Source organism: Rutilus rutilus (genome assembly GCF_951802725.1).
Source record: "Rutilus rutilus genome assembly, chromosome: 11".
NCBI classification, from domain to species: Eukaryota; Metazoa; Chordata; class Actinopteri; order Cypriniformes; family Leuciscidae; genus Rutilus; species Rutilus rutilus.
The window spans coordinates 35,103,618-35,247,796 of NC_140216.1; the positions used below are offsets into that span (position 1 = coordinate 35,103,618).

General features: G+C 36.1%; 5 protein-coding genes across 6 annotated transcripts; all 5 read right to left on the reverse strand.

Moving 5' to 3' along the window:
- Window positions 1-15,019: 15,019 nt before the first annotated feature.
- LOC311299454 (E3 ubiquitin-protein ligase TRIM39-like) lies at window positions 15,020-29,763 on the reverse strand. The gene is made up of 7 exons (XM_084423027.1): window positions 29,608-29,763; window positions 17,445-17,998; window positions 17,235-17,330; window positions 16,793-17,026; window positions 16,563-16,701; window positions 15,827-15,862; window positions 15,020-15,679 (listed from the first exon to the last, which is right to left on the reverse strand). The coding sequence occupies exons 1-7, from the start codon at window positions 29,675-29,677 to the stop codon at window positions 15,132-15,134; spliced, it is 1,677 nt and encodes a 558-aa protein (XP_084279153.1). The 5' UTR covers window positions 29,678-29,763; the 3' UTR covers window positions 15,020-15,131.
- LOC311299345 (erythroid membrane-associated protein-like) lies at window positions 28,045-29,096 on the reverse strand (the record flags this gene model as incomplete). Its single annotated transcript, XM_084422862.1, has 3 exons — window positions 28,045-28,600; window positions 28,753-28,788; window positions 29,084-29,096. The coding sequence occupies 3 exons, from the start codon at window positions 29,094-29,096 to the stop codon at window positions 28,053-28,055; spliced, it is 597 nt and encodes a 198-aa protein (XP_084278988.1). The 3' UTR covers window positions 28,045-28,052.
- Window positions 29,764-43,182: 13,419 nt separating the features above from the next.
- Window positions 43,183-64,521, reverse strand: LOC311300142 (uncharacterized protein). Its single transcript, XM_084424275.1, has 15 exons — window positions 64,388-64,521; window positions 63,572-63,650; window positions 60,358-60,911; window positions 60,148-60,243; window positions 59,611-59,844; window positions 59,381-59,519; window positions 58,540-58,566; window positions 57,852-58,390; window positions 50,064-50,142; window positions 47,893-48,446; window positions 47,696-47,791; window positions 47,235-47,468; window positions 47,005-47,143; window positions 45,952-45,987; window positions 43,183-44,333 (listed from the first exon to the last, which is right to left on the reverse strand). Exons 2-15 carry the CDS (start codon window positions 63,636-63,638, stop codon window positions 43,786-43,788), a joined length of 3,342 nt encoding a protein of 1,113 aa, XP_084280401.1. The 5' UTR covers window positions 63,639-63,650; window positions 64,388-64,521; the 3' UTR covers window positions 43,183-43,785.
- A 6,986-nt stretch (window positions 64,522-71,507) lies between these two features.
- LOC311299450 (E3 ubiquitin-protein ligase TRIM39-like) lies at window positions 71,508-106,985 on the reverse strand. Of its 2 annotated transcripts, none has more exons than XM_084423023.1 (8): window positions 77,650-77,782; window positions 76,793-76,876; window positions 75,693-76,264; window positions 75,490-75,585; window positions 74,953-75,186; window positions 74,723-74,861; window positions 73,877-73,912; window positions 71,508-72,317 (listed from the first exon to the last, which is right to left on the reverse strand). In XM_084423023.1, exons 2-8 carry the CDS (start codon window positions 76,863-76,865, stop codon window positions 71,770-71,772), a joined length of 1,698 nt encoding a protein of 565 aa, XP_084279149.1. In that variant the 5' UTR covers window positions 76,866-76,876; window positions 77,650-77,782; the 3' UTR covers window positions 71,508-71,769. The 2 variants fall into 2 exon arrangements, with proteins under 2 accessions (XP_084279149.1, XP_084279148.1); XM_084423022.1 differs by lacking the exons at window positions 71,508-72,317; window positions 73,877-73,912; window positions 74,723-74,861; ... (3 more) ...; window positions 76,793-76,876; window positions 77,650-77,782 and adding exons at window positions 99,320-100,015; window positions 100,171-100,206; window positions 100,902-101,040; ... (3 more) ...; window positions 106,023-106,101; window positions 106,854-106,985.
- Window positions 106,986-116,869: 9,884 nt separating this feature from the next.
- Window positions 116,870-135,518, reverse strand: LOC311300143 (uncharacterized protein). Its single transcript, XM_084424276.1, has 13 exons — window positions 135,326-135,518; window positions 132,472-133,043; window positions 132,261-132,356; window positions 131,712-131,945; window positions 131,482-131,620; window positions 130,628-130,663; window positions 129,933-130,472; window positions 119,825-120,396; window positions 119,614-119,709; window positions 119,067-119,300; window positions 118,837-118,975; window positions 117,834-117,860; window positions 116,870-117,678 (listed from the first exon to the last, which is right to left on the reverse strand). The coding sequence occupies exons 1-13, from the start codon at window positions 135,411-135,413 to the stop codon at window positions 117,131-117,133; spliced, it is 3,321 nt and encodes a 1,106-aa protein (XP_084280402.1). The 5' UTR covers window positions 135,414-135,518; the 3' UTR covers window positions 116,870-117,130.
- Window positions 135,519-144,179: the final 8,661 nt, after the last annotated feature.

Below are 144,179 nucleotides of genomic sequence, written 5' to 3' on the forward strand. Positions count from 1 at the left end.
CAGACTGTGACCCATCAGGTACGGACTGCTGTGCTGCACTCACTAACAGCACACTTAGCAAATATTCCTGAAGGTGTTTAGGCTTTTCTCAGGAGACCTTAACAAATGTCCAAGGGGGTCTTAAAATAATTTTATATTTTTTTCAAATGAATTAAAACAAGTAAAAATAAGGATATTTGTTTGCATTTGGCTTTTTATGACATTTTGAGTAGAAATTGTAATTGGGCCTTGAATTTAAAAAGATTGGTAAGCACTACTTTATTTAGACTTTAAAATTGTTCAAATCATTTGTAAATATTTTAAGTAAACTGGGGAGATGTATCTAACATAAGCATTAAATAAATCATATAATGAATGATCATATACTTAACGAATTGCACTATTAATGCTGCTTTTTGCTCCATTATAGATATATCAAAATCAAGAGATGAGGATCCTAAACAGCCCCATCTAAAGCTCTTTCCAAGAACTGCCCAGGGGGATAGAAGACGCTGTTTTAAAGCAGAATGGTTTAAGACTCACAAATGGCTTGAATACTCTCAAAGTAAGGACTCTGCTTACTGCTACGCGTGCAGACACTTCTGTCTTCCAAATTCTGGTGATTCAGTCTTTACATCTGTTGAGGGTTTTCGAAACTGGAAAAAGGCCACTTACAAAGATGGAGGGTTTGCAGCGCACACAAAATCAGAATCTCACATCAATGCAATGCTAGCATGGACAGAGTATAAAAGATCAGCTGCAACCAGCTCTTCTCTGCTGAACTCTTTAAGTAATGAATACGATAAACTGGTCAAGGCAAATCGTGAATATATAAAGACAGTTGCTGAGGTACTGCTACTTACAGCAACACAGAATATAGCTCAGCGAGGCCACAGAGATACGGATGGTAATAAGGGTAATTTCCTTGCTATAATGGAATTGATCGCTAAACATGATGAAACGGTTAAAAGAAAGATGTCAAAACAACACAATGCAACTTACACAGGTCACGGGACACAAAATGAAATTTTGGATTGTCTTGCTGAAATGGTCCGTTCATCTATAATAAGGGAGGTTAAAGAGAGTGAATGCTTTAGTGTAATGGTTGATGAAACAAAAGACGTGAGTAAGAAAGAGCAAATGTCGATGGTCTTAAGATATTACTACAGCGGCACAGTACATGAAAGCTTACTACATTTTGAGGCTGCGCAACACTTGGATGCTGCGGCTCTAACAGACAAAATCATTCAAAAGCTTCAGCTTTATGGCCTTGATTACAAACATAATTTAGTAGGCCAAGCATACGATGGTGCCTCAGTAATGAGTGGGAAAAACTCTGGGGTACAAGCACGGATTAGAAAGGAAGCTCCTTTGGCATTCTATGTGCACTGCAATGCGCATTGCCTAAATCTTGTACTTGTGGACACTGTTAAAACAGTCCCTGATGCGCATTGTTTCTTTTCACTGCTTCAAAAGATGTATGTCTTTATATCAGGGTCTTACGTCCACCAAAAGTGGTTAGATGTTCAGAAGCAAATGTATGAGGGGCCACCTCGTGAAATGCAACGACTATCAGACACTCGATGGGCTTGTAGATATTTTGCCTGTAAAACTGTGAAAGACAGACTACCGGCTATCATCAAAGTACTTGAAGAAATTTCACAGGAATCCAATGGAGAGAGGGCTGTTGAGGCACGTGGTATATTAGCTCAAATTGATTTGAAATTTGTTGGACTGCTCGTAATCTTCACTCAAGTTTTTGGAGATGCAAAACACTTGTCTGATGTTTTACAGTCCCCACAACTTAACCTTAGCACTGCCATTGACCTTGTTGGTTCTCTTATTGAGACTTTTACTGACTACAGAGAGAGATCACACTTTGAGCAGATCTGGGACAATTGTATGAATCTTGCCCAACAGTGCAACATTTCACCTTTAACTCCAAAGCGTGAAGTAAAAGTCAGCTCCAGACTAGATGGACATTGGGTTACCTCTCCAATAGTAAACAGACAAATGGAAATGGACAAAGACACCTTTCATACATCCACATTTATACCTGTCCTTGATGTTCTGCTCTGTGAATTAAAGAGAAGATTTTCTAAAGACAACTGTGACACGCTGATTGGAATACAGGCTGTAAACCCTTCCAGCCCAACATTCTGTGATCAAGATGCTATTTCTGTGTTTGCCTCGAAATACAACTGCAGCGTAGATGACCTGAAATATGAAGTTCCTCAGATAAAAAGACTAATTATGAGAAAGAAGACAAATGGATTAAAAACACCAGAAAATCTACTGGAAATGACAGTGTTTATTGAGCCTTTTAAAGAGGTGTTTAATGAGTTTTTTAAACTCTGTAAAATTGCACTTGCATTGCCTGTCAGCACAGCAGCTTGTGAGCGTAGTTTTTCTGTACTTAAGCGAACTAAGACCTACCTAAGAAGCACCATGAGTGATGAAAGACTGAGTAATTTAGGAATTCTGAGTGTAGAATCAGAAAGAGCTCGGGCCATTAACCTGGAAGATTTTGTTGATGTATTTGCAAGAAGACATGGAAACAGGAGAATAAAGCTGTTTTGATTTTGAGCAAATACAGGCAAAGACAACTGTGACTACAGACAAAGGAAATGGATAATAGACAAAGTAACTAATGTGCTGTTATGGTTAGGGCTGTTAGGGCTTTATTATATATATTAGGTTGTTGCATATATAAAATGCATTTACATAACCTATGCCTTCTTACACCCTATGCACACAACTCAATATGAATTAGTATATCTTCTTACTCTGCTTTTATATTCTTAAATCATTTTCTAAAATATTATTTTATAATTAGTAATTGTAGTATAAATATGTGACTAAGAATAATATGCAATATAACTTCTAAAAAGTTTCTTTGTTAACTGTAAAATGTCTAGTTAGTTTTCTTTCAACTTTTTACATTGCATTACATTTGCAGCAGTGTAACAATTGTTTTAATAAAGTGATGAGTTAACAATCTATGCTTTCTTGTTTACTTTTATTCTCTGTTGAAATGAACCAGCACTCCAAATAAACAGGCTACTTCCAGTTAAAGGGATAGTTCACTCAAAAATGAAAATTGTGTCATCACTTACTCAACCTCGTGTTGTTCTAAACCTGTATGGGTTTCTCTGTTCTGCTGAACACAAAAGAAGATATTTTGAAGAATGTCGGTAACCAAACAGTTGACGTGTCCATTGACTTCCATAGTATTTTTTTTTTCCTACTATGGAAGTCAATGGACACGTCAACTGTTTGGTTACCGACATTCTTCAAAATATCTTCTTTTGTGTTCAGCAGAGGGGGGAGGGGGGGGGGGTGGATCCGGCGACTCAAAACGGGGGTTGGAGGTAACGAAAAAAAAAAAAAAAAAAAAATACACTGCCTACGTAGCTTCAATGCAGGGACAGCGCCAGAGAATTTTTAACGCATGTGCTGAGTGGGTGCTAGATCATTGACGGGGAGCTGCGCAAAACTTGGTCACTAAATATTAATATTCAGTTATGTTAATGATCACAATTAAAGTTTTAATTTTATTAAATTGAACAAGCGCAACATTCAGCATTCAATCAAATAGGCCTATTCTAAAAGATGTAGGCTATTATTATTAATAATGTTATTTCAACACAATATCTCGTTATTTCGAAATAATATGTGTGCATGCATCTGTAAATCCGGTGATGCGTGTATTGATTTTTATTAATAAACAAGTGTTTTCTCTAAAAGTGTCGACTCGGCTGCAAAGATGAAGTTGACGATCGGCATCTCTGTGTGAACGCGCCTATAGAGAGAAATGCACATAAATAAGCCTAATGGATTACATAATCAGAGAGTAGCCTTTTTCTTTTTTCGTTTTGAATTATTTCGTTTAAAGACATTTCAAGCTTTGTGTATTTGATTTATTTGTCATGTCTGTGTGAGGCATACACCGAGTTTCGTTAAGTTAGGATGTGCTAGTTCACGTACAATGCAACAATGCAAGTGAGCGCGCAGGCGCCTCCGTTATATTTGTTTCGTAGCCTATTCATTAAATACAGGCAATTGGTTGATGAAAAATTGATTAAAATTAAGATACAATTTATACAAAACGAAATTCACTTTAAAGAAAGGCTTTTCTACAAAACAACTTCAACTTCAACGGTCAAAATCATGTCTGACCCGCTCCATGTCTCATATTGCACATCCTTACTCGCTTGTGTTGTTCTGTTCACTTTTCATAAATCAACATAAATGAAAAAAAAAATAACATTACAATATTTTAACAAATATGAAACTAAATGCGTTTTTTAATGGCTACAACATTATAGTAGGCCTACATACCCTCTATTTGTACAAATTTCTGCACATTCATTTAATTCTGAATTTTGCACAAGTTGAAAGGTATTTGTTCAAATCAAGTTCACGGATAATTACGCGTGCATTTATTAATCATTATGATACTAAAATTCTAACAAATAGGCTATGCTATGTACAAAAAATCGAGCTTCCCCTCGATGTTGTTATTCAACAGATGAGCCCATAATATGAACGCATTTACACGTTAAGCATTTTCCTCCCATATAAAACCATGTGGCTTAATGCAGATTAGAATGTCCCCTTATTTTTTCGAAATAACGAGATATTATGTCGATACTAGGCTGTGTCCACCGCGTGGTCTCCTTTTTGATCAGCGGAAACGATTTTTGCTTGTTTCGGATCTGACTGTCCAGCGTATTTGAAAAAGTTAAGCAAACTTTCCTGTCTTTTTTACATTTTTCCTCTGAGTGAAACGATCGAGGCTATACAGCAATCTCGACTCGTACAACAAGCGCGCACGTCACAAATATTGAACACTACACAAAAAGTAATTTTATTTTTTTTCATTTAGGCATTTAATTTTAGTGACACGGGAGGTGCCGGATGATGGATCCAATAAAAAAGGTTCCGGATCCAATGTCGGAGGTGACGGAACGTGTTCCGGCTCAAATTAACCCCTGGTATTGTGCCACCCTAACATTTTTGCTGGCCCCTTTCGGCCACCCTATGAAAAAAATCCTGGAGGCGCCACTGTCTGAGAGCCACAAAAATTGTCGACCGAGAGGCTGAACAGGGAAAACTAATTTGCCAGACGCTTCAATGATGACAAATCCAAGGACTGCATTTTGTCGGTTTATTATCATGAGAAGCAAACAAGGTTGTGTATTGAAACATTCCATAATTGTTTCTCAGACATTCGATATACAGCGTTTAGATAGCGGTCAACAAAAATATGACTTCCCCCGTCACCCCCTCTCTCCACTCTCGAACCATGCAGGTGAACAGCTGATAAACTCTACTTCCTCCGCCACCACCAGGTGCATTGATTACCGTAAATAACCAAAAGGGTGTTCAGAATAAATAAAACATACCTAGCTCTTACATTCCGGCCCCTAATTATTACAGTTAATACACAGTAATAATTACACAATCATTACACATGCAGGGGAAAGAACAAAATTATTTATAGTCCATCATACAAATGTGAGACAATCTTCTGTTTTCAGCCCAGTCAATTCAGTCAAAAAGTCACGTTATCCAAGTATAGCAATCAGGATTCAGCTGACTCCTGAAGAAGGCAGATCTTGGTTACAGGCCGACATATACGGCTGGTTTGGGTCTTAATCCAGACTTGTCTCACGAGTCCTCTTCTGTCTGGAACCACTTCAGTTATCTTTCCAACGATCCATGAGTTGCGGGGCGCAGAATCATCCACTATGAGTATGATGTCTCCAGGAATGAAATTCCGCTTGATCTTTGTCCATTTTTGTCGTTCCTGCAGTTGTGGTAAATACTCCTTAGTCCACCTTTTCCAAAACAAATCAGCCATATATTGGACTTGCTTCCACCTTCGTCGTGCATACATGTCCTCTTTCTGAAATAGTCCAAGAGGTAAACAGGGTTTAGTTTTAAGAAGCAAAAGGTGGTTCGGAGTTAATGCTTCCAAATCGTTGGGATCTGTCGATTCCTTGGTGATGGGTCTACTGTTGAGAATTGATTCCACTTCACAGAGCACTGTGCAAAGTGATTCCTCGTCCAGACTTTGTGTCCTTAAAGTTGAGTTAAGGACCTTTCTGACAGACCGAATCAACCTCTCCCATGCTCCTCCATGATGTGATCCAGTGGGAGGGTTGAAGGTCCATTTTATTCCCTTTAACGAGAGTGCATCATTGATCTGTTCCAAGTTCCATCCTCCAATGGCTCGTCTCAACTCACGCTCTGCTCCGACAAAGTTGGTGCCGTTGTCTGACCGCAACTCCTTGACCTGTCCTCTTCTTGCGATGAAGCGTCGTATTGCATTAATGCAAGAATCTGTGTCCAGCGACGAGGCAACTTCAATGTGTACTGCTCTTATGGCCAAACACGTGAAGATAACTCCATATCTTTTTACAAGACTCCTACCACGCTTGACCTCAAACGGTCCAAAGTAGTCGACTCCAACGTGACTGAAAGGAGGTTCTTCCGAAGAAACTCTGTCTTCAGGCAAGTCTGCCATTTGCTGTTGACCTGCAGCTCCATGTAGCCGCCGACACACCACACATCTCGCCAAGATCCTCCTTATGGAACCACTAACACCAGGGATCCAGTATCTCTGGCGTAGTCTTGACAACATATGGTTTCTACCTCCATGGCCAACCTCTTGATGAATATGTTGTAAAATGAGGTCAGAGATATGAAGGTCTTTAGCTAATATGGCAGGATGTTTCGACTCTTCAGGCATAGCGGCCTTACTCAGCCGTCCTCCAACTCTTAACACACCATCTTCCAATATTGGATTGAGCTTGTATACATGGCTGTTTCTTTTTACACCTTCTCCTTTTCGGAGACAGGAAAACTCTTCTGAGAACCTTCTTCTCTGACAAAACATAATTATTTCAATTTCAGCTTCTCTGATCTCTCCCATTGAGAGATAACCACCACAGAACTTATTCTTGAAATCACACATGTCCTTGGTGAGAGCATCTTTCTGTTGAGTTGCATTTGACGCTGACCGAGTAAGACATACAGTGATCTCTTTCATTTTCCTGAGATTCAGAAGCAAAACCTTGAATCTTAGGACCCAGCCCATCACTCTTGTTAGACGTGTCCAAGATGAGGTGCGATTGATCAAACAAGTTATGGCATCATTCTCATCCCTTATTGCGGAAACTTCAATTGCAGCTGATACCTTGACCTCAGGGTCTCCAGGTGGAAGCTCTTGCAATTCATCTGGGTTAACAGGCCAGTCTTCCTCTGATTGCAAGAGAAATGAGGGACCAGATATCCAAGTTTCGTTGTTTAGGAATGGTTCCGCTCTCGCACCTCTGGAGGCAAGATCTGCGGGATTGTGTGCAGTGTTCACAAATCTCCATTGAGATGCATCAGAAACCTTGAGAATCTCGGAGACTCTGTTTGCCACAAAGATTCGAAATCTTGAAGTTTCATTCTTAATGTATTTTAATACAGAGGTACTATCTGTCCAGAAAACAGAGTCTTGAAGCTGTAGTCTTAGCTCCTTTCTCCACAGTTTGTCCATACGAGCTGCTACAACAGCAGCTATCAACTCCATACGTGGGATAGTAACAGGCTTCAAAGGTGCCACCCTGGATTTCCCCATTATGAAGGCGCTGTGCATCTGAGATTGTTCATTACGTAGCAGCAGATAGGTGACAGCACCATATCCTTCCTCACTTGCATCGGCAAAATGATGCAACCGAGCAGTTGCTGCTTTTCCAAAGTTCAGAGGTTTTAAACATCGTCTGATGCTGAAGCCTTCCAACTGATGAAGCTCCTTCAACCAGTCAATCCATTCCTGGGCAACTGCTAATGGTATGAAGTCATCCCATCCTAGCCGACTCCGACACAGATCTTGAAGAATTCTTTTAGCTGTAAAAACCACAGGAGCTAGGATCCCCAGAGGGTCGTAGAAAGAGCTGACAGTTGAAAGGATGCCTCTGCGGGTCAATGGTCTCTCCTGAATAGTTATGCTGAACTTAAAGGTGTCAGACTGGACGCACCAGCGCACACCCAGTGCTCTCTCAATAGGTAGTGAGTCATGGTCCAGATCCAGATCTTTAACTTCCTTTGCTCTCTCCTCCTCAGGTATTGAGGCCAACACACTGCGACTGTTGCTTACCCATTTTGTTAGATGAAAGCCACCCTTGGCACAGATGGCTTTAAGGCCTTTATAAAGGGATATAGCTTCCTGTTCTAAGGCTACAGAAGCAAGGCAGTCATCCACATAGAAACTATTCATTATGGTATCAATCACTTGCTGGCTGAAGAACTCTTCATTGTCTTCTGCGCACCTCCGTAGAGCAAAGTTAGCGCAGCTTGGAGAAGAAGTTGCCCCAAACAAATGGACAACCATCCTGTACTCAGCCAAACACTGACTGAAATCTCCACTGGACCACCAAAGAAATCTCAACAGGTCGGCATCCTCCCCTGGAACTTGAACCTGATGAAACATCGCCTCAATATCAGACATCAAAACAATAGGCTCTTTCCTGAACCTGGTCAGGACTCCAATCAACGTACTAGTCAAATCAGGGCCGTTCAGGAGTTGCGTGTTGAGTGATGCGCCTTGAAATGATGCTGCACAATCAAAGACAACTCTGATTTTTTCTTTCTTTGGATGGTATACCCCATGGTGGGGAATATACCAAACTTTCCCGTCACTGCGTTCCAGATCTGTGGTTGGCACAATCTCAGCATAGCCACTGGATATAAGGTTATTCATGAAAGCAGTGTAGTCCTTATGGAGTGATGAATCTCTGATAAACCTTCTCTTCAGGTTGAGGGTGCGTTGTTCTGCAATTTTACGGTTGTTAGGCATGCTTATCTTCCTGTCCTTCAGAGGTAAAGCAATACTGTAATGACCATTAACCAATTTCACAGTATTGTTAGCCATTTCTAAGAACCTGCAGTCATCCCTTGAAAGTCCTAGCTGTTCTTCCTGACTGCATTCTGGAAAGTCTGTCTTGAACTGTTGCTTCCAGAGTTCATCAAGTGTTACAGCAGAAATTCTGTTGATGGTAAATGCAGACTGATACATATCAGGTCCGTCACAACATTCTCCACCCAGGGGTCCATTTACCGTCCAACCAAGCATTGTCTTAATGGCATATGGCCCTTCGTCCACACTACGGATGATTTCAAGTGGTTCCAACGCCCTGGGTACATTCATTCCTATCAGAAGCTCCACGTCTGTATCTATCTCAGGCAAGTACACATGTTTCAAATGAGGCCATTTAGCCAAATCGTCCTGTCGTGGGATGTTACTCCTATTCACAGGCATCCTAGGTTGTGAGAAGATATCTGGCATTTCACAGTACCAGCCACTGTCCAATCCAGCCACTTCCAAGTCCGACACAATACAACTGTCCACAATTCTCTCTTGGCCCATAGTGCGCAGCAGAATCTTAGTTTTTCTCCCAGAGAGATTTAATCTATCCATCAAACCCATTGTGCAGAAAGATGCTGAACTGCCCTGGTCCAAAAAAGCATAGGTCTCCACGATCCTTTGCCCACTCTTTGATTTAACTTTTACTGGTACAATGGCAAGCTTAAAATCTTGTTCACCGGCCCCAGTAAGACCACTGGTTTGGACTGCAACCAAAGAACTGCCCACTGCACTCTCTGAGTTGCCCTTACCTTTCTCTGCATGTGCTACTTTATCCTTGTGGTGGATGTGAAGCATACTAGGGTGCCTCAAGCCACATGTTTTACAAGAGAGACGTTTCCTGCACTCCTTACTTATGTGACCAGTACACAAACAGCCAAAACAAACTCCCAACCTTTTCAGGAAATCGATTTTCTCACTTTGAGCCTTCTTCTCCAGCAGAGTACAAAACCCCAACGTGTGTCCACCCTTACAGTACAGACAAGTCCTTTCAGGTGAATGTCCATCTTTAACCCTATGTTCTGTTAGTGTCCTTTCAACTGTAGTAGCAGCAGTGGCAAAGCTACTTCCTTTAGCCCCTGAGCGAAGTGATCTTGTCCTGCTGCCTTCCTTATTTACCACCGACACTGGTACGTCCTGTAGATTTCCAAACACAGGATCTGTCATGATCTTTACTTGACGCTCCAGAAAAGTCACAATATCAGCAAACATAACTCTCCGGCAATGCGTTTCCTGGATGTTACATGACACTGTACGCCACTTGTCTCTCAGTTTGTAAGGTAATCTTTTAATCACAGTGATCATAATGGCAGGTGTATTCAGTTCACAAAGACTATGAACCTCTTCCATGGCATTGCAACATCCACGCAAGAAAAGACTGTATGCATGTAAAGCCTTGCCATCTTCTGGCTTAATCACTGGCCATGAAGAGACCTTATCCAAATAGGCAGATGCTATCATATGCTCATTTCCAAAATGTTCATGCAGTAAAGTCTTTGCCTTTGCATAGCCTGAGCCATCAATCAAATGTTGGCAGCTCCTGACTAGTTGTTGTGGTTGCCCCCTGGTGTACTGTTCAAGAAAATGCAGGCTGTCTTCAGCATTATCAGACTTTTGCTCAATTACTTGTTCAAAAGACCGCATGAAAGCATGGTACTGTAGAGGGTCGCCATCAAATATTTGGATATTTCTTTTAGGCAGCGATAAAAGACATTGCTGATGTACTAGCATTGATGTTATCTCATTCTGTTTTTTCATTATAGACAACATGTTGTTCTGGTCACTGTTAATGTTCATGGAAAACGGTGTATGAACATCGCCACGATTAAACACTGGAGGCGCTGGAGTATTTGGAACTGTGCTCTGTCTCATAAGCTCTGAAGGCCTCTGCTGGAGATGGATGGTATTATCAGCCACTTTCTGTTTTGGCCTTCCAAGCTGTAAATCAGCGTTTCCCATTGCTGGTTTTCCCTTCTTATCCTTTCCAAGCTGTGGAACAAAAGTCTCTGCGTCAGTGTTAAGAGCTTCAACCGTTTTTCCCCTTTTCTCAAAATATGACTCCATGCCATTAGATTGAGAAACCACACTCCGCACACCAGATCCAGAGGTCCTTAAAACATTCAATTTAGCCACTGATGCAGCTATATCGGCTTTAAGCTGAAGTTGTTCCTTTTGCTGTCTTAATTTCTCTTCCTGTTCCTCAAGAGAATGTTTTTCCTTCAGCAAACCTTGACGGGCAAGCAGAGCAGCCATTTCAGCCTCTGCTCTGAGACGTGCAGATGAAGTAGTGGAAACATTTGATTTTGAACCTTGTTTTCTACTGCTTAGGTTTGATATACTGTCACATGGCAATATGTCATCCTGGTCGTCGTGTTGAGAAGATGGATGCCGTTGTCCCGTTTTTACATCCTCATGAATTACAATTTCATCCCCAAACAGAACTTCCTGATCATCACACTCCAAATTATGAGTTAGCTCTGAACGAGGCCTGTAGGTTTCTGAGATCCATTCTTTGGCATCCTTAATAAACCCTTGGCTGTATTCAGTGATGCTTTTGAACCATGCATTTTGTCTCTCCTGTTCCTCAGAAGGGATTAAAGGCATCAAAGAGTTATGCAATGTAGTGGCATTTTCATACAATTGCAGCAGAACATCAAACTGTGCTTTAACTTGTGAAGCATTTTGATCATCTCTCATGAGCTCTTTGAGAGACGGTATCTGTCTTTTTAAGTTGCTTACTTCCTTTTTACGCTGTTTCTGAATTAACTCAATCCTGTTTGCCAGAGCCTTTTCAGTCAGAGTGATTTTTCTTTTTTCCATATTAGATGAAGTTGAACTAGCCCTTGATCCACTCATTTTATGAACTTGATGCAACTGAACATCGCAGTATGAATCCGACGTAAAGCAACAACCAATAGCCACAACAATTAAATGCAGACACGTATAACCAACGAACTGAAGCCACACCGCACACACATAAGTCAGCTGTTCGCTCCAAACACAAACCCGATCAGCGGCAATCAACCCGCTCCAAACATCAGCAACACCAAACCTCAACAAGTGGCAGTAACCCGTTCAAAACTGTCTTCCAAACAAGCCATAACACAATACAAAACGCAGGTTACATACCACTGTTTGTGTGCGATGCTCTCCCGCGGCCGCCGTTGTCCAGGATATTCGGCCGAATCCGTGTGTGTGTGTGCGGTCTCAATGACCGATGATCCCGTATCTCCGTGAGTGATCACGACCTTCAATGAAGCGTGGCTTATATTCCAAGTGTATCTTGATTTTTGTTGACAAATGTGGGCGACAGTCTGAGAGCCACAAAAATTGTCGACCGAGAGGCTGAACAGGGAAAACTAATTTGCCAGACGCGCTTCAATGATGACAAATCCAAGGACTGCATTTTGTCGGTTTATTATCATGAGAAGCAAACAAGGTTGTGTATTGAAACATTCCATAATTGTTTCTCAGACATTCGATATACAGCGTTTAGATAGCGGTCAACAAAAATATGACTTCCCCCGTCACCCCCTCTCTCCACTCTCGAACCATGCAGGTGAACAGCTGATAAACTCTACTTCCTCCGCCACCACCAGGTGCATTGATTACCGTAAATAACCAAAAGGGTGTTCAGAATAAATAAAACATACCTAGCTCTTACACACATTATTTTACATTTGAGTGAGCAATCTTCTACCACTTGTTTCAGCTTCTTCTTCCCCTGTGTTTTGATCCGGAGATTCTGTACTAGAAGATGTGTCATAGCGCCCCCTACCGTATACCAGTGAAAACATGGATAGCTGGAAAATTCAGTCAATGGTGGGGAAAAGTTGAATTAAAGTAAATTCCTATGTACACCAGTGGACTAGCCTACACACAAATTCAGATACGCAGAATTAGAAATATATATGTTTTATATAAATATTTTAATCAATATTTTCAAACAAAGATTCATAAGACTGCAAAAACGATGTAAAAAAAGTATATTTAATAGGCTACTCGATCAAAAGAGTTAACACAACTACAAGCCAAGTATACTTTGAATAATTAAACTTTAAAGTATATCTCGATCAAAAGAGTACAAGTATAGGCCAAATATACTTGGACTTTTCTCAGTATAAGTCAAGTACACTTAAGTGTAATTATGTATATTTTTGAGAAGTATATAAAATGTAGACTGAAAGTATGCTTTCTTCTTTTTAGTTGAAAAGAAGTATACTAATAGAACACTTGAATAAACTTATTTTCCATGCTTATTTTATTTGCTCTATAAGCTGTTCCACCCGAAAGTTTGTTACTATATAAAGCTGACCATGTTAGTTTATAAGACAGTGTGTAATATTATGTTTTTAAAAAAGTATTTAATAAGCTACTCAATCAAAATAGTAAACACAAGTACAAGCCAAGAATACTTAGAATACTTAGAATACTTTTAAGTATATCTCGATTAACAAGTAGAGGCCAAATATACTTGGACTTTTCTGTCAGTATAAGTCAAGTATACTTAAGTGGAATTTGAAGTATATTTCTGAGAAGTACATAAAGTATATTTCTGAGAAGTATATAAAAAGTAGACTGAAAGTAAACTTTCTTATTTTTAGTTTAAAAGAAGTATACTTATAGCACACTTTGAATAAACTTATTTTTCGTAAGGGTATGGAAATATGAAAAGTGTGTCTTTGTCCCAGTAAAGACTCCGGGTCCCATTAAAGCCGTTCTCTGGGGTCTTTGGTTTCATCTTGTGTCCTAAACCTCAGGACAGAACATTTGTCCTGCCGTCTCTGTTAAAACCATCAGAACTAAACAATCACTCAATCCATCATGTGTTAAATACTGCAACACACACTCAATACACAAACAGAGCATTAAAATGTGGATCCAATACATTCATCCATTAATGAATAGTGCAGGCATCATTATTAATCATAATTAGGACTAAAGATGCACAATCAAAATCTTTTTGACCAGACACAGCACTCACAAAGAACCATTTTGCACCAAGTAAACTAAAAACAAATCACTAAACAAATTAATTAAATTTAAATTTTTTAAATAACATGATATATCCAGGTTTTCCAGGACTGTATGAACCTTGTTATATTATCTGTATTTTCTGATTTGAAACTATATAGCGCCACCTAGTGAACATTATCTACAGTAATGCTATAGCACAGAGGCCTCAGAGAATCTTAAAGTGATAGTTCACACAAAAATAATAATTCTAATTTGATAAAAGATAATTTGACTGTGACTGATTTACTTTAAAGAGATAAAGTTTTCTACTCTTTCTCTCAGGACACAGAACAATGTGAAAAGACCAGAATATGTGACTTGCTTTCTATATTCCTTTTCATCAAAACGATGACCTTATTTTATCTCTATCTACTGTAAAAAGCAGCTGTGCTCAACTTTCATACAGATCAAAAGACAATAAACAAACAGCAATATAAATAGGCATCTTTAATAGAACAATCTCTACTGTCCTGAAAGAAGGAAAATATCTTTTATAAAGTTTCATATTTGTTTCTCTCCTTCATATCAGCACCATCAGATATTTAACAGTCCTATATTTTATTTGAAGATGTATATAACTGTATCAATAAAAAATTTGCATTTAAATAAATCTGATGTGTGTTGAAATTTGTCTGTCTATTCTATTCTATTCTATTCTATTCTATTCTATTCTTATGGTAAAACATTTGACATGGTAACTTGGTAATAGACCTACAATGTTTTCTTCTTCTTCTTCTTCTTCTTCTCCTTTTTTATTTTTTGTTATTACCATGATCATAATATCATGCTGTTTTTATGTATACTTAAACTATGATCCATAGTGTAGTGTATGAATATGGTAATAATACAGTTCTGATATATATTGAGGTATTACCATCTGATTTACCACAGTATTATCACAGCTTTTATCACAGCAATTAGACAGCTTTGATAATTTATTAATGTTATCATAATATGGTTGATTTTTATGTAAAAAAAAAACAAAACAATAGAGACACTTTCACTTTGTCAGGTTGAGATGGGAGAAAACAACGGCATGAATAAACTATGAAAAATTGAAAATAAAATTGTTAAACAAGCATTATATTTTTTATTTGCATTAGCTAGAAATTATAGATTTTAACACTGAAAAACAAATGATGAAAATATAGCAAAACATGTTTAGATTTTTAATTATATAAATAATTTTCATTGTGTATTTCATATTAGGGCTGTAAATTCATTTCTTGTATTTGACAGGTGTGATGATCAGTGGAGTTGAGTTTTTACCTCCAAAGTTTAAGGATGGGCCAAAATATGGATAGAGTTTCCCAGTGAAAGACTGATCAGTGAAAGAGTAGAGCTGAGAGCTGGACTCCACATCATAAAAGGAGACCAGACCCTCCTCATAATCCACAAACACACCGACCCGCTGCGGCTTCACTCTCACACACAGAGAGACACGAGGATCAGCACAGGCTTTATATTCATTCTCATTCCTCAACCACATAGTCCAGTATCCATTACTGGGACTCAGCTTGATCTGTCCCTTCCTGTTAATGGATTCTCTGACCACTCCTAAATCCCAGTCAGTCTTTCCCTTCACCTGCACCTCAAAATAAAATCTCCCTGAGGAGAATCCCTCCTTTCCCAGGACACATGCACCTGTATCAAATCTCTCTGGTTTGTCTGGGAGTTTCTGTCTAATGTCTCCATGTCTCACTTGTTTTCCATCATCAGACAGGATGAGATTAGGATTAGCTGTATCAGGATCCAGAGTCACATCCACTGAGAAAACAGAGAATATGAAACACAACTTACAGATATTTAGTGATGATGTGTGTAATATGTAATCAGTGTTTAATCATACTGTCGGTCAGTGATGAAGCTGTGAGTATCTGAATGTAATAGTGTAGTGCAGACAGCACACTGTACCTGCATACTGCTGTCTCCTCTTCAGTTCTGTAGAGACTAATGACAATAAAACACCATCAGATCTTTGACATGTTTATGTGTGAATTATAGACAAGATTTAAGGTTATATTTAAAGAATTGTGAACAACATCATGTTTAATCTGATCAATGTTTCTCTGCTGATATTTAGAGAATCAATATGTTATTTTTGTGTCTAATGTTATTCATCTCAATTTTTCATCATACTGTATTTTTGGAGTGCAAACAAGCAAAAAAAAAAAAAGGGATTTAAGAAGAAAAACTTACGAGTTTAAAGTATAAGCTGCAGGCCTGATATAATAAAGAATAAAAATGTACCTTCTAAACCCATAATGCCTATTAATTAGATTTTCTTAGAAATGTTTAAAAATCTTGATTAAATCATTTGATCTGATGTGCATTCAAAAAATGTAGACACGGAGATAATACATAATTAATGTTAGATGTTTCTCATCTAAAAGTGTTCAGAGATTTACTAAAGCCTCAAGGTTCTGGTTACAGTGATGAAGCTTCTAGTACAAGATGAATTTACTGCATGTTTTCTGAAATTAGAGATGAATATGACCTGCTCTCTTCAAGAAGAACTGTGATGATAATGAGACACAAACACATGATCACACACTTCTCTTATTTCAGCTTTAACAGACTCATTCTTCATTACTGATATTAAAAGATGATAAATATATGTATCTGTACGGTGTGTTTGATATTGCTGTACCAGTTAGCGTGAGTTTCTCCTGTAGAGAGTCCTGCAGTTTAGTCAGAGCTCTCCTCAGAGTCTCCAGACTCTCATCAGTCTTCACACTGATCTCAGACCAGTTCCTGGTGTTTCTAGAGCTGCACAGGGATGAGTAAATCTACAGCAGGAGAGAGGAGAAATCCTTCAGCATGGGGAGTGTTATGGTGTCATATACTGCATTATCATTGATCAGAGAGATGTTGACTGACCTGTAGGAGGTGGAGGTGATCTTCAGTGTGTGAGAGCTGCTCCAGCTCAGTGTTTCTCATCTTTAGCTCAGTGATCTCCTGCTCCAGCTCTTCAATGAGCTCTTCCTCCTGTTTCTCTGCTGCTTTCTGCTGCTCCTCCATCATCTCCAGCAGTTCAGTCTGACATCTCTCAATGGAGCGGAGGAGATCAGTGAAGAGCTCCACACGGGCTGCTTTCTCCTTCTCTGTGTTTCTCTGCTCAACCAGGACAATCAACACATTATTAGTGGCGTTTGTGAAGAGAAGAATCAGTGTTATTATTTCTCATATTTAGGCGGTTTTCAAAATCTTCAAGATATTCAGACCAGCAGTGTGACTGTGAGTGTGAAATTGCTTTTATACAACAATTCAATAAACAACAATAGATATTAAAATTAATTTAATTTAATTATTTTAAACTCACTTTTCTGACTTCTGCTGAGTGTTTGACGTCTTGAATCTTCTTGATTCTGTCCTGGATCATCTGCTGTGTGTCTTTCTGTGTCTTCATCAGTTGAGTCTATAGACAGAGAACAACACACAATATGTTTTCATAATTGATTCATTTATATTAAAGAACATGTGATTCCTCATGATAAGAGCCATTTAAAATCAGTTTGTCAGTAACTTTTACCTTCTTCTCTTCACTCTCCTCTTCTAAAGAAACAGTGTTGTGGTTCTTGTGATCTCCGTCAGTGCAGGACAGACACACGATAGTCTGATCATCTCTACAGAACAGCTCCAGAGGTCTCTCATGTTTCTGACATATATAGTCCTCCAGATTACTCACAGGATTGATCAGTTTGTGTTTCTTTAAACCTGCCACTCTCAAATGAGGCTCCAGGTGTGTTTCAAAGTAAGAGCTCTGACACACCAGACACGACTTCAGGGCTTTCAGCTTTCTTTCCTCACAGACGTCACACAGAACTTCAGCTTTTTTCGCAGGACTTTTCTTTTTACAGTGATCTACGAGCTCTCGGAGTGTGGTGTTAATCTTGAGATCAGGTCTGTGCTTGAATGTTTCTTTACAATATGGACAGTTGCAGGTCTGGCTGTTGTCCCAGCACTTATTCAGACAGGTCTTGCAGAAGTTGTGTCCACATGGAGTGCTGACTGGATCAGTGAACACGTCCAGACATATAGAGCACTGAAGCTCCTCAGTCAGTGGACCGCTGGAGGAAGACATCACTGGAGAGAGAAATGATGAAGATAAATCACCTGCACTACTAGTCTAAAGTTTGGACACACTTGATACACACACTCAATTTAAGTTTCTTATAATCTTAAAAGATATTGTGGTTAGCAGGACGAGGCCGGTGGCGTGATTGATAATGAGCGACACCTGCACGCGACGCACCGGTCTGGTATATTTACAACAACTATATAAAGCTCTCCATAAAATATATTATATGGCCAAGAGTAATAATTTTTATCTTAATAATGTTTAATGTAGGCTAAATGTGATTTTCATCTGCAGTTTAGCAGGTTTGTGTTCAGTGAATCTGCAGGTAATTTTAGTAGTTATGTATTTGTGACAAAATGACAGAAACGCCAATCTTTGTATCACAACCAATCAAATGGCATAATTAAATACAATTCTGATACCATTTCAGTGCAGTAAACAACTAAAATAGTTGAGTATTTGACATGCTTAAACCTGGTTCTGTTCAACTTATTCCAGTTTGACATAAACCTACTAAACCAGTTCACTTCCATTAGAAACCTGTTCAGCACAATCTCTCTTATATTTCTATCTCTTACCTGTGAGGATCAGATGTGTCCACAAGACTCTTTGAACGGATCAATAAATATTCTGTTGTTTAAAGAGGTTGATCGTTTCAGGAGTCCATATTGTTGTTGATCAAGTTAGTTTCACTTTCTCTGAATCTCTCTCTGAACTACAGTGATGTCAGAGCTCCGAGTTCCCCAGAGTGGACGATTGGGGCGGGTCGACACATTAAGGCCGCCCACACCCGATTTTATTGGTTTATAATACAGCAATCTTATTGGCGTAGACGCTTTAGGCATGAGCATGCGCATTCCTTTATGTACGAATTTATGAATTATTTTCTATGCTGTTTAGCCATACTACAGAAATATCAAGTGATAACCATGGCGATTTCAGTAACGATCAATTGGATAATGTTTTGATGAATTTACACGAATCAAGTTGGATGAAGTTACTGTCAAAATTTATTCGTATAGCGCTCATTTCACAATCGTTTCAAAGCAGCTTTACAAAAAGTCTGAAATGCTTTAATATTGAGCAGTTTTAGGGCTGCCAACTTATGGAAAGGAAAAGGGACAATCGTGGTTCTTTATAGGAAAATAAGGGACGGAATAAGGGACAATCAAAATATCTGTGCTGTACCACACAGTGCATATCATTTCAGAATTTGCAGGTAAATATGTGTACAAAAGATGCATAAAAGGTTCTCAGACAAACACATTTGGGTAATTTCATGGAAAAAGCAAGCAACCACATTTCAGAAACTTTCCCAGCTCAAATTTTTTATTTTGTTAAAAAAAAATATTTCAAAGAAAGACAAACATAAATGAAGAAGAAAGCCAGAATATTTCACAAATATTTCATATTTCACAAAAGCCACAATTTTCACCTGCGATTTGGAGTCAGATTACAGGGGGGTTAAAATGACTTAATAATCTCATAATTATGTTACTTTTACACAGAGATTGTTAGGTCTATTTAGCTAAATCGGTAGACTTCAGCCATCTTTGTTGCATTATAGCTACAGTATACCAACGGTAAAAAAAATTAAAATGGGAAAAAGCACTACTTTTTGTTTTTTGCCCGAAATGTGCATGCCTGCAACTCATTAAAAAAAAATCTTAATATCCTTTTAGATTCTAATTATTAACAAACTTTTATTTTGGTTTCTTACTTTTTAAGGCCGAATATGGTTCATTTTAAGTCCCAATTTATAGGGATGTTAATGTGGCTCCATGAGTAAATTAGTACACATTTTCAATGGTCACACATGTTCTGAAGAACAAATAATGTTGAAACTAGAAATGTATCTTGTTATTTTTTTCTATCACAATTAAACATTACTGAGTGTCATAAATAGTATTTTTCCATAGTTTGTGTGCCTGTAACTCTAAAAGTAACAAAGATATCTTAATATCCTTCTCTCATTCTTAATACAATTTTCTTCTGTAATCTTCATTTTAAAGGCCCTATATTTTTCAATCCCATAGATATAATGTGGCTCCATGTTCAAATTGTTGAATTTTCCCAATTTTCAATATATAGCTACACCAACGGATTTTACTGTATCATCAACCTCTATTCAAAACAATAAACATAAAAGTTTTTTTTTTTTTTTTTTGTCAAGAAGATACATAGATGGCATAAAATTAAGCACAATAACTGAACGTCTTTGAAATTATGAAATTACAGCAAAAAAAAAAAAAAAATTGCAACCATGTAGGCTATAAATACATGAAAAGAGCATACTTTCCAGATAAAGAGAACTTAGATGATTAGTATTGCTAATACGGCTGCTTTTGGTGCTTGAGATTGTATTGGTTATTTTGTGTTTCAATAACAAGGTCCAACCAAATAGAATACGGTACAAGTTACTTTAATGTAAAATGTTTTTCTCTATTTAACATTAACTTACAATAGTGAAATATTTTTGATGACATCTTCCGTCAGGTATAGTGGAAAGAAAACATCCAAAATACACTTTTAATTGTAAACTACTTTATGTACATCTCTAGATTTCGATTACAATTCATATCTTTAAAGTTTGCTTTTTTTAAATGAGTTTTTTCTCCAGTTCAGCATCACTTACATACACCAAACATTAAAGTTTTATATTCTGAAGGTTTTTACTGAGAGGTTTGTTCATATATCACTTGCCTAATATTATACAATCTATTCCTAAAAACATGGTGAAAACTTATTTGTTGACAGTATTTGCTGATTTGAGTGATAAAAAGAGAAATCCTCAATCCCCTCTCTAAAAACCTTTGATTTATAATATGTCAACCAAATGAAACAAGAATTTTGCACCTGACTTCATCCAATATTCAGATTTTTGTTTTGGAGTTTATGCAAATGAGTGAATAGCTAATTAGATAAATGCCTCATTTACATACATAACAACATAATATTTCTGAAAACGTACAAAAATGTTTGGAATTCTTAATGTATTCCATCAACACAGAAAGGAAAGTGATATTTATTATAGTTCATTTTTTACTCTATTTATGTGTCTTGCCTTCAAAATTGTTCACTGAAAGTTTCTTTGGCAAAGTTTCCCTTTGAAAAAAAAAAAAACCTTTGGAAACTTTACTTTTAAGAGTGTAAACTACACACATCTGAAGATTAATCTAAATACTGAGTATTTTTGCTTTTATTTCATTGCTAACCTCGTTAAGTTGTATGCAGTGAATGACAGTGTGTTTGGTCTCGTCTCTTCCAGATCTTGGTTCAGGGTGGCGTTACGTACAGAGACGAGCCCTGGCATAAAGAATGTTTCTTGTGTTCGGGTTGTAAAGTCCAGCTGGCCGGACAGCCTTTCACAACGCAGGGTGAAGATCCGTTCTGTGTGAAGTGCTACAGTAACCTGTACGCCCAAAAATGTGCCGCCTGCGACAAACCCATCACAGGTCAGTGTGTGTTAATGTGTCCTTATAACAAGAGCGCTCTTCATTAGCAGTTCCTTCAGCTGAGAACAGAAACACTGTCAGAAACAAGAGACAGTTGTCACATAAACAGGGTCGTGTGTTTGGAGGCTGTTGAGTGTGTTTGAATAAAGTTCTGCTTGTTCATCGGGGACTCAAGAGTCTCTCATCCACCGGGTCATGACCTATGAGAATATAATATCTGACTCAGATATCAATATATATATAGCCGTACATACACATATACATATACATATTCAGTCCAATGTTATATAACAAAGAGAGATAAACTATTCTTCTTTTAAATTACTTACTAAAGTAATGTTAGATTTAGAGGGTGAAACAGCAGACCCAAAAGGGCAATTATGGCAAATATACCAGGGCACTATAAGTTACTTGAAGACCCGTAAAAGCATGTGGAGGTCATCTTTGCCTGCACACTAGACAATGCCATGTTTTGGTTTCAATATTTTCTTTTAAATAAATATACAAAATAAAATGAAATATACACTACTGTTCAGAAGTTGAGATCGATACGATTTTAAAAATGTTTTTAAAAGAAGTCTCTTCTGCTCAAATCTGCATTGATTTGATAAAAAAAAAAACAGTAATATATACTATAATACTGTGATACTGTTATATGTGAATATATAGTAAAATGTAATTTATTTCTGTGATCAAAGCCGAATTTTCAGCATCATTACTCCAGTCTTCAGTGTCACATGATCCTTCAGAAATCACTCTAATATGATGATTTGATTGATTGTTGAATGCTGGAAACAGTTCATATTTGTGAGTAAACTGTAATACATTTCATTTTTCAGGATTCTTTGATGAATAGAAAGTTCAAAAGAACAGCATTTATTTGAAATAGAATCTTTTGTTACATTATAAATGTATTTACTGTCACTTTTGATCAATTTAATGCAACCTTAATTAATAAAAGTATTAATTTCTTTCCCAACATTTTTTTATTATAAATTCTTACTAACCGCAAGCTTTTGAATGGTAGCCTAGTGTATAATGCTACAAAAAGTTTATATTTCAGATAACAATTTTTTTTTACTTTCGATTGATAAAAAAAAAAAAAAAATCCACATTGATAATAATCATAAATGTTTGTTGAGCATCAAATTGTCATATTAGAATGATTTATGAAGGATCATGTGATGAAGACTGGAGTAATGATGGTAAAAATTCAGCTTTAATCACAGAAATGAATTATATTTGATTGTATTATTATTTTAAATTGTAATAATATTTCATAATATTACTGTTTTTACTGTATTTTGGATAAAATCAATGCAGGCTTGGTGAGCAGAAGATACTTTTGAACTTTTGAACAGTAGTGTACATCCAACAGAATGATTCTAGCTTTATTTACCAAAGTAGTATTTACCCTAAAAACAACTGGATGATTGATGTGACACTTTGATAACAATGTTTGTTCCAAAATACTTGATTAAGTGCATGAAACAAGTTTATTAGATATTAAACATATAAATTGTGACAAAACAAGCTGTCAGTCTGTGTGTTGGTGGGGATTGTTGAAAGATTTCAGTAAATACGTAGTAGTAAATAGTTACGTCCGTGCGGCAAAGGACTGTTATGACTGAGTTAGTCAGTCAGCAGATTCACTATTCAACCATTTCAGTGAAAAAGGCAAGTAGTCAAGCAAAACATGACTTCAGATAACTTAAACATACAAGTTGTATAAACCATTTCTATGTTGCTTTTTTAGTCATTTAAGGAGCTCAACAGCCCCAGTCTCCATTCACTTTCATTGTGTCTATAAGAACTTCTTTTGTTACACAGAAGTAAGCAATATAAGTTTGGAACAACATTGAGTAAATCATCATTTGCAGAATAACGCTGTTAAAATAATCCATAAAAAAACAGAAAACACACTGGTATACACTGTAAAAAATAAATCAAGGGTCTAGTAATTTTCATTAAAAAAATAAAAAATAAAAATATTGTGTATATTTTATTAAGAAAATTGTGGTTCAGTGTTGTATAGAAAAACTGATAACATTTCACTAATAGAACCAAGAGATACATTTTCATATTTTTTTAAGGAAACACACTTTTAAGAAACAACCGATTAAGATGATAAAATTAAGGAAAAAAGGCTACCTATTTATTTTAAGAGAATTAGCTAAATTAGGCGGTTTTATTTATGGACACCATTGTAAGATCCCAGCATGCTTTGCACATGGCTGGAAATGGAGAGTAAATATTGAAATTAAACGGGTGGTTGAATATGATTTCACTTTTTTTAACTTTAGTTAGTGTGTAATGTTGCTGTTTGAGCATAAACAACATCTGCAAAGTTACAATGCTCAAAATTCAAAGCAAAGGGAGAGATTTGCTTTTAAATAAATCACTTTTTAAAGACTACAACAAACGGCTGGTAGGGACTACACAACACTCCTTCCGGGTTAGTGACATCACCAACCTTAAAATTTTATGATGTTAAATTAAATTAAAATGATGTTCATTTGAAATGATGTTAATGTTGTTAATGTTGTTCTAAATTAATTTAAGAAACCACCGCTCAAAATGAAACTCTCTCGATGTTTTTGTCAGGTTTTGGAGAAGGGAAGTACGTGTCGTTTGAGGATCGTCAGTGGCATCAGTCGTGTTTTAAGTGTTCTGAGTGTTCGGTGTCTCTGGTCGGCGCTGGATTCTTCCCCGACGGGACAAAGAATCTCTGCAAAAACTGCAATGCCAAATAATTCAAAACTGCTTGTGTAGATGTGCTGAAGAACAGACCGCTGTGTAATAGAAACACATTCATGAAACGTTTGACATCATTTATACATGTAAAGTTTAGGTTACATTCTCCCAAATCTGTATGTTAAAAATATCTAAACTAAAACACATTTGATTGGGTAAATGCACTTTCTGGTTTAAATGATAAACTCAAATAATTTGAACTATAACAAACAAATAATTTAATTTTGTTTCATGCCAAAGTGACTCAGTTTCCTGAGATTTTATTGTTCTCATCATTGCTGTACTTTTGCATAGTTTTGATTTTACGTTTGAGTAATTTTCCATGTGTTTGCATTAACATCAGGCCTTTAAATTCCCTCCAACATCAACATTCCTCAATGAAACTTACATCTGAACAAAACACACACTGAGTGTTAATATGTGAGGTGTGTGTTCAGCGAGACAGGATTGAATCATGTAATGATGCATTAGAATCTGGACAGAAAATGTTGTTTGTATTAAACAGTGAATTTTACAGTGCACTATTTTAATGCACATGCATTGGTGTTTTATCCATTCATTTTTAATAAGTCTCACATGAAATATTCAATAATGATTTAACAGGTGGCTTCCTATTTGTGTTGCTTTCAAAAGAATACTTTAACTTTGTTTTTAAATGTTTGATGTATTTTTACATATGAATGCTTCAGTAAAACTGATCCTGCTGTCGTTTACTTTCATAAAATATTTGTTACATTCATAAAACAACAACTTTCAAATATCATTTCAGGTTAAGTCAAATTATGTTTTCACTTTAAAAACAAATAAAAGATAAGATATCTGAAAAGATATTATGTCTTGTTTTCTGGGAATATAAATCAAAATTAAGTGTTTTGTTGTTTTAAAAAAGCAACATTATCTACCAGTGGAGGAAGAAAAATAATCTTAATAACAAGATTATTGTTCATACCCCATTGGCAGATAATTTTGCTTGTTTTAAGAATTACTACAGGTTTCTCACTGCAGACTTTCCACACTCATCCAGTGGAAAGATGGACTGATGGAGACACTGAGTTCCTTAAAAGATAAGGTCTGATACAAAGGTTTAATGCTGATAATGCAGCTTGGTTTGACATTTTTATCAATGATGATCAGATAAATTTTAAGTACAAATAGACCTACTTTACATAAAAAGGTCCAGAAACAAAAATATGAGGATTAAAAACATCACAAAGCAGAAATAATCTTTCCAAACCCCTTTATAAACATAATCTGTAACCGTTGGTTTAAGAAATTCTCATGACTCTTCCGTTAGATGCAGTGGACTCTGTTTATGGAAATATGAAAATTGTGTCTTTGTCCCAGGAGAGACTCCGGGTCCCATTAAAGCCGTTCTCTGGGGTCTTTGGTTTCATCTTGTGTCCTAAACCTCAGTGGACAGAACATTTGTCCTGCCGTCTCTGTTAAAACCATCAGAACTAAACAATCACTCGATCCATCATGTGTTAAACACTGCAACACACACTCAATACACAAACAGAGCATTACAATCTGGATCCAATATCATCCATTAATGAGTGTTGCAGGCATCATTATTAATCATCATCTGGACTAAAGATCAAAATCTTTTTACCAGACATAGCACTCACAAAGAACCAATTTTAACCAAGTAAACTAAAAACAAATCACTAAACAAATTAAATTGAATTTTTTTAAATAACATGATATTTCCAGGTTTTCCATGACTGTATGAACCTCACTGTATTCTCTGTATTTTCTGATTTGAAACTATATAGCGCCACCTAGTGAACATTATCTACAGTAATGGTGTAGCACAGAGGCCTCAGAGAATCTTAAAGTGATAGTTCACACAAAAAATGAAAATTCATTATTTACTCGCTCCAAACCAGTATGAGTTTCTTTACTGTGACTGGTTTACTTTAAAGAGATAAAGTTTTCTACTCTTTCTCTCAGGACAGAATATGTGACTAGCTTTCTATAATTTTATATTTTCAAAATGATCGCCTTATTTTGTCACTATCTGCTGTAAAAATCAGCTGTGCTCAATTTGCATACAGATCAAAATACATTAAACATAAATAGCTATATATGGTAACACTTTATGATAACGTTCAGTTGTAAGCCATTAATAAGTGGTTAGTTAATGATGAACTAATCATTTACAGAACATTCATAAATGATTAGCAAGTGATATACTAACATTTTATGTATGTTTTGTAAATTCCGTATGTTTTGTAAAGTCATTTACAATTGATTAGTACATGATTAACTAATTCATTAAATAACTCGTTTCATAAATGTTTAATAAATAATGTTTTTTTTTTTGTTTTTTTTTTTGTATGTAGCAATTAGAGGGTGCAGAATGTGTTGTAAATGCCTTGAATACACGTACAGATCATTTGTAACAGGTAAGTGTAACACATTTACAAGTGATGAATAGATTACACTTTAGATTAGGGGATGCAGAAAGTGTTGTAAATGATTTATTCATGCATTTACACATCTATAACAGGTGTTGAATACTGTAGTGTGTACTGCAGTGTAAGTGCTGACTGGTGAGGGTATAGACAGCTGTCTTCTGTAGTGTGTAGTGTAGTGTGTACTGCAGTGTAAGTGCTGACTGGTGAGGGTATAGACAGCTGTCTTCTGTAGTGTGTAGTGTAGTGTGTACTGCAGTGTAAGTGCTGACTGGTGAGGGTATAGACAGCTGTCTTCTGTAGTGTGTAGTGTAGTGTGTACTGCAGTGTAAGTGCTGACTGGTGAGGGTATAGACCGCTGTCTTCTTTGAAACACATGGAGTCTAACCACTGTGCACCTGATGTGAGCAAAACATACAAAAAAATAACATAATTTATTAAACATTTATGAAACGCATAGTTATGTTTCATAAATGATTAGTTAATCATTTACTAATCACTTGTAAATGACTTGTAACGAAATGTACAAAACATACATAAAATGTTAATATATCACTTGCTAATCATTTATTAATGATCTGTAAATGATTAGTTCATCATTAACTAACCACTTATTAATGACGTACAACTGAACGTTATTATAAAGTGTTACCCATATTTTTTATAGGGTTTCATTTTATAAGGTATTTTATAAGGTTTTATATTTGTATCTCTACTTCATATCAGCACCATCAGATATTTTAAAGGTCCCATATTTTATTTAAAAATGTATGTATCAATAATAAAAAAAAAGAACATTTAAATGAATCTGATGTGTGTTTACATTGGTCTATTTTTCTATTCTTATGGTTATGGTTATGGTTCTTCTTCTTCTCCTCCCATGATCATACACTCTAAAAAATTGTTTGGGTCAAATATGGACAAACCCAACTGTCTTGAATTTTTAACACAACGGTTTGGATTGTCCATATTTGAACTAACCCAGCATTTTTTAGAGTCATGGTGTTTTTAGGTATACTTTGAAGATCTATATTGTTGTGTATGAATATGGTAATCATACAGTTCTATGATATATATTGTGGTATCACCATCAGATTTACCACAGTATTATCACAGAACATTTTGTAATTGAAATGGAAGAAACAGGTTGTTGATATCATATATCATTTTATCATAGTTTGGTTTATTTTGATAAAAAATAAAAAAAAATAGTAAAAATTTACTTTGTCAGGTTGAGATGGGTGAAAACAATGACATGAATAATTATGAAAAGTTTAAAATAAAATTGTTAAACAAGCATTATATTTTTAATTATAACTAGAAATGATTGATTTTAACAATGAAAAACAAATGATCAAAAAATAGAAAAACATGTTTAGATTTTTAATTATATAAATAATTTTCATTGTGTATTTCATATTATGGCTGTAAATTCATTTATTGTGTTTGACAGATGTGATGATCAGTGGAGATAAGTTTTTACCTCCATAATTAAAGCACGGGCTAAACAATGGATAGAGTTTCCCAGTGAAAGACTGATCAGTGAAAGAGTAGATATGAGAGCTGGACTCCACATCATAAAAGGAGACCAGACCCTCCTCATAATCCACAAACACACCGACCCGCTGCGGCTTCACTCTCACACACAGAGAGACAAGAGGATCAGCACAGGCCCAATATTCATTCTCATTCCTCAGAGCCACAGTCCACTGTCCATCACTGGGTCTCGCTGTGATCTGTCCCTTCCTGTTAATGAATTCTCTGGCCACTCCTAAATCCCATTCAGTCTTTCCCTTCACCTGCACCTCAAAATAAAATCTCCCTGAGGAGAATCCCTCCTTTCCCAGGACATTTACACATCTATCAAATCTCTCTGGTTTGTCTGGGAGTTTCTGTCTAATGTCTCCATGTCTCACTTGTTTTCCATCATCAGACAGGATGAGTTCAGGATGAGCTGTATCAGGATCCAGAGTCACATCCACTGAGAAAACAGAGAATATGAATCACAACTTAATACAGATATTTAGTGATGATGTTTGTAATATGTAATCAGTGTTTAATCATACTGTCGGTCAGTGATGAAGCTGTGAGTATCTGAATGTAATCTAGTGTAGTGCAGACAGCACACTGTACCTGCATACTGCTGTATCCTCTTCAGTTCTGTAGAGACTAATGACAATAAAACATCATCAGATCTTTGACATGTTTATGTGTGGAATTATAGACAAGATTTAAGGTTATATTTAAAGAATTGTGAACAACATCATGTTTAATCTGATCAATGTTTCTCTGCTGATATTTAGAGAATCAATATGTTATTTTTGTGTCTAATGTTATTCATCTCAATTTTTCATCATACTGTATTTTTGGAGTGCAAACAAGCACAAAAAAAAAGGATTAAAAAAAACTTTTACGATTTTAAAGTTTAAGCTTTTGGCCTGATATAATAAAGAATAAAATGTACCTCTTAAACCCATAATGCCTATTAATTCGATTTTCTTAAAAATGATTCAAAATCTTTATTAAATATTTTGATCTGATGTGCATTCAAAAAATTTTGACACAGAGATTAGTGTGCATGTGAACTCCTTTAGTACTGTTCAAAAAGAATCCCATAACGACTTTGAAGGATCTCATATATATGAGAGAACATGTAAAGTCAGCTGGTCATTACTGCAACCCAGACAAGCAGATCAGAACCCTAATGTGAAGCTCCTTACCCGACCACTTACCAAATAAGGAAATGCATGAGCAAGATATATTAACTTGAAATCAAATTATTATTGTATCATCTTATTTGAAGTTCATTTTATCAAATATTTTCTTAGTTCATTAAAACATAGAGAACCACCATATGAAATATAGACAACATACAATATTTAGCTAAAATGTTTAAATATGAGAAGCTACTGTACATTCCTGAACTAAAATATTATCGTATGAGAAAAGTTAATGCACTTATTCTTTCTTGTTGTTTTTTTTACTTACATGGAGGTTCATTTTTACTCCATCTCCTGTTTTTTCTTCCTTTTGTTGATGTTGGTGAAGATTCTGCCATTGTTCTTTCTCTCCTCAGCTCGTTTCAGAAAAAAGAAAAAAAGAAAAAAAAATACAGTGTAAATCATGACCAAAGGACTGATAAGAAACATCTATGCCCATTTGCTCCTTGTAATAGTGTATATTTGGTCACTCGGCTATACATTAAATCTCACACCATAGAGTCAGTGTGGTTACTTATTCCTCATACTATTATTTCACATCAGTCCATGTCAAACAGCACACGGTTCATTCACTCTTGTGAACAACTCTTCACTGTTATCAGCCTCTGAAAGAGAGGGACGTTCAAGTTATTTAAACAAGTTTTTTATCACATAAAGATTCATAAACTCACTGAACAATCTGAACTTTGACCTGCTGTTGAGACTGAAGAAAGTACACTATACAGGGTAAAAGTTAAATATTTTCTAACAAAAACATATATATCTTTATTTAAAGCTAAATAAATCTCTTCACAAAATAGTATACATTATATAGTCAAGTGTAGTTTTAATTTTGTTTAATGTAAAAGTGATTTTCATCTTCAGTTTAGCAGGTTTGTGTTCAGTGAATCTGCAGGTCATTTACTTCCTGTTTCTTTAGTCTTTCTGTCGTGTGACAAAGTGACAGAAACACCAAACTTTGCTTTACAACCAATCAAATGACACACTTTTAATACAATTCTGATACCATTTCAGTGCAGTAAACAACTAAAATAGTTGAGTATTATATATGTTTAAACCTGGATCTGTTCAACTTATTCCAGTTTGACATAAACCTACTAAACCAGTTCACTTCCATTAGAAACCTGTTCAGCACAATCTCTCTTATATTTCTATCTCTTACCTGTGAGGATCAGATGTGTCCACAAGACTCTTTGAACGGATCAATAAATATTCTGTTGTTTAAAGAGGTTGATCGTTTCAGGAGTCCATATTGTTGTTGATCAAGGTTCACTTTCTCTGAATCTCTCTCTGAACTGCAGTGATGTCAGAGCTCCTCCTGTATTCACACATTTACATGTGTTGTTTGGTCTCCATTGATGGGAAAATGTTTTTGTTAGGTACTGTTTATGGCTCAAATATTAAAAAATATAATGTTGATTTGTTCTCTGATATTGAAAATGAGATTAACAAAGAAAAAGATTTCATGATCTTTGAAATTATTCTAGGTGGGGACTTTAATATTGTCCCAGATGTTCAGATGTTAAGGTTACAGTTCTTCCTCATGTTGGTGATACTTCTCTCTGCTGTCGGGTTCTTTATAGATATGGAAAAAGACTATTAAAATAGTATTTACACTGAGAAAAAAAGTTGTTGTTTTAAAGCAAGACACTACAGGCAAAAAAGAAAAGAAAAGTATTTTCTTTTCATGCACTGGTAAATTTTTAGTGGAAACAAAAAATCCAAAATACACTTTTAAGTGTTTACTTTATGGCACTTTATTTGCATCTCTAGATTTCAATTACAATTCATTTCTTTAAAGGTTGCTTTTTTAAAGGGAGTTTTTATTTCCCTCCAGTTCAGTAGCACTTACACACACCAAACATTACAGTTTTATTCATATCTATATTCTGAAGGTTTTTTACAGGTTTGTTCATATATCATTTGCCCGATATGTTAAAACAATTTATTCCTAAAAACATGGTGAAAATGTATTTATTAACCGTATTTGCTGATTTATGGAGTGATGAAAAGAGAAATCCCAAATCTCCTCTCTAAAAACCTTTAATTCTAATGTCAACAAAAGGAAACAAGAGATTTGAACCTGACTTCATCCAATATTCAGATTTTTGTTTTGGAGTTTATGCAAATGAGTGCATAGTTAATTAGAAAATTCCTCATTTGCATATTTAAACATACTATCTCCAAAAAATTACAAAAATGTTTGGAATTCTTAATGTATTCAATCAACACAGGAAGTATGGTGATATTTATTATTGTTCAAATTTATATTGCCTTCAAAGTTGTTCACTGAAATGTTCTTTGGCAAAGGTTCTTTTCTTTTCACTGTGAAACCCCCTTTGGAAACTTTATTTTTAAGAGTGTAAACTACACACATCTGAAGATTAATCTAAATACTGAGTATTATCTGCTTTTATTTCATTGCTAACCTCGTTAAGTTGTACGCAGTGAATGACAGTGTGTTTGGTCTGGTCTCTTCCAGATCTTGGTTCAGGGTGGCGTTACGTACAGAGACGAGCCCTGGCATAAATAATGTTTCTTGTGTTCGGGTTGTAAAGTCCAGCTGGCCGGACAGCCTTTCACAACGCAGGGTGAAGATCCGTTCTGTGTGAAGTGCTTCAGTAACCTGTACGCCCAAACATGTGCCGCCTGCGACAAACCCATCACAGGTCAGTGTGTGTTAATGTGTCCTTATAACAAGAGCGCTCTTCATTAGCAGTTCCTTCAGCTGAGAACAGAAACACTGTCAGAAACAAGAGACAGTTGTCACATAAACAGGGTCGTGTGTTTGGAGGCTGTTGAGTGTGTTTGAATAAAGTTCTGCTTGTTCATCGGGACTCAAGAGTCTCTCATCCACCGGGTCATGCAATATAGAATATAATATCTGACTCAAATATCAATATCAAATATCTCACTGTTCATGTTCCACGTTGAACATTCTCAGTAAGTAAAGTGAAACTGTACTGTAAAAGGAAGCCTTTTTATTTCCATGCAATTACTGGGATCTTACCCTACAATCTGTAATAGCTACAGTTACGTACACTGTAAAAAATAAAATCGTAAAAAAACGGTCAATGACTGTCAGCTACGGCTGCCAAACAAAAACCGTAAAAATAAAGTAAAATATCCTAATTTAAATGAAGTGCAAAAAACTTTTACAGAAATTTTCCTTCAATGTTTTACAGAAAAACACTGTTATTTTACAGCTATTTCCTGAATTATTACGATCAAACACCTTCATTGTAAACAAATCCCATAAAAAAACAGTCAAATGACTGTCAGCAATGGCTGCCATACAAAACCCGTAAAATTAATATAAAATATCCTAATTTTAAATAAGTGCAAAATACTTTTAACAGAAACACAGTTATTTCACATTTATTTTCTGAAATTTTTACTGAAAAACATGCAGTTAATTACATGCATGATTTGCTGTGACTATACGTCACTGCATCAGCAACTACACAGTTACTGTCAGTTAAATAAAGCAACATGCAGCATATCATCAGTGTTTCTTTGCTCATCCTGAACTGAAGCTCAGGCTCTACTCTTCAACACAATGGTGACACACGAAACACACCATACAGAAACACTTTAAACCCCAACAGAACATTAAACACTTCCAGATCTCTCAGCATCTCAGCATCTTCACTTATTACAATCCAGACTTTATTTCTTTCATACTAACATTCTTATTGAGAATTAACAGAGGTTTAGAAGTTGAAGTTTTATTGAAAATAATAAAGTTTGGTGTCACCATGATGGAGATCAGTGTTTGCTTTAGTTGGGCTCTTGACCTTTTAGTTTTTAACATTCATTTTTCTCTGGCTGCTTTGACTGTGTGTCTTTGATGCATATGGTAGGAATCCAAGAAAAACTCAGATAAGATGATGTTGGTCACTTTTTAGTGATAATAGACGGCATGTGGTAGTTGCCTGCTTCATTGGTGCCATCTGAAGTGTAATATCTGATTAAATCATCAATTATTAGTTGTAAATTTTCCTGCAGTGCTGTGATTTTAGTACTCAGATTTTATGAAGTTATTAATGTATGCATAAAAATGTTTTGACAGGATCATAGACTCACTCAGACATCAAGAATCAGCGTATGAATCGCAACAATGGTGACAATGAAAAAAAAAACTGAATTACTATAAAGTCACAAAAATGCTTTGATGGTTGTCACCATTGTTGAGATTCATATGTTGATTCTTGATGTCTCTATTCTACAAAAAAAATGAATCGGCTCAAAACTTTCACTGTATAATAAATATATTTTTAAAAATTGTGACATCATGTTCTTCGTATAAAGCTAAATTCCATCTGCATATTATATAATTTAGGCTATTATATTCTGAGATTTCACTGTTGTATCAGTGAATCAGATCATCTTATACTTGACTTTAACATCATCATTAAATGACCAAGATCATCTGATATCTTCTCCTGCATTTATTGCTATTACAAATGTGTATCAAATACACAGTTAAAGCAGCCAGAGAAAACTAAAGTTAAAAACTCAAGGGTCATGAGCCCAACTAAAGCAGACACTGATCTCAATCATGGTGACATCAAATTTATTTTAAAGTTTTTTACACTTTATTTAAATTAGCATATTTTACTTAAATTTTATGGTTTTTGTTTGGCAGCCGCAGCTGCCAGTCATTTGACCCTTTTTTTAACGATTTTTTTTACAATGAAGGTGTTTGATCATAATAATGCAGGAAATACCTGTGAAATAACAGTGTTTTTTCAGTTTATTTAAATTAGAATATTTGACTTTAATTTTATGGTTTTTGTTTGGCAGCTGCAGCTGCCAGTCATTTGACCCTTTTTTTACGATTTTTTTTACAATGAAGGTATATGATTGTGATTATTCAGGAAATACCGGTAAAATAACAGTGTTTTTCAGTTTATTTAATTTAGGATGTTTTACAGTTTTTTGGGGGGCTGACAGTCATTTGACCATTTTATCATTTAACTGTTTTGTTACTGTTTAATTACAGATTATATTTGTAATTTTACATACATTTTTATGTAATTTAAGAAAACACAAAAATTACTGTATAAAAAATTCATCATTATTGTCATTAATGTCACAATACCTAAAATAACAGCTGAATTTTTATTTTACAGATATTATTTGTAATTTTACAGTGTTTTGACTACAATTTAAAATTAAAGAAAATGATCGTCAAAAAATCACAGTTATTTTCTGTAAAATTAGGATTTTTTTTTACAGTGTACATATTTTAAAATTGTAACATGTATTGCTGCCACAATAACCTTTTCAAAAATTTACGTGCCTTCTTCTCTTTCCCCTTTTTTTCGCTGAGGTGGAGCTGCAATGAAATATTGTTCTTGTAAATACTTTCCAGCATAAAAGTTTACATCTTGCGTACGGTGCTCGGCAGTGATCAAAAATGATTTAAACCGTGAATTTTGAATCTCTTCTTGTAAACTCAGAGATGTGGATTCAGACGGCAATTAAATTACCATACGACCTGTTTGTCAAAAAACAGAAGGTACTAATTTGGCCAGGGATTTTTACGCGGGTTGGGTGAGAAAAACACTGATATTATGGATTCGGACGGCACTAAAATCACAGACTCACCCCTATAAATGTTTAAAATACCGTACAAGCCCATGAGAAACAATATTAGCGTCCGAATAGGACTTAACTGACAGTAGCCTATGCTTTCACTGGCCTTTAAAAGAGCGTTTTAATTAAATTAATAATATTGTATAATATAATATCATTAAAATCTAACAACAATCAGTGTAATGACAATTTTATTCTTTGCATGAAAACACTTGAATTAGCCTAATTTAATACTGTCTGGGTGTATTAAAACTTCAGAATTATATTCATATAGACCTGCAACAGTGATAAGGTAAAGCTAAGAGTGGTCCAGACCAACCTTACGAAAGTGTGACTTACAGAAGATATACTTAGTGTACGAACGTTTCGGGAACCGTCCCATAAGGTTAAGAGAGAGGTTAAGGAATAGGTTAAGAACTACTTAGAGATAAGAACGCTTTGGGAAACCGGGCCCTGTTGGATTCAGCAAATCCACACTAAAGTAGGCCTACCTGAACTTCCTGATCTTTGTGCTTCAACATCCTGCAGTGAGAAACCTGGAGTCATTCTGCCATCAATCATTACGAATTACACGTTCTATCGTCATCTTTTAGTTCTACATGACTTTATTTGGGTAAAAAATCTGTCAGAAATTTGGCATCTGGTAAAAGGGCAAAAAATAAAAGTTTCACACAAGATTTAAAATCGAGTGTAACTAGAATCATTTAGAATGAACTTCACATGAAGGGTTTATTTATGATTAGAGATGTTAGGGTGTGAGCTTCATATTCTCACTATATCATACAATTAGCCATAAAATCGTGTCAAACATGACATTCAACAAAAAAAAAAAAAAATTTGATTTTAAAATATAAAAAGTCCTCCATTTAAAAAAATTATATATAGTATATATATAATACATAGATTTATTTTGATGTACTCATCCTCATGTCGGTCCAAACCCCAATGACTTGGGTTTTACGCTGTAAAAAAAAATCCATAAAAAACCCCAGAAAAGTTCTGTTTACAGTTAAGTTTACAGACTTTTCTATTAACCAAAAATCACAACACAACGCAATGCATAATTCAAAATACGTGTAAAACACCTGTGAAACATCAATACGGAAAATTCCTTCATCAACACATTGTTCCATATTTTTACAGACTTTTCTTAGAGTGTCCTTATCAATGTTTATGAACAATTTAAATGATGTTCATCTGAAATGATGATAATGTTGTTATAGAGATTTTAGAAACGGCTGCTCAAAATGAAACTCCTCTGAATGTTTTTGTCAGGTTTTGGAGACGGGAAGTAAGTGTCGTTTGAGGATCGTCAGTGGCATCAGTCGTGTTTTAAGTGTTCTGAGTGTTCGGTGTCTCTGGTCGGCGCTGGATTCTTCCCCGACGGGACAAAGATTCTCTGCAAAAACTGCAATGCCAAATAATTCAAAACTGCTTCTGTAGATGTGCTGAAGAACAGACCGCTGTGTAATAGACACACATTTATGAAACGTTTGACATCATTTATACATGTATGATATACAGTACATGAAAGTTTAGGTTACATTCTCCCAAATCTGTATGTTAAAAATCTCTAAACTCGAACGACACATTTGATTGGGTAAATTTATTTCAAAGTTTAAATGATAAACTCAAATCATTTGAACCGAACGTGTGAAAAGTGAAAGTGAAAGTGACAAGTGACGGCCAAGTATGGTAACCCATACTTGGAATTTGACCTCTGCATTTAACCCATCCAAGTTAATGCACACACATTAGGAGCAGGGTAGTGAGTAGTTAACACACACACACTGCAAACGTGGATACACACACCCAGAGCAGCGGGCAGCCTTTGTGTGGCGCCCGGGGAGCGATTAGGGGTTAGGTGCCTTGCTCAAGGGCACCTCAGTCATTTCCCACCGGTTCTGGAATCGAACCAGCGAAAAACCAGAATTTTCCATGTGTTTGCATTAACATCAGGCCTTTAAATTCCCTCCAACATCAACATTCCTCAATTAAACTTACATCTGAACAAAACACACACTGAGTGTTAATATGTGAGGTGTGTGTTCAGCGAGACAGGATTCAATCATGTAATGATGCATTAGAATGTGGACAGAAAATGTTGTTTGTCTTAAACTTTTACAGTCCCCTATTACTAGGTATCTACCTGGTAAATATATGGTAAGTTATAGTTGGTTATTGGTAATTACCACAGGTAACAAGTATGTAAATGCAGAGAAACTACAAACTAATTACTAAGTAACCTGGTAAGCATATGGTAAATTAGAGTATTTTAGTGTGTAATTACTTAAGGTGATTAGTATGCAATTACAGAGAAACTACCAGGGGAAAAAAAAACACCACTGTTAAATATCAACTCAACAAAGTACTGTGTACTTGTTACCTGTTTAGGTTGGTAATAACTCAGATTTAATTGTGTACTTCCTCAGAATGTAGGCAGCCAATTTTTAGAAACACCTCCAGTATTACCCATCAATTCAAGTTAGTTATCCTAGGGTTATGTTGGTAACAGTCCATGTTTATTTATTACTATCTTGAAATTAAGAAGGTAGTTTCCAATAAATTACCTTGTCTTACATAGTTGTTGGTCATTTATAGATGATGCTACACCCATTTATAGAGGGTTTATCAAATAATTTACCTTACACTTACCTGGTAACTACCCCGCAGGAACTAATGTTTTCCCTAATGTCATGGCACATCTTAAATACTGGGTATGTTCTTGCAGATGTTTTTACAATTTACTCAGCAAGTAAAGTGCAACTAACTGTAAAATGAAGCCTTGTTTATTTCCATGGTATTACTGGAATTGTACCATATAACCTGATCATTCCCTTTTCCATATAGTCAAAAAAAATTTACCTCGTATGTCCTGCAACGTTACCAAGGAAAACATGACAATTTACTCAGTAAGTAAAGTGCAACTGTACTGTAAAATGAAGCCTTGTTTATTTCCATGGTATTACCGGAATTGTACCATATAACCTGATCATTCCCTTTTCCATATAGTCAAAAAATTTTTACCTCGTATGTCCTGCAACGTTACCAAGGAAAACATGACAATTTACTCAGTAAGTAAAGTGAAACTGTACTGTAAAAGGAAGCCTTTTTATTTCCATGGAATTACTGGAATCTTACCCTATAATCTACACTGGAAAAAAAAAAACTAATTTTACAGAAAATAACTGTGATTTTTTGACGATCATTTTCTTTAATTTTAAATTGTAGTCAAAACACTGTAAAATTACAAATAATATCTGTAAAATAAAAATTCAGCTGTTATTTTAGGTATTGTGACATTAATGACAAATTCTAGTAATTCAGATTTTTTATACAGAAAATTGATCGTATTTTTAATACAGTAATTTTTGTGTTTTCTTAAATTACATAAAAATGTATGTAAAATTACAAATATAATCTGTAATTAAACAGTAACAAAACAGTTAAATGATAAAATGGTCAAATGACTGTCAGCCCCCCAAAAAACTGTAAAACATCCAAAATTAAATAAACTGAAAAACACTGTTATTTTACCGGTATTTCCTGAATAATCACAATCATATACCTTCATTGTAAAAAAAAATCGTAAAAAAAGGGTCAAATGACTGGCAGCTGCGGCTGCCAAACAAAAACCATAAAATTTAAGTAAAATATGCTAATTTAAATAAAGTGTAAAAAACTTTAAAATAAATTTGATGTCACCATGATTGAGATCAGTGTCTGCTTTAGTTGGGCTCATGACCCTTGAGTTTTTAACTTTAGTTTTCTCTGGCTGCTTTAACTGTGTATTTGATACACATTTGTAATAGCAATAAATGCAGGAGAAAATATCAGATGATCTTGGTCATTTAATGATGATGTTAAAGTCATCATAAGATGATCTGATTCACTGATACAACAGTGAAATCTCAGAATATAATAGTCTAAACTATATAATATGCAGATGGAATTTAGCTTTATACGAAGTCCATGATGTCACAATTTTTAAAAATATATATATATTATACAGTGAAAGTTTTGAGCCGATTCATTTTTTTTGTAGAATAGAGACATCAAGAATCAACATATGAATCTCAACAATGGTGACAACCATCAAAGCATTTTTGTGACTTTATAGTAATTCAGTTTTTTTTTTTCATTGTCACCATTGTTGCGATTCATACGCTGATTCTTGATGTCTGAGTGAGTCTATGATCCTGTCAAAACATTTTTATGCATACATTAATGACTTCATAAAATCTGAGTACTAAAATCACAGCACTGCAGGAAAATTTACAACTAATAATTGATGATTTAATCAGATATTACACTTCAGATGGCACCAATGAAGCAGGCAACTACCACATGCCGTCTATTATCACTAAAAAGTGACCAACATCATCTTATCTGAGTTTTTCTTGGATTCCTACCATATGCATCAAAGACACACAGTCAAAGCAGCCAGAGAAAAATGAATGTTAAAAACTAAAAGGTCAAGAGCCCAACTAAAGCAAACACTGATCTCCATCATGGTGACACCAAACTTTATTATTTTCAATAAAACTTCAACTTCTAAACCTCTGTTAATTCTCAATAAGAATGTTAGTATGAAAGAAATAAAGTCTGGATTGTAATAAGTGAAGATGCTGAGATGCTGAGAGATCTGGAAGTGTTTAATGTTCTGTTGGGGTTTAAAGTGTTTCTGTATGGTGTGTTTCGTGTGTCACCATTGTGTTGAAGAGTAGAGCCTGAGCTTCAGTTCAGGATGAGCAAAGAAACACTGATGATATGCTGCATGTTGCTTTATTTAACTGACAGTAACTGTGTAGTTGCTGATGCAGTGACGTATAGTCACAGCAAATCATGCATGTAATTAACTGCATGTTTTTCAGTAAAAATTTCAGAAAATAAATGTGAAATAACTGTGTTTCTGTTAAAAGTATTTTGCACTTATTTAAAATTAGGATATTTTATATTAATTTTACGGGTTTTGTATGGCAGCCATTGCTGACAGTCATTTGACTGTTTTTTTATGGGATTTGTTTACAATGAAGGTGTTTGATCGTAATAATTCAGGAAATAGCTGTAAAATAACAGTGTTTTTCTGTAAAACATTGAAGGAAAATTTCTGTAAAAGTTTTTTGCACTTCATTTAAATTAGGATATTTTACTTTATTTTTACGGTTTTTGTTTGGCAGCCGTAGCTGACAGTCATTGACCGTTTTTTTACGATTTTATTTTTTACAGTGTAGGCTAGGCTATTTGGTAAGATATATCTTCCGAGTTCTCTTAGAGTGAGCGTTATCGGGAAACTGGGCCCAGGACAATACTTGAAGAACGACACAATCACTGTGATCAGACTTTCCACACACATCCAGCGGAAAAGATGGACTGATGGAGACACTAGTTCCTTAAAAGGTCTGTGATATTATGGTGTAATGCTGATAATGCAGCTTGGTTTGACATTTTATTAATGATGATCATATACATTTTAAGTACAAATAGACCTACTTTACATAAAAAGGACCAGAAACAAAAATATGAGGATTAAAAACATCACAAAGCAGAAATAATCTTTCCAAACCCCTTTATAAACATAATCTGTAACCGTTGATTTAAGAAATTCTCATGACTCTTCCGTTAGATGCAGTGGACTCTGTTTATGGAAATATGAAAAGTGTGGCTTTGTCCCAGGAGAGACTCCGGGTCCCATTAAAGCCGTTCTCTGGGGTCTTTGGTTTCATCTTGTGTCCTAAACCTCAGTGGACAGAACATTTGTCCTGCCGTCTCTGTTAAAACCATCAGAACTAAACAATCACTCGATCCATCATGTGTTAAATACTGCAACACACACTCAATACACAAACAGAGCATTAAAATGTGGATCCAATACATTCATCCATTATTTAATGATGCAGGCATCATTATTAATCATCATTAGGACAAAAGATGCACAATCAAAAATTATTTACCAGACATAGCATTCACAAAGAACTATTTTAACCAAGTAAACTAAATACAACAAAATCACTAAACAAATCAAATTTAAAAGTTTAAAATAAGATGATAGTTCCAGGTTTTCCATGACTGTATGAACCTCATTGTTTGGGTCTGTATTTTCTGATTTGAAACTATATAGCGCCACCTAGTGAACATTGTCTACTACAGTAATGCTGTAGCACAGAGACCTCAGAGAATCTTAAAGTGATAGTTCACACAAAAATAATAATTCTGTCATCATTTACTTATTTTTTTTTATTTTAATTTAATTTTCATATTTGTATCTCTACTTCATATCAGCACCATCACATATTTAACAGTCTTATATTTTATTTGAAGATGTATATAACTGTATTAATAAAAAAAGAGCATTTATGTCACGATACACACACAGAAAAGGTAGATCCACTTGCAGTATTTTATTGGGTAATCCGTATTCGTAATCCAGTCCAGGCAAGGGTCAAAATCCATACAGGCAATCCAAAAACAAGAACAAAACAAGAAACAGACGAGAAACAAGCAAGAACAGACCTCAGGAAGTGGTGTGACATTAAACAAGGACTCCATCACAAACACTGAAACAGCAAGGGTATAAATACACAGAAACTAACAAGGTGACGGGAAACAGCTGTGTGCAATGATCAATGAATAGACAGAACAGGATGATGGGAAATGTAGTCAAATGAGTGAATGACACCGTGGAGGAAGAGGACCTCTAGTGTTTACCCGGGGAACACAAACCAGACACTGTGACATTACCCCCCCCCCCCCCCCTCCCTCTACGGAGCGGCTACCAGACGCTCCATAACACAAAAAAAACAAAACAAGAGTCCAGGAGGAAGGTGAAACGGTGGAAGATCAGGGGGAGGGATGGAGGGCCAGGTCCATGGAGGGGAATGGGAAACCGGATGGATGGCTCAACAGGTGGCTCGGGTGGAGTAGGTCGTGCAGGCGGCCAGGGATGAGACGACAGTCCATCGGGCGGCCAGGGCGGAGACGACAGTCCATCGGGCGGCCAGGGTGGAGACTTATCCTCGGGCGGCCAGGGCGAAGCAAGCTGTGCAGACGGCCAGGGCAGAAACGTCAGTCCATCGGGCAGCCAGGGCGGAGACCTTCCCTCGGGCGGCCAGGGTGGAGCAGGTCGTGCAGGCGGCCAGGGCGGAGACTCAGGAACAGACACCGGCTCGGCAGCGGCCATCTTGTCCAGAGACACCGGCTCGGCAGACGTGACCTGAACAGTCTCTGGATCGGCAGATGTGACGTGAACAGTCTCTGGATGGGCTGACGTGACGTGAACAGTCTCGGGATCTGCAGACGTGACGTGAACAGTCTCTGGATCGGCAGACGTGACGTGAACAGTCTCTGGATCGGCAGACGTGACGTGAACAGTCTCGGGATCGGCAGACGTGACGTGAACAGTCTCGGGATCGGCAGATGTGACGTGAACAGTCTCTGGATGGGCTGACGTGACGTGAACAGTCTCGGGATCTGCAGACGTGACGTGAACAGTCTCTGGATCGGCAGACGTGACGTGAACAGTCTCTGGATCGGCAGACGTGACGTGAACAGTCTCGGGATCGGCAGAACTCATGTGCTTCCTCCATGCATGCAGAACCGCCAATGCATAAAAAAGGAAGACAGCTCTCTTGGCCATGGCAGGACTGATGGTGGGCAGCGGGCTGCTCCGGGACGGCCTCCGGGACGACAGCGGACTGCTCAGGTACCTCTGGGATGACAGCGGGCTATTCCGGGACAGCCTCCGGGACGACAGCGGGCTGTTCCGGGACGGCCTCAGGGTCTTGAGGGACGGTGGACGCCTGCTTCCTCCTGCTCCGTTTAAGATGGCGAGGTGCAGGCTCTGGGCTGGACGGGACCCCTTGGACCACCAGGCTAAACCCTGGCACAAACCAGACACTGTGACAATTTAAATGAATCTGATGTGTGTTGAAATTTGTCTATTATTCTATTATATTCTTATGGTTAAACAAACCAGTTTTACCATGGGGTAAACATTTGACATAACTTGGTAATAGACCTACAATGTTTTCTTCTTCTCCTCCTTTTTAAATATTTTGTAATAATATGTTCATAATACCATGGTGTTTTTTAGGTATACTTTGAAGATCCATAGTGTTGTGTATGAATATGGTAATCATACAGTTCTATGATATATATTGAGGTATTAACATCTGATTTACCACAGTAATATTGTAACGTGGCAGGCTGGAACATAGAAGGAAGCAGGATCCAAATGCAGCAGTAGTACTTTTATTAAATAAACTAAAGACTAGACAGACTCAAAAACTCAGACATAGGGAACAGCACAACCAACATCTAACAACATCATGAACCCACAAACACTGAAACAAGACACAGGGTTTAAATACAGAGACTAACAAGCTTAACAAGGGGGCGTGGTTAATCAGAAACACCTGGGGATACTAATAAACTAGAAAAACTACAAAGGACTACAAAACATGACACAGAACAGGAAATAACTAAAGTCCACACAAGACAAGGGAAACACAAGACAGGAATCATTACAAATATCACAGATCTTTTTGTAATTGAAATGGTAGAAACAGCTTTGATATAATTTATCATGTTATCATAGTTTGGTTTATTTTTATGTATATATATAAAAAAGCAGACACTTTCACTTTGTCAGGTTGAGATGGGAGAAAACAATGGCATGAATAATTATGAAAAGATGAAAATTAAATTGTTAATTATAATTTGCAATTATAGCTAGAAATTATAGATTTTAACAATGAAAAACAAATGATGAAAAATTGAAAAGCATGTATAGATTGGTAATTATATAAATAATTTTCATTGAGTATTTCATATTAGGGCTGTAATTTCATTTATTGTGTTTGACAGGTGTGATGATCAGTGGAGTTGAGTTTTTACCTCCATCATTAAAGCACGGGCAAAAAAATGGATAGAGTTTCCCAGTGAAAGACTGATCAGTGAAAGAGTAGAGATGAGAGCTGGACTCCACATCATAAAAGGAGACCAGACCCTCCTCATAATCCACAAACACACCGACCCGCTGCGGCTTCACTCTCACACACAGAGAGACACGAGGACCAGCATTGGCTTCATATTCATTCCCATTCTTCAGCCGCACAGTCCAGTATCCATCACTGGGACTCGCTGTGATCTTTCCCTTCCTGTTAATGGATTCTCTGGCCACTCCTAAATCCCATTTAGTTTTTCCCTTCACCTGCACCTCAAAATAAAATCTCCCTGAGGAGAATCCCTCCTTTCCCAGGACAGCTGGACATTTATCAAATCTCTCTGGTTTGTCTGGGAGTTTCTGTGTAATGTCTCCATGTTTCACTTGTTTTCCATCATCAGACAGGATAAGATTAGGATAAACTGTATCAGGATCCAGAGTCACATCCACTGAGAAAACAGAGAATATAAATCACAAATTCACAGTACAGAAATTTAGTGATGATGTTTGTAATATGTAGGCTAATCAGTGTTTAATCATACTGTCGGTCCAGGGTTTCCGTTGTCCGGAAAAAAAATGAAATGTCCGACAAAATTAAATCTCTCCGGTCAAATTGTCCGATTAAAATTGCCTAACACCGTGTCCTAACTAACTACATGAGACGCGATAAAAGGTAGGCCTATCTTTTCCATGTTAATCAGAGTTTTTGTCCTAACCAGACGCGACGGCGACACTCCACATTTCTAATTTAGAAACGATATCTATTTTTCTGCGACGTCGCGCTGGAACATCAAACACAAAGTGTGGCAATGATAATCTCTGGTAGGCTACTGTTTATGTGCTTTATTTAATGTAGCGTGAAATGTGATTTTGAATATAATTTAGTGCTCCAGCTTTGAAGCTGTAAAAGCAACAATGGATATAATTCACCTCAGATCTTGAAATTAAACAAATGGAAACATGAACGTTAAAACTGTGAACAAACAGGTGTATTATTTGACAAAGAATATTTTAGTAACTCAGTAGCCTATTTTTTAAATGGTGTAATATCTGTGAATGTTATTATGTAGCTACTTATCCATTTTCTTGCGAGTGCCTCAAGTGTACTCTCTAGTCGGTAGTCGGTTAAAAAAAAAAGTGATCTCTAAATTAGGCTATTATAGGCAGTGGACTAAACGCTACTACAGTTAGCCATCTCATTCCAAGATCTTTTTGTGTGAAGTGAACAAATCCCTCACACTCAATTTTTCATAACTGTCACAAAGAACCAGCAAAAGTAATGATTATGAATATGTAAAATATTGCAATGAGACATTTTAATTGTCTATTAATAAACAAGTGTTTTCTGTGTCGGCTGCAAAGATGAAGTCTGACTCGCGATCTTTGCAGTAGGAACGCGCCAGAGAGAGATAGACATTTCATACAGATTACATCGTTTTATTTTGTTTTGAATGGTTCTGTTTTAAAGTAGAGATTTCTGTAGATAATAGATATATTTCTTTTTTCTTTTTTTTTTTTTTTTTTGGTGTGTGAGGCGAGTAGGCTACCTTCTATACGTTAAATTTCGGTTCATGGATGATAGCTTAACGTTAGCTCCAGACAGTTCAGGCGCTGGCGCCTCCATTTCGTGATTATTTATTGTATGCTATATTTACTTTTTATTTATTAAATCGAGAAAATTGGATAATGAAACACTGATTAAAATTAAGATACAATTAATACAAAACGAAATTAGTTTTAAAGAAAGGCTTTGTGCTTTCTGTTTGAGGTCTCTGTGGAAGTTTTAAAGCAGTCTTTTAGTGCCGCTTTGAACGGTCGCGATGCTTCCGTAATGGAGAACTGTCACGTAAAATGGTAATATTATAAATAATAAATCGTGTAATAATCCCGCCCCCCTAATTAAGAGGCGGTATTTGACCGGCATATCATCAAAATGTCCGGAAAACGAAACCTCTGCCGGTCACTCTGACCGGCACCATTTTTTTCTAGCGGAAACTCTGTGTCGGTCAGTGATGAAGCTGTGAGTATCTGAATGTAATCTAGTGTAGTGCAGACAGCACACTGTACCTGCATACTGCTGTATCCTCTTCAGTTCTGTAGAGACTAATGACAATAAAACATCATCAGATCTCTGACATGTTTGTGTGTGAATTATAGACAAGATTTAAGGTTATATTTAAAGAATTATGTACAACATCATGTTTAATCTGATCAATGTTTCTCTGCTGATATTTAGAGAATCCCTGAACTCCTATTGTGTTTGAGCTCGAAATATTCCTCCTTTTTAGAACATCTTTAGGAATGTTTTGTGAAAAAAAATATGAAATTTGTATTTGAGATATTTTTATGCCTAATGTTATTCATCTCAGTTTTGGAGTGTATTAGTGTTGTGGTTATTCAGCAAAGACAACACTATAAAAAATAATCTTTAAGAAAATTAAAATGAAAGCCCAGCACTGCAAAGCTGTTTGAACTACAGGTCAGAAATATTCCTATAAAAAAGAACAAATTTGCATCTTAAATTCATGATGTCTGTCGATTTGATTTTCTTCTGCTAAACTGATTTTATCTGACACATAATCACAACATTTATATGAAACAGCTGAAAAGTCCAACAGAAAATGGCAGAAAATGAATATAAAAAGAAAAACATACGAGTTTAAAGTATAAGCTTTAAAGTATATAGGCCTGATATAATAAAGAACAAAAATGTACCTTCTAAACCCATAATGCCTATTAATTAGATTTTCTTAGAAATGTAAAAAAAAAAATGATTAAATCATTTGATCTGATGTGCATTCAAAAAATGTAGACAAAGAGATAATACATAATTAATGTTTCTCTGTTGTTTCTCATCTAAAAGTGTTTACAGATTTACTAAAGCCTCAAGGTTCTGGTTACAGTGATGAAGCTTCTAGTACAAGATGAATTTACTGCATGTTTTCTGAAATCAGAGATGAATATGACCTGCTCTCTTCAAGAAGAACTGTGATGATAATGAGACACAAACACATGATCACACACTTCTCTTATTTCAGCTTGACCAGACTCATTCTTCATTACTGATATTAAAAGATGATAAATATATGTATCTGTGCGGTGTATTTGATATTGCTGTACCAGTTAGCGTGAGTTTCTCCTGTAGAGAGTCCTGCAGTTTAGTCAGAGCTCTCCTCAGAGTCTCCAGACTCTCATCAGTCTTCACACTGATCTCAGACCAGTTCCTGGTGTTTCTAGAGCTGTACAGGGATGAGTAAATCTACAGCAGGAGAGAGGAGAAATCCTTCAGCATGGGGAGTGTTATGGTGTCATATACTGCATTATCATTGATCAGAGAGATGTTGACTGACCTGTAGGAGGTGGAGGTGATCTTCAGTGTGTGAGAGCTGCTCCAGCTCAGTGTTTCTCATCTTTAGCTCAGTGATCTCCTGCTCCAGCTCTTCAATGAGCTCTTCCTCCTGTTTCTCTGCTGCTTTCTGCTGCTCCTCCATCATCTCCAGCAGTTCAGTCTGACATCTCTCAATGGAGCGGATGAGATCAGTGAAGAGCTCCACACGGGCTGCTTTCTCCTTCTCTGTGTTTCTCTGCTCAACCAGGACAATCAACACATTATTAGTGGTGTTTGTTAAGACAAGAATCAGTGTTATTATTTCTCATACTTCAGTGTTTTTAGGCGGTTTTCAAAATCCCTCATTCTGCAGCGTTTGCACTGAATGATTCCTCAAATCATGTGTGTTGTTGAGGAGAGATGTGTTATTACTTTACTAAGTGATCAGGGAATTTAATTAAATTCAGTTATTTTTAAACTCACTTTTCTGACTTCTGCTGAGTGTTTGACGTCTTGAATCTTCTTGATTCTGTCCTGGATCATCTGCTGTGTGTCTTTCTGTGTCTTCATCAGTTGAGTCTATAGACAGAGAACAACACACAATATGTTTTCATAACTGATTCATTTATCATTCATTCATGATAAGAACCATTTAAAATCAGTTTGTCAGTAACTTCTACCTTCTTCTCTTCACTCTCCTCTTCTAAAGAAACAGTGTTGTGGTTCTTGTGATCTCCTTCAGTGCAGAAGAGACACACACATGTCTGATCATCTCTACAGAACAGCTCCAGAGGTCTCTCATGTTTCTGACATATATAGTCCTCCAGATTACTCACAGGATTGATCAGTTTGTGTTTCTTTAAACCTGCCACTCTCAAATGAGTCTCCAGGTGAGTTTCACAGTAAGAGCTCTGACACACCAGACACGACTTCAGGGCTTTCAGCTTTCTTTCCTCACAGAAGTCACACAGAACTTCAGCTTTTTTCTCTGGACTTTTCTTTTTACAGTGATCTACGAGCTCTCGGAGTGTGGTGTTAATCTTGAGATCAGGTCTGTGCTTGAATGTTTCTTTACAATATGGACAGTTGCAGGTCTGGCTGTTGTCCCAGCACTTATTCAGACAGGTCTTGCAGAAGTTGTGTCCACATGGAGTGCTGACTGGATCAGTGAACACGTCCAGACATATAGAGCACTGAAGCTCCTCAGTCAGTGGACCGCAGGAGGAAGACATCGCTGGAGAGATAAATGATGAAGATAAATCACCTGCACTACTAGTCTAAAGTTTGTAGACACTTGAAACACTGAATTAAAGTTTCTCATGATCTTAAAGACATTTTGTTTGAAGGGCTGCTGTGTAAATTATTGAAATTATGATGACTATGGTGATGATTTAATTATACTGATGAGTTAGAGCAGATAGAGAAGGAAAAAGTTTTAAAAGAATCTCATGATTCCTCTCATGAAGTTGGTTGAATGTAAAGAGCAACTTTGACGAAATAAAATTTCTCAAATATATATGAGATCATGTACAAGCTGGTCATTACTGCAAAATGAACCCAGACAAGCTGATCAGAACCCTAATGTGAAGTAGTACTGTACATTCTTTCAGTTTTAGGCCCTCTTCTCTTTTCTCTTTATTTGCTCCCGCTTTGTTCAATAATCAGGAAGCATGGCATGTCATTCCACTGTTACGCGGACGATAGCCAGATTCATGAGCCTCTTAAAAAGAATGACACTGTTAGATCGCTACTCGAGTGTCTTGAAGATATAAAGGCCTGCATGACTCTTACATTTTTAAGTTTCAATGCACAAAAGACAGAAGTGATGGTTTTTGGTGGCACCAATGGGACCCCTCCTGTTGATTTGGGTGCCTTGTCCCAGTACTCCAAGCCAACCATCACTAATCTAGGGGTTAATATTGATTCTGACCTTAAGCTCGACAGTCAGATCAGGACAGTCTTTAAATCAAGCTTTTTTTCAATTGATGCAGCTGACCAAAATAAAGCCATATCTTCTAAGGCAACATTTTGAGATTGGGTTTTAATTTAAACCCAATTTAAATATTGGGTTTTAAATGTTTAAATGTTAAATTAGTTCTACTCAATTTTATTTGTTAATGTACCAGATGCAGTTACTCAAATTTACTTATTTGTTTTACTTGCATTTACTCAATTCATACAGTATATTTAATTGATTTCACAGCTTTAAAATTTACTACATTTTATTGTATTAAACATTTTTAGTAGATCATAGTTAAACTTTTTAGAGTGTACATTTAAGGATCCCATTTAAAATTAAATCTCCAAACGGTCTTGTCCCCACCCTACATTTGGGAGCTGCTACACCCTTACACCCCCACCCGTTCTCTCAGGTCAGCTGATCAACTGCTCCTGAATGTGCCCAAAACAACACGTAAGCTCAGACGGGACCGTGCTTTTGCTGTGGCAGCTCCTAAACTGAGGAATGATCTGCCTCTGCCCATTAGACAAGCCTCTTCACTCTCTGCTTTTAAATCGCTTCTTAAAACCAACCTTTCCTCCTTGACCTTTGACACCTGACATTGACATTTTGTTTATTTTATTTTTTACTGTTTTTTTGGTATGTTTATTTTTTAATATGTTTTTTGTCTCTTGATTTGTTTTATCTGTATTACATCAAGTATGTATTTTATGTTTTTTGTTAATTTTTTCTGTACAGCACTTTGGTCCATTTCGGTTGTTTTAAAGTGCTTTATCAATAAAGTTTGATGTGATTTGATTCCTGAACTGTACATTTTAAATATAATTATCACCATTTGAGAATAAAGTCATTCATGAGCTAATTCATTTTTTCTCTGGGTTATTGACTTACATGGACGTGTTTCCTCAATACTCCGTCTCCTGGTTTTTCTTGTTCTTGTTGGTGAAGATTCTGCCATTGTTCTTTCCCTCTTGGACATTAAAAAACATATTGTATAATAGACTGAAAAGACCGATCTAATCCCATTTGTTCCTTGAAATATGTATTTGTATTTGCACACTGTTTTTGGTCACTCAGGTTTAAATAAAATCTCGCCTCAAAAGTCAGATTTGGGGTTACTTCATATTATCTCATGACCGATTTATAAAAATGTATGTTAAAGTGTTAAAATCTCACTGAAACAATCACTACTCACACAGTGAATTACTCAAACTCACTGAACAATCTGAACTATGGTCTGTTTAGATCACAAACAGCAAGCACAAAGTAGGTCATATACTTACCTATGAATAAATATATATCTCCACAAAATAAACAGCCATTTTGTGTGATCAAGTTTGTATGACCAAGTGTAGTTTTAATCTAGTTTATTATAAAAGTGATTTTCATCTTCAGTTTAGCAGGTTTGTGTTCAATGAATCTGCAGGTCATTTACTTCCTGTTTCTTTAGTCTTTCTGTCGTGTGACAAAGTGACAGAAACACCAAACTTTGCTTTACAACCAATCAAATGACACACTTTTAATACAATTCTGATACCATTTCAGTGCAGTAAACAACTAAAGTAGTTGAGTATTATATGTGCTAAACCTGGTTCTGTTCAACTTATTCCAGTTTGACATAAACCTACTAAACCAGTTCACTTCCATTAGAAACCTGTTCAGCACAATCTCTCTTATATTTCTATCTCTTACCTGTGAGGATCAGATGTGTCCACAAGACTCTTTGAACGGATCAATAAATATTCTGTAGTTTAAAGAGGTTGATCGTTTCAGGAGTCCATATTGTTGTTGATCAAGTTAGTTTCAGTTTCTCTGAATCTCTCTGAACTACAGTGATGTCAGAGCTCCTCCTGTATTCACACATTTACATTTGTCCCTGTATTCGGTGAGTCATGACTGATGTTTCTATCAGATTAATCTTTGTCAGGATGATTCCTCTATTCTTCTATTGGGAAAAAATAGTTTGACTAATTTATGTTGTTCATAAACAAAGTCTTCTTTACAGACAAAGCCAATAACACTGAAACATATCTTTGTCTAACATCTTCCTATAATATGTTTAAAATATTTACAAAGAAATTCCTTGTATGACTCTGTATTATGTTAATGCCTTTCTTCAAATTGATTCAATATTGTTTGTTCTGTATTTTATCTAAATGAACTGGAGTGCATTACCAGACAATATAAGCAGGAGTTCCTGGTGTCGTACTCGCTGACTCTGTGCTTGCACTGCACTGCAATATACAAGGACTGTCCACCTATGGGAGATGGCCGAAGGGGAGTCCTGCGTGGACTTTGTTTCGATAAGGAGGTTGACGGCTGTTGCTCGGTTGATTGTTTTTTCAATAATGGAGGGGAATTTCAAGCTGAGTAGATTTGAAGTGTGTTTGTGTGTGTGTGTGTGTGTGTGTGTGTGTGTGTGTGTGTGTGTGTGTGTGTCTGTCTGTTGATGTACAGATATGTGATTATCTGTATGTGTACATATTTCTTTTACACAATTATCATCTTTGTTTTGAAATAAAAGTTATCACTGTTATGAGTTTGGTTTTTTGAGTTGGCTTGCATAATATGGGATACAGAGATTGCCAATGTACTGTATGTAGTTGGTTTAACTTCAAACTACTTTATTGGAATAAATGTTTTATAATAGACTATATAATGCACAAAAATAAACAATTATTAACTATTACAGAGGAATGATTAAAATAAAAAATATGTAAGGTGTCATTAATGTTTACAGTAATTTTGTAATTTACACAGTGAAGTGCAATAAAATGTGAAAATAAACTTGAAATAAAATAGCACACAGATATTACACAACATATACTCTGAAATTCCTTATAAGTTTTCCTCAGATCAGGCATAGTTAAAACTATGGATGTGCGCTGTAGGGGAGAGCGGGGTAAAGTAACGCTTTTGACTTTCTCAGTTTGTGTAAATCTACTTATGGTTCAGAGTATTTATTTTTCCCCACATTAATTTCAAACATGTCTAGTGCAATTATATGGTTTTGTTTGGGGGGGTACATTGTAACATGACCATATGACAGATTAAATCAATCTGATCTAATCAAACAAATATACAAGACAAACTAAAATATTTTCTCAATAAAATACAATTATTTACTTTTTCATATAAAATAATGGCATTTTTTAATAATTAAAAATAACTAATTTTTTAGTTTGACTACGAACACAGAAAAACACAACCATACAACATAGTTCAAAACATATTTATAATTAGTAGTTTCTGAACATTGACTCTTTATTCATCTTTTTCTCATGGTTTCTCAGTGTTTGTAATAGTGTCTATCTAGTGTGTTATCAAAAGCTGTGATGAAGTTATGAAACTGTCATGAGGTTTTGTGCTAGAACAGAGTTTGCTGGCAATACAGTAAATGTTTTCACTGTGCATTATGACTGTATACTGTAGTTGACCTTTACAGATGAAGGGTGAGTTACAGTAATGTGGTAACTCTACCATGGTAATCAGTTTACAGTATCACATAATGTACTATATTTTATGCCACCTGTCTCCCTTCTTCTGATGCATCTCTGATCAATCTGATGTTATTCAGTCATTGCCTGTTTCCTCTCCTTTACTCTATCCTGCTTTGTTCACTAATTGCAAATCTATTTGTATTAAATATACTCATTACAAAAAACTTTCTGGATGTTGACATTTTCAACAAACATCACTTACAGTAGTATGATTTATAATATGTTTCCCTCATGTTTTCCTACAGTATATGTCCCTACAAGGACAAGGATTTCAGATATTGCCATCTTTGTAGACATTTTGTCCCCATAATGTAGAGTTTACCAGGACACACACACACACACACACACACACACACACACACACACACACACACACACACACACACACACACACACACACACACACACACACACACACACACACTTTGAACATAGTGGTTATAATCTGAGAAAAATCACTTAAAATGTAAAAATAATTCATGACATTTGGTTATCTGTATCAGAAATTGCAAACAAAGTTCAAACTATATCTATAGAATCTGTATCTATAGAAATCTATAGGAAATGATTCATTGATTAATCATTAAGATCAGTTGGATTAAATAATAGACAAATGTATTAAACTGAACAAGAAGAGATGCAAATCAAAAGTTTGATAGTAATGGCGGCTACTGTGAATGAATCATTTATATAGATGAAACAGTTATTTTGTGTTGTGAGAATGATACTTTGTGATTTTGAGTATTGAACTACACAATTGGAAACATGATGAAATGTTTGATAAAAGTGCACTTTTGATGATCTGTTGTAATATTAGTACTAAGAGTTTTGAAAATGTATAATAAAAAAATAAAATAAAAATAAAAACTGTAAAACATGCATCTCTTAACATATTTTATGCAATTACAATTATAACTGACTTCCTTTAATTATACAAATTTCCTTTTATTATAATAATCGTATAATTTTTCCATTAGAATTAAATTGTTTTAGTTTTATTTTATTATCATTATTATTATTATTATTATTATTTTCAATAAATGCAACATTTCTCATTAAAATTGAGTTTTTGAAGTGAGAAGCGCCATCCAGTGGCGTTACAAAATAAAAACTTGTGTAATGTCGTGTCACCGCCTGTAGGCTGTACTGTAGATCCTGTATAAATACATAGAGAGGCTTTTTGAATCGCATTGTTTGTTTGTTTTTTAGACATGATTTCTACATTTTATTAGTTTTTAAATGCAACATTTCTCAACATTTCACAACCTTGTCAAGGTTTTGATATTTTTGTTAGATAAGTATCAGATTTTGCATTATGATTACAATCAAACAATAACATTTGGTTAGAAAGGGAACAATGCATTATGCAAGCATTTTTGTTACTCAGTATTTGATAATTAAAAAAATCAAACTAAATAAGGGATGGATAGTGATAATTCAAAACACTTTATACAGTCATTTGGCAATTAATTGGTATTTTGTTCAGTTTAATTCTATAAATGGTAATAAAACTTCAGAAGGGAACAGCAATTATGATCTAACAGCAAAAACATAAAGGCATTTTTAGAGTTGTTTTGTCTGAGTGACACACACAACTAAAGACTCATAACTCCAAAACTATAACAAGGAGAGTCAAAAGGTAGGTATCGTTTGATAGAACACTTTTAACATTTTTTGAATATATAAATTACATTACATTTGGACTCCTGCTAAGAAACTGCTGATAAAAGACAAAATATATATATAATTTTTATTATGATTTTGCATATCTTTCTTGTTTGACATGCAATAACTCAGGAAGGAAATAAGGTTGGAGGAAAATTCTTTTTTGGTGAAGTCTCTCTACATATGAGCTGCATCTGGATAACATTTTGTGGTGATCGCTGTTACGTCCAGAGCCGTAAGGTTTTGTTTGTGTGTACCCAAGCTGTGCTGTTTCTCTCTCTATCCCTGTCTCTCTTCGTAGGAGAAATGGTTTCCACCTGATGCGGTAAAACCGTAAAACCGGTAAAACTTTTCAGTCAAAATCAAGACAGGATATTGTAATTAAAATAATACAAGTAATTGGTATTACAAATAATCTGTAATTGGGGAGACTCTGTGGGTGTCTTATTTGCACTCTTGATGTTTTAGAGTGTCACCCCTTCATTGCTGTGCACTTTTCTTCTGCACAGTGGCTGATTTGTAGTTTGTACCACCAAAAGTTTCTCTGAGTTTTCGTATTTTTTCGTATTTCCCATTCATTTCCCATGTCGGTCATTTTTGACCGCGAAGGAGCCAATTTTTTTTTACGACCCTTTAACATATCCGAATGATGTCCATGATATTTGTGTGTGTTCACATAGCTAATACAACAAACGTCACCAAGTTTCATTCCATTCCGATGAAGCAAAAAAATAACGTAAAACGTAAAAGTTTTCGGTCATTTTTGACCTAAGAGGGCCGGTCTTTTTACAGACTTTTCTTAGAGTGTGTCTTTATCAATGTTTATAAACAATTTAAATGATGGTCATCTGAAATGATGATAATGTTGTTATAGAGATTTTAGAAACGGCTGCTCAAAATGAAACTCCTCTCAATGTTTTTGTCAGGTTTTGGAGAAGGGAAGTACGTGTCGTTTGAGGATCGTCAGTGGCATCAGTCGTGTTGCATCCCAGACTTCAACATTTTATGATTCAAAATAGCTGAATAACTAACCATCTGAGATTTCGGTATAGAGATAAAGGTTAGGATCATAATTTTCAGGAATATTACAGCACAATGAGTGTATATTAGCACTGTTTGTTGTTTGTTTTTGGCATCTGTTATCAGACTTAACAAGCAGACTGAAACACAAATGTTTTAAAATTAAGTGAAGATGGACATTTTTAATTAGTTAAAAAAATTACATTGATTTATTACATAGAACATATGTGTTTCCATGCATTTTGTTGAGATGTCTTTTTTTTGTGTAGCCTATTATACATGGTTGATTATTCACGTTGCTTATGTATTATAAAAAATGTTTTGTGTATTCATTGATATTAATCTATTACCAGATTGTTTTCCAGAGTGCATGGAAGTGAATGTATTTAAATGGATCTTAAATATGTAATAAACAATTCTTATTTTGTATTTGGTTCCGTTTGTTTATTATAATATAAGTTAATGATAACCATAGTAACAACATGAAATTAATTAAAACATTTTTTGTTAAAATTTGGTTCCTGGAGGCACCCAAAAGCGGTTCCACACAGTGCTTCATATAAGAGTTCCTCAGGAAACATGTGTGGTTCCCCAGAGAACCGCCCCTTTTTAAAGGGTGCCTAGAGGATCTACAGACGGTTCCGCCGGTGTGGCAAAGTGAAGAACCCCAAAAGGTTCCTCCAGGCACCTTTTATTTTTACAGTGAGACATAGGAAAAAAATGACCGACATAGGAAACGTTCTCCCCACCCTCATCCGGAATGCAGAATCCCAATCCCGGGATTGGGATTCTGCATTCCGGATGAGGGTGGGGAGATCGTTCCACCAGCATGGAACCGTGAATGAGAATGTTCTGGAGTGTGATGTTGTGGCTCTCTGTGAGCCGTCGCTCATTGACCGATCGTAGGCTTCTGGTAGGGATGTAGGCTCGTAGGAGTGAGTGAAAGTAGGAGGGAGCTGAGCCTGTGATAGATCTGTAAGCAAGCATCAATGCCTTGAACTTGATGCGAGCAGCGAGAGGTAGCCAGTGCAGAGAGATGAACAGAGGAGTGACGTGGGCCCTTTTGGGCTTGTTGAAGACAAGACGAGCTGCAGCGTTCTGAATCATCTGTAGAGGTTTAGTTGCACATGATGGAAGTCCAGCCAGAAGAGCATTGCAGTGAACAAGCCTAGATATGACCAGGGCCTGGACGAGAAGTTGTGTTGCATTTTATCACTATCTACTGTAAAAAGCCGCTGTGATCAAAATACATTAAACATAAACAGCAATATAAATAGGCATCTTTAATAGAATAATCCCTACTATATCCTGAAAGAAGGAAAATATTTTTTATAAGGTTTAATTTTATATGGTACTCTTTTATAAGGTTTCATATTTGTTTCTCTACTTCATATCTGCACCATCAGATGCGTATATATATATATATATATATATATTGAGGTATTACCATCTGATTTACCACAGTATTATCACAGATCATTTTGTAATTGAAATGGTAGAAATAACTTTAATTAATTAATTAATAATATTTACCATTAATAATATTTACCATTAATACTATTAATAATAATTAATAGTTTAATAATTTATTATAAATGTATTAATGGTGGAGAGTTCCTGCCTCAAGTGGAGGAGTTTAAGTATCTTGGGGTTTTGTTCACGAGTGAGGGAAGGATGGAACAGGAGATTGACAGACGGATCGGTGCAGCTTCTGCAGTAATGCGGTCGATGTACCGGCCTGTCGTGGTGAAGATTTACTGGTCAATCTACGTTCCTACTCTCACCTATGACCCACAGCTCATGACCGAAAGAACAAGATCCCGGATACAGGCGGCCGAAATGAGCTTTCTCCGCAGGGTGGCTGGGCGATCCCTTAGAGATAGGGTGAGAAGCTCGGTCACTCGGGAGGAGCTCAGAGTAGAGCCGCTGCTCCTCCACATCGAGAGGGGTCAGCTGAGGTGGCTCGGGCATCTGTTTCGGATGCCTCCTGGACGCCTTCCCGGGAAGGTGTTCCAGGCGCGTCCCACCGGGAGGAAGCCCCGGGGAATACCTAGGACACTGGGAACGCCTCGGGAACGCCTCGGTGTCCCCCCGGAAGAGCTAGAGGAAGTGTCTAGGGATAGGGAAGTCTGGACATCCCTGCTTAGACTGCTGCCCCCGCGACCTGGCCCCGGATAAGCGGAAGAAGATGGAAGATGGATAATTTATTAATGTTTTCATAGTTTGGTTTATTTTGGTGTAAAAAAAAAAAATTTAGATGGGAGAAAACAATGACATTAATGATTATGAAAAATTTAAAATAAAATTGTTAAACAAGCATTATATTTTTAATTTGCAATTATAGCAAGAAATTATAGATTTTGAGTTTTATGCTAATTAGATTTTTAGAACAATGAAAAACAAATGATGAAAAAATAGCAAAACATGTTTAGATTTTTTATTATATAAATCATTTTCATTGAGTATTTCATATTAGGCTGTAAATTCATTTATTGTAATTGACAGGTGTGATGATCAGTGGAGTTGAGTTTTTACCTCCATTATTAGGGCACGGGCTAAACAATGGATAGAGTTTCCCAGTGAAAGACTGATCAGTGAAAGAGTAGATATGAGAGCTGGACTCCACATCATAAAAGGAGACCAGACCCTCCTCATAATCCACAAACACACCGACCCGCTGCGGCTTCACTTTCACACGCAGAGAGATACGAGGATCATCACAGGCTTCATATTCATTCTCCTTCCTCAGCCACACAGCCCAGAGTCCATTACTGGGTCTTGCTGTGATCTTTCCCTTCCTGTTAATGGATTCTCTGACCACTCCTAAATCCCATTCAGTCTTTCCCTTCACCTGCACCTCAAAATAAAATCTCCCTGAGGAGAATCCCTCCTTTCCCAGGACAATTAAATATCTATCAAATCTCTCTGGTTTGTCTGGGAGTTTCTGTCTAATGTCTCCACATCTCACTTGTTTTCCATCATCAGACAGGATGAGATTAGGATTAGCTGTATCAGGATCCAGAGTCACATCCACTGAGAAAACAGAGAATACGAATCACAACTTACAGATATTTAGTGATGATGTTTGTAATATGTAATCAGTGTTTAATCATACTGTCGGTCAGTGATGAAGCTGTGAGTATCTGAATGTAATCTAGTGTAGTGCAGACAGCACACTGTACCTGCATACTGCTGTATCCTCTTCAGTTCTGTAGAGACACATGACAATAAAACACCAGATCTTTGACATGTTTATGTGTGAATTATAGACAAAATGTAAGGTTATATTTAAAGAATTGTGTAAAAGATCATGTTTTATCTGATCAATGTTTCTCTGCTGATATTTAGAGAATCCCTGAACTCCTATTGTGTTTGAGCTCGAAATATTCCTCCTTTTTAGAACATCTTTGGGAATATTTTATGAAATTTTTATTGTAGATATTTTTATGCCTAATGTTATTCATCTCAGTTTTTGAGTGTATTAGTGTTGTGGTTATTCAGCAAAGACAACACTATAAAAAATAATCTTTAAGAAAATGAAAATGAAAGCCCAGCACTGCAAAGCTGTTTGAACTTCAGGTCAGAAATATTCTAATAAAAAATAATACATTTGCATCTTAAATTCATGATGTCTATCGGTTTGATTTTCTTCTGCGAAACTGATTTTATCTGACACATAATCACAACATTTATATGAAACAGCTGAAAAGACCAACAGAAAATGGCAGAAAATGAATGTTTCTTTCTGTTGTTTCTCATCTAAAAGTGTTCACAGATTTACTAAAGCCTCAAGGTTCTGGTTACAGTGATGAAGCTTCTAGTACAAGATGAATTTACTGCATGTTTTCTGAAATTAGAGATGAATATGACCTGCTCTCTTCAAGAAGAACTGTGATGATAATGAGACACAAACACATGATCACATACTTCTCTTATTTCAGCTTTAACAGACTCATTCTTCATTACTGATATTAAAAGATGATAAATATATGTATCTGTGCGGTGTATTTGATATTGCTGTACCAGTTAGCGTGAGTTTCTCCTGTAGAGAGTCCTGCAGTTTAGTCAGAGCTCTCCTCAGAGTCTCCAGACTCTCATCAGTCTTCACACTGATCTCAGACCAGTTCCTGCTGTTTCTAGAGCTGCACAGGGATGAGTAAATCTACAGCAGGAGAGAGGAGAAATCCTTCAGCATGGGGAGTGTTATGGTGTCATATACTGCATTATCATTGATCAGAGAGATGTTGACTGACCTGTAGGAGGTGGAGGTGATCTTCAGTGTGTGAGAGCTGCTCCAGCTCAGTGTTTCTCATCTTTAGCTCAGTGATCTCCTGCTCCAGCTCTTCAATGAGCTCTTCCTCCTGTTTCTCTGCTGCTTTCTGCTGCTCCTCCATCATCTCCAACAGTTCAGTCTGACATCTCTCAATGGAGCGGATGAGATCAGTGAAGAGCTCCACACGGGCTGCTTTCTCCTTCTCTGTGTTTCTCTGCTCAACCAGGACAATCAATGAATTATTAGCAGTGTTTGTTAAGAGAAGAATCAGTGTTATTATTTCTCATAATTCAGTGTTTTGGCCAGTTTTCAAAATCCCTCATTCTGCACCGTTTGCACTGAATGATTCCTCAAATCATGTGTGTTGTTGAGGAGAGATGTGTTATTACTTTACTAACGTAGTTAGTCGATATTCAGACCAACAGTGTGACTGTGAGTGTGAAATTGATTTTATACAACAATTCAATAAACAACAATAGATATTAAAATTCATTTAATTAAATAATTTTATACTCACTTTTCTGACTTCTGCTGAGTGTTTGACATCTTGAATCTTCTTGATTCTGTCCTGGATCATCTGCTGTGTGTCTTTCTGTGTCTTCATCAGTTGAGTCTATAGACAGAGAACAACACACAATATGTTTTCATAACTGATTCCTTTATATTAAAGAACATGTGATTCCTCATGATAAGAGCCATTTAAAATCAGTTTGTCAGTAACTTCTACCTTCTTCTCTTCACTCTCCTCTTCTAAAGAAACAGTGTTGTGGTTCTGGTGGTCTTTCAAAGCACACATCGGACACACACATGTCTGATCATCTCTACAGAACAGCTCCAGAGGTCTCTCATGTTTCTGACATATATAATCCTCCAGATTACTCACAGGATTGATCAGTTTGTGTTTCTTTAAACCTGCCACTCTCAAATGAGTCTCCAGGTGAGTTTCACAGTAAGAGCTCTGACACACCAGACACGACTTCAGGGCTTTCAGCTTTCTTTCCTCACAGACGTCACACAGAACTTCAGCTTTTTTCTCAGGACTTTTCTTTTTATAGTGATCTACAACTTCTCGGAGTGTGGTGTTAATCTTGAGATCAGGTCTGTGCTTGAATGTTTCTTTACAATATGGACAGTTGCAGGTCTGGCTGTTGTCCCAGCACTTATTCAGACAGGTCTTGCAGAAGTTGTGTCCACATGGAGTGGTGACTGGATCAGTGAACACGTCCAGACATATAGAGCACTGAAGCTCCTCAGTCAGTGGACCGCTGGAGGAAGACATCGCTAGAGAGAGAAATGACGAAGATAAATCACTTGCACTACTAGTCTAATGTTTGGAGACACTTGAAACACTGAATTCAAGTTTCTCATGATCTTAAAGACATTTTGTTTGAAGGACTGCTGTGTAAATGATTGGAATTATGATGATGACTATGGTGATGATTTATTATACTGATGAGTTAGAGCAGATAGAGAAGGAAAAAGTTTAAAAGAATCTCATGATTCCCCTCATGAAGTTGGTTGAATGTAAAGAGCAACTTTGACGAAATCAAACGGGATTTCTCAAATATATATGAGATCATGTACAAGCTGGTAATTACTGCAAAATGAACCCAGACAAGCTGATCAGAACCCTAATGTGAAGTAGTACTGTACATTCCTTCAGTTTTAGGCCCTCTTCTCTTTTCTCTTTATTTGTTTCTGCTTTGTTCAATAATCAGGAAGCATGGCATGTCATTCCACTGTTACACGGACGATAGCCAAAGAATGACACTGTTAGATCGCTACTCGAGCGTCTTGAAGATATAAAGGCCTGCATGACTCTTAACTTTTTAAGTTTCAATGCACAAAAGAAGTGATGGTTTTTGGTGGCACCGATGGGACCCCTCCTGTTGATTTGTGTGCCTTGGCCCAATACTCCAAGCCAACCATCACTTATCTAGGGGTTAAAACTGATTCTGACCTTAAGCTCGACAGTCAGATCAGGGCAGTCTTTAAATCAAGCTTTTTTCAGTTGAGGCAGCTGGCCAAAATAAAGCCATATCTTCTGAGGCAACATTTTGAGACAGTAATCCACGCCTTTGTTACCAATCGGCTAGATTACTGTAATGCACTGTATGTGGGGGTTAGTGGGTCTTCTGTGGCCCGTCTCCAGATGGTACAATACACTGCAGCGCATCTTTTAACTGGAACACATAAAAACGAGCACATTTCGCCCATGTTAGCCTCACTTCACTGGCTGCCCATATACTCTAAAAAATAATAGTAAGGCTTAGTAAATATTACAGTAATATTAAACTTTATTAACTTAACTGTAACTTATTTACTTGATTGTTTGAGTTAAACATACTGTACCAAAATAATTGACTAAAAATCCAACAGTTAATTTTATCAAAAATTTACAGTTATATTTAAGTTTTTTTTCACTAAAATAATTTAGTATTTGACTAACCAATTATTTATTTATAATACACTTAATAGGCCTATAGGCTATTTGTGAAATTTCTATCAAAATATTTGAGAATGGAGAATTAAACTGATCTGTTTCAAGAAACAAAAATATTACTTAATTCAAATCAATATTATTAATATATTTAACACACTCTTAAGAAATTTAGTAAGTTTACTCAATTAAAACGATGCATCCCTCCCCCGCCCTCGTAATGTGACACCTAACCGAGAGTCGCGTCTGTCTTTTCGTGTGATTGAAACGCCTTGCATAAAACACACAACTTTATTCCTAATGATAATGAATATAATTAATTTGGATGATAAAATGTTCTCAGAACTGTCACTGTTTGTTTATTGGCAGGTTATGGAGTCAGCCGCTCGCAGTATCTTTCGGCTGTGAGTTAAACGCAGGACGGCAGTCTTACCCGCAGAGCGCGAGTCCGTCTCCGGCTCAAGAACCAGCACTGATCCGGTGGATATTGGATAACAGACTGGTTGATTGCACTTGAATTGGGCTACCTGAATGTTTAAATGTTCCATTTGTAGGCATGTAGGCAATATTGTATACATGTTAAAAAAGTGTAAAATGTGCTGTATTGCTGTACTCATCGACAATAAAGGCCATGTCATACTGGTACTATTTACAGAGGAAATAAAAAGTATTAATATTACTCATAAATATTGGTTTTTAAATGTTTAAATGTTAAATTATTTCTACTCAATTTGATTTGTTAATGTACCAGATGCAGTTACTCAGATTTATTTATTATTTTTTTTACATGCATTTACTCAATTCATACAGTATAAATATAAAAATTGATTTCACAGCTTTAAAATTTACTCAAATTCACCAAAAAATGTAGTAAATCATAGTTAAACTTTTTAGAGTGTACATTTTAGGATCCAATTTAAAATTATTTTATTTGCTTTTAAATCTCTAAACGGTCTTGTCCCCACCCTACATTTGGGAGCTGCTACACCCTTACACCCCCTCTCGTTCTCTCAGGTCAGCTGATCAACTGCTCCTGAATGTGCCCAAAACAACACGTAAGCTCAGACGTGCTTTTGCTGTGCAGCTCAGCCTCCTAAACTGAGGAATGATCTGCCTCTGCCCATTAGACAAGCCTCCTCACTCTCTGCTTTTAAATCGCTTCTTAAACCAACCTTTTCTCCTTGACCTTTGACACCTGACGTTGACATTTTGTTTATTTTGTTTATTTATTTACTTTTTACTGTTTAATGGTATGTTTATTTTTCCATATGTTTTATGTCTCTTGATTTGTTTTATCTGCATTATGCTTTTCATAAAGTATGTATTTTATGTTTTTGTTTATTTTTTCTGTACAGCACTTTGGTCCACTTCAGTTGTTTTAAAGCGCTTTATGAATAAAGTTTGATGTGATTTGAACTGTACATTTTAAATATAAATATCACCATATGAGAATAAAGTCATTCACGAGCTAATTAATTTTTTCTCTGGGTTATTGACTTACATGGACGTATATCCTCATAACTCTGTCTCCTGGTTTTTCTTGTTCTTGTTGGTGAAGATTCTGCCATTGTTCTTTCCCTCTAGGACATTAAAAAACATATTGTATTTTACAATATAAATTATGACCAATGAAAAGACCGATCTAATCCCATTTTCTCCTTGAAATATGTATTTGTTTTACACACTGTATTTGGTCACTCGGGTTTAAATAAAATCTCGCCTCAAAAGTCAGATTTGGGGTTACTTCATATCTCATGACCACTTAATAAATATTTATATTAAAGTGTTAAAATCTCATTGATAGTGAGCGAAACAATCACTCCTCATACAGTGAATGACTCAAACTCACTGAACACTCTGAACTATAGTCTGTTTAGATCAAAAACAGCAAGTGCAAAGTAGGTCATATACTTGCGAATATATATCTCCACAAAATAAACAGCCATATTGTGTGATCAAGTTTGTATGACCAAGTGTAGTTTTAATCTTGTTTATTATAAAAGTGATTTTCATCTTCAGTTTAGCAGGTTTGTGTTCAGTGAATCTGCAGGTCATTTACTTCCTGTTTCTTTAGTCTTTCTGTCGTGTGACAAAATGACAGAAACACCAAACTTTGCTTTACAACCAATCAAATGACACACTTTTAATACAATTCTGATACCATTTCAGTGCAGTAAACAACTAAAATAGTTGAGTATTATATGTGCTTAAACCTGGTTCTGTTCAACTTATTCCAGTTCAACATAAACCTACTAAACCAGATCACTTCCATTAGAAACCTGTTCAGCACAATCTCTCTTATATTTCTATCTCTTACCTGTGAGGATCAGATGTGTCCACAAGACTCTTTGAATGGATCAATAAATATTCTGTTGTTTAAAGAGGTTGATCGTTTCAGGCGTCCATATTGTTGTTGATCAAGTCAGTTTCACTTTCTCTGAATCTCTCTCTGAACTACAGTGATGTCAGAGCTCCTCCTGTATTCACACATTTACATTTGTCCCTGTATTCGGTGAATCATGACTGATGTTTCTATCAGATTAATCTTTGTCAGGATGATTCCTCTATTCTTCTATTGGGAGAAAATAGTTTGACTAATTTATGTTGTTCATAAACAAAGTCTTCTTTACAGACAAAGCCAATAACACTCAAACATATCTTTGTCTAACATCTTCCTATAATATGTTTAAAATATTTAAAAAAGAAATTCCTTGTATGACTCTGTATTATGTTAATGCCTTTCTTCAAATTGATTCAATATTGTTTGTTCTGTATTTTATCTAAATGAACTGGAGTGCATTTCCAGACAATATAAGCAAGAGTTCCTGGTGTCGTACTCGCTGACTCTGTGCTTGCACTGCACTGCAATATACAAGGACTGTCCACCTATGGGTGATGGCCGAAGGGGAGTCCTGCGTGGACTTTGTTTCTATAAGGAGGTTGAGGGCTGTTGCTCGGTTGATTGTTTTTTCAATGATGGAGGGGAATTTCAAGCTGAGTAGATTTGAAGTGTGTGTGTGTGTGTGTGTGTGTGTGTGTGTGTGTGTGTGTGTGTGTGTGTGTGTGTGTGTGTGTGTGTGTGTGTGTGTGTGTGTGTGTGTGTCTGTCTGTTGATGTACAGATGTGATTATCTGCATGTGTACATATTTCTTTTACACAATTATCATCTTTGTTTTGAAATAAAAGTTATCACTCTTATGAGTTTGGTTTTTTGAGTTGGCTTGAATAATATGGGATACAGAGATTGACAATGTACTGTATGTAGTTGGTTTAACTTAAAATTACTTTATTGGAATAAATGTTTTATAATAGACTATATAATGCACAAAAATAAACAATTATTAACTATTACAGAGGAATGATTAAAATAATAAATATATAACGTGTCATTAATGTTTACAGTAATTTTGTAATTTACACAGTGAAGTGCAACAAAATGTGAAAATAAACTTTTGGAAAATAAACCTGGTAATAAAATACCACACAGATATTACACAACATGTACTCTGAAATTCCTTATAAGTTTTCCTCAGATCAGGCATAGTTAAAACTATGGATGTGCGCTGTAGGAGTAAAGTAACGCTTTTTGACTTTCTCAGTTTGTGTAAATCTACTTATGGTTCAGAGTATTTATTTTTCCCCACATTAATTTCAAACATGTCTAGTGCAATTATATGGTTTTGTTTTGATAATACAGTATATACTTTTTTCTTGATATACCCCGAACGAATGGAAGTGAAATGTGACAACATGCCCCATAGGTGGGGTACATTGTAACATGACCATATGACAGATTAAAATGCTATCTGATCTAATCAAACAAATATAAAAGACAAACTAAAATATTTTCTCAATTAAATACAATTATTTACTTTTTCATATAAAATAATGCCATTTTTTAATAATTAAAAATAAACTAATTTTTGAGTTTGACTATGAACACAGGAAAACACAGCTATACTACATTGTTCAAAACATATTTATAATTAGTCATTTCTGAACATTGACTCTCAGTCTTTATTCACCTTTTTCTCATGTGTTCTCAGTGTTTGTAATAGTGTCTATCTAGTGTGTTATCAAAAGCTGTGATGAAGTTATGAAACTGTCATGAGGTTTTGTGCTAGAACAGAGTTTGCTGGCAATACAGTAAATGTTTTCACTGTGCATTATGACTGTATACTGTAGTTGACCTTTACAGATGAAGGGTGAGTTACAGTAATGTGGCAGTCTCTACCATGGTAATCAGTTTACAGTATCACATAATGTACTATATTTGATGCCACCTGTCCCCCTTCTTCTGATGCATCTCTGATCAATCTGATGTTATTCAGTCATTGCCTGTTTCCTCTCCTTTACTCTATCCTGCTTTGTTCCAAATTGCAAATCTATTTGTATTAAATATACTCATTACAAAAAACTTTCTGGATTTTGACATTTTCAACAAACATCACTTACAGTAGTATGATTTATAAGATGTTTTCCTCATGTTATCTTACAGTATATGTCCCTACAAGGACAAGGATTTCAGATATTGCCATCTTTGTAGAGACATTTTGTCCCCATAATGTAAGTTTACCAGGACACACACACACACACACACACACACACACACACACACACACACACACACACACACACACACACACACACACACACACACACACACACACACACTTTGAACATAGTGGTCATAATCTGAGAAAAATCACTTAAAATGTAAAAATAATTCATGACATTTGGTTATCTGTATCAGAAATTGCAAACAAAGTTCAAACTATATCTATAGAATCTGTATCTATAGAAATCTATAGGAAATGATTCACTGATTAATCACTAAGATCAGTTGGATTAAATAATAGACAAATGTATTAAACTGAACAAGAAGAGATGCAAATCAAAAGTTTGAGTAATGGCGGCTGTGAATGAATCATTTATATAGATGAAACAGTTATTTTGTGTTGTGAAAATGATACTTTGTGATTTTGAGTATTGAACTACACAATTGGAAACATGATGAAATGTTTGATAAAAGTGCACTTTTGACGATCTGTTGTAATATTAGCACTAAGAGTTATGAAAATGTACACCTTACTTGTGAAAATAGTACCAAAGTGAATAAAAAAAACTGCATCTCTTAACATAATTTATGCAATTACAATTATAACTGACTTCCTTTTATTTGGTAATAATCTTGTCTTTGTTCTGATTGAATTTGTTGACTAAATTTAAGAATCTGACATAAGAGGACACTGATATGACAATGAATTTAAAAATACTGTTCATCTCTTGGCTTTATTATTAGAGTTTTGATCTTCTCTCAACCGATAGAGCACATCCTGCATTATATTGTATTATAATTTTAATAACTATTTAACATTAGCCTACCACTAAACTTTGACTATAGGCATGTTGCATATTAATTGTTCTAGGAAACTCAAAGCATATTTAAATGTTTGTGTAATTTGTGCTATACTCCATAATGATGTTTGTTGCATAAGTAGGGCCTAAACATAAACTCAAGCCCAGGGGCCCGCAGCCCCCCAAGTCCTGCCCTGTCCAGGCTAATGGTACTATGCAATAATTATAAAAATTTTATGAGCTATTTTTTCCATTCGAATTATATTTTTTGTTTTATTTTATTATTATTATTTTCAATAAATGCAACATTTCTCATTAAAATAGAGTTTTTGAAGTGAGAAAAGCGTCATCCAGTGGCGTTACAAAATAAAAACTTGTGTAATGTCGTGTAACCGCCTGTAGGCTGTACTGTAGATCCTGTATAAATACATAGAGAGGCTTTTTGATTCGCATTGTTTTTTTGTTTGTTTTGTTTTTTAGACATGATTTCCCCATTTTATTAGTTTTTATTTTATTTAGATATATATTTAGACATTCTAAAAGACTACTTTTGTCAAGGTTTAGATATTTTTGTTAGATAAGTATCAGGTTTTGCATTATGATTACAATCAAACAATAACATTTGGTTAGAAAGGGAACACAATGCAAGCATTTTTGTTACTCAGTAATTGATAATTAAAAAATCAAACTAAATAAGGGATGGATAGTGATAATTCAAAACACTTAATTGGTATTTTGTTCAGTTTAATTCTATAAATGGTAATAAAACTTCAGAAGGGAACAGCAATTATGATCTAACAGCAAAAACATAAAGGCATTTTTAGAGTTGTTTTGTCTGAGTGACACACAAAAGTAAAGACTCATAACTCCAAACTATAGCAAGGAGAGTCAAAAGGTATCGTTTGAAAATAAATGACATTACATTTGGACATTCTCCTGCCGAGAAACTGCTGATAAAAGACAAAAATAGATATATAATTTGTATTATGATTTTGCATATCTTTCTTGTTTGACATGCAATAACTCAGGAAGAAAGTAAGGTTGGAGGAAAATTCTTTTTTGGTGAAGTCTCTCTACATGTGAGCTGTATGTGGATAAATAGATATATTTTGTGGTGATTGGATAAAGGAATCAAAAGTTACAGCATTTGGAACCAAGATAGTCTTTTTGTTCAGCCCTTGACGCCCCCTCATGGGCATTTTTTAAATTGTTCCTCCATGAGGAATATCTTGTCATCAACGCAATAGATTATGTTCATTTTGGGCGCATTTTAATTGTAATCATATGCTGTAAAAAATGAAGTGGCATTTTCAACAATCTGTGAATGTTTCATGAGCTGTATAATGTTTTTGACACATTGCAGTACATAGTAAAAAAAAAAAGGATTTTATAGATTATGAAAAAAGAAATTCTATTTATGAGCAAATAACTCAGCAATACTTAGGAGTTTTTCAAATTGGCTACATTCATTGTAAAGTTTAGACTCTAAGCTTTAAAATGACATCAATTTTGTGTTAATCAAGGCAATATTTTAGAAAAATATGATAATGAATATTTTCGCAGCTAGGAGGCGCCCGGTTTAGAGCGACTAGTCAGCTCTCGTTCAGAGTTGATTGAAGTGGTTAGATGCTTTAAATAGCTGAGATTCTAAGCTTTAAGATGATACATATTTTGTGTTATTCCACGTTTGAAAACGAGCACGGACGGTTCCGGGAAAATTGGGAAACACATTGCACCCCGGAAAGATGAGAGACTTGTTTTGTATGCATCATTTCGTGAGGAATATCTCGTGATCAATGCTTTGGTTTGGGCTCTTTATAATCGTGAGAATCTGCTGTCAATAAAGATTGGGGGTCTTATTGGCACTCTTGATGTTTTAGAGTGTCACCCCTTCATTGCTGTGCACTTTTTTTCTGCACAGTGGCTGATTTGTAGTTTGTACCACCAAAAGTTTCTCTGAGTTTTCGTATTTTTTCCTATTTCCCATTCATTTCCTATGTCATTTTTGACCGCGAAGGAGCCAATTTTATTTAACATATCCGAATGATGTCCATGTTTTTTTTTTTGGTGTGTTCACATAGCTAATACAAATTTTCAAAACATAAAAGTTTTCGGTCATTTTTGACCGAAGAGGGCGGTCTTTTTACAGACTTTTCTTACAGTGTGTCCGACTCCTTATCAATGTTTATAAATGTTCATTTGAAATGATGATAATGTTGTTTTAGAGATTTTAGAAACGGCTGCTCAAAATGAAACTCCTCTCAATGTTTTTGTCAGGTTTTGGAGAAGGGAAGTACGTGTCGTTTGAGGATCGTCAGTGGCATCAGTCGTGTTGCATCCCAGACTTCAACATTTTATGATTCAAAATAGCTGAATAACCATCTGAGATTTCAGTATAGAGATAAAGGTTAGGATCAGAATTTTCAGGAATATTACAGCACAATGAGTGTATATTAGCACTGTTTGTTGTTTGTTTTTGGCATCTGATAGAGCTTTTGGACTTGGAAACAGTGACGTCAGACTTAACAAGCAGACTGAAACAAATGATTTAAAATTAAGTGAAGATGGACATTTTTAATTAGTCAAAAAAATGTTTTTTTTACATTGATTTATTACATGCAACATATGTGTTTCCATGCATTTTGTTGAGATGTATTTTATTGTGTAGCCTATTGTATATACATGGTTGATTATTCATGTTGCTTATGTATTATAAAAAAATGTTTTGTGTATTATTAATCTATTTACGAGATTGTTTTCCAGAGTGCATGGAAGTGAGTGAATGTATTAAAAAAGATCTAAAATATGCAATAAACAATTCTTATTTTGTATTTGTTTCAGTTTGTTTATTATAATAGAAGTTAATGATAACCATAGTAACAACATTTTTTTGGTTCCTGGAGGCACCCAAAAGCGGTTCCACACAGTGCTTCATACAAGAGTTCCTCAGGGAACACGTGTGGTTCCACCGAGAACCACAGCTATTTAAAGGGTGCCTAGAGGATCTACAGATGGTTCCGCCGGTGTGGCAAAGTGAAGAACCCCAAAAGGTTCCTCCAGGCACCTTTTATTTTTACAGTGTGGGATTGGGATTCTGCATTTCGGATGAGGGGGAGATCGTTCCACCAGCATGGAACCGTGAATGAGAATGTTCTGGAGAGTGATGTTGTGGCTGTCTATGATGGTACCACGAGTCGTCGCTCATTGACCGATCGTAGGCTTCTGGTAGGGATGTAGACTCGTAGGAGTGAGTGAAAGTAGGAGGGAGCTGAGCCTGTGATAGATCTGTAAGCAAGCGTCAATGCTTTGAACTTGATGCGAGCAGCGAGTGGTAGCCGAGCTGCAGCATTCTGAATCATTTGTAGAGGTTTAGTTGCACATGATGGAAGTCCTGCCAGAAGAGCATTGCAGTGAACAAGCCTAGAAAGATAGATAGGCCTGGACGAGAAGTTGTGTTGCATTTTATCACTATCTACTGTAAAAAGCTGCTGTGCTCAATTTTCATACAGATCAAAATACATTAAACATAAACAGCAATATAAATAGGCATCTATAATAGAATAATCTCTACTATATCCTGAAAGAAGGAAAATATTTTTTATAAGGTTTAATTTTATAAGGTAGTACTCTTTTATAAGGTTTCATATTTGTTTCTCTACTTCATATCAGTACCATCAGATATTTAATCGTCCTATATTTCATTTAAAGATATATTTAACTGTTTCAATAAAGATTTTGCATTTAAATGAATCGGATGTGTTGAAATTTGTCTATTTATTCTATTTTTGTGGTTAAACATATAGTTTTACCATTGATTAAACGTTTGACCTTGGTAATAAGACTACGTTTTCTTCTTTTTCTTCTCCTTTTCCTATTTTTTCCCCCCAGATATTTTGTTATTACCATGTTCATAATATCATGGTGTTTTTTAGGTATGCTTTGAAGATCCATAATGTTGTGTATGAATATGGTAATCATACAATTATACATATATTGAGGTATTAACATCTGATTTACCACAGTAATATCACAGATCATTTTGTAATTGATTACAAAATTGATTACATTATCAATGTTATCATAGTTTGGTTTATTTTGATGTAAAAAGAACACAGACACTTTCACTTTGTCAGGTTGAGATGAGAGAAACAATGGCATGAATAATTATGAAAAGTTGAAAATAAAATTGTTAAACAAGCATTATCATTTTACATTATAATTTGCAATTATAGCTAGGAATTTTAACAATGAAAAACAAATGATGGAAAAATAGCAAAACATGTTTAGATTTTTAATTATATAAATTATTTTCATTGTGTATTTCATATTATGGCTGTAAATTCATTTATTGTGTTTGACAGGTGTGATGATCAGTGGAGTTGAGTTTTTACCTCCATCATTAATACACGGGCTAAACAATGGATAGAGTTTCCCAGTGAAAGACTGATCAGTGTAAGAGTGGAGATGAGAGCTGGACTCCACATCATAAAAGGAGACCAGACCCTCCTCATAATCCACAAACACACCGACCCGCTGCGGCTTCACTCTCACACACAGAGAGACAGGAGGATCATCACAGGCTTCATATTCATTCTCATTCCTCAGCCACACAGTCCACTGTCCATCACTGGGACTCGCTGTGATCTTTCCCTTCCTGTTAATGGATTCTCTGGCCACTCCTAAATCCCATTCAGTCTTTCCCTTCACCTGCACCTCAAAATAAAATCTCCCTGAGGAGAATCCCTCCTTTCCCAGGACACATGCACATGTATCAAATCTCTCTGGTTTGTCTGGGAGTTTCTGTATAATGTCTCCATCTCTCACTTGTTTTCCATCATCAGACAGGATGAGATTAGGATGAGCTGTATCAGGATCCAGAGTCACATCCACTGAGAAAACAGAGAATATAAATCACAACTTAATACAGACATTTAGTGATGATGATTATGATGTGTGTAATATTTAATCAGTGACAGTGTTTAAAGCTGGGGTAGGTAAGAATGGTCCAAAAAACGTATTTTTCTAATTTGTTTAAACTTTATGTATATATCAATACATAATTTAAATGTAAGTATTCTGAAAAAGAAAGTATAAAAATCGAGTGTATGTAGACCTCTAACGACTGTTTTAAAGACAGCTCATTATTTCCATTCAGTCCACCCTCTCCCTTCTGGGGTCCTTCCAAAACCACGCCCCCAAAACACATGAACGCGCGAGTCCGACAGCTGAGCTGGAAGACGCATTATTTACCTGAGACGAGCGGAGAGGAAGGAGCGCAGTGCATGTAGCATCATGTCAGAATCACATGTAATAAAAAAATCTAACTTTATCATTATGAATATAAACAAATAAGATGTATTTTAGTAGCCTACTATCAAGCTATCATATCGATATTGGTAAAGTTTAAAATATATTTTTTTTGATTCGCTAACGAGCTAGTTATAACTATAAGGCAAAGCTAAAAACAGGTTGCATTGATACACGTTTTTCCATTTCCATTAGTTCAGGGGTGTCCAAACTCAGTCCTGGAGGGCCACTGTCCTGCAGAGTTTAGCTCCAACCCCAATTAAACACACCTGAACCAGATAATCAGACCTTGATTATCTGGTTCAGGTGTGTTTAATTGGGGTTGGAGCTAAACTCTGCAGGACAGTGGCCCTCCAGGACTGAGTTTGGACACCCCTGCATTAGTTGCACTGTGATGAAGATGAATTTCGTGTAAGATTCATAACATATAACGTTAGGCCTACTAGCTGTTAAACATGTATTTTGTTATGTAAAGTTCCCCCCACAGCGGAGCCTGCCGTGAACGCGCAGGCTAGTAAACATGCAGGGTCACCGATGACGACGGATAAGGTCGCTAGATATAAGGTTAGCAGGTTTCAATTGTTGCTTTGCACAGTGCGTGACATTTTATCTGTATGTTATGCGGCTAGAGTTTTGACACTGAGTCAATGGGCTCCGACGGGCTTGTTTATCGTCATCGGTCTTTTTCCGTTTACCTGTCTTTGTTGTATGAGCAGGTTCCACTCGAGAAATTGGCAGTTTTGGTTGTTTGTCCGCCATTAGCACAGCTGCTCGGCACACCGGCAATCTTGATTTTGAATGAATGACGGTACAGCGCGTACGCGAACTTGATTGACACTGCTAAGACACTCCTCCTGGCTCTGAAGGCATCTGATTGGTTCTTTACATTCGCACCGAATGGCAGTGATTGGTCAGAGTTTTTACTGTCCTGCAGCTGCTACAGAGGTCTGATTGTTTTCATTCCTTTTTCTGAACACATAATGTATTGACTACTCTCAGGATGGAAGGACCATTTCACCCAGTATAAAAAAAAGTGTTTCTGAACAGGATTACCTACTATAGCTTTAATCATACTGTCGGTCAGTGATGAAGCTGTGAGTATCTGAATGTAATCTAGTGTAGTGCAGACAGCACACTGTACCTGCATACTGCTGTATCCTCTTCAGTTCTGTAGAGACTAATGACAATAAAACATCATCAGATCTTTGACATGTTTATGTGTGAATTATAGACGATATTTAAGGTTATATTTAAAGAATTGTGTAAAAGATCATGTTTTATCTGATCAATGTTTCTCTGCTGATATTTAGAGAATCCCTGAACTCCTATTGTGTTTGAGCTCGAAATATTCCTCCTTTTTAGGACATCTTTGGGAATGTTTTGGGAAACATTTTATGAAATTTTTATTTGAGATATTTTTATGCCTAATGTTATTAATCTCAGTTTTGGAGTGGATTAGTGTTGTGGTTATTCAGCAAAGACAATACAAAAAAATAATCTTTAAATAAGTGAAAATGAAAGCCCAGCACTACAAAGCTGTTTGAACTACAGGTGAGAAATATTCCTCTAAAAAATTACACATGTGCATCTTATATTCATGATGTCTATCCATTTGATTTTCTTCTGCTAAACTGATTTTATCTGACACATAATCACAACATTTAGATGAAACAGCTGAAAAGACCAACAGAAAATGGCAGAAAATGAATGTTTCTTTCTGTTGTTTCTCATCTAAAAGTGTTCACAGATTTACTAAAGCCTCAAGGTTCTGGTTACAGTGATGAAGCTTCTAGTACAAGATGAATTTACTGCATGTTTTCTGAAATTAGAGATGAATATGACCTGCTCTCTTCAAGAAGAACTGTGATGATAATGAGACACAAACACATGATCACACACTTCTCTTATTAACAGACTCATTCTTCATTACTGATATTAAAAGATGATAAATATATGTATCTGTACGGTGTATTTGATATTGCTGTACCAGTTTGCGTGAGTTTCTCCTGTAGAGAGTCCTGCAGTTTAGTCAGAGCTCTCCTCAGAGTCTCCAGACTCTCATCAGTCTTCACACTGATCTCAGACCAGTTCCTGGTGTTTCTAGAGCTGCACAGGGATGAGTAAATCTACAGCAGGAGAGAGGAGAAATCCTTCAGCATGGGGAGTGTTATGGTGTCATATACTGCATTATCATTGATCAGAGAGATGTTGACTGACCTGTAGGAGGTGGAGGTGATCTTCAGTGTGTGAGAGCTGCTCCAGCTCAGTGTTTCTCATCTTTAGCTCAGTGATCTCCTGCTCCAGCTCTTCAATGAGCTCTTCCTCCTGTTTCTCTGCTGCTTTCTGCTGCTCCTCCATCATCTCCAGCAGTTCAGTCTGACATCTCTCAATGGAGCGGATGAGATCAGTGAAGAGCTCCACACGGGCTGCTTTCTCCTTCTCTGTGTTTCTCTGCTCAACCAGGACAATCAACACATTATTAGTGGCATTTGTTAAGAGAAGAATCAGTGTTATTATTTCTCATACTTCAGTGTTTTTAGGCGGTTTTCAAAATCCCTCATTCTGCAGCGTTTGCACTGAATGATTCCTCAAATCTTGAGTCTTGTTGAGGAGAGATGTGTTATTACTTTACTAAGTGAACAGGAAATCACAGACATGTCGATTTTCAGACCAGCAGAGCGAACAGGAGTGTGAAATTGCTTTTATACAATAATATATATTAAAATTAATTGAAATAAATAATTTTATACTCACTTTTCTGACTTCTGCTGAGTGTTTGACGTCTTGAATCTTCTTGATTCTGTCCTGGATCATCTGCTGTGTGTCTTTCTGTGTCTTCATCAGTTGAGTCTATCGACAGAGAACAACACACAATATGTTTTCATAATTGATTCATTTATATTAAAGAACATGTGATTCCTCATGATAAGAGCCATTTAAAATCAGTTTACTTCTACCTTTTTCTCTTCAATCTCCTCTTCTATAGAAACAGTGTTGTGGTTCTTGTGATCTCCGTCAGTGCAGGACAGACACACGATAGTCTGATCATCTCTACAGAACAGCTCCAGAGGTCTCTCATGTTTCTGACATATATAGTCCTCCAGATTACTCACAGGATTGATCAGTTTGTGTTTCTTTAAACCTGCCACTCTCAAATGAGGCTCCAGGTGAGTTTCACAGTAAGAGCTCTGACACACCAGACACGACTTCAGGGCTTTCAGCTTTCTTTCCTCACAGACGTCACACAGAACTTCAGCTTTTTTCAGAACTTCAGCTTTTTTCTCAGGACTTTTCTTTTTACAGTGATCTACGAGCTCTCGGAGTGTGGTGTTAATCTTGAGATCAGGTCTGTGCTTGAATGTTTCTTTACAATATGGACAGTTGCAGGTCTGGCTGTTGTCCCAGCACTTATTCAGACAGGTCTTGCAGAAGTTGTGTCCACATGGAGTGCTGACTGGATCAGTGAACACGTCCAGACATATAGAGCACTGAAGCTCCTCAGTCAGTGGACCGCTGGAGGAAGACATCGCTGGAGAGAGAAATGATGAAGATAAATCACCTGCACTATAGTCTAAATTTTGGAGACACATTTGACTTTCTGATCTAATGGCTTTTGCTTGAAGGACTGAAATAACAATTATTATTATTATTATTAGCCTTATTATTATAAATGGGCTCATTACTGTTTATAAATACTCCCATGATGCACCTCATGAAGTTGGTTGAATGTAAAGAATGTCTAGAGACAAAGCTGTTTTTGAAGAAACTCAAATATATAAGAGATCATGTACAGTCAGCTGGTCATTACTGCAAAATGAACCCAGACAAGCTGATCAGAACCCTAATGTGAAGCTCATTACACAAACACTTACTGTACCAAATTAATAAATACATGATTTTGGAGCCATATTGATTTGAAATCTTGACTTTAAATGATTTTATTATCTACTACTGTACACTCCTGAACGGTACATATTAAATATTATATGAGAAGAGTGAAAGTTATTCATGCACCAATTCATTCTTCTTGTTTTTTATTTATTATTTATTGACTTACATGGAGGTGTTTCCTCAATACTCCAACTCCTGTTTTTTCTTGCTTTGGTTGATGTTGGTGAAGATTCTGCCATTGTTCTTTCCTCTTCGTTTTCAAGAAAATAAATGTTATTGTATAATCAATAGACTGATAAGAAACATCTTAGCCTATATTTGCTCCTAATGAGTGTGTTTAGTCACTGAGGTTTAAATGAAATCTTACCTCGAGTCTGATTTAGTTTTACTTATTCATCATAATATTATTTCAAGTCAAATTTATAATTTATATCAAATTGGTTAAAATGAATGTACGAATTGATAGTGAGTGAAACACAATAATTCATTTGAAATTCAGTAAGAAACTCATAAACTTACAGAACTGAACTTTGACCTGCTCTTTTGATAACTTTTTTTTTGAGAACTCAACTGAACTTTGAACTTTTGAGTGATATATTTTCCAACAAAACTATACATACTGTATATACTGTATATATATATATACATAGATACATCTCTCCAGAAAAAACATTATATAGTCAAGTGTAGTTTTATTTTATTATAAATGTGATTTCCATCTGCAGTTTAGCAGGTTTGTGTTCAGTGAATCTGCAGGTCATTTACTTCCTGTTTCTTTAGTCTTTCTGTCATGTGACAAAATAACAGAAACACCAAACTTTGCTTTACAACCAATCAAATGACACACTTTTAATACACTTCTGATACCATTTCAGTGCAGTAAACAACTAAAATAGTTGAGTATTTGACATGCTTAAACCTGGTTCTGTTCAACTTATTCCAGTTCGACATAAACCTACTAAACCAGTTCACTTCCATTAGAAACCTGTTCAGCACAATCTCTCTTATATTTCTATCTCTTACCTGTGAGGATCAGATGTGTCCACAAGACTCTTTGAACGGATCAATAAATATTCTGTTGTTTAAAGAGGTTGATCGTTTCAGGAGTCCATATTGTTGTTGATCAAGTTAGTTTCACTTTCTCTGAATCTCTCTCTGAACTACAGTGATGTCAGAGCTCCTCCTGTATTCACACATTTACATGTGTTGTCTAACGGTATCCATTGATGGGAAAATGTTTTTGTTAGGTACTGTATATGCCTCAAATATTAAAACATATAATGTTGATTTGTTCTCTGATATTGAAAATGAGATTAACAAAGTAAGAAAAAGATTTCATGATATTGAAATGACTCTAGGTGGGGACTTTAATATTGTCCAAGATGTTCAGATGAATTCCTATTCCAATTAGATAATCTACAGGCGATTCAGAGCTATCTATATTTTGTGAAAATTTCGGGGGTAATTGATATATATAAACACCCACATTTGAAAGAGTTCACATGGAGTAATATAAATCTAAACAGTCAAGAATCGATTTTTGGTTCATTTCTAATTCATTAGAACAAAATACAAACAGAGTATCAATTGAACCATCGATATTGTAAATGATGATTTATCTTCTCATAAAAAGGAATAACGAAGCTTCATATAAAGGCTCTAAGACTTATTGGAAACTTTTAATAAATTATTGGAAAATTACAGTTTTCAACATGAAATTAAGAAGATAATACAAACATATTGGAATCAAGCTAAGCGAACAAATCAACGCTATCTCACGACCAATTCGTACGAATGATAAAAAGTTGGCTAATTCGTACTAATTCGTACGACCTCACTCGTACGAATTTGTACGATTTGTCTAAACCCACGTGATGGGTAGGTTTAGGGGCGGGGTCAGGGGTAGGTCATTCGTATGAATTCATACGAATTGGCCAATTCGTAAAATATGTACGATTTTCCAAAAATCGTACTAATTCGTACCAGTCAGGTCGTATGAATTCGTACGAATAAGCCACCTTGTAGAATTTGTACGTTTTCCCGTGAGATTTATACAGTAAATTTTAATACAGTAAAAAATTATACAGTAAAAATTGAGAGTTTATGAAGTTTCAGATTAGATTTAGTGCAATTGATAAAGGCAAAGAAGTTGCAAAGTCTAATAAGTCAAAGGAAGAGGAAATCATTAGAGCTATTTGTAACATCACTAATAATAATACTGATGGGAATTCTAATTTGTTAATGAATCTGCAGGCTGAGTTAGATAAATTATATATAATCAAGGCAAAGGGAACATTTGTTAGACCACGAAGACGTTGGTTAGAGGAAGGGGAAACTAATTCCAGATACTTTTATAATTTGGAGAAATTAATGGAGAGTATACATCTATTAAAAAGCTTAATATTAATGGCCATGAAACAGGACTCTATTATTATTTCAAAATACGTCTCAAATTTTTATGGTAAACTATATTCCAGCAGTGCATGTTCTGTAGACAAAATAGAAGATTTTTTAAAGCCCCTAAAACATAATATAGATCGTATCGATGGAGAATTTAAAGCTCTTTGTGATAAAGAAGTTTATCTCTTTTTAGATAAACTATTTTAGAGATAAGAACAGCTATAAAAAAACTTAAATTAAACAAGTCTCCCGGTAATGATGGCTTAACTGCTGAATTTCTGTTAATGGTCTTTAAAGAATCTATTGATCAGGGGTTTTGTCCTCCATGACACAAGGTCTAATATCCTTAATTCCAAAGCCTGATAAAGATCTATTATCACTTGATAATTGGCGACCTATTACCTTAATTAATAATTACAGTAAAATTATTGCTTCTATATTCGCTGAAAGGTTAAAGTTAGGATTAGAATTTATTATTGATGAGGCGCAGTCAGGTTTTATAAAAGGAAGACATATTTGTAACAATATTAGACTTGTATTAGATCTTATAGATTTTAATGAAATTATCAATGAAAATAGTTTTATTCTGTTTGTCGATTTTTACAAGGCCTTCGATACAATTGAACATGACTTTATTTTTAAAACTCTTAAATGTTTCAGGTTTGGGGACAAATTTCAAAAAGTAATCAGAACCCTATACAATAAGATTAATAACTCTGTAAAACTGGCATATGAAACTACTCATAGATTCGAAATGAAAAGGATTCGACAGGGCTGCACTATTAGTCCATTGCTTTTTTGTTGGTCACACAAATTATGGCCATTCATATTAAGAAAGACATTTTTCGTGGTATCAAAATAGAAGATACAGAAATGAAACGCACACAATGAGCTGATGACACTACTCTTTTCTTAAGAGACTGAAGCTGAAAAAGCAATGAAGTGTCTGCAGTTATTCTCATCTGTATCTGGTCTTTCCCTAAATATTAATAAATGTGAGCTTATGGCTCTAGGTTCCTGTGACTTTACCGCAGTATTCCCGTGAAAGTTGTTGTCAAATATTTGGGTATTAAGATATCAAAAAATGAGGAAGTCAGGAATGAGTCAAACTTCACTCCCATCATTCAATCATTTGAAAAGAAACTGAATTGTTGGCTGATGAGAGATCTCTCTTTCACTGGTCGTGTGTTATTGGTTAAAGCTGAGGGTTTGTCCAGGTTGGTTTATAATGCTCAAGTGTTAGATGTCCCCCTTAATTAATTAAAATGATAGACACCAAACTCTTTACATTATATTAAAAAAGAAAATATTTGTAGGTCAAATATTGAAGGAGGATTGAATGTTTTGGATTTTAAGACCTCTAACATGATATTTGAAATAAAATGGCTCCAAAATTATTTAAAAAAATAAGCGAAGTATATGGTATACAGTAGCTAATTTTATCTTTCAAAAAGTAGGTGGTATAGAATTAATACTGAAATGTGATTATGATATTAACAAAATAGCCATTAAACTTGCAAGTTTCCACAAACAAGCATTACTCTCATGGACTCGTATGTATAGTCATAATTTTCCCCATAAATGTACCATCTGGAATAACAGATTTATAAGGGTTAGAAACTAATCAATATTTTTTTGAGAATTGGTTTGAAAAGGGAATTATTTGAGTTAAACAGCTGATCAAAAAGGATGGTGTTTTATACAATTATACTGAGTTTGTTCATATTTATAACTTTTCAGTTGATCCTGTCCAATATCTTTTGGTTTTAGATGCAATTCCCAAGGAAATTTTGAGATTATTAGAAGGTCATAATAATTATTCTCTACAAACAACAGTAGAAGAATTGACTTCTTGTATTAAGTTGTAGGGCAAGGATTTCACAAGTTCTGGATGTAATAATACTTTTCTGCGTTCCCTTCTTCAATCTAAATGTAAACTTGTTGTTACTAACTGGAATTCTTTATTTAAAAACGTATTGATTGGAGTAAAGTTTGGATGACACCTCATAAGTATTGCATCACAAACAAAGTGAAAGAGGTTTCATATAAAAATGTTCATCGAGTTTACCCAGTTAAGTCACTTGTGTTACAGTGTTTTAAATTGAACATGGAAGATATTTGTGCTTTTTGTTAAATTTCCCCTGAGACTATTAACCATCTATTTTGGGAGTGTCCCAGACCCAAATGGTTTGGAAAGAACTCAGTAAATGAAAAGTTATGACTCTTGTTAACTTTGAAGCCTTTCATTTTTCTTCTTCTTCTTCTTTACCTCTGACATGTATGGTTATATGTACTCTTGTATGGAAAGTTTTGTTCTTATAAAAAAAAAAAAAAACATTTCATGTGTTGCACATTTATATTTTAAAATGAAGAAGCAGTATTTTTCTGAAGTCTCCAGTAGAGGCCGCCATTCTCTCACCCCAGTGATTGCTGTTATCAATCTTCTTCCTACAGGCCCCATGATGCTTTGCGCAACAGTAACTTCCATTAACTGTTAACAATCAGTGAAAGGCTCGCTCTATGAACGCAATATATATTTTTGTTATATATACTGGCTACAAAGAATTATTTTACTCACCTTTCAACAAACGAATCACAAAATTAAATATAAAAATGTAAAAGCTTTAAAAATTACTTTCAGCTATATATATAGCCTACATTGCCTTAGAAATGTTCATTAACTTTAGCTTTGAGTGATAATATTTCAAAGTTATTTCAGTTATTTTGGTAGACAATATTGTATTTACCTGCTTTAGAAAGATTCCAGTAAACACTGGGATTAGAAGTGAAAAGGGGAGACAATTAAATTTTAAAGCAGGGGTGTCCAGACTTTTTTTTTTAAAGGCGGCAGATTCGACAGGGCTCTGGAATATTAGAGACCAGTGGCACCAACAGACGATACAGCATGTATTAATAATATTACATGTTTTGTCTCTTGGAAATGCACATTTGACAGAAGCTTGAGTTGGCATTTGGGATACATATTTAAATTGTTTTCATTAACACAGACAATAGCGAACATCTGTAAAAAAATTAAAATAAAATAACAACCTAATTTTTAAAGGGCAAAATTGAAATAGGCTATTCTTACTGAGTTAGAAGTTAGAACTCTTAATATACTCTTGTTAAAATTAACCATTGGTCTTCCTAGCTATCATACATTTAGATCATGAGAACCACAGGTAAAACACACATGGCAAACATATGGTTTCTGATGAATGGCTTTATTGTGTTTAGTCAGATTTAGTAAATACAAATGCAAAGAATAAAATAAAATACATTTTCTAGCTTATAGGCAAAAAAAAGTCTGTAATTTGGCCTGTATTTCATTACTCATTTAAAACATTTAATTGACCTACATGTCTCCATAATATAATAAAATTGTAGACAAACAGTATTTTTTTTACTTGGCTTAATTGAATTGAATTGAGAAGCACTATTTTCAAACTGGTTTTAAATTGCTCATCTTGTTTTTTCATAATATTTTTTCATCTGGCAGGGGAATAAAGCTCAGAGAGATGAGGATGTGTCCTGGGCTGCCGCCCTTCAGATCTCCGCCTGTGATGACGACCCTCCCCCGGTGAGTGCCCCCATGTTCACCCCAGAAGACATCAGAGCCGCCCAGAAAGGAGATGGGCCCATTTCCGAGGTGATCCGGTTAAAAGGGAGCGGATGGAATCCGAGAGACAAAGACTGGAGTCCAATACAACCAGGAACACGACAACTTATACATGAGTGGAACAGGCTCCAACTGGATAATGGTATTCTGTACAGGCATGCAGGACAAAATCAACAACTGGTCCTCCCCAAAGCACTCAAGTCAACCATGCTCAAACACCTGCACGATGACATGGGACACATTGGCGCTGATAAAGTCATCCACCTCGCAAGGCAACGGTTCTACTGGCCTTTTATGCAGCACAACATCGAAGACTACATCATCCGCCAGTGCCCATGCATCAAGCAAAAACGACCTGCTGTCCATGAGAAAGCACCAATGGGCTCAATCACAACTAGCGCACCTTTTGAACTGCTCTCTGTTGATTACCTTCACCTTGATCCCAGTAAAGGAGGCTACGAGTACATCCTTGTGGTAGTGGATCACTTCACCAGTTTTGCTCAGGCCTACGCAACTCGAAACAAGTCTGGCAAAACAGCGGCCGAAAAGATCTTCTATGACTTCATTCCACGCTTCGGGTACCCTCAAAAGCTCCACCATGACCAAGGTCGGGAATTCGAGAACACCCTGTTCCAGAGACTTCAGCAGCTGGCAGGAATATCTCACTCCCGAACTACTCCTTACCATCTCCAGGGGAATCCTGTTGAACGCCTGAACAGGACACTTCTCCAGATGCTCAGAACACTCCATGAGGAAAAGAAGGCAGAGTGGAAAGACCATCTCCCCAGCATAGTACATGCCTACAACTGCACGAAGCATGAGTCTACAGGCTTGTTATGACTGACTCGGGGCCATAACAACAGGATAGGAGACCATGCCACAAACAAGCGGTGCAAAACATAAATTTATTGTGTATAAAACACAAATTTAAACAACAAAACCAAAAATGGGGTGTGAACGTCAGTATCAGTAGTGCAGGGAAGGTGCATGGATGTATTGTTTTGTGCGAGTGCAAGTGTTGAGTGTTAAAATAAAAGACAAACTTAAATAAACTTAAATGTGCATCTGTGTAAAGTCCTGGCGTCCCGAGCGAGGTGTGAACACGGACGAGCAGCGTTCGAGCCTTTAAACACCAGACCCGAGCAGGAAGAGAGAGATCAATGCAGCAGAGAAGCTCCCATTTAAACACCAACTTCGCAGGTGACAGCAATTAGACCTGAAAGAGAGGAGGGGCAGGAGAACGACCAGAAAAAGGCCAAGGGCCGTAACACCCCCCCCCTAACAAAACAGGGACCCTAAGGGTACCCCTAAGCTACAAAAATCCCACGATACTAAGTTTATCAAATTTTGAGGCATATCTTACCTAACATATTGGAGATCGGGACAACGCGTCTGCCACCACATTGTCCCGCCCCTTGATATGCCGAATGTCCAAAGTGTAGGACTGGAGGTGGAGAGCCCAGCGCATCAACCGTTGGTTAGGAGTCTGTAAAGTGCTAAGGAAAGTCAGAGGATTATGGTCTGAGAAGACTACCACCGGACCAGAGCCCAGATACACACTAAAATGCTGTAACGCCCAAATAAGAGCAAGCGTTTCTTTTTCTATGACTGAATAGTTTAGCTGATGGAGATTAAATTTCTTAGAAAAGAAACACACAGGCTTGTTAACCCCCCCATCATCTTTCTGCAGCAACACTGCGCCAGCCCCAACCATGCTGGCATCCACCTCCAGATGAAACTCACGATCCCACCGAGGAGCAACCAGAACCGGAGCATTTGAGATTAGAGCTTTAACCCTCTCAAAGGACTGCTGGCATACCGGAGACCATACATACTTTGCCTTGCCTTTCAGAAGATCAGTTAAAGGTGCGACCACTGTAGAGAAATTCCTACAAAAACACCTATAGTAGCCCACCATACCAAGAAATCTCATGAGTTCCTTCTTTGTCATTGGTGATGGAAAATCATCAATTGCACACACTTTAGCACGCACTGGTCTCACCGAACCCTGGCCAACAACACGACCCAAATAGACCACCGTGGCCTTAGCAAATTCACACTTTGCCAAATTCACTGTTAAACTAGCATGAGCTAGACGCACAAACAAAGCTTTAACACGCTCCAAATGCTGTTCCCAGTTGTCAGCATACACCACCACGTCATCCAAATACACCGCGCATCCTTCCAGGTCACGCACCACCAAGTTCATTAGGCGCTGGAAAGTTGCCGGCGCATTTCTTAAACCAAAAGGCATAACATTGTAGGAGTATAGCCCACCTGGTGTAATAAAAGCAGCAATCTCCTTTGCCCTGTCTGTCAGTGGTACCTGCCAGTAACCTTTAAGTAAATCCAGCTTAGTCACAAACTTTGCCCCCCCCACTTGATCAACACAATCCTCCATACGAGGAAGAGGGAAGGAGTCAGGCTTGGTGACTGCATTCACTTTACGAAAATCCGTACAAAACCGAGGTGTATTGTCTGACTTTGGGACCAAGAGACAGGGTGACGCCCAACTAGAGTCAGAGGGAACTGCTATTTTATTAAGAACCATATACTTAATCTCATCTTCCAGGTTTTTACGCTTCTCTGGGTGAACACGATAGAATCTTTGCCTAATTGGCTTCGCATCTCCCACGTCTATATCATGCTTTAGTAAAGTTGTACGTGATGGCGTGTCTCCAAATAAGCAAGGGAAACTTCTAATCAGCTTAACTAGCTGTGCCCGCTGACATGACTCTAGATGACCCAAAACGCTTTCCAATTTATCTAAAGCTTCCTTATTTTTCAGCCGACCAGACACCATAACCTCATCAGGCCCTGTTAAATCCTCCATCTCAACCACAACTGAAGATGATGGCATAGCCAAACAAGCAGGATGAGTTCTGGACAACTTTAACTCCACCTCACTCCCAAATGGCTCACAGGAAACATAAGGCTTCAAAAGATTAACATGGCAGAGCCTGGCCTTTGTCCTACGAGCTGGAGTAGAAATTAAGTAGTTTTGATCAGAAAGCTTCTTTAATACAGAAAATGGTCCAGAAAATTTTGCTTGCCACGGAGAAGTAATTATAGGCAAAAGGGCTAAAACCTGATCACCTGGGAGAAACTCTCTGTGCTCAGTCTGACAATCATAACGTTTCTTCATCTTAGCTTGTGCCCGGTCTAAATTTTTCCTGGCCACTTCCTGAGACATATAGAGCCGATACCTGAACCCATTCACAAAATCTAGTAGGTTACTTGGAGGCTGAGCTTCCTTCCAGTTGTCCTGCAACAGAGCCAGAGGACCCCATACTTTATGACCAAAGATCAGATCATTAGGGCTAAACCCTGTACTTTCTTGGATTACCTCTCTAGCAGCCAGCAGCATCCACGGTAAAGCCTCTTCCCAATCACCCTGCATCTGAACACACAATGAGCGCAGCATGGACTTAAGTGTTTGGTGAAACCGCTCCAAAACACCCTGGCTTTGAGCATGATAGGCAGATGAAAAATTATGAACTATGTTCAACTGTTTCAGCACTTGAGCAAATAATTTTGAACAAAAATTTGACCCTTGATCTGACTGAATGACCCGTGGAACTCCAAAAATAGAAATAAATTGGGACAATGCACGAACCACAGACTTAGCCGTTATACTACGCAGTGGGTAGGCTGCAGGATACCTAGTACTTTGACACATTACTGTCAACAAATATCTGGCACCTGATTTTGATGGAGGTAATGGACCAACACAGTCAATAAGAAGATGTTCAAATGGTTGACTTATAGCTGGTATTGGACAAAGTGGAACGGGCTTCAAAACCTGGTTAGGTTTACTTGTCAATTGACAGGTGTGACACGACTTAATGTATGCAGACACATCCCTTTTTAAACGAGGCCAGAAAAAATACAGCAGAACTCGGTCATACGTTTTCCTGACACCCATATGTCCAGACTGGTCATGAGAAATCTGCAACACAATATTTCGATACTTTAAAGGAACAACCACTTGATAAATCGGATCTCCAACAAAACCCTCAAACTGAGGGGTCCATTTTCTCATCAAGACATTATTGTGCAAAAAATAACAATGAGAACGATTTCTGACCTCTACAAGAGAACAAATCTCATCCATACAAAACTTCAAAGTGCTGTCAGTTTCCTGCTCCTGCATCAGCTCATCATGAGAAACAGACCAGGGGATAACAGGTAACATTAAGTGAGGACTAGAGGCCACACTTTCAGAGTGATCACTGTCCAAACGTTTTGAACGAGTTACTGCACAGGCACTAAACACATTAGGGAAGTGTACCTCACTCTCATCAGGCTTACTGCACACCAGAGGAGTCACCGTCACCGTCACCTTGGCAGGTGGAGAAACATCAGCCCACACTTTATCACCAGCTATGTCATTACCCAGGATCATAGCAACGCCATCCACAGGTAACGCTGGGCGCATGCCAACAGACACCTCACCCTGGAAATGATCACAGTGCAGCATCATTTTGTGTTGTGGTACATTCAAAACATTTAAACCCATTCCCACTACAGGAATGCTTGAACCCACCAAGGTGTCATTTGAAAATGGCAAAGTTGCAGCTACAATAAACGAGTCAAACGCTCCAGTGTCACGCAAAATTTTTATGCGCACTTGCTCTTTGCTTCCCATTAATGAAACAAAACCTTCTGTAATAAAAGGCAAGTACGATTTCAACTCCGGATTGCCTTCTCCAGAGCTTCTAACTAACTCCTGGTCAGTGACAGACGCAGCACACATCACAGGGTTAGCCCTGGGAAAAGTTTGCTTTGGACGAGACTTAAGAGCATAACAATCATTTTTCCAATGTCCTCGCTTATGACAGTAATTACAGATTTTTTCAGAGTCCCCTGAAACACGACCACTTTTATCCTCAAACGGTCTACTTGCCCTAGTTTCATGAGGGCCAGCACCACCTCTTGAAGTATGAATCAAGAAATAATCATCAGCCAGCGCAGCAGCTTCCCTAGCAGACTTGACTCCACGCTCACTAATATAGGTGGCAATGCACTCCGGCACAGAGTTTTTAAACTGCTCCAAAATGACTAACTCATGGAGGCTTTCAAAAGAATCAACCAGTGGCGGCTCCAGAGATTTTCTGTTGCAGGTGCTATGGGGATGCTCAACACTTAAGAGAAGGTGCTTTGAATTTTGGGGCGTTTCATTATGGAGGTCGCATTGGACCACCATAATGAAACGCCATCATGAACAACACCATAATGAAAGTATACACATGCGTACATGCCCGCAAATTAACTACACTCGTTCTGCGACTATAAGTAGTATATATATATATACTGTATATATATGTAAAAGTATTCAACGCAAGGGATATAGACAGGGACACAACTATCCAGTGTCAGAGGGGTATGCAGCAACAATTTTGGCAATCATCAATCTGGTGCACTTTGAGAGTTAAAAATTAAAAGCTCCAACCCATATTCAGTGTGCAAATTAAAGAAAAATTCAAACCTCTTTTAGTTACAGTGTCAGTCTACATTACACTACTACATAATAATAGTTATAATATTAATCCCATGATAGTAATAGCCATATATTGTAAAACAAATGCACTGAAAAATAAAGGAAACTTCCATAATTAATTTTGTACTAATTTCTATAGTTGAAAGAGTATATTTCTATACTTCACATTAAAGATGTGATTGGGCCAGCCCAGTGTCAATCAAGAAAAGAACCAATGGGCCGCTGAGCTAACTTACGTGTTTCATGGGGTGTAAGAAAAAAAAAACTAACGCTGACTTTTTTTTAACCAATGCATTACACCGGCACTAACCCATGCGCCGCCAATTAAGCAAAACAAAACGAATGGGCCGCCGATGTACGAGTTTTATGGTCCGTTAAGACAAAAAAAAAGTATGAGATGTATCGGCCCAAAAAGCACGTCGGCCCACCGGGAATCTCCCGGTAGTCCCGATGGCCAGTAGCCTACATGCCTGGACGTCACACTTTAAATCCTACCTGTTGCCATTCACCATCCACTTATTTACAGTAGCTGCTGTCGCATCAATTGACATGCCATCTCCTTTTCCTCTTTCTTTTTCTATTTTTAGTCCCCGACAGCTTTTTTGCTTTATCCATCTTTTTCGACGACAACTCACTAACGTTAGGCTACTCGTTCCTGCTCGCTCAGCTCTCACCGCGCCCGTGCCCGCCTGCACGCGTCCGCTCGCGATTTTTAAATTATTATTTAATTCCTATTTTTAACAACATGAAAAAGACTATTCAAACATGACATTAAAATATAAATATAAAAAAATTACAGACATTTCTTGGGGGTGCTGGGCAGGTGCTATGGCTATTATAGGGGGAGCTACAGCACCACCTAGCTCCCCCCTGGCGCCGCCACTGGAATCAACCCCGGCCGCTGAGCACCAATTGTCAAAATGCATAGCCAAATCATGCATAAACTCTAGATGTGACCCATCTCCACGTCTCCAACCTCGAAAACGTAGTCGATATGCCTCCGGCACAAGTTCATAAACCTAAAATCACTCAAGTCATCCTGTTTCATGCTTACCGGTGCCACCAGGGGGCGATCAGCCCGGAGTGCCTCACCCTCCAGTTTACCTTCTCTGATCAACGCCAGTCTTTGGGCCCGTCCACACGGAGACGCGTTTCGCTGTATACGTATACATTTTTTATCGTATTGGCGTTTCGTCCACACGGATCCGGCGTTTTGGGAGACTGAAACCGCTATTTTTTTAAACCGGGTCCCAAAGTGGATAAATCTGAAAACGACACCCTTGCGGTTTCGTGTGTACAGCCAATCCGTATATTTTGTGAAACGATGATGTCATCACATCACGTGTCGTCTGTGTCACGAGTAACAGCAACAACAATAATGGCGGACTTATATGATTGTATTCGTGCTGCAGAAGCTACTAAGCCTACTAGCTTTATTACAGCAAAATCTATTGCTTCTCTGCAACTGTGGTGAGCAAAAAGCGATAATCTTTGTCTTCTTCTTCTTGGTTCGTATACAGCGCGCAAGGTTATGCGCATGCTCAAAGTCTTCTTCTCCGTGTATAGTGTATCTCTGTGGCAGAATTACAGCGCCCCATACTGGTCTGGCATATATACTACACCGTTTTCAGTCGGTTTCAGTGGTTTCGTGTGTACGCAGATATTTCTTGAGACGACGCCGTGTTTACGGAATTTTTTTTTAGAACGAGAAAAAAAAAATATCGGATCGGGAACGCACCGGCTTCGTGTGGACGTGGCCTTTGTCTCTCTACATCTAACTTCTCCCGCTCCAAATCCTGCCTCATTCTTTCCATCGCCTGCTCTTTCTCATGCTCAGCTTTGACACGTAACAAGAGCAACTCTTTCTGCTGCTCAAACGATAGACCAACTGAACTTACTCTTCCCAACAAAGACGACTCAACCGAAGTGTCAACTTTACCCGGCATCAAAACACCATTTTCCAACAATTTCACTTTCAAATTACCTTTAACATAATCCTTTGTCTTTCGGGCATCCCCTATATCGACCTTATAATACTCTGCAATCTTGATCAATTGTTTCTTAGTACAGATGTCTAACCCACATTCATGTGGCGATTCAATAAAATCTTCCACCACTTCATCCATGGCTAACAAATTCACCAATACAGACGAGACGTTAAGTGACAAATTTAACAGTACACACACAGGCCTTCAACCACAGTCCAAGGACGGCATTTCCCCTCTAACTACCTAGCCCAAAAGCTAACTTACTGAACCCTAGTCTTCGTGAGGCGTAGCGGTGGGTTTTTATGCATTTACAACCCGATGGCCCAGTAAAGGCGACCAGCACGCTGGCAACCCCCCTGAAACCACGGAAATGCTCCCGAGCCGACGTAGGGAAAAGGAAAATGGGAAGCTCTACCCGCCGTACCTCCACACTAAAACAATAATGCAGCGAAACCCCTATTGGGAAACGCTGCTACGCCTACAAGGAAAAACGCCAGCCCAAAACTTTAGAAGTGCTCATTAGCAAACTGTCACTTACCTTCACACGTCTCCAAAAAACAGTAACTACTGCCAAAACACTCCCGCTCGAGAACGCCAGCAAACAAATTACAACTAATCAAAACTAATCAAACTCAGGCATGTCTCCAAGAGCGCAACTACTAACCATATAAGGACAATGACGTCACGGGATCTCCCCCCAACCGCCAATCAAGACGCACAGAAAACCACAATTCAAAGACGAAGCTACTACGAGCTTCACTCGCTCTCATGTGCCCCTCAAGCGCTCCTAAACAAATTACTAAATCAAAACACAACACGCACTAAAGAAAATCAAATTACTAGCAACAAAACGCGCAAAACCAATGGACGAGCCCCCACTTTGTTATGACTGACTCGGGGCCATAACAACAGATAGGAGACCATGCCACAAACAAGCGGTGCAAAACATAAATTTATTGTGTTTAAAACACAAATTTAAACAACAAAACCAAATATGGGGTGTGAACGTCAGTATCAGTAGTGCAGGGAAGGTGCATGGATGTATTGTTTTGTGCGAGTGCAAGTGTTGAGGGTTAAAATAAAAGACAAACTTAAATAAACTTAAATGTGCATCTGTGTAAAGTCCTGGCGTCCCGAGCGAGGCGTGAACACGGACGAGCAGCATTCGAGCCTTTAAACACCAGACCCGAGCAGGAAGAGAGAGATCAATGCAGCAGAGAAGCTCCCATTTAAACACCAACTTCGCAGGTGACAGCAATTAGACCTGAAAGAGAGGAGGGGCAGGAGAACGACCAGAAAAAGGCCAAGGGCCGTAACAAGGCTACTCACCATTCTTCCTCCTCTTTGGAAGACATCCACAGCTGCCCATTGACCTTATATTCAATCTCGACCCAGATCGGCTGGTACAGACACGGCAGGAGTATGCACAGACCTGGGCTTCCCGGATGCAGGATGCATAACGGATTGCCTCTGAGAACAGCAAGAAGTCTTCCGAGAAAGGGAAAAGGCACTACGACCGAGGTGCCAGAGGAGCCTTGCTGCAACCAGGTGATCGTGTGCTTGTCAAGAACCTGTCGGAGAGAGGTGGCCCAGGCAAACTTCGATCTTACTGGGAACAGAAGATCCACTGTGTCATCGAGGGGCTGGGAGATGGACCTGTATATCGAATCAAAGCTGAAACAGGTGACCAGATTCTCCGGGTGCTCCACCGCAACCTCCTCTTGCCTGTCAGTGACTTGCCAGTCAACCATAAGGAACGTGACACTGGTGTGGAGCGAAAGCCTCAAGGACAGAGATGTCATATGCCAACCAGAGAAGCAACTAAGTCTGATGTCGGCACTTCAGATGATGAGGGGGAGTGCTCCTACAACCTTAGACCCTTGCCTGTGTATGAGAGGAGGGCTGTCAGATACCACCCACATCAACCCGAGCTACACAGTGAGCTAAGGGCTGGGGCTCCCGAATATCAACCGTTGAGCCGTGCACCTGAGTCTGAGAATGAATGGCAGCCAGGACCATCTGACCCTTTGGTGACAGCAGAGCCAATGCCTGTACCAAGAGGGGTAGATCCGTCCCCAGCTGTGGAAGGACCAGATGAACACAGGGATGATGCTATGGATAGTGGAAGCCCTCAGGATCCTGAGATAGATGTTGTGCCTGTTCCTCAGCCAGTAAGAGAGGTAGATCAGCAACTGCGGAGGTCCACTCGACCAGTCAAACCCAGAAACATCTTCATGTATGACCAGCCAGGAGAACCTTCCTACCAGCCCTGGAGAATGGGAACTAATGCCATGTACTGTACCCCTTCTTCCATGCTGGCCTACCCAGTGTTTCATGCAACACAGTCTCACTCCCTACTCGTCAAATGTCTGACGCATGGTCAAGGACCCCTGGCGTCAAGTTTCAACAAAAGAGGTGTACCCTTGACGTCGTTTTTCGACGCGGGGGTCCATCAGATAGACATTCATGTTAACAAAGAGGTGTACCATTTGCGTTGTTTTTCGACGTGGGGGTCCGTCAGATCAACATTCCAACCTCATGGCAGTTCGTCATATGGTCACGTAATTTAATCTATTGATTTTTAAAATTTATTTTGTTATTTTCGTGATTTCAGCACATTTTTAAAACTAAAAGGGAAGCATCTTTCGTGATCACAGCACGATTCTTTCTGCCTGTCGGTCTGCAGTAGAGAAGCTGTTTAATCAACATTTATTCACTTATCATGGTTTATATATTTCTTTTAATGTTATTATTTAGGTCTTATTGCCAGGGAAGCTGGATTGCTTTGCTATTTATTGATATTTTTTTAATTATATTTTATCAGTAGGAAATCGCGCTGAAGAAGTATCATTCCGAACACATTGCGATATTTGGCATCAGTTCACGTGTGCCAGATGTTGGTAAGTAACGTTAGTAAATACAGTAGTAAATAGTTGGTAAATACGCTGTCCTAATAATGTTTGATATAATGTATTTTTCTGTTTGTAGATATTATTGAGATAAGCTCACGTTCAGTCACTGCATTATATCTGTCATCTCCACGGAGCTATATGGGGAGGCTGCAGACCTGGAGCCGGTAGATCTACGCCCCAGGCAGTTTTACGCCCCAGGCAGTTTTACGCCCCTGCTGTTCCTGATGCGTCCAGTTGGGGGATATACTGCGAAATAACACCATTAAATCGACGCTCAAAACTTACACATTAATAACCTTCCCGTTCATAGACTTTGCCCAATTGTATGTTTTTTGTTAATTTAAATATAAACGTTACAGTGAAGATCTGCACTATGGATTAAAATATCTGTAGATATTCAGTTGGGCTTCACTCTCTTCACTCAGCCTACAGAAGACTGTTTGTTTTTGTGAATTAAAAAATTAATAATACACATAGTTGGATCAGATGACAAGTAATGATATATGACCTACTGTAGAATAGTTCATTGAATATTGAATATAGAATATATTTTTATAATATATAATATTTTTATATACAGGAGACTGAGTGAAATATGTTGTTGTGAATTTATATAAAGTTACATTTAGATATTAACCATATTCAGCCCATTAGACATATAGCACCGTGTAATCATATGGATCCTCGATTAAATATCTGCTGTAATATTCACTATTGGTCATCATACAGCTACAAAACAGTGTCCTACGTAGCATTTTATGAAGACAAACACAATGTATCCCTTTTCTAAAATTCCAAGGGCCATTTAGAAGAAATAGACAATATTGTTGTTCACAAAAACATTATTTATCAACACCATTTATGAATTATGATGACTCCTGTAGATGACTTCCCTATGGCTTGCCACTCTTCTTTAACTGTTTTTCTATCCTCCTGTCAAAGTGCTTCTGCTCACTGATAAAAAAAAAAAAAAAAAAAACACATAAAAAAAAGGACATCCATGGTGAATTTGATCTTGTCAAATTCACACGCAGCAGGACTCACTGTTACATTTTGAATACAATTCCTGAATACTTAATTTTTTATCACAGTTGCTTTGGTACATTTCTCAGATTACTACTGAAATTCTCGTAACTACTTTTGAACAAATTGCCAATGCTTTGGTAAATTCATGCAATTGATTATGAATTGCCTTGCTGCTTCCTAATTTATCAATTAATTATTTCCTTCATTACTGAAATTCTAAATACACCTCTGCAATTCATCAATTCAGGACACATTTACAAAATAAAGTCTAATAGAAATGTATTGAAAACATGCTTGACAGTTTGTAAAGTCAACCATTTTGCATTTAATGACTTATGCAAGGAACTAATGCCTATGTTTTGAGAAGTTTGACAATTCAACAGAGAAATAGTATAATAGGCCTATATTTTGATCAACATGACATAAAGAGTTGATAATGTAGGAAACAGCAGACAGTTTTACATTATCAATTGCATTAATGCACCAAAGTATTTGCAATTTGTATATTTGTATAAAATAATGAGAAATTGCTTTTATGATGTGCACAAGTGACAAGATGATGTGATTTCAGTTGTGATCTGAGAAATGCACCAAAGCAACTGAGATAAACTATAAGACTTATTGGAGACCCTGCAGAATCACTGTAGACCCCCTAAGAGTTACAGACCACATAAAAGAAAGTGTTACGAGAACACAAACTGCCTTTTTAATTTGAGTTTTATATCTGTGGGTATTTCAATAAAAAAATATATGTAAACATTAAAAAATGTAAAAAGGAAATCCATGGTGAATTTGATATTGTCACAGTGTGTGAGTGTGCTGCCCAGAATTTATGTCAGGTGAGTGTGGATTGCATCAATTTGCTCCTGATCTTTAAAGTACAACGGCACAGGCACTTGTTGGTGGAACACTTTTGGAAAAAGTGTCAAGACACTTTGATTTATTTTGGCCACTGATGATGAACTGTGCAGAGAAAATGGAAAATGACATTAAAAACATGTCCATGCATGTCTCTGTAAGTCATTTATTTACTAGAGAAGCTATTAGTTGGGAATGCAGTTAAAAAAAAGAGATGGGTCACTCTCTCAAATCTGTGTTAAAAATATCTCAACTAGAACAACACATTAGATTGAGTAAATGCATTTTATAGTTTAAATGATTAACTCAAATCATTTGAACTCAACATGTGTTTCGTGCAAAAGTGATTGTATTGTTCTCATCATTGCTGTAGGCTACATTTGCATAGTTTTGATTTTACGTTTGGTTTGAGTAATTTTCCTTGTGTTTGCATTAACATCAGGCCTTTAAATTCCCTCCAACATCAACATTCCTCAAACTTACATCTGAACAAAACACACACTGAGTGTTAATATGTGAGGTGTGTGTTCAGCGAGACAGGATTGAATCATGTAATGATGCATTAGAATCTGGACAGAAAATGTTGTTTGTATTAAACAGTGAATTTTACATACACATGCATTGGTGTTTTTATCCATTCATTTTTAATAAGTCGAAATATTCACACTAATAATGCTTTAACAGGTGGCTTCCTATTTGTGTTGCTTTCAAAATAATACATATAAAACAACAACTTTCAAATTCAGTAGGTTTCAAATTCAAAGGTTCGGTAAAATTATGTTTTCTATTTTTAAAGAAACCTATACATGCATCTGCATTTCTGAGACAAAATGTCTGATAAAATATGTAAAGGTTATAGAAATACTCCATATAACTCCTCTAAGCCTGTATAAACCCTCCATGAAGTTCATTCTATCTGCCTTTAGTTATGCTCGTGTGTAGAACTAAAAGATCACTATGTACTTTGGTAAAATGACTGATGGCAGAATTACTACAGGTTTCTCACTGCATGATGAGAATATACTTGAAGAACGACACAATCACTGATCAGACTTTCCTCACACATCCAGTAGAAAGATGGACTGATGGAGACACTGAGTTCCTTAAAAGTTAAGGTCTGTGATATCTAGGTTTAATGCTGATAATGCAGCTTGGTTTGACATTTTATTTACAACGATAATATACATTTTAAGTTCAAATAGACCTACTTTACATAAAAAGGTCCAGAAACAAAAATATGAGGATTAAAAACATCACAAAGCAGAACAAATCTTTCCAAACCTTTATAAATGATGTTTTATTAACAAAGTTCGGGAGGAGCAGGTTCAGATAATTAACCAAATTATGCACAGCTGGAGATTAATCAGTAATCAACTCAATGACAGAGTATAAATTCACAGCAGACCTATCTCTGTTCATTGAAAGTTTGTCAGCATCCCTCCTCCACCCCATCTCCTCACTTCCAGTTCCATCTACACTTACCAACTGGGGGGAGTACTCTGGGTTCGGACAGCACACCAAATACGCATGAACTTATTGTACTAATTATATGTAGATGTGAACTCGTGAAACATAATCTGTAACCGTTGGTTTGAGAAATTCTCATGACTCCTCCGTTAGATGCAGTGGACTCTGTTTATCCTTACGAAAAAAAATATATACTTCAAGTTCATTTTATGAAGTATACTTGAGTAATGTTAAAGTATATTTTTAAGTATACTTTATGTAGTAAGTATACTAATGTCAATATGTACTAGTAGTAAACTTGTAAGTGTACTATTTTAATACCGCTTGGGACTAAATTCGCCCCACTTGAAGTATATAAAAGTATATGTTTAAGTGTACTATAAGTGTAACAGTAGTAAACTTTAAGTGCACAACTAGTTCATAATTATGTTTCTCATTTGTACTGCAAGTGAACTTATGAGTATACTGGTAGTTTACTATTTTAATACTTGTAGCAAGATTGAAGTATACACTCAGTAAGAAGATGTGTCATAGCCCCCCCTACCGTATACCAGTGAAAACATGGATAGCTGGAAAATTCAGTCAATGGTGGGGAAAAGTTGAATTAAAGTAAATTCCTATGTACACCAGTGGACTAGCCTACACACAAATTCAGATACGCAGAATTAGAAACATATATGTTTTATATAAATATTTTAATCAATATTTTCAAACAAAGTTTCATAAGACTGTATATGAAAAACGATGTAAAAAAAGTATATTTAATAGGCTACTCGATCAAAAGAGTTAACACAACTACAAGCCAAGTATACTTTGAATAATTAAACTTTTAAGTATATCTCGATCAAAGGAGTTAACACAACTACAAGCCAAACTCAAGTATACTTTGAATAATTAAACTTTTAAGTATATCTCGATCAAAGGAGTTAACACAACTACAAGCCAAACTCAAGTATACTTTGAATAATTAAACTTTTAAGTATATCTCGATCAAAAGAGTACAAGTATAGGCCAAATATACTTGGACTTTTCTCTCAGTATATGTCAAGTACACTTAAGTGTAATTATGTATATTTTTGAGAAGTATATAAAATGTAGACTGAAAGTATGCTTTCTTCTTTTTAGTTGAAAAGACGTATACTAATAGCACACTTGAATAAACTTATTTTCCATGCTTATTTTATTTGCTCTATAAGCTGTTCCACCAGAAAGTTTGTTACTATATAAAGCTGAACATGTTAGTTTATACGACAGTGTGTAATATTATGTTTTTTAAAAAGTATTTAATAAGCTACTCAATCAAAATAGTAAACACAAGTACAAGCCAAGAAAACTTTTAAGTATATCTCGATCAACAAGTATAGGCCAAATATACTTGGACTTTTCTGTCAGTATAAGTCAAGTATACTTAAGTGGAATTTGAAGTATATTTCTGAGAATTACATAAAGTATATTTCTGAGAAGTATATAAAAAGTAGACTGAAAGTATACTTTCTTATTTTTAGTTTAAAAGAAGTATACTAATAGCACACTTGAATAAACTTCTTTTTCGTAAGGGTATGGAAATATGAAAAGTGTGGCTTTGTCCCAGGAGAGACTCCGGGTCCCATTAAAGCCGTTCTCTGGGGTCTTTGGTTTCATCTTGTGTCCTAAACCTCAGTGGACAGAACATTTGTCCTGCCGTCTCTGTTAAAACCATCAGAACTAAACAATCACTCGATCCATCATGTGTTCAATACTGCAACACACACTCAATACACAAACAGAGCATTAAAATGTGGATCCAATACATTCATCCAATAATGAGTGGTGCAGGAATCATTATTAATCATCATCAGGACTAAAGATGCACAATCAAAATCTTTTTGACCAGACACAGCACTCACAAAGAACCATTTTTCACCAAGTAAACTAAAAACAAATCACTAAACAAATTAATTAAATTAATTTTTTTTAAATAACATGATATTTCCAGGTTTTCCATGACTGTATGAACCTTGTTATATTATCTGTATTTTCTGATTTGAAACTATGTAGCACCACCTAGTGAACATTATCTACAGTAATGCTATAGCACAGAGGCCTCAGAGAAACTTAAAGGGATAGTTCACACAAAAATAATAATTCTAATTTGATAAAAGATAATTTGACTGTGACTGGTTTACTTTAAAGAGATCAAGTTTTCTACTCTTTCTCTCAGGACACAGAACAATGTGAAAAGACCAGAATATGTGACTTGCTTTCTATATTCCTTTTCATCAAAACGATGACCTCATTTTATCTCTATCTACTGTAAAAAGCAGCTGTGCTCAACTTTCATACAGATCAAAAGACAATAAACAAACAGCAATATAAATAGGCATATTTAATAGAACAATCTCTAATATGTCCTGAAAGAAGGAAAATCTCTTTTATAAAGTTTCATATTTGTATCTCTACTTCATATCAGCACCATCATATATTTAACAGTCCTATATTTTATTTGAAGATGTATTTAACTGTATCAATAAAAATATTGTTTTACCAATATTCTTATGGTAAAACATTTGACATGGTAACTTGGTAATAGACCTACAATGTTTTCTTCTTCTTCTTCTTCTTCTCCTTTTTTATTTTTTGTTATTACCATGATCATAATATCATGGTGTTTTTATGTATACTTTGAAGATCCATAGTGTAGTGTATGAATATGGTAATCATACAGTTCTGATATATATTGAGGTATTACCATCTGATTTACCACAGTATTATCACAGCTTTTATCACAGCAATTAGACAGCTTTGATAATTTATTAATGTTATCATAATATGGTTGATTTTGATGTAAAAAAAAAAAAAACAATAGAAACACTTTCACTTTGTCAGGTTGAGATGGGAGAAAACAACGGCATGAATAACTATGAAAAATTGAAAATAAAATTGTTAAACAAGCATTATATTTTTTATTTGCATTAGCTAGAAATTATAGATTTTAACACTGAAAAACAAATGATGAAAATATAGCAAAACATGTTTAGATTTTTAATTATATAAATAATTTTCATTGTGTATTTCATATTAGGGCTGTAAATTCATTTATTGTATTTGACAGGTGTGATGATCAGTGGAGTTGAGTTTTTACCTCCAAAGTTTAAGGATGGGCCAAAATATGGATAGAGTTTCCCAGTGAAAGACTGATCAGTGAAAGAGTAGATATGAGAGCTGGACTCCACATCATAAAAGGAGAGCAGACCCTCCTCATAATCCACAAACACACCGACCCGCTGCGGCTTCACTCTCACACACAGAGAGACACGAGGATCATCACAGGCTTTATATTCATTCTCATTCCTCAGAGCCACAGTCCAGTATCCATTACTGGGACTCAGCTTGATCTGTCCCTTCCTGTTAATGGATTCTCTGACCACTCCTAAATCCCATTCAGTCTTTCCCTTCACCTGCACCTCAAAATAAAATCTCCCTGAGGAGAATCCCTCCTTTCCCAGGACATTTGCACATTTATCAAATCTCTCTGGTTTGTCTGGGAGTTTCTGTCTAATGTCTCCATGTCTCACTTCTTTTCCATCATCAGACAGGATGAGATCAGGATGAGCTGTATCAGGATCCAGAGTCACATCCACTGACAAAACAGAGAATATAAAACACAAATTCACAATACAGATATTTAGTGATGATGTGTGTAATATGTAATCAGTGTTTAATCATACTGTCGGTCAGTGATGAAGCTGTGAGTATCTGAATGTAATCTAGTGTAGTGCAGACAGCACACTGTACCTGCATACTGCTGTCTCCTCTTCAGTTCTGTAGAGACTAATGACAATAAAACATCATCAGATCTTTGACATGTTTATGTGTGAATTATAGACAAGATTTAAGGTTATATTTAAAGAATTGTGTACAACATCATGTTTAATCTGATCAATGTCTCTCTGCTGATATTTAGAGAATCAATATGTTATTTTTGTGTCTAATGTTATTCATCTCAATTTTTCATCATACTGTATTTTTGGAGTGCAAACAAGCACAAAAAAAGGATTTAAAAAGAAAAACTTACGAGTTTAAAGTATAAGCTGCAGGCCTGATATAATAAAGAATAAAAATGTACCTTCTAAACCCATAATGCCTATTAATTAGATTTTCTTAGAAATGTTTAAAAATCTTGATTAAATAATTTGATCTGATGTGCATTCAAAAAATGTAGACACAGATATAATGAATAATTAATGTTAGATGTTTCTCATCTAAAAGTGTTGACAGATTTACTAAAGCCTCAAGGTTCTGGTTACAGTGATGAAGCTTCTAGTACAAGATGAATTTACTGCATGTTTCCTGAAATTAGAGATGAATATGACCTGCTCTCTTCAAGAAGAACTGTGATGATAATGAGACACAAACACATGATCACACACTTCTCTTATTTCAGCTTTAACAGACTCATTCTTCATTACTGATATTAAAAGATGATAAATATATGTATCTGTACGGTGTGTTTGATATTGCTGTACCAGTTAGCGTGAGTTTCTCCTGTAGAGAGTCCTGCAGTTTAGTCAGAGCTCTCCTCAGAGTCTCCAGACTCTCATCAGTCTTCACACTGATCTCAGACCAGTTCCTGGTGTTTCTAGAGCTGCACAGGGATGAGTAAATCTACAGCAGGAGAGAGGAGAAATCCTTCAGCATGGGGAGTGTTATGGTGTCATATACTGCATTATCATTGATCAGAGAGATGTTGACTGACCTGTAGGAGGTGGAGGTGATCTTCAGTGTGTGAGAGCTGCTCCAGCTCAGTGTTTCTCATCTTTAGCTCAGTGATCTCCTGCTCCAGCTCTTCAATGAGCTCTTCCTCCTGTTTCTCTGCTGCTTTCTGCTGCTCCTCCATCATCTCCAGCAGTTCAGTCTGACATCTCTCAATGGAGCGGATGAGATCAGTGAAGAGCTCCACACGGGCTGCTTTCTCCTTCTCTGTGTTTCTCTGATCAACCAGGACAATCAACACATTATTAGTGGAGTTTGTTAAGAGAAGAATCAGTGTTATTATTTCTCATACTTCAGTGTTTTTAGGCGGTTTTCAAAATCCCTCATTCTGCAGCGTTTGGCCGTTTGCACTGAATGATTCCTCAAATCATGTGTGTTGTTGAGGAGAGATGTGTTATTACTTTACTAAGTGATCAGGAAATCACAGACGTGTCGATATTCAGACCAACAGTGTGACTGTGAGTGTGAAATTGATTTTATACAACAATTCAATAAACAACAATAGATATTAAAATGTATTAAATTACATGGTAACACTTTAGAATACTGTATCTTACTTACTGCATAACTAATAAGGAATTATTGAGGAACTAATAGATAATTATTTATTAACACTTAAGTCACTACTGTTAACTATTAAGGAAGATGTGTTAACTAATTAGTATGTAATAGAATTGTATGATTGTGTTAAGTTTCAGTTAGTTAATCAATAACTAATGAATTATGTCATAACTCTTGAAGAACTATTATTAATTATCTATTAATTAATGTGCAAGAAAAATAACTAAGAAGTAACTACTAATGAACAGTCATACACAGTGGTTACTACAATAAACCGTTTTATTTTAGCAGTGGAGTGGTGGATGAAGTACACAAATCAAGTACTTGAGTAAAAGTACAGATAACCCAATAAAATATTACTCCAGTAAAATGATAAACTATTGGCCTATTCATTTTCAAAATTACCTTAGTAAATGTACAAAGGTAATTACTTTTTATTAACTTTTTATTTAATTAGCAAAATGTATCATAATGTATGATAACTTATCTATTTTACAAAGGTTTAGATAATACCTTTAATAATGTGTTTTTTACAGTAAGTTTGAGTCAGAAGTATGTGGTAATTCTGTATTAATTACTAATGAGTTTCCTATATTCTCACTTTAGAATACTGTTCCAGGTTCCAAGTAATTCCTGAAGAATTATCTAATAATTATTTGTTAATTACCAATTAATTTCCTTATATGTTCACTTTAGAATACTGTTTCAGGTTATAAGTAGCCTAATTCCTGGATAATTATTTGATAATTAGTTATTAATTACTAATGAGTTCCCTATATTCTCACTTTAGAATACTGTTCCAGGTTCCAAGTAATTCCTGCAGAATTATTTGATAATTATTTATGAATTACAAATAAGTTCCCTATATTTTCAGTTTCCCTCAGTCATTGCCTCAAACATGAATTTACTCAATGGCATTCTATGCTGAGGAAAACAGACACACACAGTACTGTATATAAAATATAAAAACTAATCTGAGGTTAGTTTTGTATGACTGTTCATTAGTAGTTACTTCTTAGTTATTTTTCTTGAACCTTAATTAGTAGATAATTAGTAGTAGTTCTTCAAGAGTTATGACAGAATTCATTATTTATTGATTAACTAACTGTTACTTAACACAATCATAAAAATATATTACATACTGATTAGTTAACACATCTTCCTTAGTAGTTAACAGTAGTGAAGAAGTAGTTAATGAATAATTACCTATTAGTTCTTCAATAATTACTTATTAGTTATGCAGTAAGTAAGATACAGTATTCTAAAGTGTTACCAATTACATAATTTTATACTCACTTTTCTAACTTCTGCTGAGTGTTTGACGTCTTGAATCTTCTTGATTCTGTCCTGGATCATCTGCTGTGTGTCTTTCTGTGTCTTCATCAGTTGAGTCTATAGACAGAGAACAACACACAATATGTTTTCATAATCGATTCATTTATATTAAAGAACATGTGATTCCTCATGATAAGAGCCATTTAAAATCAGTTTGTCAGTAACTTCTACCTTCTTCTCTTCACTCTCCTCTTCCAAAGAAACAGTGTTGTGGTTCTTGTGATCTCCGTCAGTGCAGGACAGGCACACGATAGTCTGATCATCTCTACAGAACAGCTCCAGAGGTCTCTCATGTTTCTGACATATATAGTCCTCCAGATTACTCACAGGATTGATCAGTTTGTGTTTCTTTAAACCTGCCACTCTCAAATGAGTCTCCAGGTGAGTTTCACAGTAAGAGCTCTGACACACCAGACACGACTTCAGGGCTTTCAGCTTTCTTTCCTCACAGAAGTCACACAGAACTTCAGCTTTTTTCAGAACTTCAGCTTTTTTCAGAACTTCAGCTTTTTTCTCAGGACTTTTCTTTTTATAGTGATCTACGAGCTCTCGGAGTGTGGTGTTAATCTTGAGATCAGGTCTGTGCTTGAATGTTTCTTTACAATATGGACAGTTGCAGGTCTGGCTGTTGTCCCAGCACTTATTCAGACAGGTCTTGCAGAAGTTGTGTCCACATGGAGTGGTGACTGGATCAGTGAACACGTCCAGACATATAGAGCACTGAAGCTCCTCAGTCAGTGGACCGCTGGAGGAAGACATCGCTGGAGAGAGAAATGATGAAGATAAATCACCTGCACTACTAGTCTAAAGTTTGGAGACACTTTAAACACTGAATTAAAGTTTCTCATGATCTTAAAGACATTTTGTTTGAAGGGCTGCTGTGTAAATTATTGAAATTATGATGATTATGGTGATGATTTTATTATACTGATGATTAGAGCAGATAGAGAAGGAAAAAGTTTTAAAATAATCTCATGATTCCCCTCATGAAGTTGGTTGAATGTAAAGAGCAACTCTTACGAAATTAAATTTCTCAAATATATATGAGATCATGTACAAGCTGGTCATAACTGCAAAATGAACCCAGACAAGCTGATCAGAACCCTAATGTGAAGTAGTACTGTACATTCCTTCAGTTTCAGGCCCTCTTCTCTTTTCTCTTTATTTGTTTCTGCTTTGTTCAATAATCAGGAAGCATGGCATGTCATTCCACTGTTACGCGGATGATAGCCAAAGAATGACACTGTTAGATCGCTACTCGAGCGTCTTGAAGATATAAAGGCCTGCATGACTCTTACATTTTTAAGTTTCAATGCACAAAAGACAGAAGTGATGGTTTTTGGTGACACCGATGGGACCCCTCCTGTTGACTCCAAGCCAATAATTACCTATCCTATCTAGGGGTTAAAACTGATTCTGACCTTAAGCTCGACAGTCAGATCAGGGCAGTCGATAAATCAAGCTTTTTTCAGTTGAGGCAGCTGGCCAAAATAAAGCCATATCTTCTAAGGCAACATTTTGAGAGTAATTCACGCCTTTGTTACCAATCGGCTAGATTACTGTAATGCACTGTATGTGGGGGTTAGTGGGTCTTCTGTGGCCCATCTCCAGATGGTACAATACGCTGCAGCGCATCTTTTAACTGGAACACATAAAAACGAGCACATTTCGCCCATGTTAGCCTCACTTCACTGGCTGCCCATATACTCTAAAAAATAATTCTGTGGCTTAGTAAATATTACAGTAATATTAAACTTTATTAACTTAACTTTAACTTATTTACTTGATTGTTTGGAGTTAAACATACCAAAATAATTGACTAAAAATCCAAGAGTTAATTTTATCTAAAATTTACAGTTATATTTAAGTTTTTTTCACTAAAAGAATTTAGTATTTGACAAAACCAATTATTTATTTATAATACACTTAATATATTTGTGAAATTTCTATCAAAATATTTGAGAATGGAGAATTAAACTGATCTGTTTCAAGAAACAAAAATATTACTTAATTCAAATCAATATTAATAATATATTTAACACACTCTTAAGAAATGGAGTAAGTTTACTCAATTAAAACAATGTACCCCTCCCCCGCCCTCGTAATGTGACACCTAACCGAGAGTCGCGTCTGTCTTTTCGTGTGATTGAAACGCCTTGCATAAAACACACAACTTTATTCCTAATTATAATGATTATAATACATTTGGACGATAAAATGTCCGGAACTGTGCATTGTTTGTTTATTGGCAGGTTATGGAGTCAGCCGCTCGCAGTGTCTTTCAGTAACAGTAGGCTATATTTAATTGATTTCACAGCTTTAAAATTTACTCAGTGTTTTTGATTGTAAAAATGTTTCACCCAAAAATTGAGTAAATCATAGTTAAACTTTTTAGAGAGTACATTTTAGGATCCAATTTAAAGTTATTTTATTTGCTTTTACATCTCTAAATGGTCTTGCCCCACCCTACATTTGGGAGCTGCTACACCCTTACACCCCCTCTCGTTCTCTCAGGTCAGCTGATCAACTGCTCCTGAATGTGCCCAAAACAACACGGACCGTGCTTTTGCTGTGCAGCTCCTAAACTGAGGAATGATCTGCCTCTGCCTATTAGACAAGCCTCTTCACTCTCTGCTTTTAAATCACTTCTTAAAACCATTCTCCTTGGCCTTTGACACCTGACGGTCATATTTTGTTTATTTAATTTTTTACAGTTTTTTTGGTAGGCTATGTTTATTTTTTCATATTTTTTTGTCTCTTGATTTGTTTTATCTGCATTATATGCTTTACATAAAGTATGTATTTTATGTTTTTTCTTTATTTTTTCTGTACAGCCCTTTGGTCCATTTTGGTTGTTTTAAATGAATAAAGTTTGATGTGATTTGATTTGATTCCTGAACTGTATTTTAAATATAAATATCACCATATGAGAATAAAGTCATTCATGAGCTAAGTTATTATTTTTTTAATTTACTTACATGGACGTGTATCCTCATAACTCCGTCTCCTGGTTTTTCTTGTTCTTGTTGGTGAAGATTCTGCCATTGTTCTTTCCCTCTAGGACATTAAAAAACATATTGTATTTTACAATATAAAAATTATGACCAATAGACTGAAAAGACTGATCTAATCCCATTTGCTCCTTGAAATATGTATTTGTTTTACACACTGTATTTGGTCACTCAGGTTTAAATAAAATCTCGCCTCAAAAGTCAGATTTGGGGTTACTTCATATTATCTCATGACCAATTAATAAAAATGTATGTTAAAGTTTAAAAAATTCATTGATAGTGAGGGAAACAATCACTCCTCATACAGTGAATGACTCAAACTCACTGAACAATCTGAACTATGGTCTGTTTAGATCACAAACAGCAAGTGCAAAGTAGGTCATATACTTGCAAATATATATCTCCACAAAATAAACAGCCATATTGTGTGATCAAGTGTAGTTTGTATGACTAAGTGTAGTTTTAATCTTGTTAATTATAAATGTGATTTTCATCTTCAGTTTAGCAGGTTTGTGTTCAGTGAATCTGCAGGTCATTTACTTCCTGTTTCTTTAGTCTTTCTGTCGTGTGACAAAATAACAGAAACGCCAAACTTTGCTTGACAACCAATCAAATGACACACTTTTAATACAATTCTGATACCATTTCAGTGCAGTAAACAACTAAAATAGTTGAGTATTATATATGCTTAAACCTGGTTCTGTTCAACTTATTCCAGTTCAACATAAACCTACTAAACCAGATCACTTCCATTAGAAACCTGTTCAGCATAATCTCTCTTATATTTCTATCTCTTACCTGTGAGGATCAGATGTGTCCACAAGACTCTTTGAACGGATCAATAAATATTCTGTAGTTTAAAGAGGTTGATCGTTTCAGGAGTCCATATTGTTGTTGATCAAGTTAGTTTCACTTTCTCTGAATCTCTCTGAACTACAGTGATGTCAGAGCTCCTCCTGTATTCACACATTTACATTTGTCCCTGTATTCTGTGAATCATGACTGATGTTTCTATCAGATTAATCTTTGTCAGGATGATTCCTCTATTCTTCTATTGGGAGAAAATAGTTTGACTAATTTATGTTGTTCATAAACAAAGTCTTCTTTACAGACAAAGCCAATAACACTCAAACATATATTTGTCAACATCTTCCTATAATATGTTTAAAATATTTAAAAAAGAAATGCCTTGTATGACTCTGTATTATGTTAATGCCTTTCTTCAAATTGAATCAATATTGTCTGTTCTGTATATTATCTAAATTAGGTGTTGTAAACTGGAGTGCATTACCAGACAATATAAGCAGGAGTTCCTGGTGTCATTGACTCTTGCACTGCACTGCAATATACAAGGACTGTCCACCTATGGGAGATGGCCGAAGGGGAGTCCTGCGTGGACTTTATTTCGATAAGGAGGTTGAGGGCTGTTGCTCGTTGATTGTTTTTTCAATGATGGAGGGGAATAGAGTAGATTTGAAGTGTGTGTGTGTGTGTGTGTGTGTCTGTTGATGTACAGATATGTGATTATCTGTATGTGTACATATTTCTTTTACACAATTATCATCTTTGTTTTGAAATAAAAGTTATCACTGTTATGAGTTTGTTTTTTTGAGTTGGCTTGCATAATATGGGATACAGAGATTGCCAATGTACTGTATGTAGTTGGTTTAACTTCAAACTACTTTATTGGAATAAATGTTTTATAATAGACTATATAATGCACAAAAATAAACAATTATTAACTATTACAGAGGAATGATTAAAATAATAAATATATAACGTGTCATTAATGTTTACAGTAATTTAGTAATTTACACAGTGAAGTGCAATAAAATGTGAAAATAAATTGAAATAAAATACCACACAGATATTACACAACATGTACTCTGAAATTCCTTATAAGTTTTCCTCAGATCAGGCTAAAACTATAGATGTGCGCTGTAGGAGTAAAGTAACGCATTTTGACTTTCTCAGTTTGTGTAAATCTACTTATGGTTCAGAGTATTTATTTTTCCCCACATTAATTTCACACATGTCAAGTACAATTATATGGTTTTGTTTTAATAATACAGTATATACTTTTTTCTTGATATACCCCAAACAAATGGAAGTGAAATGTGACAACATGCCCCATTATGACCATATGACAGATTAAAATGCTATCTGATCTAATCAAACAAATATACAAGACAAACTAAAATACAATTATTTACTTTTTCATATAAAATAATGCCATTTTTTAATAATTAAAAATAAACAAATTTTTGAGTTTGACTATGAACACAGGAAAGCACAGCTATACAACATTGTTCAAAACATATTTATAATTAGTCATTTCTGAACATTGACTCTCAGTCTTTATTCACCTTTTTCTCATGTTTTCTCAGTGTTTGTAATAGTGTCTATCTAGTGTGTTATCAAAAGCTGTGATGAAGTTATGAAACTGTCATGAGGTTTTGTGCTAGAACAGAGTTTGCTGGCAATACAGTAAATGTTTTCACTGTGCCATATGACTGTATACTGTAGTTGACCTTTACAGATGAAGGGTGAGTTACAGTAATGTGACAGTCTCTACCATGGGAATCAGTTTACAGTATCACATAATGTACTATATTTGATGCCACCTGTCCCCCTTCTTCTGATGCATCTCTGATCAATCTGATGTTATTCTGTCATTGCCTGTTTCCTCTCCTTTACTCTATCCTGCTTTGTTCACTAATTGCAAATCTATTTGTATTATATACTCATTACAAAAATGGATTTTTCTGGATTTTGACATTTTCAACAAACATCACTTACAGTAGTATGATTTATAATATGTTTTCCTCATGTTATCCTACAGTATATGTCCCTACAAGGACAAGGATTTCAGATATTGCCATCTTTGTAGAGACATTTTGTCCCCATAATGTAGAGTTTACCAGGACACACACACACACACACACACACACACACACACACACACACACACACACACACACACACACACACACACACACACACACACACACACACTTTGAACATAGTGGTCATAATCTGAGAAAAATCACTTAAAATGTAAAAATAATTCATGACATTTGGTTATCTGTATCAGAAATTGCAAACAAAATTCAAACTATATCTATAGAATCTGTATCTATAGAAATCTATAGGAAATGATTCATTGATTAATCATTAAGATCAGTTGGATTAAATAATAGACAAATGTATTAAACTGAACAAGAAGAGATGCAAATCAAAAGTTTGAGTAATGGCGGCTACTGTGAATGAATCATTTATATAGATGAAACAGTTATTTTGTGTTGTGAAAATGATACTCTGTGATTTTGAGTATTGAACTACACAATTGGAAACATGATGAAATGTTTGATAAAAGTGCACTTTTGATGATCTGTTGTAATATTAGCACTAAGAGTTATGAAAATATACACCTTACTTGTGAAAATAGTAGCAAAGCGAATAAAAAAAACTGTAAAACATGCATCTCTTAACATAATTTATGCAATTACAATTATAACTGACTTCCTTTTATTTGGTAATAATCTTGTCTTTTGTTCTGATTGAATTTGTTGACTAAATTTAAGAATCTGACATAAGAGGACACCGATATGACAATGAATTTAAAAATACTGTTCATCTCTTGGCTTTATTATTAGAGTTTTGATCTTCTCTCAACCGATAGAGCACATCCTGCATTATATTGTATAATAATTTTAATAACTATTTAACATTAGCCTACCACTAAACTTTGACTATAGGCATATTGCATAATTGTTCTAGGAAACTCAAAGCATATTTAAATGTTTGTGTAATTTGTGCTATACTCCATAATGATGTTTGTTGCGTAAGTAGAGCCCAAACATAAACTCAAGCCCAGGGGCCCGCAGCCCCCCAAGGCCTGCCCTGTCCAGGCTAATGGCACTATGCAATAATTATACAATTTTTATGAGCTATTTTTTCCATTAGAATTATATTTTTTGTTTTATTTTATTATTATTATTATTTTCAATAAATGCAACATTTCTCATTAAAATAGAGTTTTTGAAGTGAGAAAAGCGCCATCCAGTGGCGTTACAAAATAAAAACTTGTGTAATGTCGTGTAACCGCCTGTAGGCTGTACTGTAGATCCTGGATAAATACATAGAGAGGCTTTTTGATTCGCATTGTTTTTTTGTTTGTTTTGTTTTTTAGACATGATTTCCCCATTTTATTAGTTTTTATTTTATTTAGATATATATTTAGACATTCTAAAAGACTACTTTTTTTCAAGGTTTAGATATTTTTGTTAGATAAGTATCAGGTTTTGCATTATGATTACAATCAAACAATAACATTTGGTTAGAAAGGGAACACAATGCAAGCATTTTTGTTACTCAGTAATTGATAATTAAAAAAATCAAACTAAATAAGGGATGGATAGTGATAATTCAAAACTTTATACAGACATTTTGCAATTCATTTGTTTTTGTTCAGTTTAATTCTATAAATGGTAATAAAACTTCAGAAGGGAACAGCAATTATGATCTAACAGCAAAAACATAAAGGCATTTTTAGAGTTGTTTTGTCTGAGTGACACACACAAAACTAAAGACTCATAACTCCAAAACTATAACAAGGAGAGTCAAAAGGTACCCAGACAGCATAGTAACATTGATTCAATGTTGAGTTTTGATCCAAATCATCATTTTGGTTGACATCAAAACTTCAGTGTTTAAAGTGTGTTGGATCAGCATTGAAATTTTGATGAAAGGGAACAGCACACATGGGTGAAGACAGTGACATTGAACTAACAGTGAGTCTTAGTTTATGAGCACAAGATCTTGCAGGCATGTATCTGTGCAAAACACTACTGGGTGTTTCCCAATCAGAGGGGTGTTTCAGTTCATGATGGGCACTTTCAATGGTGTTACCTCATTTGCTCTAATACACTGGGGGTTTGGTTTAGGGGTGGGCCCTCATGATTTTAGCAAGTCTTTTGAAAAATGCTTGAAAAACACCAATTGTAGTTTGAAAATTGGCACTAATTGGTATACGCCCATTTTGGTTTTGCATGTGGGCTTCTCAGTAGTTAATTAATGCTTCCTTATTAGAGAGAAAACACAAGGTGCGTCCTATATGGAAGTCTTGTGTGTTTGACATGCATGAACTCTCTGAGTTTCAAACAATGGTGCATATAATGTATTTCTGCTTTTAGCATGCTTTTTACTTGCATTTTATTTATTGTTACTAAATCTACTAAAATACATTTATTTTCAAAGTAAGTAAAGTGTTGAAATAAATCGCACAGATAGCATGGGGACATTGATACAATGTTGAGTTTTGATCCAAACCATAATTTTGGTTGAGATGGACATTTTCAGTGTGTTGGATCAGCATTGAAATTTTGATGAAAGCCAACAGCACACATGGGTGGAGACCGTGACATTGAACTAACAGTGATTTGTAGTTGATGAGCACAAGATCATTCAGGCATGCATCTCTGCAGAACACTAGTGGGTGTTTCTCTATCAGTGGGGTGTTTTCAAACCACAATGGGCATTTTCAACCGCTTTACCTGATTTGCTCTAATCCACTGGGGGCTTGGTTTAGGGGTGGGGTGGTGTAGCAAGTCTGTTGAAAAATGGTTGAAAAACATTTACTGTAGTTTGAAATTGGCCACTGATTGGTAAACGCCCATTTTGGTTTTGCATGCGCACTTCTCAGTAGTGTAACTCTTCCTCATTAGAGAGAAAACATAGGTGCATCCTATACAGAAGTCTTGTTTGTTGAAGCACCTGACATACTTACATGACTTCTCTAGCACAGTTTCAAACAATGGTGCATCTACATACTTAATGCACATTGCTTTAGTAAAGTTTATCACGAATTTCCTGAATAAAGTTCTAACGTCATTTAACACATTTCTTGAAGTACAGACCATGAGCAAGAAAGTCACACTGCAAACATAGCCCATGTCTTGCATCCGTCAGTGCTTGCATGCAGAGCACATTGCTCCTTTAGTAGGAATGAAGGCCGACAAAGATGGACAAGAAAAAAAAAGAAAAAAAAGAAGCACCCTCCTGATAATGCTGACAATGATTATACACCGAGTTGTTGTCGACAGCATAATCACCTGACCTGGGACTTGATGATATCCTGTGCCTCATCACTGCTTAATCAGGTAATCATTCATTCATATTCCTGAATCTGTAATAAATTTGAGAAATGTAACTGATTTCCATTCAGTTTAGCTTGTTTTCACTGAAACACAATAACAAAAACATCTTGTTTATTAAGAAAGTGACTGACATGGCTATTTTGTCATATTTAAAGAGATTAAGGTCTACATAAGGTGAATCTGCAGCTTCAAAGGGATAGATCAGCCTGAAATGAAAATTCTGTCATCATTTACTCACCCTCAAGTTGTTCCAAACCTGTATGAGTTTCTTTCTTCTGTTGAACACAAAAGAAGATAGAGTGAAGAATGTTGGCATCCAGACAGTTGATGGTAGCCATTGACTTCCATGGTATTTTTCTACTATGGAAATCAATGGCCACCGTCAACTTTCTGGTTACCAACATTCTTTAAAATATCTTCTTTTGTGTTCAACAGAAGAAAGAAACTCATACAGGTTTGGAACAACTTGTGGGTGAGTAAATGATGACAGAATTTTCATTTCAGGCTGAACTATCCCTTTAAAGAATTTGTCATTGAAAAAACCTAAGCTCTTTTATTCTACAAGATAAACTTGTTAATTGAGTGCTATGTAGTTTCACAGAAATATACAGAGATATAGTTAATGGCTACAGCTCAGAGGTGTTTGTTCCTCTTCATGAAGAGTTTAGCTCCAACACCTGCCTGGAAGTGTTCATTGATCCTAATGACCTTGATTAGCTAACATCAGACTTCTGAAGACAATTTTATTTTTAAAGGTTTCTTTTTTTAAAGAATGATCTTTTAATATATTTTTGTCATTGATTGATTGAATAAAATAAATTAACTCAACTGCTGGAAAGGTGTCATTTATATTTTAAAAGGTTTTTGCCAAATTTTTAAATGGTCAGGAATTTGTTGACGCATCATTGAAGTGTAGTTGAAATATTAATGTTGTTTCAACATTAACTTGCTACATCAGATGGCAGCATTGTTTGACATTCCTTTTCAGTTGTATTTTCAGTGTTTCAACAAAATGTATTTAGAATCAACATCACATTGTAACATTGATCAAACCATATTACCAAAGATTATTTCTGTTAATTTCAGTGTAGATTCAACATCATAGTGTAACGTTGATTCAACAATATTACCATCGATTTATTTGAGTTAATTTCAGTGTTGATTCAACAGCAGTGATGTAGATTCAGCATCATAGTGTAATATTGATTCAATATTACCATTGATTATTTTTGTTAATTTCAGTATTGATTCAGCATCGGTGATGTAGAATCAATCATAGTGTAATGTTGATTCAGTAACATTATTGATTTTTTGTTCAACAGTTTCAACATTAACTGAGGGTGCAAAAGTGATGTTGATAAATTATCACTTTGTAATGTTGAATCAATACTATTACCGTTGATTTTTTGGTTGAAATCTCAACATTGCTTCACCATTAACTGAGGGTGCAAGAGTGATGCAAAAACAACATCACTTTGTAATGTTGAAGCAATATTAACACCATTGATTTGTGGTTGAAATCTGAACATTATTTCAATATTACCCGAGGGTGCAAAAGTGACGTTGAAACAACATTACTTTTTAATGTTGAAGCAATATTAACACTATTGATTTGTGGGTGAAATCTGAACATTATTTCAATATTAACTGAGGGTGCAAGAGTGATGCTAAAGCAACATCACTTTCTAACGTAATTTCAATGTAATCAGCGTTGACGCATCAACACTGACTCAACAGTGTTTCAATGGTTACATGCTATCTCTGGGTAGGTATCGTTTGATAGAACACTTTTCAATTTTTTTGAAAATATAAATTACATTAGGACATTCTCCTGCCGAGAAACTGCTGATAAAAGACAAAAATATATAATTTTTATTATGATTTGAATATTCTTCACATAAAGAAAGAAATGTACTTAAGGCTGCGATCAGACAGGCATACGGGTCATATAAACACCTAAAAGTCGTTTAAAAATTTCCCCGAGAAACAGTGCATTGCTGTGCTGTTGGTACACACGTACATAGCACATTTGGCACAAATTAGCTTACCTTATATGTGACATTTTTATCAGTGAGACTTCTCTGCAGTTCTCCTCGAAATTGAATCAATTGAATGAGGATCCGCTAAACCGGAAGGTGGTTTACAACGGAAGTACTGGACAGAAGTAAAAGTGGGCGGGGCGGAATAAAATTATTTTATAAAATGTACATTTAAATATAAATATACAAATAAATATAAATATTTTTGTATATTTACATTACAAATAAATATTTTTATTTATAAAAGTATTTTTATAAAATATAAATTTTTTTTATAAAAAATATATTTTTTATAAAATTGAAGAGGGAGGAAGGGGAGAGGGGCGCGACACTGGTTCAGAATGAATTAATTTGTCTGCTATTTCTTTGCACAGTAGCTAGGTGTCACTAGTGAGCAATGCTGAATGAAGCTTCGAGTAATGAACCTTTGGCTGAAGCAATGGGCTGCGAGGTCTCAGTGGTTCAGGAAGCCTCATTTTGCCATCACTAGCTCAGGTATCTCAGGCTCAGAACAGGGCTGCTTGCTGGACAGGACTGGAACAGGGAACAAGACAGACAGAGCCAATGGCAGTAACCAGAGCACTAACAAACCTTTACAACAAAACACTAAAGACTTAAGATAAACCATACTGAGACACAGTAGTACTCAGAGGTACAACATTTAACGAACTGGCAAACACAAGAGGGAAAGAGCAAACATATAAAGGGAGCTAAGAACATGAGGAACAGGTGAGCACACTCAGACAAGGACTCAACTAAACAAGGGGGCGTGGTACCGGGAAACAAGGAGCTATATAAGGGACAGAGGAGCACATGGCAAACACAAACAAGACACAGCCATGTGTTTAAGCACAACACAAACATAGATACATTAAACAGAGACAACACAGACAACGCTACAAGGGCAGAACCCTGACAGTAAGAAAAATAATCTTAATTCAGACAGAAACAAGATTATTTTTCATACCCCATTGGCAGATCATTTTGCTTGTTTTAAGAATTCCTACAGGTTTCTCACTGCAGACTTTCCACACTCATCCAGTGGAAAATATGGACTGATGGAGACACTGAGTTCCTTAAAAAGTTAAAGTCTGTGATATTGAGGTTTAATGCTGATAAAGCAGCTTGGTTTGACATTTTTATCAATGATGATCAGATACATTATAAGTACAAATAGACCTACTTTACATAAAAAGGTCCAGAAACAAAAATAAGAGGATTAAAAACATCACAAAGCAGAAATAATCTTTCCAAACCTTTATAAACATAATCTGTAACCGTTGGTTTAAGAAATTCTCATGACTCTTCCGTTAGATGCAGTGGACTCTGTTTATGGAAATATGAAAATTGTGTCTTTGTCCCAGGAGAGACTCCGGGTCCCATTAAAGCCGTTCTCTGGGGTCTTTGGTTTCATCTTGTGTCCTAAACCTCAGTGGACAGAACATTTGTCCTGCCGTCTCTGTTAAAACCATCAGAACTAAACAATCACTCAATCCATCATGTGTTAAATACTGCAACACACACTCAATACACAAACAGAGCATTAAAATGTGGATCCAATATCATCCATTATTGAGTGGTGCAGGCATCATTATTAATCATCATCTGGACTAAAGATGCACGATCAAAAATTATTTACCAGACATAGCACTCACAAAGAACAATTTTCACCAAGTAAACTAAAAACAAATCACTAAACAAATTAAATAGATTTTTTTTAAATAACATGATAGTTCCAGGTTTTCCTTGACTGTATGAACCTCATTGTTTGTGTCTGTATTTTCTGATATGAAACTATAGCGCCATCTAGTGAACATTATGCACATTAACGATGTAGCACATTGGCCTCGGGTTATCTTAAAGGGATAGTTCAAACAATAAATGAAAATTCATAATTTACTCGCTCCAAACCGGTATGAGTTTATTTACTGTGACTGGTTTACTTTAAAGAGATAAAGTTATACTCTCTCAGGACACAGAACAATGTGAAAAGACCAGAATGTGACTATTTTCTTTTTAAATGATGGCCTTATTTTATCACTATCTACTGTAAAAAGAAGCTAACCTCAATTTTCATACAGATCAAAATACATTAAATATAAACAACAATATAAAGGCTTCTTTAATAGAATAATCTCTACTATATCCTGAAAGAAGGAAATATATTTTATAAGGTTTCATTTTATAAGGTTTCATATTTGTATACTTCATATCAGCACCATCAGATATTTAAGTCCTATATTTGAAGATGTATATAACTGTATCAATAAAAAATGAGCATTTAAATGAATCTGATGTTGAAATTGGTCCATTATTCTATTCTTATGGTTAAACAAACATAGTTTTACCATGGATTAAACATTTGACATGTTACCTTGATAACAGGCCTACAATGTTTTCTTCTTCTTCTCCTTTTTTAAATTTTTCTCATTTTGTTATTACCATGTTCATAATATCATGGTGTTTTTTTTAGGTATACTTTGAAGATCCATAGAGTTATGGTAATCATACAGTTCTATGATATATATTGTGGTATCACCATCTGATTTACCACAGTATTATCACAGATCATTTTGTAATTGAAATGGTAGAAACAGCTTTGATATAATTTATGTTATCATAGTTTGGTTTATTTTAATGTAAAAAAAAATTACAGACACTTTCATTTTGTCAGGTTGAGATGGGAGAAAACAATGGCATGAATAATTATGAAAAGTTGAAAATAAAATAGTTAAACAAGCATTATATTTTCACAATATAATTTGCAATTATAGCTAGAATTATACATTTTAACAATGAAAAACAAATTCTGAAAATATAGCAAAACATGTTTAGATTTTTAATTATATAAATAATTTTTCATATTAGGGGTTTAAATTCATTGATTGTGTTTGACAGGTGTGATGATCAGTGGAGTTGAGTTTTTACCTCCATCATTAAGGAACGGGCAAAAATATGGATAGAGTTTCCCAGTGAAAGACTGATCAGTGAAAGAGTAGATATGAGAGCTGGACTCCACATCATAAAAGGAGACCAGACCCTCCTCATAATCCACAAACACACCGACCCGCTGCGGCTTCACTCTCACACACAGAGAGACAGGAGGATCAGCACAGGCTTCATATTCATTCTCATTCATCAGCCACACAGTCCAGTATCCATTACTGGGACTCGCTGTGATCTCTCCCTTCCTGTTAATGGATTCTCTGGCCACTCCTAATTCCCAGTCAGTCTTTCCCTTCACCTGCACCTCAAAATAAAATCTCCCTGAGGAGAATCCCTCCTTTCCTAGGACATTTATATATATATCAAATCTCTCTGGTTTGTCTGGGAGTTTCTGTCTAATGTCTCCATGTCTCACTTGTTTTCCATCATCAGACAGGATGAGATTAGGATGAGCTGTATCAGGATCCAGAGTCACATCCACTGATAAAACAGAGAATATAAATCACAAATTCACATTACAGATATTTAGTGATGATGTGTGTAATATGTAATCAGTGTTTAATCATACTGTCGGTCAGTGATGAAGCTGTGAGTATCTGAATGTAATCTAGTGTAGTGCAGACAGCACACTGTACCTGCATACTGCTGTATCCTCTTCAGTTCTGTAGAGACTAATGACAATAAAACACCATCAGATCTTTGACATGTTTATGTGTGAATTATAGACAAGATTTAAGGTTATATTTAAAGAATTATGTACAACATCATGTTTTATCTGATCAATGTTTCTCTGCTGATATTTAGAGAATCCCTGAACTCCTATTGTGTTTGAGCTCGAAATATTCCTCCTTTTTAGAGCATCTTTGGGAATGTTTTGTGAAACATTTTATGAAATTTTTATTTTAGATATTTTTATGCCTAATGTTATTAATCTCAGTTTTGGAGTGGATTAGTGTTGTGGTTATTCAGCAAAGACAACACTATAAAAATAACCTTTAAGAAAATGAAAATGAAAGCCCAGCACTGCAAAGCTGTTTGAACTACAGGTCAGAAATATTCCTAGAAAAAAGAACAAATTTGCATCTTATATGTGACCCTGGACCACAAAACCAGTCACATGGGTAAATTTTTTTAAATTGAGATTTATACATCATCTGAAAATGATCACAAAACCAGTCACAAGTCGCACGGGTATATTTGTGGCAATATCCAACAATACATTGTAAGGGTCAAAATTATCGATTTTTCTTTTATGCCAAAAATCATGAGGATATTAAGTAAAGATCATGTTCCATGAAGATATTTTGTACATTTCTTACCGTAAATATATTAAACATTTATTTTTGTGAGTGAATGCAGCACAATCGCCAACATAAATGGACAACTTTAAAGGTGATTTTCTCAATGTTTCAATTTTTTAAACCCTCAGATTCCAGATGTTCAAATAGTTGTATATCGGGCAAATATTGTCCTATCCTAACAAACCATACACCAATGGAAAGCTTATTTATTCAGCTTTCAAGTGATGTATAAATCTCAATTTCAAATTGACCCATGTGACTGGTTTTGTGGTCCAGGGTCCCATATTAAAAGATGATAAATATATGTATCTGTACGGTGTATTTGATATCGCTGTACCAGTTAGTGTGAGTTTCTCCTGTAGAGAGTCCTGCAGTTTAGTCAGAGCTCTCCTCAGAGTCTCCAGACTCTCATCAGTCTTCACACTGATCTCAGACCAGTTCCTGGTGTTTCTAGAGCTGCACAGGGATGAGTAAATCTACAGCAGGAGAGAGGAGAAATCCTTCAGCATGGGGAGTGTTATGGTGTCATATACTGCATTATCATTGATCAGAGAGATGTTGACTGACCTGTAGGAGGTGGAGGTGATCTTCAGTGTGTGAGAGCTGCTCCAGCTCAGTGTTTCTCATCTTTAGCTCAGTGATCTCCTGCTCCAGCTCTTCAATGAGCTCTTCCTCCTGTTTCTCTGCTGCTTTCTGCTGCTCCTCCATCATCTCCAGCAGTTCAGTCTGACATCTCTCAATGGAGCGGATGAGATCAGTGAAGAGCTCCACACGGGCTGCTTTCTCCTTCTCTGTGTTTCTCTGATCAACCAGGACAATCAATGAATTATTAGTGGAGTTTCTTAAGACAAGAATCAGTGTTATTATTTCTCATACTTCAGTATTTGGGGCGGTTTTCAAAATCCCTCATTCTGCCCCGTTTGCACTGAATGATTCCTCAAATCATGTGTCTTGTTGAGGAGAGATGTGTTATTACTTTACTAAGTGATCAGGAAATCACAGACGTGTCGATATTCAGACCAACAGAGTGACTGTGAGTGTGAAATTGATTTTATACAACAATTCAATAAACAATGATATTTAAATTAATTATATTAAATAATTTTAGACTCACTTTTCTGACTTCTGCTGAGTGTTTGACGTCTTGAATCTTCTTGATTCTGTCCTGGATCATCTGCTGTGTGTCTTTCTGTGTCTTCATCAGTTGAGTCTATAGACAGAGAACAACACACAATATGTTTTCATAACTGATTCATTTATATTAAAGAACATGTGATTCCTCATGATAAGAGTCATTTAAAATCAGTTTTGTCAGTAACTTCTACCTTCTTCTCTTCACTCTCCTCTTCTATAGAAACAGTGTTGTGGTTCTTGTGGTCTGTTACACCACACATCAGGCACACGATAGTCTGATCATCTCTACAGAACAGCTCCAGAGGTCTCTCATGTTTCTGACATATATAGTCCTCCAGATTACTCACAGGATTGATCAGTTTGTGTTTCTTTAAACCTGCCACTCTCAGATGAGGCTCCAGGTGAGTTTCACAGTAAGAGCTCTGACACACCAGACACGACTTCAGGGCTTTCAGCTTTCTTTCCCCACAGACGTCACACAGAACTTCAGCTTTTTTCAGAACTTCAGCTTTTTTCTCAGGACTTTTCTTTTTACAGTGATCTACGAGCTCTCGGAGTGTGGTGTTAATCTTGAGATCAGGTCTGTGCTTGAATGTTTCTTTACAATATGGACAGTTGCAGGTCTGGCTGTTGTCCCAGCACTTATTCAGACAGGTCTTGCAGAAGTTGTGTCCACATGGAGTGCTGACTGGATCAGTGAACACGTCCAGACATATAGAGCACTGAAGCTCCTCAGTCAGTGGACCGCTGGAGGAAGACATCGCTGGAGAGAGAAATGATGAAGATAAATCACCTGCACTACTAGTCTAAAGTTTGGACACACTTGATACACACACTCAATTTAAGTTTCTTATAATCTTAAAAGATATTGTGGGAGCAGGACGAGGCCGGTGGCGTGATTGATAATGAGCGACACCTGCGCGCGACGCACCGGTCTCGTATATTTACAACAACTAGCCTATATAACGCTCTCCATAAAATATATTATATGGCCAAGAGTAATTTTCATCTTAATAATGTTTAATGTAGGCTAAATGTGATTTTCATCTGCAGTTTAGCAGGTTTGTGTTCAGTGAATCTGCAGGTCATTTTAGTAGTTATGTATTTGTGACAAAATGACAGAAACGCCAATCTTTGTATCACAACCAATCAAATGGCATATTTAAATACAATTCTGATACCATTTCAGTGCAGTAAACAACTAAAATAGTTGAGTATTTGACATGCTTAAACCTGGTTCTGTTCAACTTATTCCAGTTTGACATAAACCTGCTAAACCAGTTCACTTCCATTAGAAACCTGTTCAGCACAATCTCTCTTATATTTCTATAATTACCTGTGAGGATCAGATGTGTCCACAAGACTCTTTGAACGGATCAATAAATATTCTGTTGTTTAAAGAGGTTGATCGTTTCAGGCGTCCATATTGTTGTTGATCAAGTTTCACTTTCTCTGAATCTCTCTCTGAACTACAGTGACGTCAGAGCTCCGAGTTTCCCAGAGTGGACGATTAGGGCGGGTCGACACATTAAGGCCGCCGCCCACACCCGATTTTATTGGTTTATAATACAGCAATCTTATTGGCGTAGACGCTTGAGGCATGAGCATGCGCATTCCTTTATGTACGAATTTATGAATTTTCTTCTATGCTGTTTAGCCGTAGTAGGCTACTACAGAAATATTAAGTGATATGGCGATTTCAGTAACGATCAATTGGATAATGTTTTGATGAATTTACACGAATCAAGTTAGATGAAGTTACTGTCAAAATGTATTCGTATAGCGCTCATTTCATATTGTTTCAAAGCAGCTTTACAAAAAGTCATATTGTAAGCTTTAATATTGAGCAGTTTTAGGGTTGCCAACTTATGGCAACTAGGCCTAAATGTTTTTGCAACCATGTAGGCTATAAATACATGAAAAGAGCATACTTTCCAGATAAAGAGAACTTCGATGATTAGTATGGGCTGCTTTTGGTGCTTGAGATTGTATTGGTTATTTTGTGTTTCAATAACAAGGTCCAACCAAGTAGAATACGGTACAAGTTACTTTAATGTAAAATGTTTTTGTCTATTTAACATTAACTTACAATAGTGAAATATTTTTGATGACATCTTCCGTCAGGTAGTGGAAAGAAAACATCCAAAATACACTTTTAATTGTAGACTACTTTATGTACATCTCTAGATTTCGATTACAATTCATATCTTTAAAGTTTGCTTTTTTTAAATGAGTTTTTTCTCCAGTTCAGCATCACTTACATACACCAAACATTAAAGTTTTATATTCTGAAGGTTTTTACTGAGAGTTCATATATTGTTCATATATCACTTGCCTAATATTATACAATTTATTCCTAAAAACATTGTGAAAACTTATTTGTTGACAGTATTTGCTGATTTATGGAGTGATAAAAAGAGAAATCCTAAATCCTCTCTCTAAAAACCTTTGATTTATAATGTCAAAAAAATGAAACAAGAATTTTACACCTGACTTCATCCAATATTCAGATTTTTGTTTTGGAGTTTATGCAAATGAGTGAATAGCTAATTAGATAATGCCTCATTTACATATTTATTTAAACATAATATTTCTGAAAACGTACAAAAATGTTTGGAATTATTAATGTATTCCATCAACACAGAAAGGAAAGTGATATTTATTATAGTTCATTTTTTACCCTATTTATGTGTCTTGCCTTCAAAATTGTTCACTGTAAGTTTCTTTGGCAAAGTTTCCCTTTGAAAAAAAAAACAAAAAACCCTTTGGAAACTTTATTTTTAAGAGTGTAAACTACACACATCTGAAGATTAATCTAAATACTGAGTATTTTTTGCTTTTATTTCATTGCTAACCTCGTTAAGTTGTACGCAGTGAATGACAGTGTGTTTGGTCTCGTCTCTTCCAGATCTTGGTTCAGGGTGGCGTTACGTACAGAGACGAGCCCTGGCATAAAGAATGTTTCTTGTGTTCGGGTTGTAAAGTCCAGCTGGCCGGACAGCCTTTCACAACGCAGGGTGAAGATCCGTTCTGTGTGAAGTGCTTCAGTAACCTGTACGCCCAAAAATGTGCCGCCTGCGACAAACCCATCACAGGTCAGTGTGTGTTAATGTGTCCTTATAACAAGAGCGCTCTTCATTAGCAGTTCCTTCAGCTGAGAACAGAAACACTGTCAGAAACAAGAGACAGTTGTCACATAAACAGGGTCGTGTGTTTGGAGGCTGTTGAGTGTGTTTGAATAAACTTCTGCTTGTTCATCGGGGACTCAAGAGTCTCTCATCCACCAAGTCATGACCTATAGAATATAATATCTAACTCAAATATCAATATATATATAGCCGTACATACACATATACATATTCAGTCCAATGTTATATAACAAAGAGAGATAAACTATTCTTCTTTTAAATTACTTACTAAAGTAATGTTAGATTTAGAGGGTGAAGCAGCAGACCCAAAAGGGCAATTATGGCAAATATACCAGGGCACTACATATAAGTTACTTGAAGACCCGTAAAAGCATGTGGAGGTCATCTTTGCCTGCACACTAGACAATGCCATGTTTTGGTTTCAATATTTTCTTTAAAATAAATATACATAATAAAATGAAATATACACTACTGTTCAGAAGTTGAGATCGATAAGATTTTAAAAATGTTTTTAAAAGAAGTCTCTTCTGCTCAAATCTGCATTGATTTGATAAAAAAAAACAGTAATATATACTATAATACTGTGATACTGTTATATGTGAATATATAGTAAAATGTAATTTATTTCTGTGATCAAAGCTGAATTTTCAACATCATTACTCCAGTCTTCAGTGTCACATGATCCTTCAGAAATCATTCTAATATGATGATTTGATTGATTGTTGAATGCTGGAAACAGTTCATATTTGTGAGTAAACTGTAATACATTTCATTTTTCAGGATTCTTTGATGAATAGAAAGTTCAAAAGAACAGCATTTATTTGAAATAGAATCTTTTGTTACATTATAAATGTATTTACTGTCACTTTTGATCAATTTAATGCAACCTTAATTAATAAAAGTATTAATTTCTTTCCCAACATTTTTTTATTATAAATTCTTACTAACCGCAAGCTTTTGAATGGTAGCCTAGTGTATAATGCTACAAAAAGTTTATATTTCAGATAACAATTTTTTTTTACTTTCGATTGATAAAAAAAATAGAAAATCCACATTGATAATAATCATAAATGTTTGTTGAGCATCAAATTGTCATATTAGAATGATTTATGAAGGATCATGTGATGAAGACTGGAGTAATGATGGTAAAAATTCAGCTTTAATCAAGAAATGAATTATATTTGATTGTATTATTATTTTAAATTGTAATAATATTTCATAATATTACTGTTTTTACTGTATTTTGGATAAAATCAATGCAGGCTTTGTGAGCAGAAGATACTTTTGAACTTTTGAACAGTAGTGTACATCCAACAGAATGATTCTAGCTTTATTTACCAAAGTAGTATTTACCCTAAAAACAACTGGATGATTGATGTGACACTTTGATAACAATGTTTGTTCCAAAATACTTGATTAAGTGCATGAAACAAGTTTATTAGATATTAAACATATAAATTGTGACAAAACAGGCTGTCAGTCTATGTGTTGGTGGGGATTGTTGAAAGATTTCAGTAAATACGTAGTAGTAAATAGTTACGTCCGTGCGGCAAAGGACTGTTATGACTGAGTTAGGGGCCGCTCACATATCGCGCATAAAAACGCGTCGAAAACGCTAGGCGCGCCGCGTTCTCCTTTTTCCAAAGCGCTCGGGTGGTTGCGCTCCGGAGGCGTCTGTCGTTGCTAAGCTTGGTTCTTGTCACGTGACCTGCGGTGCGCTTGCGGCATTCTGAAAAGTTGGGATGTTTTTATCTCGATGCGGCGCGGACGCGCTTGGAAAAAACGAGCGCGTCGCACCGCGACCGCGTCGCTTCCATTATGAGCGCGCATACCGCGCGGCTACATTTGAAATAACGAACTTGCGCGCGCAAAAGACGCGATATGTGAGCGGCCCCTTAGTCAGTCAGCAGATTCACTATTCAACCATTTCAGTGAAAAAGGCAAGTAGTCAAGCAAAACATGACTTCAGATAACTTAAACATACAAGTTGTATAAACCATTTCTATGTTGCTTTTTAAGTCATTTAAGGAGCTCAACAGCCCCAGTCTCCATTCACTTTCATTGTGTCTATAAGAACTTCTTTTGTTACACAGAAGTAAGCAATATAAGTTTGGAACAACATTGAGTAAATCATCATTTGCAGAATAACGCTGTTAAAATAATCCATAAAAAAACAGAAAACACACTGGTATACACTGTAAAAAATAAATCAAGGGTCTAGTAATTTTCATAAAAAAAAATATATATATATATATATATATATATTGTGTATATTTTATTAAGAAAATTGTGGTTCAGTGTTGTATAGAAAAACTGATAACATTTCACTAATAGAACCAAGAGATACATTTTCATATTTTTTTAAGGAAACACACTTTTAAGAAACAACCGATTAAGATGATAAAATTAAGAAAAAAAGGCTACCTATTTATTTTAAGAGAATTAGCTCAATTAGGTGGTTTTATTTATGGACACCATTGTAAGATCCCAGCATGCTTTGCACATGGCTGGAAATGGAGAGTAAATATTAAAATTAAACGGGTGGTTGAATATGATTTCACTTTTCTAACTTTAGTTAGTGTGTAATGTTGCTGTTTGAGCATAAACAACATCTGCAAAGTTACAATGCCCAAAATTCAAAGCAAAGGGAGAGATTTGCTTTTAAATAAATCACTTTTTAAAGACTACAACAAACGGCTGGTAGGGACTACACAACACTCCTTCCGGGTTAGTGACATCACCAACCCTAACATTTTATGATGTTAAATTAAATTAAAATGATGTTCATTTGAAATGATGTTAATGTTGTTAATGTTGTTCTAAATTAATTTAAGAAACCACCGCTCAAAATGAAACTCCTCTCCTCAAACTCCTTGTCAGGTTTTGGAGAAGGGAAGTACGTGTCGTTTGAGGATCGTCAGTGGCATCAGTCGTGTTTTAAGTGTTCTGAGTGTTCGGTGTCTCTGGTCGGCGCTGGATTCTTCCCCGACGGGACAAAGATTCTCTGCAAAAACTGCAATGCCAAATAATTCAAAACTGCTTCTGTAGATGTGCTGAAGAACAGAGCGCTGTGTAATAGACACACATTTATGAAACGTTTGACATCATTTATACATGTAAAGTTTAGGTGTTACATTCTCCCAAATCTGTATGTTAAAAATATCTAAACTAGAACGACACATTTGATTGGGTAAATGCACTTTCTGGTTTAAATGATAAACTCAAATAATTTGAACTATAACAAACAAATAATTTAATTTTGTTTCGTGCCAAAGTGACTTTTTTTATTGTTCTCATCATTGCTGTACTTTTGCATAGTTTTGATTTTACGTTTGAGTAATTTTCCATGTGTTTGCATTAACATCAGGCCTTTAAATTCCCTCCAACATCAACATTCCTCAATGAAACTTACATCTGAACAAAACACACACTGAGTGTTAATATGTGAGGTGTGTGTTCAGCGAGACAGGATTGAATCATGTAATGATGCATTAGAATCTGGACAGAAAATGTTGTTTGTATTAAACAGTGAATTTTACAGTGCACTATTTTAATGCACATGCATTGGTGTTTTATCCATTCATTTTTAATAATTCTCACATATATTATTATTATTATTATTATAAATATTCACATATTAATAATGATTTAACAGGTGGCTTCCTATTTGTGTTGCTTTCAAAAGAAAAAAAACTTTGTTTTTAAATATTTGATGTATTTTTGCATATGAATGGCTTCTGTTAAAATGTGTTGTGTTTCCTTTCATAAATGTTACATAAATAAAACAACAACTTTCAATTATCATTTGAGGTTAAGTCAAATTATGTTTTCTATTTTTTTTTTTTAAACTACACATGTACCATACATTTCTGTGACAAAATGTCTGATAAAATATGTAAATGTTATGGAAATCCTGCATATATAACTCCACCCTAACATCTCTAAGCATGAATAAACCCTTCATGTGAAGTTCATTCTAACTGCTTCTAGTTACGCTCGATTTTAAATCTTGTGTGTGTCCAGACTCCACATCCAGTGGAAAGATGGACTGATGAAGACACTGAGTTCCTTAAAATTTAAGGTCTGTGATAATGCAGCTTGGTTTGACATTTTGTTAATGACAGCCTTATATATTATAAGTACAAATAGACCTACTTTACATAAAAAGGTCCAGAAACAAAAATATGAGGATTAAAAACATCACAAAGCAGAAATAATCTTTCCAAACCCCTTTATAAACATAATCTGCAGCCATTGGTTTAAGAAATTCTCATGACTCTTCCGTTAGATGCAGTGGACTCTGTTTATGGAAATATGAAAATTGTTTCTTTGTCCCAGGAGAGACTCCGGGTCCCATTAAAGCTGTTCTCTGGGGTCTTGTTTTCATCTTGTGTCCTAAACCTCAGTGGACAGAACATTTGTCCTGCCGTCTCTGTTAAAACCATCAGAACTAAACAATCACTCGATCCATCATGTGTTAAACACTGCAACACACACTCAATACACAAACAGAGCATTACAATGTGGATCCAATATCCTCTGTTATTGACTGGTGCAGGCATCATTATTAATCATAATTAGGACTAAAGATGCACAATCCAAAATTATTTACCAGACATAGCACTCACAAAGAACAATTTTTAACCAAGTAAACTAAAAACAAATCACTAAACAGATTACATTTTTCAAAATTTAAATAAATGATATTTCCAGGTTTTCCAGGACTGTGTGAACCTCATTATATTATCTGTATTTTCTGATTTGACACTATAGCGCCACCTAGTGAACATTATCTACAGTAATTCTGTAGCACAGAGACCACACAAAACACTCAAAAGTTCACACAAAAAATAATAATTCTGTCATAATTTACTCGCTCCAAACCTGTATGAGTTTCTTTACTGTGACTGGTTTACTTTAAAGAGATAAAGTTTTCTACTCTTTCTCTCAGGACAGAATATGTGACTAGCTTTATATTTTATTTTCCTTCAAAACAATGACCTTATTTTATCACTATCTACTGTAAAAAGAAGCTGTCCTCAATTTTCATACAGATCAAAATACATTAAACATAAACAACAATATAAAGGCATCTTTAATAGAATAATCTCTAATATGTCCTGAAAGAAGGAAAATATTTTAAGGTTTCATTTTTGTATCTCTACTTTATATCTGCAACATCACATATTTAACAGTCTTATATTTTATTTGAAGATGTATTCAACTGTATCAATAAAAAATGACATTTAAATGAATCTGATGTGTGTTGAAATGTGTCTATTATTCTATTCTTATGGTTAAACAAACCTAGTTTTGACCCATGTCACCTTGGTAACCGGCCTACAATGTTTTCTTCTTCTTCTTCAATTTTTTTTTATATTTTATTATTACCATGATCATAATATCATGGTGTTTTTTTAGGTATACTTTGAATATCTATAGTGTTGTGAATGAATACGGTAATCATACAGTTCTATGATATATATTGAGGTATTAATATCTGATTTACCACAGTATTATCACAGACCATTTTGAAATTGAAATGATAGAAACAGCTTTGATATCATTTGTCATGTTTTCATAGTTTGGTTTATTTTAATGTAAAAAATAAATAAAAATAAATCACAGGCACTTTTCACTTTGTCAGGTTGAGATGAGAGAAAACAATGGTATGAACTAGATGTACCGCATGGCGGTACAAAATATGACCGCCGCTCAGGCCTGCACTGGCTTTCCACAAAAATAAATGACGTGGAGCAATTTGGCTGTATTGCGTGTTTATGTACATACCTAAAAAAAGTAGTAGTATGTGCATGTCTGTCTGTGTGTGTGTGTGTGTGTGTGTGTTTGTGTATGTGTGTGTCTGTGTGTATGTATGCGTGCGTACATGTGTGTGCGCGTTTGTGTGTGTATGTGCATGTGGATTTGTATGTGTGTGTATGGGTGTGTGTCTGTGCGTGGGGATGTCAGTGTGTGTGCATGCTTGCGTTTGTTTGTATTCCTGCATGTGTGTGTGTGACAGTATCATCCTAAACCAGCAACCCTTCGCTCAACAGCACCATCTACAGGCCAATGAGTGTACAGTCACTAAATGTGCACATAAATGAATTTATTTTATACCCCCCCCCCCCATGGATGAAATTCTACGAAACTTAGCATACCCCCAGAGGATGTCAAGTTAATCATACACATGAAATATGGTGCAGTTCTGAACATCTCAACTGAAGATAGGGGCGATTAAAGCAGAATAATATTGCATTTTCATTTTTTATGGGAGGGGCGCAAATCACAAATGAGTGATTATGGGCTAGGTTGATGTGGGCCCTTAAGAGCAACATACCATAAAAATTTCTTCATCCTCGGTGCCACGGTTCAGGTAGTTATTTAGGAAAAACTGCATTTTTGGGGTTTGGTGGGGCCCAGTGCGGGGGGGGAGTGGCCCCCGGGGACCAAACGAAATTTTTCCTTAAAAGTCTAGTGGGGCTACATGCCCACCAAATGTCATGTTCCCCGGTGTTTCGGTGTCCCTGGTATCGTTGACGAAAAATTCACGGGGGGCCCAGCGCGGGGGGGGAGTGGCCCCCGGGGACCAAACGAAATTTTTCCGTAAAAGTCTAGTGGGGCTACATGCCCACCAAATTTCATGTTCCCCGGTGTTTCGGTGTCCCTGGTATCGTTGACGAAAAAATTCAGTAGATTCAGTAAACTTTGACAATCCCTATATGACATAATGACAATCCCTATAAACCCCTATGTCAGGGATAGGCAACTCCAGTCCTGGAGGGCCACTGTCCTGCAGAGTTTAGCTCCAACCCTAATTAAACACACCTGAACAAGGCAATCAGTGTTTTCAGGATTACTAGATTGATACAGGCAGGTGAGTTTTTATCAGGGCTGAAGCTAAACTCTGCAGGACAGTGGCCCTCCAGGACCAGAGTTGCCTATCCCTGCCCTATGTCATAATAATTATGAAAAGTTGAAATAAAATTGTTAAACAAGCATTATATTTTCACAATATTGTAATTATAGCTAGAATTATAGATTTTAACAATGAAAAACTAATTATGAAAATATGGCAAAACGTTTAGCTTTGTAATTATATAAATAATTTTCAATGTTTATTTCACATTAAGGCTGTAAATTCATTTATTGTGTTTGACAGGTGTGATGATCAGTGGAGTTGAGTTTTTACCTCCATCATTAGTGCACGGGCTAAAAAATGGATAGAGTTTCCCAGTGAAAGACTGATCAGTGAAAGAGTAGAGATGAGAGCTGGACTCCACATCATAAAAGGAGACCAGACCCTCCTCATAATCCACAAACACACCGACCCGCTGCGGCTTCACTCTCACACACAGAGAGACAGGAGGATCATCAAAAGCTTCATATTCATTCTCATTCCTCAGCCACACAGTCCAGTATCCATTACTGGGTCTTGCTGTGATCTCTCCCTTCCTGTTAATGGATTCTCTGACCACTCCTAAATCCCATTTAGTCTTTCCCTTCACCTGCACCTCAAAATAAATTCTCCCTGAGGAGAATCCCTCCTTTCCCAGGACACAGGGACACAGATCAAATCTCTCTGGTTTGTCTGGGAGTTTCTGTGTAATGTCTCCACATCTCACTTGTTTTCCATCATCAGACAGGATGAGAGCAGGATGAGCTGTATCAGGATCCAGAGTCACATCCACTGAGAAAACAGAGAATATAAATCACAAATTCACAATACATATATTTAGTGATGATGTGTGTAATATGTAATCAGTGTTTAATCATACTGTCGGTCAGTGATGAAGCTGTGAGTATCTGAATGTAATCTAGTGTAGTGCAGACAGCACACTGTACCTGCATACTGCTGTATCCTCTTCAGTTCTGTAGAGACTAATGACAATAAAACATCATCAGATCTTTGACATGTTTATGTGTGAATTATAGACAAGATTTAAGATTATATTTAAAGAATTGTACAACATCATGTTTTATCTGATCAATGTTTCTCTGCTGATATTTAGAGAATCCCTGAACTCCTATTGTGTTTGAGCTCGAAATATTCCTCCTTTTTAGAACATCTTTGGGAATGTTTTGTGAAACATTTTATGACATTTTTATTTCAGATATCTTTATGCCTAATGTTATTCATCTCAGTTTTGGAGTGTATTAGTGTTGTGGTTATTCACTAAAGACAACACTATAAAAAAAAATATCTTTAAGAAAATGAAAATGAAAGCCCAGCACTGTAAAGCTGTTTGAACTACAGGTCAGAAATATTCTAAAAAAAAGAAAAATTTGCATCTTAAATTCATGATGTCTATCGATTTGATTTTCTTCTGCTAAACTGATTTGATCTGACACATAATCACAACATTTAGATGAAACAGCTGAAAAGACCAACAGAAAATGGCAGAAAATTAATGTTTCTTTCTGTTGTTTCTCATCTAAAAGTGTTCACAGATTTACTAAAGCCTCAAGGTTCTGGTTACAGTGATGAAGCTTCTAGTACAAGATGAATTTACTGCATGTTTCCTGAAATTAGAGATGAATATGACCTGCTCTCTTCAAGAAGAACTGTGATGATAATGAGACACAAACACATGATCACACACTTCTCTTATTTCAGCTTTAACAGACTCATTCTTCATTACTGATATTAAAAGATGATAAATATATGTATCTGTACGGTGTATTTTATATTGCTGTACCAGTTAGCGTGAGTTTCTCCTGTAGAGAGTCCTGCAGTTTAGTCAGAGCTCTCCTCAGAGTCTCCAGACTCTCATCAGTCTTCACACTGATCTCAGACCAGTTCCTGGTGTTTCTAGAGCTGCACAGGGATGAGTAAATCTACAGCAGGAGAGAGGAGAAATCCTTCAGCATGGGGAGTGTTATGGTGTCATATACTGCATTATCATTGATCAGAGAGATGTTGACTGACCTGTAGGAGGTGGAGGTGATCTTCAGTGTGTGAGAGCTGCTCCAGCGCAGTGTTTCTCATCTTTAGCTCAGTGATCTCCTGCTCCAGCTCTTCAATGAGCTCTTCCTCCTGTTTCTCTGCTGCTTTCTGCTGCTCCTCCATCATCTCCAGCAGTTCAGTCTGACATCTCTCAATGGAGCGGATGAGATCAGTGAAGAGCTCCACACGGGCTGCTTTCTCCTTCTCTGTGTTTCTCTGCTCAACCAGGACAATCAACACATTATTAGTGGTGTTAGTTAAGAGAAGACGTTATTATTTCTCATACTTCAGTGTTTTAGGCGGTTTTCAAAATCCCTCATTCTGCACCGTTTGCACTGAATGATTCCTCAAATCATGTGTGTTATTGAGGAGAGATGTGTTATTACTTTACTAAGTGATCAGGGAATCACAAACGTGTCGATATTCAGACCAACAGTGTGACTGTGAAATTGCTTTTATACAACAATTCAATAAACAATGATAAATATTTAAATTATTTAAATTAATTAAATTAAATAATTTTAGACTCACTTTTCTGACTTCTGCTGAGTGTTTGACGTCTTGAATCTTCTTGATTCTGTCCTGGATCATCTGCTGTGTGTCTTTCTGTGTCTTCATCAGTTGAGTCTATAGACAGAGAACAACACACAATATGTTTTCATAATTGATTCATTTATATTAAAGAACATGTGATTCCTCATGATAAGAGCCATTTATTATCAGTTTTGTCAGTAACTTCTACCTTCTTCTCTTCACTCTCCTCTTCTAAAGAAACAGTGTTGTGGTTCTTGTGGTCTCCTTCAGTGCAGAACAGACACACGATAGTCTGATCATCTCTACAGAACAGCTCCAGAGGTCTCTCATGTTTCTGACATATATAGTCCTCCAGATTACTCACAGGATTGATCAGTTTGTGTTTCTTTAAACCTGACACTCTCAAATGAGTCTCCAGGTGAGTTTCACAGTAAGAGCTCTGACACACCAGACACGACTTCAGAGCTTTCAGCTTTCTTTCCTCACAGACGTCACACAGAACTTCAGCTTTTTTCAGAACTTCAGCTTTTTTCTCAGGACTTTTCTTTCTACAGTGATCTACGAGCTCTCGGAGTGTGGTGTTAATCTTGAGATCAGGTCTGTGCTTGAATGTTTCTTTGCAATATGGACAGTTGCAGGTCTGGCTGTTGTCCCAGCACTTATTCAGACAGGTCTTGCAGAAGTTGTGTCCACATGGAGTGGTGACTGGATCAGTGAACACATCCAGACATATAGAGCACTGAAGCTCCTCAGTCAGTGGACCACTGGAGGAAGACATCACTGGAGAGAGAAATGATGAAGATAATAACCTGCATTACTCAAATATATACGAGGTCATGTACAGTCAGCTGGTTATTACTGCAAAATGAACCAAGACAAGCTGATCAGAACCCTAATGTGAACTTCATTACACGAACACTTACTGTACCAAATAAATAAATGCACGAAGGAGCAATATTGATTTGAAACATTGATTTTAATAATGATAATAATTTCTGTACACTCCTGAACTGTACATATTAAATATTATATGAGAAGAGTGAAAGTTATTTATGCACTAATTCATTCTTCTTGTTTTTTTTTTTTGTTTTTTTATTGACTTACATGGAGGTACAGTATATGAGATCATGTACAAGCTGGTCATTACTGCAAAATGAACCCAGACAAGCTGATCAGAACCCTAATGTGAAGTAGTACTGTACATTCCTTCAGTTTTAGGCCCTCTTCTCTTTTCTCTTTATTTGCTCCCGCTTTGTTCAATAATCAGGAAGCATGGCATGTCATTCCACTGTTACGCGGACGATAGCCAAAGAATGACACTGTTAGATCGCTACTCGAGCGTCTTGAAGATATAAAGGCCTGGATGACTCTTACATTTTTAAGTTTCAATGCACAAAAGACAGAAGTGATGGTTTTTAGGTGGCACCAATGGGACCCCTCCTGTTGACTCCAAGCCAATAATTACCTATCTAGGGGTTAAAACTGATTCTGACCTTAAGCTCGACAGTCAGATCAGGGCAGTCCTTAAATCAAGCTTTTTTCAGTTGAGGCAGCTGGCCAAAATAAAGCCATATCTTCTGAGGCAACATTTTGAGAGTAATTCACGCCTTTGTGACCACTCAGCTAGATTACTGTAATGCACTGTATGTGGGGGTTAGTGGGTCTTCTGTGGCCCGTCTCCAGATGGTACAATACGCTGCAGCGCGTCTTTTAACTGGAACACATAAAAACGAGCACATTTCGCCCATGTTAGCCTCACTTCACTGGCTGCCCATAAAAAATAATAGTAAGGCTTAGTAAATATTACAGTAATATTAAACTTTATTAACTTAACTGTAACTTATTTACTTGATTGTTTGGAGTTAAACATACCAAAATAATTGACTAAAAATCCAAGAGTTCATTTTATCTAAAATGTACAGTTATATTTAAGTTTTTTTCACTAAAAGAATTTAGTATTTGACAAACCAATTATTTATTTATAATACACTTAATATATTTGTGAAATTTCTATCAAAATATTTGAGAATGGAGAATTAAACTGATCTGTTTCAAGAAACAAAAATATTACTTAATTCAAATCAATATTATTAATATATTTAACACACTCTTAAGAAATTCAGTAAGTTTACTCAATTAAAACAATGTACCCCTCCCCCGCCCTCGTAATGTGACACCTAAACGAGAGTCGCGCCTGTCTTTTCGCGTGATTGAAACGCCTTGCATAAAACACACAACTTTATTCCTAATTATAATGAATATAATACATTTGGACGATAAAATGTCCGGAACTGTGCATTGTTTGTTTATTGGCAGGTTATGGAGTCAGTCACTCGCAGTGTCTTTCAGTAACAGTAGGCTATATTTAATTGATTTCACAGCTTTAAAATTTACTCAGTGTTTTTGATTGTAAAAATGTTTCACCCAAAAATTGAGTAAATCATAGTTTAACTTTTTAGAGAGCACATTTTAGGATCAAATTTAAAGTTATTTTATTTGCTTTTACATCTCTAAACGGTCTTGCCCCACCCAACATTTGGGAGCTGCTACACCCTTACACCCCCACTCCTTCTCTCAGGACAGCTGATCAACTGCTCCTGAATGTGCCCAAAACAACACGTAAGCTCAGACGGGACCGTGCTTTTGCTGTGCAGCTCCTAAACTGAGGAATGATCTGCCTCTGCCCATTAGACAAGCCTTTTCACTCTCTGCTTTTAAATAACTTCTTAAAACCAACCTTTTCTCCTTGGCCTTTGACACCTGACGGTCACATTTTGTTTATTTTATTTTTTACTGTTTTTTTTGGTAGGCTATTTTTTCATTTGTTTTTTGTCTCTTGATTTGTTTTATCTGCATTATATGCTTTACATAAAGTATGTATTTTATGTTTTTTCTTTATTTTTTTCTGTACAGCACTTTGGTCCACTTCAGTTGTTTTAAAGTGCTTTATGAATAAAGTTTGATGTGATTTGATTCCTGAACTGTACATTTTAAATATAAATATCACCATATGAGAATAAAGTCATTCATGAGCTAAGTTATTTTTTTTTTTATTTACTTACATGGGCGTGTATCCTCATAACTCTGTCTCCTGGTTTTTCTTGTTCTTGTTGGTGAAGATTCTGCCATTGTTCTTTCCCTCTTGGACATTAAAAAACATATTGTATTTTAAAATATAGATTATGACCAATAGACCGAAAAGACTGATCTAATCCCATTTGCTCCTTGAGATATGTATTTGTTTTACACACTGTATTTGGTCACTCGGGTTTAAATAAAATCTCGCCTCAAAAGTCAGATTTGGGGTTACTTCATATTATCTCATGACCAATTAATAAAAATGTATGTTAAAGTGTTAAAATCTCATTGATAGTGAGGGAAACAATCACTCCTCATTCATTCAATGACTCAATCTCACTGAACAATCTGAACTATGGTCTGTTTAGATCACAAACAGCAAGTGCAAAGGTCATACAGCACAGGTATATCTCAACAAAATAAACAGCCATATTGTATGACCAAGTGTAAATTTAATCCTGTTAATTATAAAAGTGATTTTCATCTTCAGTTTAGCAGGTTTGTGTTCAGTGAATCTGCAGGTCATTTACTTCCTGTTTCTTTAGTCTTTCTGTCGTGTGACAAAATGACAGAAACACCAAACTTTGCTTTACAACCAATCAAATGACACACTTTTAATACAATTCTGATACCACTTCAGTGCAGTAAACAACTAAAATAGTTGAGTATTAAATATGCTTAAACCTGGTTCAGTTCAACTTATTCCAGTTTGACATAAACCTACTAAACCAGTTCACTTCCATTAGAAACCTGTTCAGCACAATCTCTCTTATATTTCTATCTCTTACCTGTGAGGATCAGATGTGTCCACAAGACTCTTTGAACGGATCAATAAATATTCTGTTGTTTAAAGAGGTTGATCGTTTCAGGAGTCCATATTGTTGTTGATCAAGTTAGTTTCACTTTCTCTGAATCTCTCTGAACTACAGTGATGTCAGAGCTCCTCCTGTATTCACACATTTACATTTGTCCCTGTATTCGGTGAATCATGACTGATGTTTCTCTCAGATTAATCTTTGTCAGGATGATTCCTCTAAATTGGGAGAAAATAGTTTGACTAATTTATGTTGTTCATAAACAAAGTCTTCTTTACAGACAAAGCCAATAACACTCAAACATATCTTTGTCTAACATCTTCCTATAATATGTTTAAAATATTTAAAAAAGAAATTCCTTGTATGACTCTTATTCTTCAAATTGATTCAATATTGTTTGTTCTGTATTTTATCTAAATGAACTGGAGTGCATTACCAGACAATATAAGAGTTCCGGGTGTCATTGACTCACAAGGACATACAAGGACTGTCCACCTATGGGAGATGGCCGAAGGGGAGTCCTGCGTGGACTTTGTTTCGATAAGGAGGTTGACGGCTGTTGCTCGTTGATTGTTTTTTCAATGATGGAGGGGAATTTCAAGCTGAGTAGATTTGAAGTGCGTGTGTGTGTGTGTGTGTGTGTGTCTGTCTGTCTGTTGATATACAGATATGTATGTGATTATCTGTATGTGTACATATTTCTTTTGCACAATTATCATCTTTGTTTTGAAATAAAAGTTATCACTGTTATGAGTTTGGTTTTTTGAGTTGGCTTGAATAATATGGGATAAAGAGATTGACAATGTACTGTATGTAGTTGGTTTAACTTCAAACTACTTTATTGGAATAAATGTTTTATAATAGACTATGTAATGCACAAAAATAAACAATTATTAACTATTACAGAGGAATGATTAAAATAATAAATATATAAGTTGTCATTAAAGGGTTACTTCAGGATTTAGCATTAAGCTTTGTATTAGTAGAAAACCTGTAGTATTTTAGAATTACCATGCTTTCCACCCTCATATCCCCCTGAGACAAGAGATTTATGTATTTTTTGTCTGGAAAAAATCCTCCGATGACGCAAAAATCGTCATTTTGCGTCATCAGAGGATTTTCTGGACAGAGGCTAAAGACTATAGCCAGTAGATGGCGTTGTTCCGCATGTTTTCAGCCCGCCCATAGAGGGTGGGATCTCACTCACAGAATGTACACAGTGTCAGCCGTCTTTCTTTGGAAGCTAAGCTAGCAGGCTCTTGTTCTGTGGAGAAAGCTGAATAGTAGGAGAAAGCGGAGTAAGTAACCATCCTCCTTTTCCCGGACTTGTCCGGCGGGCGAGATCGTTCAAAATGTACGGGATTCAGCTTTTGCTTTCTGCGGTCGCTATTCCTTGTTTACATGCACACCTTTTGTTTCAATCTAACTGAATGCATTCCGATTGGTGAATTTGAATGTAGTGTTTACATGAACGCTAAACAAGTGATCGTTGATGTGCGTTTTACCATTGCTAAGAAAAATTCCCGCTCCTCCGTGAGAGATGGGAGACCCGGCGCGTCTCAGCAATCATGCCACCGTTTCTCCCGCGGCCGTCAGCCTCGTCCTGCTCGCCACAGTAAACATGATGAATGAATGGCGACTGTAGAACGCAAAAGCAGAATCCCGGACATTTTGGGCTATCTCTAAATCCCTCGCAAACTCATCACGTAGGCTAGCTTTGTTGTTTTAAACTGCGCACTCTTACCGGTAGGCGTGGCCTCCTAAGACAGCGAAGCAAGTGCATTCTGGGAGTTGTTGTCTTTCATCCACATAAGCCAAAAATACATTTTCTGGCTTTTCTCAGTCTAGAAAGCTCCAAATTCAAAAATTTCTTCACATTTCTTCTACTTAAATGACCTATTTTAAATACACATTCATCTTCCCAGAGGTGAAGTATCCCTTTAATGTTTACAGTAATTTTGTAATTTACACAGTGAAGTGCAACAAAATGTGAAAATAAACTTGAAATAAAATACCACACAGATATTACACAACATATACTCTGAAATTCCTTATAAGTTTTCCTCAGATCAGGCATAGTTAAAACTATGGATGTGCGCTGTAGGGAGAGCGGAGTAAAGTAACGCTTTTTGACTCTCATTTTGTGTAAATCTGCTTAGGGTTCAGAGTAATTATTTTTCCCCACATTAATTTCACACATGTCTAGTACAATTATATGGTTTTGTTTTGATAATACAGTATATTCTTTTTCTTGATATACGCCGAACGAATGGAAGTGAAATGTGACAACATGCCCCATAGTTGTAACATGACCATATGATAGATAAAAATGCTATCTGATCTAATCAAACAAATATACAAGACAAACTAAAATATTTTCTCAATAAAATACAATTATTTACTTTTTCATATAAAATAATACCATTTTTTAATAATTAAAAATAAACTAATTTTTGAGTTTGACTACGAACACAGAAAAACACAGCAATACAACAGTTCAAAACATATTTATAATTAGTAGTTTCTGAACATTTACTCTCAGTCTTTATTCACCTTTTTCTCATGTTTTCTCAATGTTTGTAATAGTGTCTATCTAGTGTGTTATCAAAAGCTGTGATGAAGTTATGAAACTGTCATGAGGTTTTGTGCTAGAACAGAGTTTGCTGGCAATACAGTAAATGTTTTCACTGTGCCATATGACTGTATACTGTAGTTGACCTTTACAGATGAAGGGTGAGTTACAGTAATGTGGCCGTCTCTACCATGGTAATCAGTTTACAGTATCACATAATGTACTATATTTTATGCCACCTGTCCCCTGTTGTAAAGTTTTTCTTTCTTCAAAGCAGACCAGGAGACGTTGGGATCACGTTCAAACAGAAGAGTTTCTTTATTTGAGCGCGGCTGCGATGCTTCCAACATAATCTAAAGTATATAAATGTACATGGTGTCTTATAGGCATTTTAAGAGGAGGGGCTTGTGAAGGTGGAGACAAATCAAGACAAAGCATAGGCGTTTGATTCAATCAAGTCAAAACCAGTTTGGCAGGTTATCCGACTTGCTCAAGAGAGACAGAACCAATCAGCATAACACTATCATTCAAATGATCCAATCAGCCAGCATAAGGCTCCAAGAGCCATTTGGGTACGAAAGCCCTTTGCAGAACAAAAGGTGAGATTCTCAGTGAATCATTCGTGTGCTAATCCCATCAGTCTGACGGTATCACCCATACCTTCACATGATCACAGAGATAAAACCACAGCTGTACATTGAGCTTACTGATATTATATTATGATATTATAAAGCATGTAGGATCAGCAGATCTTAAACATATTCTTAAATTTGAATCCTTCAGTCCCCTCTTTGAGAGTTCTTAAAAACTCTCACAAAAATACAAATTTAGACACATAAAGTTCATTCTTGTAACTGGTGTAAGTTACAGGCACATATAACTTGCTTTGTGTTGTTCATCTGTAATTGCATGCTGACACAGAAACAAACCATGCAATTAGGGTCCGTGAATTTTCTGCGTTGTTTATTTTTCATTTTCTTTGGTGATAATTCGTTCAGCAGTGGGTCTGGTTGTCTTCTTCAGGTTGGGGCTTCATACGCAGATGAGACGGTCGTTGCATATGGATCTTGAAAAAGCCATCAAGTTTTATCTGCACACTGTAAGACAGAAAACAGAAAAACAGAGAGCAGTATTTCTCCAAAACACTACGGTTGTAGCAGCTTAAACACTATGGTTCTATCGTTTTCAGAATCTACTGTTGTCGTTTCATTCTTTCCCTATTTCTTAATTTATTTGACACCTATGGACCAGTGAGGTAAGGATGGACTAAATCGGGAAAGGCCTATGAGGTAGTGTCTTCACCCTGGGTTCACCCCCGAACGCATGTTGCGTTCAGATCCTCCCGGGGCACCCCACTTGTCCGTGTCCTATCCTGTCCCTGTGTTGTGTGCACACTGTACAGTGTGTGAGAAAATTGGCACATTTCCATTCTCCAGTGAAACATCAGTCCTAATAGAACATCATAACAGAGGATGGGTGTCTGACTGCAATATTCGGTGGCATCATTTAAGGCTGTGAGTATTCTGAATGTCCCCCAAACAAAGGCTGAGACAGTCACTTTCCTTTTGTTCTATTAAACAAAAATAAGTATTTCATCTTTGTTGTGAGTTACTGGGGAAATTAAGCACTCACAGCCCAAATGGTTAACACCTTATCAAGTTTCCCCACGAGTTTAACGAGGAGGGGAGGGGCTGCTTCAGAATATCAAGCAGGCTAAGCAGAAGCTGAGTAACCTTATTTACATCTTTAAAGTTCTTTTTGCTTTTCCTACACTCATTTCCAAAATGTCCGTGCTTGCCACAGTAAGAACAACTGGCTTCTCTAGGACATTTGCGTTTCTTTGGCTTCTCTGAGTTGACCTTAACAGAAACTGCTGCAATTCTTACTCTCTCTTTGACATCAGAATCTCTTTCCCAAATAGCTAAACTTTCTAGGTTACTTCTGAGAGTTCTTTTAGCCCACGTAATATCTAGGAATGGCAAGGCTGTTCTGTACTCAGCTACAAGACCATCTGCCCAAATTCAGATTAGAGCTCCTTTGTCAGCTAACACACTTTCGGAATCATCCACTATTCCACTGTACGTTACAGCTACCTGACAGAATCGTTCTGTGTATTCACAAACAGTTTCTTCTTTCTCTTGTACACAATTGGTAATTTTCGACCAGTCCACTTTCGGTCCAACAATGACCTTTAACACTTTCAGAACTTCCTCTCTCAATTCATCTTTACTGGCTTGTTGCAGTTCAGAATTGTTTACAGCACTTTCAAAATCATTGAATTCTGACTCAGTCAAGATCTGTGATATTAGCTGAGTGACTTCAGCTAGAGTCATATCATAGAGCCGCATTTTGCTGATCAATGCTCTTCTAAACTCAGAAAAATTTCTTTGCACTGATGGCAAACTTTCAGCAATTCTCTCAATCTCTTTAGGACCTAAAGATGTTTTGATTGCTTGTGGCTGCAATATGGGGGTTGCAAATGGAACTGTATCAACACCTTTTCCCTGAGGCTTTTGTCTAGCTACGCACACTTCAACTGCATTTACATCTGTATTGACATTGTCCTCTATACTATCAAAAGACTGTAAATCAGGATAGCTTTCCTCTGACTGTTGGTCTTCTAAATCACATTTGGTTGAGGCTTTGTTATGGCCCACGTTTGTCTTGAGACAGGACACCTGAGTCTGCAATTGTTTGATCTGTTCTTTCAACTTAGCAATACACTGCGCTTGTTCTTGTGCAATGGATAATCTAAATTCTCTATGACAAAAGATCATACCTTTCACATTGTTCTTGCGAATACTTTCTCCTAGTACCTTCTTACAATCTTCAATTGACCACACTTTTTCTGGATCAATGCCAAATTTCTTTGTTAAATTCAATCTGACTGGCTCAGTCACGATGGAGTCCATGTGCTCTGATAACAAAGACTTGAATTCACTATCTGTCCAAAAAGGTGTAATCTGTCTAGTACTTTTCCTAAACATTTTGTGAATTTCTGTTACCACAAACAAACACACAAAAAAAACTTCTCTCTACTGTCTTGCAAACAGAGGGTACAATCTTATTAGCACATGACGCTAAATTTCTCTAGCTTACAGATAGGTCTTCTCTAGCAAGAGCAAACACACAATATTAACATGTAACTGTTAATCTTCCCTGCCAACAACAGAGGGTAAATTTCATCTCTAAAAGCAAACTTTAGAGGCTTATCTTTAGTTAACCAAACTCTACAGCTGTTTGTTAACTACTTCTCTGAACGGCGCAGAGGAAAACAATTTTTGTACTGGTCTGCAAAGGTTCTTTGAAATGGAGTGAAACTCACCAAGTCTTTCGTTTGTAGAGAAAGATTCCGTCTGGAAAAAATTCAGTCTTTGAGATCTTTTTGGAGCTTGAAGTTTTCAATCTGGATTCAGAAGATTCAGTCTGGAACTTAGTCAGGCTTTGTTGAGATCTTTGAGTTAAGTTTCCTTTTTCTCCATCCGGGTCACGGCACCATCTGTTGTAAAGTTTTTCTTTCTTCAAAGCAGACCAGGAGACGTTGGGATCACGTTCAAACAGAAGAGTTTCTTTATTTGAGCGCGGCTGCGGTTTCGTCCAACATAATCTAAAGTATATAAATTTACATGGTGTCTTATAGGCATTTTAAGAGGAGGGGCTTTTGAAGGTGGAGACAAATCAAGACAAAGCATAGGCGTTTGATTCAATCAAGTCAAAACCAGTTTGGCAGGTTATCCGACTTGCTCAAGAGAGACAGAACCAATCAGCATAACACTATCATTCAAATGATCCAATCAGCCAGCATAAGGCTCCAAGAGCCATTTGGGTACGAAAGCCCTTTGCAGAACAAAAGGTGAGATTCTCAGTGAATCATTCGTGTGCTAATCCCATCAGTCTGACGGTATCACCCATACCTTCACATGATCACAGAGATAAAACCACAGCTGTACATTGAGCTTACTGATATTATATTATGATATTATAAAGCATGTAGGATCAGCAGATCTTAAACATATTCTTAAATTTGAATCCTTCAGTTGATTAGATAATTGCATTAATGAGAAATTGAACAGGTGTTCCTAATAATCCTTTAGGTGAGTGTATATATATAAGCGTCTTTAATAGAATAATCTCTACTTTGTCTTGTTTCATTTTATAAGGTTTTATATTTGTATCTCTACTTCATATCAGTACCATCAGATATTTTAAAGGTCCTATATTTCATTTAAAAATGTACTTAACTGTATCACAAAAAAAAATGAACATTTAAATGAATCTGATGTGTTTCCATTGGTCTATTTTTCTATTCTCATTGTTGTTGTTCTTCTTCTTCTTCTTCTTCTTCTCCTCCCATGATATATTACCATGATCATACACTCTAAAACATCTTTTTTGGGTCAAATATGGACAAACCATATTTTGTCCATTGGTTTCATTTTTTTATTGAATGTTTAACCTAATGGTTGGGTTTGTCCATATCTGAAACAACCCAGCATTTTTTTAGAGTCATGGTGTTTTTAGGTATACTTTGAAGATCTATAGTGTTGTGTATGAATATGGTAACTATACAGTTCTATGATATATATTGAGGAATTAATATCTGATTTACCACAGTAATATCACAGATAATTTTGTAATTGAAATGGTAGAAATAGCTTTGATATCATTTATCATGTTATCATAGTTTATTTTGATGTAAAAAAAGAAAAAACACTGACCACTTTCACTTTTTCACTTTGTCAGGTTGAGATGGGAGCAAACAATGGTATGAATAATTATGAAAAGATGAAAATAAAATTGTTAAACAAGCATTATATTTTTACATTATAATTTGCAATTATAGCTAGACTAATAGATTTTAACAATGAAAAACAAATGATGAAAAAATAGCAAAACATGTTTAGATTTTTAATTATATAAATAATTTTCATTGTGTATTTCATATTATGGCTGTAAATTCATTTATTGTGTTTGACAGGTGTGATGATCAGTGGAGTTGAGTTTTTACCTCCATAGTTTAAGGATGGGCTAAAAAATGGATAGAGTTTCCCAGTGAAAGACTGATCAGTGAAAGAGTAGAGATGAGAGCTGGACTCCACATCATAAAAGGAGACCAGACCCTCCTCATAATCCACAAACACACCGACCCGCTGCGGCTTCACTCTCACACACAGAGAGACACGAGGATCAGCACAGGCTTCATATTCATTCCCATTCCTTAGACCCACAGTCCAGTGTCCATCACTGGGAGTCAGTGTGATCACTCCCTTCCTGTTAATGGATTCTCTGGCCACTCCTAAATCCCATTCAGTCTTTCCCTTCACCTGCACCTCAAAATAAAATCTCCCTGAGGAGAATCCCTCCTTTCCCAGGACACATGCACATCTATCAAATCTCTCTGGTTTGTCTGGGAGTTTCTGTATAATGTCTCCACATCTCACTTGTTTTCCA

What these genes read in the sequence shown, in the direction of transcription:
- LOC311299454 (XM_084423027.1), bottom strand. Translation starts at nt 29,677, where the DNA reads ATGGCAGAATCTTCACCAACATCAACAAAAGGAAGAAAAAACAGGAGA. An exon ending in AGGAGAGTGAAGAGAAGAAG is followed by an intron (nt 17,331 to 17,444) that starts GTAAAAGTTACT and finishes CTCTGTCTATAG; the next exon opens with ACTCAACTGATGAAGACACA. An exon ending in GGAGAAACTCACGCTAACTG is followed by an intron (nt 15,863 to 16,562) that starts GTACAGCAATAT and finishes TATTGTCATTAG; the next exon opens with TCTCTACAGAACTGAAGAGG.
- LOC311300142 (XM_084424275.1), bottom strand. Translation starts at nt 63,638, where the DNA reads ATGGCAGAATCTTCACCAACAAGAACAAGAAAAACCAGGAGACAGAGT. An exon ending in GAGGATACAGCAGTATGCAG is followed by an intron (nt 58,391 to 58,539) that starts GTACAGTGTGCT and finishes CTGTTTTCTCAG; the next exon opens with TGGATGTGACTCTGGATCCT. An exon ending in GAGGATACAGCAGTATGCAG is followed by an intron (nt 44,334 to 45,951) that starts GTACAGTGTGCT and finishes CTGTTTTCTCAG; the next exon opens with TGGATGTGACTCTGGATCCT.
- LOC311299450 (XM_084423022.1), bottom strand. Translation starts at nt 106,089, where the DNA reads ATGGCAGAATCTTCACCAACAAGAACAAGAAAAACCAGGAGACGGAGT. An exon ending in ACTCAGCAGAAGTTAGAAAA is followed by an intron (nt 101,366 to 103,005) that starts GTGAGTATAAAA and finishes CTGGTTGATCAG; the next exon opens with AGAAACACAGAGAAGGAGAA. An exon ending in ATCACCTCCACCTCCTACAG is followed by an intron (nt 101,041 to 101,131) that starts GTCAGTCAACAT and finishes CTCCTGCTGTAG; the next exon opens with ATTTACTCATCCCTGTGCAG.
- LOC311300143 (XM_084424276.1), bottom strand. Translation starts at nt 135,413, where the DNA reads ATGTCCAAGAGGGAAAGAACAATGGCAGAATCTTCACCAACAAGAACA. An exon ending in GGAGAAACTCACGCTAACTG is followed by an intron (nt 130,664 to 131,481) that starts GTACAGCAATAT and finishes TATTGTCATTAG; the next exon opens with TCTCTACAGAACTGAAGAGG. An exon ending in AGGAGAGTGAAGAGAAGAAG is followed by an intron (nt 119,710 to 119,824) that starts GTAGAAGTTACT and finishes CTCTGTCTATAG; the next exon opens with ACTCAACTGATGAAGACACA.